The sequence below is a fragment of the Monodon monoceros genome, unplaced genomic scaffold (genome assembly GCF_005190385.1).
Source record: "Monodon monoceros isolate NGI ecotype Baffin Bay Population unplaced genomic scaffold, NGI_Narwhal_1 Super_Scaffold_6, whole genome shotgun sequence".
In the NCBI taxonomy this organism is placed as follows: Eukaryota; Metazoa; Chordata; class Mammalia; order Artiodactyla; family Monodontidae; genus Monodon; species Monodon monoceros.
In genome coordinates this window covers 52,934,704-53,078,882 of record NW_021703783.1, presented here as the reverse complement: position 1 = coordinate 53,078,882, position 144,179 = coordinate 52,934,704, and the positions used below count along the sequence as shown (strand labels likewise).

The 144,179-nt window shown below is 38.9% G+C and overlaps 5 protein-coding genes and 1 pseudogene across 14 annotated transcripts in view; 1 reads left to right on the top strand and 5 right to left on the bottom strand.

Annotated features, from left to right (window-relative positions):
* CPM (carboxypeptidase M) overlaps positions 1-12,990 on the top strand; it is a 127,698-nt gene extending 114,708 nt beyond the window's left edge. Inside the window, exons 9-10 of the mRNA XM_029205689.1 lie at positions 2,085-2,118; positions 11,947-12,990. Of these exons, the coding sequence (XP_029061522.1) occupies positions 2,085-2,118; positions 11,947-11,951 (39 nt within the window). The 3' untranslated portion in view covers positions 11,952-12,990. The remainder of the gene's footprint in view (positions 1-2,084; positions 2,119-11,946) is intronic.
* MDM2 (MDM2 proto-oncogene) overlaps positions 1-15,431 on the bottom strand; it is a 25,504-nt gene extending 10,073 nt beyond the window's left edge. Inside the window, exons 1-8 of one of the 5 annotated variants that reach the window (XM_029205683.1) lie at positions 14,982-15,431; positions 14,414-14,482; positions 14,210-14,294; positions 11,394-11,468; positions 9,147-9,280; positions 6,882-6,931; positions 3,381-3,448; positions 3,156-3,252 (exon numbers count right to left, since the gene is read on the bottom strand). In XM_029205683.1, the coding sequence (XP_029061516.1) occupies positions 3,156-3,252; positions 3,381-3,448; positions 6,882-6,931; positions 9,147-9,280; positions 11,394-11,468; positions 14,210-14,290 (505 nt within the window). In that variant the 5' untranslated portion in view covers positions 14,291-14,294; positions 14,414-14,482; positions 14,982-15,431. Of the gene's footprint in view, positions 1-3,155; positions 3,253-3,380; positions 3,449-6,881; positions 6,932-9,146; positions 9,281-10,776; positions 10,864-11,393; positions 11,469-14,209; positions 14,483-14,981 lie in introns of those variants that run through there. The other 4 variants (XM_029205685.1, XM_029205686.1, XM_029205684.1 and 1 more) reach the window with 4 other exon arrangements.
* Positions 15,432-48,515: 33,084 nt separating this feature from the next.
* On the bottom strand, positions 48,516-65,189 carry SLC35E3 (solute carrier family 35 member E3). The gene is made up of 5 exons (XM_029206681.1): positions 64,504-65,189; positions 63,567-63,677; positions 59,493-59,651; positions 55,550-55,632; positions 48,516-50,712 (listed from the first exon to the last, which is right to left on the bottom strand). The coding sequence occupies exons 1-5, from the start codon at positions 64,903-64,905 to the stop codon at positions 50,526-50,528; spliced, it is 942 nt and encodes a 313-aa protein (XP_029062514.1). The 5' UTR covers positions 64,906-65,189; the 3' UTR covers positions 48,516-50,525.
* Positions 65,190-66,564: 1,375 nt separating this feature from the next.
* Positions 66,565-67,159, bottom strand: LOC114886044 (annotated as a pseudogene).
* An 848-nt stretch (positions 67,160-68,007) lies between these two features.
* Positions 68,008-112,558, bottom strand: NUP107 (nucleoporin 107). Of its 3 annotated transcripts, none has more exons than XM_029206428.1 (28): positions 112,442-112,558; positions 110,607-110,698; positions 110,003-110,089; positions 109,228-109,343; positions 105,708-105,852; positions 100,615-100,718; positions 98,094-98,221; positions 97,344-97,392; positions 94,400-94,471; positions 93,656-93,744; positions 91,848-91,926; positions 89,947-90,060; positions 86,010-86,100; positions 85,797-85,873; positions 83,853-83,912; positions 82,663-82,808; positions 82,487-82,535; positions 79,580-79,649; positions 79,141-79,259; positions 78,394-78,432; positions 77,944-78,094; positions 77,497-77,609; positions 76,467-76,569; positions 75,848-76,008; positions 75,063-75,188; positions 74,562-74,675; positions 68,733-68,900; positions 68,008-68,364 (listed from the first exon to the last, which is right to left on the bottom strand). In XM_029206428.1, exons 1-28 carry the CDS (start codon positions 112,447-112,449, stop codon positions 68,257-68,259), a joined length of 2,778 nt encoding a protein of 925 aa, XP_029062261.1. In that variant the 5' UTR covers positions 112,450-112,558; the 3' UTR covers positions 68,008-68,256. The 3 variants fall into 3 exon arrangements, with proteins under 3 accessions (XP_029062261.1, XP_029062260.1, XP_029062263.1); XM_029206427.1 differs by having other exon boundaries at positions 68,021-68,364; positions 109,228-109,346; positions 112,442-112,528; XM_029206430.1 differs by lacking the exons at positions 110,607-110,698; positions 112,442-112,558 and having other exon boundaries at positions 68,021-68,364; positions 109,228-109,386; positions 110,003-110,074.
* Positions 112,559-134,490: 21,932 nt separating this feature from the next.
* The window catches only part of RAP1B (RAP1B, member of RAS oncogene family), a 41,108-nt gene continuing 31,419 nt past the window's right edge, over positions 134,491-144,179 (bottom strand). For all 4 annotated transcript variants that reach the window (XM_029204591.1, XM_029204592.1, XM_029204594.1 and 1 more), the window contains exons 3-8: positions 143,177-143,245; positions 141,865-141,921; positions 140,796-140,936; positions 138,857-139,000; positions 138,049-138,165; positions 134,491-135,810 (exon numbers count right to left, since the gene is read on the bottom strand). In XM_029204591.1, the coding sequence (XP_029060424.1) occupies positions 138,079-138,165; positions 138,857-139,000; positions 140,796-140,936; positions 141,865-141,921; positions 143,177-143,245 (498 nt within the window). In that variant the 3' untranslated portion in view covers positions 134,491-135,810; positions 138,049-138,078. The remainder of the gene's footprint in view (positions 135,811-138,048; positions 138,166-138,856; positions 139,001-140,795; positions 140,937-141,864; positions 141,922-143,176; positions 143,246-144,179) is intronic.

Genomic DNA, 144,179 nt, shown 5'->3' with positions numbered 1-144,179 from the left:
CCAAGTGGATTAAAATACCAAATACAAGGAACAAAACCATCCAACTACTTATGTAAGAGAATATACCGGGGTGGGAAAGTATGATGTGACACTACAAAGCCCTCAAGAAAAAGACTATCAAGATTAAGGTAGTTACTTAAGGCTTACATGGCAAAATAAAATACTATAAAAAAGAAGTTAAAAGGCAAATGTCAGACTGAAAAAAAATCTGCAACACATAATAAAAAATGATTAATACCCACTTTATATAAAGACCTCCTACCAACCAAGTAAAAGACAAACTTAATTTAAAAAAGAGTCAAAGATATGAAAGGGCAATGCATAAAACACAAAAGACTAATAAACATGAAAAATGGCTTACCTCTCAGTGATCAAGGAAATGCAAATTGAAATGAGATACCATGTTTCACTCATGAGAATGACAAATTAAAATGAGAGACAGTCTCAGAGATTTGGGAGAAAGAACTTTTTATACACTACTGGTAAAAACGCAAAACAGTGTAACATTTTATGGGCAGTTTCTCTATCCTAGACAAATATCTGCATAATCATTTAAGGATTTATGAGCAAGGGTGCTCACTGCAGCCTTATATGTTAAGTATCTAACAGGGTTATGAGATTAAATAAAATATAATCCATATGCCTGAAACAGGTACAACTCACACCTTTGCTCACTCCATTTCCCTCTCTTGATCTTCCTAGTCAGAAGTTATCTCTTCTTGCTCTGAATTCCCAAAACACGCTTATATCCTCTAATTTTGTATTTATCTCTACAAGATCACAAGTTCTTGATATAAGTTCTTAATGTTTGTATTCCCTATAAGAAAAGGTGATCTTGGTTGAAAGATGAGGGCTAGAAGGCCAAAACCATGCTGTTGATCTATATTTTTTAACTCTATTAATAACATTTGGGGCTTTTTTCTGATTATTAAAGTATTGTATTACTCACAGTAGAAATCTTTAAAAAACAGACAAAAATTTAAATGTAAATCATCTATAATATTACCATTGAGATAACTACTAATAACATTTTAGCATAATAATTTTCCAGCTGTCATTTAAAAAATTTACTTCCGTCTAAAAAACATATTTATATCACACTATATGTACAATTTGGGGTTGTTTTCTTTTTTTTTTTTTTGGCCGTACCACATGGCTTGCAAGATCTTAGTTCCCCACCCGGGGATCAAAACCAGGCCCCTGCAGTGAAAGCACTGAGTCCTAACCACTGGACTGCCAGGGATTTCCCAGGGGTTGTTTTCTCTTAAACATTCTTTTACATTACTTTTAATGGCTGCAGAATATGGTATCCATAATATAGGTTCATCATAATTGAACCATTCAGTCCACAAATCCGAGCACCTCCTTTCTGTCTGGCACAGTGCGAGGCAGTGGGTATACAAAAATGAAGTCAGCCATCATCCCTACCACCAGAGGAAGTTTACGTCCAAACATCAAGGCAACCAAAATACGATCATTTACAAGCTATAATGAGTGCTATGAAGGAAACAAGCAGGGTGCTAAGGGAAAGAATAACAAGAGGGGATCCACTTTTCCAGGTGGTTAGGGACAGCCTCTCTGAGAAAGTAATAATTAAGCAAAAATAGAAAAATGAGGAGCTGGTCTTACAAGGCTGAGGTAGAAGAACTTCTGGCAGAAAAAACTGTGCAAACAGCCTTACAGCAGGAAAGAATTCTGACTTGTTTGAGAAACCAATCAGTGCAGTTAAAACACAGTGAAGGTGGGGAAAAAGGCCAAAACCCAGATTAAAGGTAGAACAGGGCCTTGTAAGCCAACATAAAAGTGTGGGTTTTATTTGAAGGTCAATGGTAAATAAACAAAGTGGGGAAGTGACACAATCCAATTTACCTTTTATGATCCCTTTTGGTACTGTGATGAAGGACAGAAAGAGCAAGTAACTAGAAACAGAAAATCAGAAGCTGCTGCAGTGGTCTTGGTAAGAGATGACAATGGCCTGGACTAGAGTGATGACATTCTCTAGCATCATATATGTTTTCAACTATGAATAATGCTATAATTAATATCTCTACATATAATCTTTGCATTTCTGATTATATCCTTAGGATAGATTCCTAGAAGTGGATTACTGTGATAACGGTAAGAAAGCCAAGCCTTTTTATAATTCATAAAGGTTAACCAATTTACACGAATTGATACACCAACAGTGCATCAGTGCCAACACATAGTTAGCAAGGATAAGTTAAAAAAAAAATCATCTTTCCTAATTTGAAAGACCAGAAAAGACACCTTTTTTGCATTTTTTGTTATCTATAAAGCTAAATCACTAAAATCCACTCCTCCTCATATTTATCAGTCATTTCTATTTACTATGAAAAAAAATTTTTTTACAAGTTGGATTTTTAATATTTTTCTTATTGACTTTTGGAAACTTATAAGGATATTAACACTGTCAAATTTAAAGTGAATCTATTTCAGTATGTTGTAATTTTTTTCATTTATCTTTTCAACTCATTTAGTATTCATTTTGGCATAAGGCACAGATATAATTTGATTTTTTTCCCCCCCAAATAACCATTTGTTCTACTCCCATGTATTTACTCTGCACTTGCTGCCCTTTGCCCTCATGTACAAAACTCTACTCTGGATTTATCTATTCTACTTCACTGATTTGCCAAACTCTTTTTTCTCTACCGAATCATACAGTTTTAGTTATCATGACTTTCATCAGGCAACAGCCTCCTCCTGTTTTCTCTGTTAAAAATGCTCTCATCTATTTTCTTTACCTCGTCCTCATTTCTAAGATGCTATTTCTCTGTTCTTAAACTCACTGGTGTGTTTTATTTATTAGAAAAAACAAATACTTTAACTGTTAAGGTGACTAAGAATGATGACTAAAATAGAGTTTATATCCTTGTCCTCTGTTACCACGCATAGCAAAAAGCTGGCTAACTATAAAATCCAGCAGGACACAGTAAAATTGTGCCTGCTATAGTCAACCAGAAAAATGTTGCTAAGAAAGCAATTTTTAAACCAAATAAATCATATAAAAATAAGAAACTCAAATTCATCTAAACCAAAAAAGCACAATTTCATTAAGCCTAAATGTACTAATTTCAGTAAAGAATGAACACTGAAAAGCTGTTTGAAAGTGCCAATTAAATATTCATATATACCTGTCTCACTAACTGCTCTCCTTCTAGATGAGGTAGATGGTCTAGAAACCAAATCTGAAGATGAAGGTTTCTCTTCCTGTAGCTCTTGCACAAGGTCCTAAGCATTCAAGGGAGAAAAAAACAAAAAAAAACCCACAAACTTATAACACCAAGAAGCTAAAAATTCATTGTTTTAAACACTCCCAATTTTCAAGAAACATCATAGTAGAATGAGTTCAAGATTACCTTTTGAACACTCCCACCTTCAAGGTGACACCTGTTTTCACTCACAGATGTGCCTGAATCTGATGGTTCTGACAGAAAATAAAAACAAAGAATCACAAACTAGGAAAGCAAGGGTTATTCAATAGATGTTATCCAGAACAAACTCCTCATACAATTTAACCTTTTAACCAACACTGAACGTGTAGTCTCCAAGTGCCATCCTGTGCTGAATACTAGAGACGTAAATAGATAATTCAATTTTAATACAGAAGATACATAAGAATAGTTATAAAGTACAATAAAATAAGCACACTAAAAGAAGTATTATAAGATAAGTTAATGGAGAAGATGAAGCAACGGTTATTTGGTAGAGATGCGGCAAGGTCTGAGTAACAAGGAATCAGGAGAGGTTTCATAGTAGAATATGTGGAAGTACGACTGGGAAAGGCTATTCCAGACTGAGGAAACACTGTGAAAAAAGCATTCAGAAGTGAACTACCAGTGTTTGTTGCAGGAACTACAGATACTTCATTACTATGGGAATGTAAGCAGGATCATAAAGGATCCTGCCTGTCTTGCTAAACAGCACAAAGATATCAAGAATCAATATTCCTGCCACCAATCCCAAATCACTGCATCCTCCCCAGCTAATACTTCACATTCCTCCCTAAGGCACTGCTGCAGCCACGCACCATTAAAAAGGTTTAATCTAAGAGATAAAATTGATTTGCTAGCTCACAGCAAGTATTTTACCCAGCGAGCAATAAGGAACCCCTAAATGGTCACTATAAGCAGAAGAGTGACAACTCCCTCTACCAAAATAGAAGAAAAAGAGAACAGAGGCAGGGAAACCAGTATTAGCAACTGCAATAACATAAATGAAAAGCATTAAAGTCTAAACTAAGACATGGAAAAAAAGATCAATTCCAGAGAAATTAAAAAGGTAAAAACCAACAAGAACCTGGTGTCTGACATACAAGGCAAAGGAGAAAGGAGTCAAGAATTCCAAGATTCTACCTTGGGTGGATAAATGGGTGGTATAATTCAAAACTTCAGATGATGAACAGATTTGGATGGGAAGATAAACTGAAAAGTGGATAAAACTTTCAGGTAGGTAGGTTTAGTCCGTATGTAGATGTACAGACTTGGAGCTCAAGTCAAAATTTCAGATGTGGGGTATATACCATCACCTAAGATCATAATCAAATACCTTTTACTACTCCCTTGGAAACATTTTCGTCTTAACACTGAAGCCCGGTCTGAGTATTAACATTTTGAAATTATATGCATTATCATAACAGTTTATTTATTTTTTATATTATGGGCAAGGTATTATACTGATTTAAGCTGTCCATATAAATAGGTTATATTTTGTTTTAGTATAAGAGATGTTACAAAACAGATGTAAGAAAAAGGAAGCACTAAGTGTGACAAGTTTGAGAACAATGATACAGGAGTTCTGAAGTTAATTATATTAAACTAAAACCTGAAACAAACTCAGAATGGAAATAACATAAGTAATCTACAGGTTACCATCTCATTAATATAATTTTCCTAGCAATCAACCAAGATTTAAATGAATGAATGAATACATCAGGGATAATAATACTTCAGAAAACTGAAAATACTACAAGAGATACTACAGTTGTTTATCTGCCTTCATTTGATTTCATAAAGGGCTTTGTAAAACAAAATGTCAAGTCACCAACCTAATAATTACTTCTATTCTGGGATAAGACAGTGATGTGCTTTTCTGGGTCTTAAATCCTAACTCTGGAAGAATAAGTATTCAATTCAATAAATTTACTAAACGTCGTATTAATAAACACTGTACTGTGTACTGCAGACTGCAAACCTGAAGAGGACACACTTGTGTAAGTAAGTGTAACAAAGTAATATAACAATAAAATCTAGATACGAAATAATGGGAGCACTAAGGAGTGGTCAGTTCGTTCTGGAAAATGAACAAGCTGAGAATAGTTCTTTTTCTTTTTTTTTTTTTTTTTTTTGCGGTATGCGGGCCTCTCACTGTTGTGGCCTCTCCCGTTGTGGAGCACAGGCTCTGGACGCGCAGGCCCAGCGGCCATGGCTCATGGGCCTAGCCGCTCTGCGGCATGTGGGATCTTCCTGGACCGGGTCACGAACCCGTGTCCCCTGCATCGGCAGGCGGACTCTCAACCACTGAGCCACCAGGGAAGCCCTGAGAACAGTTCTTAATTATAGACCAAGAATGGACTTTGGGGTTCCCTGGTGGTGCAGTGGTTAAGAACCCACCTGCCAATGCAGGGGACATGGGTTCAAGGCCTGGTTCGGGAAGATCCCACATGCTGCGGAGCAACTGAGCCCGTGTGCCATAACTGCTGAGCCTGCGCTCTGGAGTCCGCGAGCCACAACTACCGAAGCCCGCACACCTAGAGCCCGTGCTCCACCACAAGAGAAGCCACCACAATGAGAAGGCCATGCACTGCAATGAAGAGTGGTCCCTGCTCGCCAAAACTAGAGAAAGCACGCACGCAGCAAGAAAGACCCAATGCAACCAAAAATAAATAATAAATTAAAAAAAAAAAGAATGGATTTTAAGAAGCCTGTGGTGCAACTACTGAAGCCTGCACACCTAGAGCCCATGCTCTGCAACGAGAGAAGAAACCGCAATGAGAAGCCCGCACGTTCCAACTAGAGAAAGCCCACGTGCAGCAACAAAGATCCAATGCAACCAAAAATAAATAAAGTAAAAAAAAAATAAATTAAAAAAAAAAAGCCTGTGGTGTATTGGAGCCAGCTCCTACCAGCACTCCCAAGCAAACTGTGTACATCTCTTCCCAACTCCATGTTTGCAGCTGAAAATGGTCATGCTGAGAGTATTTATATTATGGAAACCAGTAACCACAAATCAAGGCTCTTCCCCTGTAGAGTGGATTGTTAAACATTTACCGGCATATCATTGTGTATGTTTAGGTGTAACGTTATGGAATAAGAACCTAGCACTTTCATCAGATTATCAACAGGATATGGAACCCAAAAATAACCAGTTAAGAACTACAAGTCTAAAGGAAGGGAAGTAAAATGGCACTCACCTGAACAAACTGGTAAACAAAGTTTTGTCTATTATAAAAAACACACAAGACAAGGACCCTTCCTTTCAAATGGCCCTGCCTAGGTATCTGTATTACTTCCCTAAGCCTTTGAATACGTTTCAAGGTTTGCTCCTATCGCTACTATGCAGAAGATTTTGAAATTATCTACTTTTCAAAGCAAATTCTAACCTGATATCCCAAGGCTTAAATTTATGTAATAGGATATTTAAATATCCACTGCAAATAAATGTGCATAAGAAACTTAGTATTATGTTGTTTTAGCTCATATGTATTTCTTCCTGTTAAATTTATCATACCCTTACTATAATTAAATATACAATGAGAGCAACTTTTAAAGCAAATCACAATTATAAGATGTCTGCACATCCACAGAATGTCTTAAATATATTTTTACAGTACATGCTTATGGAATTCAAAATGAACTTACCCTGCTGATTGACTATCACCAAGTTTCTATAAATCATTGTATATATTTTCCTTGTAGAGAGAAAAAAAACATGTACATTTTAAAATAAAATGTATTTAACTAGACTTAACAAGACTTTTAAATGCATATTAGTATAAACTATCATGCTACAACCCAAAGTTTAAATCACTACATTCAAGTGCTGATAAGCTTCTAGACACTAAAAACCACCATAATAATTATTTGCACAATGATTACATGCAGCCACGTTTAATAATCACTAAAGTCTCCCTAGTGCAAAGATTTCACATCTCCATTTCCTGAAGCATGCCTTGTTGAGACTTTAGCAAAAGTCCCCAGAGAATTGGTGCGAACACACGAGGCAGGTTAACATACGTATTTTCAAACAGAAAAGAATTTATCTAGCTCCGGGCACAGACGAAGACTGCCTAAAAAAATAGCAGGTTATGCAAAACCCATTATATAGGAACTTCATTATAGTTTTTTTTTTTTTTTTTTTTTTTCCGGTATGCGGGCCTCTCACTGCTGTGGCCTCTCCCACCGCGGAGCACCGGACGCGCAGGCTCAGCGGCCATTGTTCACGGGCCCAGCCGCTCCGCAGCGTGTGGGATCCTCCCGGACCAGGGCACGAACCCGTGTCCGCTGCATCGGCAGGCAGACTCCAAACCACTGCGCCACCAGGGAAGCCCTCATTATAGTTTTGACTTTTATCAAGACCAATCATCTAATGGATTTTCTTTCTTGATCTGAAAATTTATTAAAAGACAGAGCAGTATACGGTCATTTAATACAGCCTGAGTACCAGTCACTGTTCTAGAAATCGGGGAAAAGAGAATGAAATAAAAACATATCTCTGCCCTCCTAGAGCATAAGGAAACAATTCACTTATGCCAATACTCAGTGAAGTCATGGTACATTTTTCATCAACTAATGACTTTAGAGAACATTTACTGGTTACAAGATATCATTTCTAACTCTCAAGGTTAAGGGGAAAGTGCCAATCCCAACTAATTTTTTTCATCCTTGGGACTGATGATACAGCTCCTTAAACTCACAAAAAAAAAATCAATATTCCTACTCGTATCTTTTCCCCAAGTCAGTAGTTTCCCCAGTGTTTAACCTCTCAACACATTAGAATTCAAGTCAAAGATAATTTTAAATTTGTGCTTTCCGTATCAGAAATTACAGCTCCAAACATTATCAAGATTCAATACTCAGATGGTGCAAAATTATCAATATAGTTATTTCTTAAACTTATAAAATTAGAGCTTATATCCCAAGGCCAAGTATAAAATAACATAAATATTAAACAGATATCGCCTGTCAATGGAAAGAAGCTTGTATGTTAATTTAAAAGCAGGATGAAATTAAATATAGTATGTTCACAACAGGGTTAAAACACATCTGTGCATAATACGTTGTAAAAATGACAAGTAAAAATACCTTTCGATGACAAATTACAGTCTTTTTTCCCCTATCATTAGCTTTCCGTCTTAATATTCAATAATGAATATATACATATAATAATAAAGTTATTTTAAAGTTATAAATATCCCACTTAATTATCTTTTTAGCTACAATATTATTGAGCATTAAACACTAGTAGAATCTAGGTAAATGTTTCAGGTGAAAAGTATTCTTCTCATTAAGATACACTGCAAAGAGACTAACAACATGAAACAAGGAATTCCAAATGTAAAGTAAGAATGACTGAAAAAAAAAAGTCTGAAAAAAAAAAGTTCCCGGCAGAGTAATTTTAGAAATGCTATCTGGGTTAAATTCAGTTGATTAAGTGCCATAATGGTATATGACAAAGAAAAAGATCTTCAAAGTAACTAGGGCTCAAATTTAAGCAATTACCACAGGGTATCATAAAGACTGTCTTTGGAAGTGACTGCAATAATAATATTTTTTTAATATGCAGTTACTGTAGCTAATATTTAAATGCTTACACATTGCCTCTTTATAACCTCCACATAAGGTATTTACATTGTTCCTACTTCATATTCAGGGGAAACTTAAGGCTTAAAGAGGGTAAGTCAATTTACCTAGTCTGACAGCTAGTAAATGACTAAGCTGGGTCTCAAACCCAGGCCTGTAAGATTCCAGAACTCAGGTTCTCAAGTAACATGCTATTTTACTAAGAAATTAAATTTCAGCATCTTTTATATATAATAACAATTTTCTCTGACAAAAGGGAGTGAGGATGGAGGTGAACTGAAATGTTTGCCCAGCTGGCATTTTACAGTAGACTAAAGAACTTACCTGTGCTCTTTCACAGAGAAGCTTGGCACTCCAAACAAATCCCCTAGAAGATCATTTGAACAATACACAATATGCTGTTGTTTCTCATCATATAGTCGTTTAGTCATAATATACTGGCCAAGATAAAATATAACCTGAAATAGAAATATGATTTCTGGGCATTAAAGAAAATTAAATGTTTGTTTCAAATACATTCAGTAACATCTCATTTATCTGAAGAGAGTTAAACAACCAGCAACCACATCAATAACCATCTAAATAACAACCATTCTGTACTCCTAAAAAAAATTTTTAAAAACAAGCTGATTTTATATCTTTTTCTTTTAATTTGACTAAAGTAGAGACACTGCTTCTGATTTACTTAAACTTTAAAATGTGTCTTCTCTTTTTTTGGCAGACTTTAACTTTGCCCAAATATCTAGGTACTACTTATTAGGAAGAAAGGAAAAGGCAGCAAAATGCAAAACCACTGATCACAATGAAAAGTTGCAGAATCAAAAACATCAACTAAAATATAGCAGTGACCTGGAGTCATTTAGTATAGTCCTGCACACCATATACCTCAACAACCTCTGAGGTCATCACAGATGAGAAGACAATGACGAATTACATCTACAGAAGAGTTTGGGAGAATTCAGTGAATGAAATAAACCCTTAAAGATATCATTATAATCTACACAATAAATAATCAAAATAATGACCCTGAATCATGCACATACAGTTAAATTATATTTTGTGTGCTGCATTAAAACAAAGTAGGCAATACATTTTTAAGACATCCACATACAAACCTATTAACAACCACCTAAACACATATGGTGTTTTACAGTTTACAATGTACTTTTACAAGTACTGTCTCCTTCTGATATTTCATAGAATTGTTATCAGGATATGAGAAATAAGAAACTGACCCGGTCTTCTGACTTCTAACCCAGTGTGCTTTCTACTACCCCATACTAGCTTTCATTACTCTCCCACATACCACAGAACAAAGATTTTACAACTGAACACTGTGTCAGACAATATATACATCACTGTTACACGGTTTAATATTAGCATTCTAAGTCTTTATGATGACCTTGATCAATTTTCTCCTTATTTCTACCTACTACTAGTCATACTTTTTTGTTTCCTTAACTGGTTATATAATGATAATATAAGGTTAAACCCAAGTTAACATCCCAAAATCATTTACCTTGACACTTCCCTGCAAGCTCTGTCTATAGACTTAAATGGCTAAGCAGGCTTCAGACTTAAAGGAATATTCCTATGTGACTATGGATGGAAGAGATGGTAGACAGTGGAAAGGAAGAAGGAGGAGAACCTAGACTCTTTCTATCAAACGTCCCATAAGGAAACTTCTGAATGTGGCTAAAAAGGAAAAGGGTCTGGAATCTTTTCTTGCCCACTATGCTGATGTAAGTAAGGTCCTTCAGTGTTTTAAGTAATCTGAGCCCCATAAACTAAGTGTGAGAGATGGGGAAGAGTCACATTTCATTCACATCGAAATTTTCCCCAAGATGGCCCATCTCTCAATGAAGAACATGCTTCTGTGCACAAATTTAAAGCTAGAGAACAATACATTGAAATGTATCCATTAAACAGAATATATGTTCACAAATCAGCTCACCTCTATCCCAGAAAGATCAGTATACTGTACTCATGTATCTCTAGTGCAGAAGTTCTTAACCTGGGATCCATGAATGCCCAATAAGTCCTTGGATAGAATTCAGGGGGTCCATTAATTTGGATGGGAAAAAAATGTTTGTCTGTATTTTCACTAACTTTTAACTGAAATTTAGCTTGCCCTTCAATTATGAACATAGGCAACAAATCACAAAGTATTAACAATAACTGTGATTTTGTCACCAATAAAATCACAAGCATTTTTCATATCATACATACTATGCTTGATGTAAACGTCTCAAAATATCAGTTATGCTCCTCACTAATTCCAAATTACATTTATTAGATCTGCTGCTAAATCTTAAGACTTTACCAGTGCGTCAAGTGGGTTCACAGCACAAAATGGCTAAGAACCCCTAAAGAGCTTCCCTTTGTCTGAGTTCCGGGCTGACAAATGAAATTCGAGTATAAACTGAATTTTCAGCTTCAAATTATAGTCCAAATGACCACAATACTTAACATTCCTGCTTACTGAAAATCCCTCCATATGACCAATTTCTCCCCACGGCTATACGTAACTAGTAAGACATTAAGTTATCTTTTTAACTTAGTTCAGCTTACCTCTTTCATAGTATAGGTGTCCTTCTGTGCACCAACAGACTTCAGCAACTTCAAAAGCAATGGCTTTGGTCTAACCTATAAAGAACACAGAGTTGCTATTATACTTCCAAATTATTCTGGAACTATAAGCCTGCAGGAAACTCATCCATAAAGAATTTCAATAAAGGTAGCAAACACAATGTTATCTCACAACATTAGAGACCTCAAAAACTAAGTCATAATGTTTTCACTAAATGTAATAAACTATGTAAACTGAATACCACAGACTGTGTTTGGGAAGAAAATGCTGGGATATAATTATTATGCAAATAATCACAGAACCCTCAAGTATCATCAGTTGCCATCAAAAACAGTACCCATGCCAGGGCAGTGAAAATTATTCTTTTTCCTCCAGCTATTTCTATCATCTGCTCATTACCTTACAAACTCAACCTTACAAACTCAACGGTAAATGGAATACCCCAATGAGCTTACTATAAACTAAATTACAAAATACGAGAGAAAAGAGTAAATCTTTATGGTGGGTCCTTTTACCAATCTTTTCTTTCTACAGATTAGGTTCCTGAACGCTGGCGAACTTTAACCCAAGCTGACAAGGATAATTAAGAACAGATCTGGAGACTGAGACTCACATCCCTCAACTGCAAGCCAGCATTTTCTTCCTACTATAATATCATGCTGCCTTTTAGTTGGTCTACATTCCAAATATCTACTTGACAAACATTTATTGAGCTTCTGCCATGCACCAGACAGCACTGGATATTGCACACACACACAAATGACAAATAAGACATATGACCTGTATTGAAGGAGCCAGCCAACTAGATCAGGGTTTAATTTTTTTCTTTAAAGAGCCAGACAGTAAACAGTTTACAGCTTTTCTCGCCACATAGTATGACTCAGAAGCATAAATTATATGTAAACCAATGGATGTGGCTCCATTTCGGTAAAACTTTATTCACAAAAGTAGGCAGCAGGCCAAATTTGGCCCATAGGCTGTAGTTTGCCTGCCTCTGACCTAGAGGCTTTCCAAGTTGTACTGAGAAAATATCTGGCAAGGGGTCAGGGATGTAATGTGTTTATGCTCTTTCTCCCTATCTGTTGCTGTATCAAAATCTTCAAAACTCAAGTATCTTTACAGCTACACAGCCACCCCTATACAGACTGGTGCCTCTGCACTCCCTTCAATATACTCCCATCCTGTCTAACTTTGAAATCTGACAGCAACCCAGTTCGGGATCTAACCGTCAGAACAAGATTTAAGAAAACTGCCTATTTCCAGCTAATCAACATAATATTATTTAATAACTGAAAGTTTTAAAATACTTGTAGTATTTCAATAAATGTAGTATTGAATCATTAATTGTTCTGATCATATGTTTTTTCCTATGTGCTTACATATGCGCTTTACTTTCAGGCTATTTAAAGAATGAATTATCCCAGAAAACATAAAAAGTTACTTTTTTTCCTTCTAAAATTTTATATATACTATATTAACTTCAAACTACATAAAACAACCCAAAGTCACAGTCACCAATGGAAAGCCATCAGCTTTTTATTAAGACTTAAAAGACATGCATTAATAAGAAAACTACTATAAAAGACAATACCATTATTAATCTTACATTTAAGAACAGAAAGATAAATTCTAGATGTAAAAATAAAAATGCTAGAAGAAAATACAGCAGTTTATCTGTATAATCTTGGGATGGGAGAGTTCTTCCAAAACATATGAAATTTTGAATTTCAGCAAAAGTCAAATTTTACTTTATAAAAATGTTCTCAATGAGAAAAAGAACAAATAAGCAAAGTTAATTTTTAACATTTGTAAATGATAAAAATTAAATACACTTGAAACACAGAGAACTATTACAAATTATTAAGAAAAATACAATAAGCCTAAAAGAAAAGTGTATAGATAAGACCAAGCAAACCCCAAAAGAAACAAATGATTTAACCAATGATGTGATGCCCAACCTCACCGAAGATTAGGGAAATACACACTTACACAATAATATAATACCTTTTGCCAAAAAAGGGCAAAATAACAGTGATAATATTCAGTTTTGACAGAGAGGAAAACTATTACACATAACACTTGTGTTAGGATACATATGCAAGGCAGCACCATCTGTAATACTCAAAAACTAAAGGCAATTTTAGAAAACCTATCAGTAAAGGCATAAATTTCTTAAATGGTACACTAATGCTGTGGATTACCATGCAGCTGTTAAAAAAGAATTCTGTAGGTTTTATTGATTGACATAGATGCTATTTGCTTAACATCTCTAGTATAATCCTATTTTAGTAAAACAAACTGAACCGCGACAGATTAAAACTCACATGTGCATATATATATGTGGGTATGCACACAGATAAAGATCTAAAAAGGAGATATGACAGATATGGTCAAAACAGAAGACTGGAATTTTCAGCTTTTACTTTATACTTTTCTGTAATGCCTAACATCTTTACAACAAGCATGAATTATTTCTGACTTCTACAAAAGTTAAATACTGACAGGTCAAAACAGAAAAAAAACAAAAAACAGTCACATAATAAACATAACTTCAGCATCCATACTTAAGAAGATAATGAAACTGACTTTTAATTCAGTGTGGTAAAAAGCTAAGAAAATAAATATTGATTCTTACAGGTAACTTTTGCTCCACAGTTATGCCTGAGTGGCAGGAATTTAAGCTATGTACTACAACTTCACTTAAAGAGCCATGCTATAACTGGGGTCTGTGAAATCTAGTTGATCACCTCATAAAATAAATTTTTGCTAAAGTTACACTGGAGACAAAAATACCAACCAGGGTCTCTTGTTCCGAAGCTGGAATCTGTGAGGTGCTTACAGCACCATCAGTAGACACAGACATGTTGGTATTGCACATTTGCCTACGAGTACGAAAAGAAAACACACGATAAAAACTTGAAATACTGAAATACCCATAAAAAAAAGACAAATCATATAGAAATGAGATAAATAATGCTTTTATTAGCAAGTGGGTCCTTACCTAGATCAGCAGAAAATGCTACAGGTCGGTGACCACAGGTTCTCTCTCTCAAACAGCCAGTGAATACAGCTGGGAAAAGGCATGGTTTAAATAGCCCCAGCTGGAGACAAGTCAGGGCTTAGCTCCTTCTACTACCGACGCGGAACGTGTCCGAACTTGACCAGCCCCACAGGAAAAGCTGAGTCAACCTGTCCCCAGAACCAGCCCAATCTCGCCCAGACGTAGCGCCCGACAGATACAAGCTACCGAACAGGCACCTGTCGTTATTCTGACACCACCCCCGCCCCCGGCAGCGCCCCCCGCGCACTTGACCTTTACCCCCGTGCCCGCGGAACCCCCTCCCAAACCCCCACCCGCTGGGAGCGCGGCCCCGAAAACCCGCCCTCCTCCCGAGTGGCGACAACCTCGCCTCCTTCCAACAAAACCTCCACAGACCCACATGCCCGGCGCCCCCCACCACGAAATGCACAAAGGCTGCGCGCGCGGCACAGGCGGGGGGCGAGAGCGACCGGGGAGACCCAAGTCACAAAGCAAACCCAGAACTGCCCACGCGCTTCCAGGCCGATACCTGCTGCTCACTAATTGGGGTTTGCCGCGCCTGGAGTCGGCGGGGTGGGTGAGGGAGCCGTACCTCGAGGCTCCCTAGTTCCCGTCACGGGGCGCGCGGAAGCCCGACGCCTTGGGCCTCGGCGACCATTCCACTCGCCGGGCCCAGGCCGCCAGGGCGCTCGAACTCACTAGGTCCGAAGGAGGAGGCTCCTAGCGGCAAAAGCGGCAGGACCTCGGTCAGAGGGGTAACAGCTACCCCTCAGGCTAGGCTTCTTGCTCCATTTTCCTTCCAGTCACACCGGGCCGCACAGGCCCCCAAAGGTGCCGAGCTGGCCGAGGTACGGCGGATGCGCGCCCCCTGCCGTCCGAGCGCAGCGCGCCGGAAGCCGCGGCCCATCCGGGCTTTTGCGCGCGCAAGCCCCGCCGCCCCCGCCCTTTGGGGGCGGGGCTGGGCCCTACAGCCTCGGTGAAGGGGGAGGTCCCGGAACTGGGCGAGCGTCCTCGGCCGGTGGGGAGGGGGCGCTGGGCGCGCACGACCCGCCGGAGTCGGTAGCGGTTTTTCACGGTTGGAGCTGATCCCTGGTTCTTCCCGCCGCCGCCTGGTTTGGTGCGCCAAGCTTGGGACTTCTTTGAACCTTGGCGCTATTTTTGTATTTATGTGTTTGCACCTCCCTACCGCAATGGAAACTCAGGCAAATACGCATCTAAGTGCCGCTACCCAAAAAGAAACCACAATTAACAGCTGTGCGATATATTAAGCCCGCATCGCCAGCAGCTGGAGTTGTTTTTTTTTAAGTATGATTAAAAATAGCACAGTATGGGCTTGTTCAGGGATGCATAGAGTAGTCTAGTTGGAGGAATAAAAGGCCGGTGGTTACCGTTAGAGATGGGTGAGGTAAAGAACGGTTACTCTTAACTTTATGCTTTTAGAGTGTTTGGGTTTCTTTTGTTTATATGATGAATGTATTCATTACCATTAAAAATATCTGTTTCTATATTAGGCATTCAGTACTGAAAGACTAACCTACTTGCCCCTTTTGGCACATAGGCATGGCAGTCTCAAAAATGAGCCAGGACATGAGAATTGAGTTGGCTCACCCCAAAAAGCACAGTCATCGCAAAAACAGCTTCATCTTTGGCAAGGAAGTGACTAGTTCCTTGTGAACGGAGAACTTTTTGATAAAGTTATATCTTTCCTTTCTCCCACACCCTAGTCTACTAGAAAGCAATCTTCCTTAAACATAGTGGTCGCTCAATTAATTTAATTGCTAACATTATCTTCAGGGATTTGATTTGGCTTTTTTAAAATCTCTTTGTCAAATCAAATATAATGAGGTTTCCGGTTGTAAAAGCGTGTGCTTGACACAGGATAAAAGAAAATCTCAAGAGATGGAGAAAATAGCATAAAAAGGTAAATTAAACAAGTTGGCATTTGTTAATGCCAAGTGAAGGAACAGGTATGTGCTACAAGAGTTCAAAGACAGGATTGCTCAGTGAATACCCAGGCGGTTCACAAAGGCCTCAGAGGCGTTTAGATATATCTTGTGCCTTGAAGGATGGTAAGACTTAAGACAGAGAATATTCCAGGCACAAGAAAAATATTCTCCAGAAAGTCCAGAAGTGAAAATGTTGTTTTGTTTCTGGGGTTTTTTTTTTTGACGTGCCTCGAAGCACGTGGGATCTCAGTTCCCCGACCTTGGATCGAACCTGCGCCCCCTGCAGTGGAAGCATGGAGTCTTAACCACTGGACTGTCAGGGAAGTCCTCAGAAGTGAAAATGTAAAGGACCATTTGAGAAACAATAAGTTTGACTTACAACCAAGGAAAAGAAAAACCAAGAAAAAGAAAAAATTTTCAGAATTTGGAGGTTCCTTAAATGTCAAGCAAAGGAATTTGGGCTTTGGACAGGGTAGGCAGTGGACAGAGGGGAAGAATGTAAACAAGTGAGTTGCTTCAAACTGTTTTTAACTTTTTAACAGCACCACCATGACCAAATTCATGAATAGGCTGGCCAGCCTCCTCTGGACCAACTTTCCCCTTTCTCTTTGGCCCTGTGTTCTGAAAAAATCCTCCTGGCAGAATTAGTAGAGCAGAAACAAAAGGGCAGAACTGATAGGATTAGTCTTTTTCTTCTAATGGAACCAAAAAAGAAGGGCAGAAATGAAGTGATAGGATTTGGAGTGTTGGGGGAAGAGATGAATGAGGCAAGGATTCTATCTTTCAAGGAATTGATACTGAAAATTTACCGAGTGTACCAAGCACTCCCCAAGGCCCCTACTGGTGAACAAGATGGTCATATTACCTGCCATCATAGAACCTAGCAGGATGACTCTGAATTTCCACCCAAAGAGAATAATGATATTGCTGACCGAAAGTCTAGAGGAAATGCAGTTGAGGAGTTGTTCGAGTTTTAGATGATGTACCACAGAATGAAGAGTTCAGTGGTAGAAAATGTAGAACTGAAGCTCAGGCTGGCGACAGAGCTATCAAGGTGATGGTTGGCTCCACACTTAAGACCTGATGAGTTCCCCAAAGGAGAGAAGAGACTAGACTGGGATAAGGCAGCAGGAGAACAAACAGCAGAGAATGAGAGGAATGACCAGAAGGCCAACCAACACAGGACCATATGGTGGTGTCTCAAAACCACAGGAGCCAAATAATGGTACTGAATACTGCAGAAGTCAAAGAAAACGAAGAATGAGAAAACACACTGGATCTGCTCACTCTAAAAACAGTTCCTGTTGTTTGTGACTTTACCGTTATGAAAAGATGCAGACCAGCTGCTGCTGTTGCCCTGCATTCCACTGCTGTCCTGGAGGCTTCTCTGGGGGCATCTTCTGCTTAATATTTCGTAGCATTGTTCTTGACACCCTCCTTTGTTCTAAGAGATGGAGATACCTTGAGCATCTTTATGTTCTTGGCACTTAAACTCTGCACAGTAGACTTTTATGCTGGTCCAAGAGCCATTTCATACTTGCATTTATTAATGACAACTGACTAATCTTTAAAGAATGGTAGAAAATAAACAAGATTTATCTCAGAAACAATGTTTAGAATGCTAAAAGTTTTGCAATATTTATGAGACCATCTAAAATTACAGAATTAGTTCAAATTCCTCATGTATTTGCAGACATCTGGAGATAGTGTCATTTAAAAAGCAAAAACCCAAAAGACACAGACCTACTAGAGAATGGACTTGAGGATATGGGGAGGGGGAAGGGTAAGCTGTGACAAAGCGAGAGAGTGGCATGGACATATATACACTACCAAACGTAAAATAAATAGCTAGTGGGAAGCAGCCACATAGCACAGGGAGATCAGCTCTGTGCTTTGTGACCACCTAGAGGGGTGGGATAGGGAGGCTGGGAGGGAGGGAGACGCAAGAGGGAAGAGATATGGGAACATATGTATATGTATAACTGATTCACTTTGTTATAAAGCAGAAACTAACACACCATTGTAAAGCAATTATACTCCAATAAAGATGTAAAGTAAAAAAAAAAAAGCAAAAACCTAGCAAATGGTGGCTATAAATACAGGGTTTTTATTTCTATTTGGAGAATTAATCAACTAACTTTTTGTTTGTTTTGGCAAGATTCAAGGATGCAGAAATATTCACAAAACAATTAATATCCAATGTAACCACTGCCTATAATACACATTTGTCATTTCTGCTTTGGATAGATTTAAAAAAGGGAACATAAAAAAAGTTGAAATTCCCCTATTCTCATTCCTAATCCCATTCCCCTCCCTCTCTTGAGACAATCATAATTATCAACTTGATGTTTATCTACTGAGTCCACATTTTTATACATTGACTCTATAAACAGTAAGCACAATAGACCATATATACATACATATAAAAGGAATTGCTGGCCCATAGGGTATTAATCTTTATGGTAAGTTTCAATATCTAACAGGGAAAGCTGTCCTATCTTTTTCACTATTGTTTTGGCTCTTCTTGAATGTCACTTTTAGAATCAGTTTGTCTAATTCATAAAAAAGAATCTTACTGGGATTTTGATTCAAATTGCATTGGATTAATAGATTAAATTGACATCTTTTCAGTTTGGATTCTTCCCAAACGAGAACATATCGTATTGTTCCTTTCTTTTCAGGTCTCCCTTTTACATCCTTTAATAATGTTCTATCATTTTCTCTCTAGGTCTCTAGTACCTTTGGCTATTTTTTCTGAGGTAATTTATAATTTTTATTGCTATTATAAATTATATCTTTTTTCTGTTTTATTTCTAGTTGGTTATTTTTGACATATGGGACAATTATTGATTTTTGTATTTTGATCTTAGAGCCAGCAACACTGCTGCATTTTGTTTTATAAATATAACTAGCTTTTCAGTAGATGCTTTTGAATTTTCTATGTAAGTAATCTCATCTGTAAAAATCATCAATTTGTCTCTTCCTTTCTTATGTATATATGTGTGTGTGTATATTATATGTGTGTATATATATATATATATATATATATATATATATATGCAGTTGTTTTTTGTTTTGCCAGGCCGCATGGCTTGCAGATCTTAGTTCCCCGACCAGGGATCAAACCTGGGCCCTGGGCAGTGAAAGCACGGAGTCCTAACCCCTGGACCGCCAGGGAATTCCCTTATTTTCTTGTCTTAAAATCATTATAAAAATTATTACTTCAGGGAATAGTAGCAATGATAGTGGGCATCCTTGTCTTATGCTGGACTTCAATAAAAAATGCTTTTAAAGTTTGATGTTTGCTGTAAGTTTTAGGTAGTTGCCCTTTATTACACTATAAAACTTTCCTTCTATTCACAGGTCTTTTAATTTTTAAAATATATGAATAAGTGTTCAATTTTATCAAATACTTCTTTATGCATCTGGAGATGATCAAGTGTTTTTCTCCTTAATCTGTTAATATGGTAAGATTATAGTGATAGATCTGATAATATTGAATCATGCTTGTATTTACTCAGATAAACTCTACTTAGTTAATACTTAGGGCTTTTTCTCTCTTTTTTAAAGACACTGATGAATTAAATTTGTAACAAGAATTGTGCAACAGGATAATATGGAGCATAACTGATATCCTGTCCTCAGAGGTTACCAGAGGCTACAGTCCTTAGAGGATTTCAGTGGGGATATTGTCCTGTTGAGAATAGTTACTCAGTTCTCCAAGACTAAGTTCAAATTAGGCCCAGTTCTTGACTTGAGACTCTGGTTCCCACAGGGGCAATACAGGTTCAGCCAGTTTGATAACTTTTACCATTGAGGGTTTAAAGGGAGGACCATGAAAAAATAGGTCACCTTGTGGAGGAACAGAGAGTTTATAACATCCCATACCCCCAACTAAATCTGAAAGTTGTGATCATATCTTGCCTGGAAGTTGATGAACCACTCAACTGGCAGAAGAGACATAGTGAGTTTGAGTAGCATCCTCTGCCTTGATGTGGAAAGTTTGCAGGAGTTTCTCACAGGTCAGTGGTCCCTAAGAAGATGGCAGAGGTGTTAGGAGTTTTACTGGTAGCCCCTTAGATGGACACAGCCTTGTAATAGAACCCAGGCAGCAAAAGACTGTAGGATATGTATGGTGGAATGTGCTCAGTTGGGGCAAAAGAAATTGAACTTCGTTCAGATCCCCCCGTCCAACTTCCTGCCGGGACAAAGCCATAGGACCCCTTTGGAGAACTAGCTTTTGGACACCTGCCACATGGAGGGAACTGATGTGATGCCAACTGGTATTAAACAGGAATCCAGGACAACCAACAGAAAGGGGATAGAAATGTCTCCATCATTTAGCTGGGATTGTTCATATAAAGGAACCATGATTATGTACAACTCATATAAGGGAAACAAACTTCAAGGGCAGTCATTTTCCCCTCCTTCCACCTTCCCAACCCAATACCAAAGGAGTAATGTAGTGGTTCTCTATTGCTGTGTAACAAATCACCACAAACAGAGTGGCTTAAAGTAACACAAATGTATTAGCTCTCAGATCTAGGTATCAGAAGTCCAAGTGAACTCAGCTGGGTTTCTGTGCTCCAGGTCTCACAAAGTCGAACTCAAGATTGGCCAGCTTGAGCTCTCATCTGGAGGCTCTAGAAAAGAACCTGCTTTCTAGTTCATTCAGATTTGGGCCCATATTCAGATTGTGTTGATTATAGAACCGCGGCCCCCTTTTCCTTGCTGATAGTCAGTGGGGGCCACTCTTGCTTCCTGAAGGCTGCCTGCATTCCTTGACACATGGCTCCCTTCATCTTAAAGGCGGCAACAGTATTTTGAGTCGCCCTTAGATGCATATCTCATTTTATTGTGCTTTGCTTTATTGCATTTCACAGATGTTGCCTTTTTTTTGGTTACAAATCAAAGGTTTGTGGCAATCCTGCATTGAGCAAGTCTATCAGCACCATTTTCCCCACAGCATTTGCTCACTTCATGTCTGGGTGTCATGTTTTGGTAATTCTGGCACTATTTCAAACTTTTTCATTATTATTATATATGTTATGGTGACCTGTGATCAGTAATCTTTGATGTTAATATTGTCATTGTTTTGGGGCGCCACGAACCACACCCATATAAGAAGGCAAACTTAATCGATAAATGTTGTGTGTGTTTTGACTTCTCCACCAACCAGCCATCCTCCTTTCTCTCTCCCTCTCCTTGGGCCTCCCTATTTCCTGGGACACAACAGTATTGTAATTAGGGCAATTAATAACCCTACGATGGCCTCTTAGTGTTCAAATGAAACGAAGAGTCACACGTCTCTCACTTTAAATCAAATGCTAAGATTAAGATTAGTGAGGAAGGCATGTCAAAAGCCAAGACAGGCCAAAAGCTAGACCTCTTGCACCAATCAGTTAGCCACGTTGTGAATGCAAAGTAAAAGTTCTCGAAGGAAATTAAAAGTGCTACTCCAGTGAACACACAAACAATAAGAAAGCAAAACAGCCTTATTGCTGATATGGAGAAAGTTGTAGTGGTCTAGATAGAAGATCAAACCAGGCCACAATATTCCCTTAAGCCAAAGACTAATCCAGAGCAAAGCCCTAACCCTCTTCAATTCTATGAAGGCTGAGAGAGGTAAAGAAGTTGCAGGAGAAAAGTCTGAGGCTGGCAGAGGTTGGTTCCTGAGGTTAAAGGAAAGAAGCTGTCTCCATAACATCAAAGTGCATGGTGAAGCAGCAAGTGCTCATGTAGATGCTGCAGCAAGTTATCTAGAAGATCTAACTAAGATCATTAATGAAAGTGGCTACACTAAACAACAGATTTTCAGTACAGATGAAACAGTCTTCTATTGGAAGAAGATGCCATCTAGGACTTTCATAGCTAAAGAGGAGAAGTCAATGCCTGGCTTCAGAGCTTCAAAGGACAGGCTGAATCTCTTGCTAGGAGTTAATGCAGCTGGTGACTTGAAGCCAGTGCTTATTTACCATTCTGAAAATCCTGGGGCCCTTCAGAATTTTGCTAAATCTACTCTGCCTGTGCTCTATAAATGGAACAACAGTGCCTGGATGACAGCACATTTGTTTACAACATGGTTTACTGAATATTTTAAGCCCACTGCTGAGACCTGCTGCTCAGAAAAAAAGATTCCTTTCCAAACATTATCACTCACTGACAATGCACTTCGTCACCGAAGAGCTCTGATGGAGATGTACAAGGAGATTCACGTTGTTTTCATGCCTGCTAACCCAACATCCATTCTGCAGTCCATGGATCAAGGAGTCATTTTGACTTTCAAGTCTTATTATTTAAGAACTACATTTCATAAGGCTTTAGCTGCTATAGATAGTGATTCCTCACAATGAATCTGGGCAAAGCCAATTGAAAATCTTTTGGAAAGAATTTGCCATTCTAGATGCCATTAAGAACATTCATGATTCATGAGATAAAGTCAAAATACCAAAATTAACAGGAGTTTGAAAGAAGTTGATTCCAACTCTCATGGATGACCTTGAGGGGTTCAAGACTTCAGTGGAAGAAGTAACTGCAGATGTGGTGGAAAAAGCAAGAGAACTGGAATTAGAAGTGGGAGCCCGAAGATGTGACTGCATTGCTGCAGTCTCATGCTAAAACTTGAAGAGATGAGGAGTTGCTTCTTACGGATCAACAGAGAGTGGTTTCTTGAGATGGAATGAAGATGCTGTGAAGATCATTGAAATGACAACAAAGGATTTAGAAAATGCTATCAAACAGCATTGTGTGCTGCAGAGAAATCGTTCATGAAGAGAAGAGTCACCAATGTGGTAAACCTCACTGTGGGCGTATTTTAAGAAACTGCCACAGCCATCCTAACCTTCAGCAACCTGACCCATCAGCAGCCATCAACATCGAGTCAAGACCCTCCACCAGCAAAAAGACTACAAGTCACTGAAGTCTTACATGATGGTTAGCAGTTTTTAGGAATAAAGTATTTTTTTTTGGAATAAAGTATTTTTAAATTAAGGTTTGTACATTGATTTTTAGACATAATGCTACTGCACACAATACTCTACAGTATAGTATAAACATAATGTTTATACTCAGTGGGAAACTAAAACATTTATGTGACTCATTTTAATGCAATATTCACTTTTCTGCAGTGCTCTGGAACTGAACCCACCATGTTTCCAAGGTATGCCTATACTTTGAATCTCTGACTCACCCCTCTGCTACCAGCCAGAGAAAACTCTGAGCTTACAGGCCCCTATGGGACTTCCCTGGTGGCACAGTGGTTAAGAATCTGCCTGCCAGTGCAGGGGACATGGGTTCAATCCCTGGTCCAGGAAGATACCACATGCCGCGGAGCAACTAAGCTCATGCGCCACAACTACTGAGCCTGCGCTCTAGAACCTGCGAGCCACAACTACTGAGCCCATGTGCCGCAACTACTGAAGACCGCGTGCCTAGAGCCTGTGCTCGGCAACAAGAGAAGCCACTGCAATGAGAAACCTGAGCACCACAACAAAGAGTAGCCCCCACTCACCGCAACTAGAGAAAGCCCATGCACAGCAACCCAACGCAGCCAAAAATAAAATTAAATTAAAAAAAAAAAAAAGGCTCCTATGATTAGAATTGGCCAACCCAGACAATCTCCCTTTTGCCATGCGATGTAACATAATCATGGCCCTGCTGACAACTTGATTTCAGACTTCTGGCCTCCAGAACCCTGAGACAATAAATTTCTGTTGTGCTGAGACCATCTAATTTGTGGCACTTTGCTAAGACAGCCATAGCAAACTAATATAGTTAGTTTCCGAGACTTACCACTCAGAATTATGACTACTGTATTTTGTATTGAGTGAAAAATTATGGTACAACTCAGAACTGAAAAATCTGGCTTAGGCAGAGATAAGTGTCTTTGAATGACAGGTCCACACGGACTTCAAATTAAAATCTCACGAAAGTAGTACTGCCTTGCAGGACTGTGAAGTAGTCTTTGATGGCATTAAAATCATCCTCCCAGGGCAAGTTGGGGTGGTGGTTGCCATGCTCAGTGGATGCCTTGAGTGAGTCAGAGAATTCCTGCCCTGGAGGTCAGCAGTCTCTGCTTGACTACTCGCTTTAAACTGTTGCTGGTTGCTGACGTGTTTGCTATTGTCTAGCATCTACAACTGGCTCCAGATGATTCCACTGTTGATGCTCAAAGTGGTTAAAAAGACACTGTGCCTTCTCCATGAGAGGAACTGCCTCATAGGCACATGGACCTTCAAGTTTTTCCTCATGTGGCCAAACCTAGAAGGGGAAGCCAACTTCTATTTGTCTAGCTCCTAATTCAGGTCACCTTAACACTTGTGGGCTTCTTTTTTTTTAATGCCATGATATTTTCTGTTTCTTGTGAGCCAACACTATCACTTACATAGATTATGTCAGACATTTTGGGTCAAACTGTTCCCTAGAACCCAAAATAAACAGCAGAAAGTTAAACCAAAAAAGCACGAATGACCCACCTTGCAGTATATGCTCAACCGAGGATAGCTCAGGATACTCATTGGCTGAGAGTCTTGGCAGCATAGTACACTTACTCTCATTGGCTGAAGCAAACAGGACAACTGCCTTACCAGCTCTAATTGGCTGTGACCATAGACGGCACTGAAAGGATGAGGGAAATAGATCTGTAAACAATATTGTAATGGATTATTATATAACTAATGAGGTTGAAAATTTAACTCACCCCAGCTCAGACAGGCAAATAAAAAATAACACTTTAATTTTGCCTACAATTATTTCTGAGGCTGTACTTGGAATTTAATAGGAAAATTAATTAAATGTCCAATATTATTTAAATCTGGTTATTTAAATCATTTGAACAGTGTCCAGTCTCTTTTATTTTACTATTTTTAAAGTGTATTTTATTTTAAAATTTTAAAGTATTTTAAATATTAAATATATTAAATATTTAATATTTAAATATTTAAATATTAAATATATTAAATATTTTAAAGTATTTTAAATTTATGACTTAAATTTTAAGTCATAATTATTTTTTTTTATTCTTGAAGTATAGTTGATTTACAATGTTGTGTTAGTTTCAGGTGTGCAGCAAAAGTAATTCAGTTACACATACATATATATCTTTTTTTTCATATTCTTTTCCCTTATAGGTTATTACAAAATATTGAGTATGGTTCCCTGTGCTATACAGTAGGTCCTTGTTCGTTATCTCTTTTATATATAGTAGTGTGTAATCCCAAATTCCTCATTTATCCTCCCCCATTTCCCCTTTGGTAACCGTAAGTTTGTTTTCTATGTCTGTGGGTCTATTTCTGTTTTGTATATAAGTTCATTTGTATATATATATATATTTTTTTTAGATTCCACATATAAGCGATATCATATGATATTTGTCTTTGTCTGACTTAGTTCACTTAATACGATAATCTCTAGTTCCATCCATGTTGCTGCAGTGTCCAGTCTCTTTTAAATAGAAATGTTCATAGGAGCTTGTGGTATTTAACAGTTTATCCTAAGAATTTCAATGATTAGTCATGCAATAAATAGTCTGGTTTTAAAAAATAAATAGGTAGGTAGGTAGATAAATAGAAATGCTCATCTTTCTTTTAGCTCTCCCTCATCCCTTGCTTTTCTAAGTTGGTATTCTAGTATTGGGGTGGGAGTGGAGGTGGTCCTGGCACGTGTTGTTCTGTCAATTCTGCTCACATCTGTTGCTTTCCAGCCGGCTGATGTCCTTTGACCACCTGGCTATTCCACAGTCTGTTAGTTTCTGATGCCACAATCTAGAGCTTATAGCCCCAACCCTACTAATAAAGTCTAACCCTATTCCCTTGCTCTGTGAGCCCCTTGGCTTTATCACTTACTCACTGCTTAGATTTGGGGGCTCCCTGTTTATTTCTGGTACAAAAGAAAACATCTCTTTCTTGATTTCAAGTTATGCTATATATGTACTTGTGTGTATTTAAATTTATATTTATATGTATTTAAATTTTATTTGATGTTTTATGCAGCATCTCTAAGTGTTTGAAGGGAGTATACATATTTCATCTACAGCAGTTATTAATCAGAAAACAGACTAAATTTTGAAAAATAAAATTAAAATAAGTAATACACAAATTATCTTTGTTAAAAAAGGGGGCATCATTATAGATAAGATCAAATCCCCGTCAAGTCCCACCCACACTCCTGTCCCTCATAGAAATATATCTGTAACTTGCTTTTTTACCCAACTGCATGCTGTGGAGAGCTATCCAGGTTGGCGCAGACCTACCATGCCCTTTAACTCAAACCACCACATACACAGTTTGAGTGTACACGTTATAAGCCATTCTTCTATTCATGATTCAGTGTTTCCTGTTTCTCCCTATGAGGAACTCTGCAATGGACATGCTTGTACATGTTTTCTTGTGCACAAGTGCCAGTGTTTTTCAAAAGTAGAGACTAATATCTGGCTCACAGCATATGTATATTTTTATTTTATTCAATATTGCCAAATTTCCCTGTTCAACATGGCTGTCAGTTTTATATTCCCATTAGCAGTGTGTATGTATGTCTTTTCACACCCATGTCAACCCGTTTTATTAATGGCTTTAATTTTTGACAGTATAATGGTTGAAAATTATCTCAATATTCTAAATATAATCAAATTTTTTGGATAATTGGTGACATTCAGCTTCTTTTTATATGTCCATTGGCCAATTGTATTTATTTTTCTATAAATAACATCCTATGATTTTTTTCCATGTTCCCATTGGTTTATTTGAGTTTTCCATTTTTGTAGGTGTGTCTTATGGATCTAAAAACTAATCTTCTCTGCATTATATGTATAGCAAATATTATCTCCTAATCTGTTGCTTGTCTCTGAACTACACTTAAACATATTGGACATATTATTGAAGGCTTATGATGCCTTTTGTAGTAGAGAACTTTTACATGCTGTTCAAATTTATCCATCTTGATGCAGTCAAACATATCAATTTATTCCTTTACGTCTTTTGCATTTAGGGCCTAGTTTAAAACGGCTTCTAGCTTCCCAGCCATAAACATATTCTCCTACGTTTTCTTCTGATATATTTACGGTTTTGTTTCTTTACATTTGGGTCTTTAGTCCCTCTAGAATTTATTTTCATGAATGGTGTTAGGTAGAGAATCTAACTTTAGCAAAACAAATGATCAACTGTCCCAAAGCCATTTACTGAGTTGTTAGAACTTCCCCACTGAAACTGACTCCATCTTTGTTGTACCTACCACTCTAACTTGGGTGAAATAGCCATCTGCAGGCATAACCCACACTATGAAAAGGCTTACACGTCGACTGCTGAAACTAGGCAAATACACCAGACTTATTTAGGAGAGCAGGATGTATCCTTAAAATGAGAATAGTAACTTAGTTATTTCAGAGCCTCTCTGGAATAATACAGTTGTCCCTTGGAATCCACGGGGGATGGGTTCCAGGACAGCCCCACACCAAAATCCATGGATGCTCAAGTCCCTTATATAAAATTCTGTATTTGCATATTATCTATGTGCATCCTCCCACATAACTTTAAATCATCTCTATATTACTTGTTATACTTAATACAATATCAACTATGTGTAAACAGTTGTACATACAATCTGATTGCTATGTAAAAAGTTGCCAGTGCACGGCAAATTCAAGTTTTGCTGTTTGGAACTTTCTGGAATTTTTTTCCCCGAATATTTTCCATCTGAGGTTGGTTGAATCCCCAGATGCAGAACCTGTGAATACGGAGGGCCAACTCTACATAGTAAAGGAGGGTTACATTTATATACAGGAGGTATATAAAAAGGAGAAACAAATAGTAAGAATTTGATCAATTCACTAGAGAAATACATAAAATTTTCCAGGCCTTTCCATAGTTTGAAAGAAATAGCTTTCTACATTAGTCTACTCCCTTCTCTCTGATTATATGCCCATTAAACTTTCAACTAGCTTATCCAGTTTCATAGGTACCTTGATGCAAAAGGAGGGGGATGCCCATAAAGAAGAAATGAGTAAATCTATCTTTCTGAACTGAAAAATTGATACTCTGTTGTACAAATCAGTCCTTTAAGAGACTTTAATCGTGTAGTTTAAACAGGTCAAGCCATACAGTTTTCTGGAATTCTAATTCTGTGGTTTTATCTCCAGTGCTTGCATAGTGCCTGGTATATAGAAAATAGTACATTTTTTGAATGAATGGATGGCTAAAACCATCACTGTTGTTTGGTTACGTTAACAGCTGAAATGCTATGAATCATAGTCGTTTCCCCCCCTAGTATTACCGTGTAAATGATTTCTTTCTGCAGTAGAATACAGGCCTGCAGCTTGAAGTAGAGCTCATCACATTCAAGGCAGACCGCAAATACCTCATTCATTTACTCACTCATACAATAAAAATTAACTAAGTACCCATTAACCACGGTGCTACGCTCTGGGGAATACAATTAAAAAACCAAAAAACAAAACCCACCACAGTTCTTGTATTTAACCAGAGCGTAAGGTAGAGGGAACTGCAATTGCAGGTAGTTGAAGTTCTAAGCAGCAGATTGAACACAGTGGGGAAACCAAGCTATCTGCACTCAGAAATGAGAGAAGACTAGCAGTCCTTAACTGGAGAGGACCATGGACCTCCAGGGTCCCACTCATTCAGCTTAGGTTCGTGTGTCAAGTACAAAGTTAAAAACTCCAGCCCTTCCCAGAAGACTGGGGAATCACACGGATTGGCGGACCAAGAACTGTTGGACATTTAGGTGCTTTCCAATTTTTTGCTATTATCAATAGTTCTGTGATAAACTTCCCTAGATAAAAATACTTGTGCACATCTTAACTTCCTGCAAGTGGATTCTTTGGGTCAAAGAAAGGCTATGTCAATTTACAGTTTTATGAGTGCTGTAAGAGGGTACTTGTTTTCCCATACCCTTGATTACTAAATTTGGAAAGATATGGAGTTCTAGGTCTCTATGAAAATGAAAACAAAATGTTTGCCAATTTTATATGTTGAAAATTTCCATTTACCTTTTCATTTCAGAATTATTTTCATCTGTTAAAAAAACTTGTATGGTGTTTATAGAAAAAGGAATTCACTTTACATTATATTACAATGATTGCTGGAGTCTTGTTTGTTTGTATTAAAATTCCTGAGTTGATGGGACTTCCCTGGCGGTCCAGTGGTTAAGACTCCATGTTTCCAATGCAGGGGGCGTGGGTTCAATCCCTGGTCAAGGAACTAAGATCCCACATGCCACTCGACCGGCCAAGAGAAAAAAAAAAAACAAAAAACTCCTGAGTCGAAGCAGAAGTGCGCTTTAACTTGTGGGTTTAAGGCAGAGGTGTCTTAGAAGGAAAAAAGATGGAAAAGGTTAAGACAAAAATGTAATACGATAGGAAATGGAGACAAAAAGAGCAAAAGTGAGAAAGGAAAATGATGGAGACATGAGAGGGCCCGACTCCTGCCACCATGTGCCCTGCTTGTACTTGCCCACTTTCTTGTGTAGTTGCCCTGTCTGATGTTTTCGGTTCAAACATTGAGCAACTACAGCTTCTTTTATCATTAGAGGAGAAAATGAAAGAGCAAGCATAATTACAGGCTGAGGAGTGATTACTGGAGCCAAAATGAGAAATCAGCACAGAATGTTTCTTTAAAGGGAAAATCCACATGTTGAGACTTGCTAAGTAATCAGGATTCTAGGGCTCTGACCCTCTGACATTAGTCATTCCTTCCTTTTCAACGGTTCCCTCTCTAGTTTTCTAACTGGTCGTTGTGTTGTTAATAAACACAGCAGGGCCCTTCAAATCTCTCTGAAAAGTCTGAGAATGAATTCAAATTCTAATAAGCAGCATTTCTGAACGTTGAAAAAGAAATCAGTTGACTACTTATTTTATTTCTTTCTTTCTTAGGATTTTCCCCCTTTAAGGGAATTCACTGAACCAACATTTAAAACTTTGAAGAGGCTTTAGTTTTAAGATGACAGAAGAGGAAGTTTCTCTATAAATAAGTTTAAGGTTTAGAAAACCAACGGTAGCAAAGTCTTCCTCTAACTACCAGAAAATGCTACAATCTAACCGTGGTTTTGTTTTGACCTTAGAGGCTCACATTTCTTTTAAAAATCTTGGTCAGGCTGTTTTCTATCTTTCATCACCTTACTTAAAGTGTCTCATCACTTTTAAGTTATTTAGAGACATAAAACTAAATATGTCACATAAAAATAGGAATAGGGACTTCGCTGGTAGCACAGTGGTTAAGAATCTGCCTGCCAGTGCAGGGGACACGGGTTCGATCCCTGGTCTGGTAAGATCTCACATGCCGTGGAGCAACTAAGCTCGTGAGCCACAACTACTGAGCCCGACGTGCCACAACTACTGAAGCCCGTGCGCCTAGAGCCCATGCTTGGCAACAAGAGAAGCCATCACAATGAGAAGCCGGCGCACCACAAAGAAGAGTAGCCCCTGCTCGCCGCAACTAGAGAAAGCCCGCGCACAGCCACAAAGACCCAATGCAGCCAAAAATAAATAAATAAATAAATAAAAATAGGAACAAAAATTAATAGAGTAATTTCAAAAAGTACATTTCTGACTATTTTTTAAAGTAGGGCTGGGGTAGGGGGATTAGGGATATGTTGGTCAAAGGGTAAAAACCTGCAGTTAGAAGATGAGTAGGTTCCGGGGATCTAATGCACAGCACTGTGATTACAGTTAACAATATTGTAGTATATATTTCAAAGCTGCTAAGAGACTGGATCATAAATGTTCTCGCCACGAAAAAGAAATGATGATTATGTGAGGTGATGGAGGTATTAGCTAATGCTATGGTGGCAATCATACTGCAATATATGTATCAAATCACATGTTGTACCTTAAACTGACACAGTTTTATATGTCAATTATATCTCAATAAAAATAAAAAATAAAAGCAAGTTAAAAAAAAAAACCCAAAACAAAAAAAATACAAAATACAAGATAGACCAATGAATATCTATTTAACAGAGTATTCCATCACTGAAAACTTTCCAAACAATAAGTGCTGGAGAGGGTGTGGAGAAAATGGAACCCTCCTGCACTGTTGGTGGTAATGTAAATTGGTACAACCACTATGGAGAACAGAATGGAGGTTCCTTAAAAAACTAAAAATAGTAGCAAGCTCACTCCTGAACATGTATCCGGAGAAAACCATAATTCGAAAAGATATATGCACCACAATGTTCCTTGCAGCACTATTTACAATAGCCAAGACATGGAAGCAACCTAAGTGTCCATCAACAGAGGAATGGATAAAGATGTGGTACATATATCCGTATACAATGGAATATTACTCAGCCATGAAACAAGAATGAAATGATGCCATTTACAGCAACAGGGATGGACCTAGAGATGATCATACTAAGTGAAGTCAGTCCGACAGAGAAAGACATACATCATATGATACCACTCATATGTGGAATCTAATTTTTTTAAAAAAGATACAAATGAACTTATTTACAAAACAGAAACAGACTCACAGACACAGAAAACAAACTTAACGGTTACCAAAGGGGAAAACGTTGTGGGGGTGATAAATCAGGAGCTGGGGACGAACACACGCACACTACTATATATAAGACACATAACCCACGAGGACCCACTGCATAGCACCGGGAACTCTGCTCAGCACTCTGTAATGACCTATGTGGGAAAAGAATCTGAAAAAGAATGAAAATATGTATGTGTGGAACTGAATCACTTTGCTGTACAACTGAAACTAACACAACATTGTAAATCAACTATACTCCGATAAAATTTATAAAGAAAGAGTATTGTAAACCTAAAGAAACAGGAATCCAGTTCAAGAGGCAAAGCGTCTATTCGGGATCAAAGAATTGCAATTTGGGGTACCCAGATTTAGACAGAAACCCAAATAGGGTCTTGATTGCTGGAGAAGGGCTCAGGGTTTTTACGGGGAAAAGAGAGGAAGATGAGGTAAGTTGTTTTTTAAGAGGAGTTCGTTGGTGTAAGATGAGGTAATCGATCAGGTGAAGTGTTCATTGGTAAAAGATGAGGAAAAGCTAGCGGTCTCTAGGTCAAAGTCCACTGATATGTCCTGGTCCTTTCAGCAGAATATTCTCATTTCTTTGCTGACTTCTTGGATTGTTGGCAGTTTGGTCCAGTTCAGAAGTCAGAAAACAGGACATGCAAGGCAGTTCCTCTGGAATACCTGCTCCAGATCTATTTAAAATGGCTCCACTTATGTCATCTTCCATGGTACCAATTTACTTGATTTGTGATATGTTTCTACATCAGTGGATGTTTAAAAACATTTATTTCTAAAATTTCAGTAAAGCCAATATGACTTCAGTTGTGGAAACAAGTCCCTTAAAATTTAAACACCAATTTTTTAAAAAAAGTAGAGTCCTTATCACAATTAAAAATAAATAAATAAGGTTAAAAAATAAAAAGGAAAGTAGGATCTAGATCAGAACTGTGTCCGGCATAGCCATTTAGCAATAATGTGGAAAGGAAAGCGACCATGACCAGCTGTGTCAGGAGTCTCTTGCATTGCCACTGCAACCCTCTCAGCCAGGCATCAAAATATTTTAAGCAGGAATTTGGCTGTGGTCCTTAACTCATTTTTTTAAAACAAATATTTATACAGTGCAAGATGTTTGAAAGACAGCCTGATCAAGACATACAAAGTCCCTGCCTTTTTGGAGCTTGCAGGGCAGTGAAGGAGAAAGGCTAGAAACAAACAAGTAAATATATAATTGCAAATTGGGATGAAGATTTGGAAAGAAAAGAAATGGGTTCTTAAAAGAGAGACTAACAGAGGGGCATCTGGATGTAGATGTAGACACAGCCTTCCTGAGATCTGCATTAGGGGAAGCTATCTAAGCAGAGGGTGGGGAGAGCTTTGCAGGAGACAGAAACTCTGACAGAGACACCATGAGTAATGATCACTTGATTACTCAGAGAGCTGCAGCATTTGGGGACATGTTAATATTTTCTTCTTCATATATGTGTCACTGTACAACAGTTTAGTATTTTGCATAGGGCTATGTTCTCTGGCCTTTAGATTGACAGCTCTGCACAGTGTGGGTTGACTCACGCTACCCACTGAATAAAGGACTATTTCTTTGAGTCTGCCTAGTTGGGGAAGTCCCCTTGGTTAGACTGCTTCACCCATGGATTTTGCATTCCTAGCATCTAACCGAGTGTCTGCCATAATCAGTGCTCAATAAATATTTGTGGAATAGTGAATAAAAGACCAAGTGGATGAATAAATTTTCTACTACATTCAAATGTCTATTTCCATGTGTCCAGTGAAACCACTCATTTAGTTATTCAGTCGTTAAATGAATAATCAATGAACAGGGAGTGCCAGGCATTGAGCCAGGGCTGGGGGTACAAAAGTGAGCAGAAACAGACAAGACCTTGCCCTTGTGGAGCTTATAGTCTACATATTACAAACGTCAGAGGTAGAAAATTAATCAAGCACATATTGTATTTTCTTTATTGTCAGGAGAGACTAGGCACAGTGTCACACCTTGATTTAGTCACATAATTTCCAGAAGCCCAGAGCAGGGCTCCTTGGTGAGTTGAAGCCAGAGTCTACTATTCAGGCTAAGGTACAGATGGTGAAACCCTGGACTGGGGTTGGCCTCTTATAAGAAACACGGTTCTGTTGCAATCCAGAGGACAGAGTGCCCACAACCAGGGAGTAAGTCTGATTTCAAGTGACAGTGACTTTTGGAGCCAGGCTCCACCCTTCGCCCAGTGCCTGCAGATTGGGGTGGCGATGAACTGAGAAGAAGCAAAGCAGAGAAGATTCTGCAAAGACGGGATTAGAGAGATGCCACGGGTCAGCATCAACATCTCAAGAATGTGCCATGGGTGGTCTCACTGCCCTTGTTTCCAGGAAGGTTGCCCTTTCCCATCAAAGCTGACCGTTAGGTCCCCTTACTGAGGGCTGGGGTGGAGGTGAGGGAGTGGAGGGGTATCTCAGGCCAGGTTTGCTCCTAGAAAGGGAATTACAACCTTCCTGCATCTCTGCATAGATTTGGCAGTAGGACCCCATCCTTTTGTAACCTCCCTATCAGACCACCACGGAGGTTAGACTAGTCACTCAACAACCAATCTGCACAGAGGAACTTGTGCCGAGTAGACTGCTCAGCTTCAAAGCTCACTGCTCTTTGCTTATATCGCATTTAGAATAAAACAAAAGCTTCCTAAAGAATCAATGTATCTCGGACTGCTCACATTGAGAGAGAAAAAAAATTTTTTAATGAATTTATTTTTGGCTGCGCTGGGACTTTGTTGCTGGGCACCGGCTCTCTCTAGTTGCGGTGAGCAGGGGCTGCTCTTCGTTGCGGTGTGCGGGCTTCTCATTGCGGTGGCTTCTCTTGTCGTGGAGCACGGGCCCTCTAGGCGCGCGGGCTCGGTAATTGTGGCTCGCAGGCTCTAGAGTGGAGGCTCAGTAGTTGTGGCGCATGGGCTTAGTTGCTCCGCGGCATGTGAGATCTTCCCGGACCAGGGCTCGAACCCGTGTCCTCTGCATTGGCAGGAGGATTCTTAACCACTGCGTCATCGGGGAAGTCCGAGAGAGAAATTTTTAGGAGAATTGTTCAGAGAAACTCCTTTCACTGAGCTGATGGCTACTGTTCCTTCCTCAAATGATAGATTCCTGTCTGTGACTTGATAGCTTCTAGTTCTCCAGACCCAAAGTAAAGAGGGATACATCAGATATACTACACACACACACACACACACACACACACACACACACACACACACACTATGCATTTATGTGCACTAACAAGAAAGTTTTACCTATTGAGTGATTGTTTTCTAAAAAAGAGGCTCTAAAGATTACAAGTATAGGTTCCATGGCCATACTGCATGGTGTTCTAGCTCTGACACCAACTCTCCCATTCTCTGCATGCCTCAGTTTCCTCATCTATAGAATGGGGATAACAGGATTATTGCAAGAATTAAATAATACACATACTGTTATTATTGTTTATGATAATAATAGGGAATCCCCCCTAAAGGAATTTTAAGGGCCATAAAAAATAGTGCTGTCATCCAGTCCTGACTGCCTTCTTTCTTGTCTCTCTCAAATGCTAAGCTCTTTCCTGCCTCAGAACTTTGGCCCTTGCTGTGTCATCTTAGAAACCTCTTCCCCAGTCTTGTGCATGGCAGACCCCCTTTCATCCTTGAGCTCTGGGCTCAGATGTCACCTCCTCAGAGGGGCCTTCTTAAAAGCAGCCCCTCCTCTATCCCTCGAGACTATCACATTCTCTTTTTTCTTTTTTTTTTAATTTGGCTGTACTGCACAGCATGCGGGATCTTAGTTTCCCGACAAGGGATCGAACCCGTGCTCCCCTGCAGTGGAAGCGCAGAGTCCTAACCACTGGACCGCCAGGGAAGTCCCCTACATTCTCCTTGTTTATGCTCTTCACAGAGTCGATCATGCTCTGAAGTCACCCCTGTTTACTTCTCTACTTGTCGATCGTCTTCCATCACTGGAACTTAAGCTCCACAGGGGCAGTGATGTTGTTGTCTTGTTTGCCATGACATCCTGAAGGCCTCGGGCAGTGGTTCTCAAAGTATGGCCCATGGACCCCCTGGAAGGGTCTTGTAAGGTCAAAAGTCTCTTCATAATAATAGTAAGACTTCCTTTGCTTTTTCACCGTGTTGACTTCTGCCCTGATGGTGCAAAGGCAATGGTGGGTAAAACTGTTGGCCCCTTGGCATGAAGTCAAGGCCGCGGCACCAGCTTTACTAGCAGTCATTATATTCTTCTTCACCTCCATGTACTCACAGGAAAGAAAAAGCCAGTTTCACTTACAAGTCACTTAAGAATGTCCTCGAAGAAGCAGTCAAAATTATTTATTTTATTTAGTCATTACCCTTGAGTACATGACTTTTCAGGATTCTGTATGATAAAATGGGAAGTACACATAAAACACTCTGGCTGTACACTGAAGTATGTACATTGGTTATTTTCAGGAAGAACTCACTCCTGATTGAGTTATGAGCTGGAGTAAAGTGCTTTTTTCATGGACATAGTTTTCAGTGGAAAGAACAACAATATATCATGGACAGGAACACGGAACTAAAGATGTGGTTTTGAGAATTACCAGCTTAGAACTGATAGTGAAAGATAATGTCTAATAAGTATCTGACACTGGTTTACCCACTGGCTGACAGACAAGGTTTCTGCTCTCAAGGAGCTTCCTTTTTGTTTTTTTAAATTTATTTTTAAATTCTTTTATTTTTGTCTGTGTTGGGTCTTGGTTGCTGCATGCGGGCTTTCTCTAGTTGTGGCAAGCGGGGGCTACTCTTCGTTGCGGTGCGCGGGCTTCTCATTGCGGTGTCTTCTCTTGTCGCGGAGCACAGGCTCTAGGCGTGCGGGCTTCAGTAGTTGTGGCTCGCGGGCTCTAAGGCACAGGCTCAGTAGTTGTGGCGCACGGGCTTAGTTGCTCCGTGGCATGTGGGATCTTCCCAGACCAGGGCTCGAACCCGTGTCCCCTGCATTGGCAGGCGGATGCTTAACCACTGAGCCACCAGGGAAGCCCCTCTCAAGGAGCTTCTAAGAGGATAAAGAAAGAGTAGAGGTCAGGATTGAGGTTTGCTGAATATTCGAAGCTAGGGGCAAGGAAGAAAAAGAGAAGTCAACAGGAAACCACTTAGGAAATGCATTAGTTAAAGAAACACTTCTGCAAGCAGTACTGCTTATTATTAGCAAAGCAGAGCGGTTACGGGCTACATGCCAAAATGTTCAGACAATCCTCTTATAACTGTAACTGTAATGGTTTTATCCAGCAAAATGAGATTCTACTCACACTAATACTACTTTAAAGGATCTTGCTTTTCTTCCTTTAATAGAGAATCCTTGCTTGCCCAGAGAATTCTCAATACGAGAACATCCTGAATTAATGGGCAAGTGTCAATACCACAGGTATCCCTAATTATGAACACTTTGTCAGATTCACAATAAGAATGACAATTAATTTTTCATCCCTGTGTCACATACATCGTTGTATTCATTCCAAAAGTGACTTAAGTAGATGTATAACTGATTCGCTTTGCTGTACAGCAGAAACTAACACAACATTGTAAATCAACTAACTATACTCCAATAAAAGTGAATTTTTTAAAAAGGGACTTACATTTAGAGTGCAATCACAAACCTTATACTTTTAAAAATAATCCTCTTAATAAACTCAACTTGCATTTTTCTTCCCCAAAGACACTGGCCACAACCAGAGTTTAAACAAGACTTTCTCCCATCGTCCATGTTGTGACTGTGCATGCATTCTGGGTTAGCCCATAGTCTGAGGTTGTTGAGCCTGAATCAGTGCCCTATGAGGCAGATGCTGGAGAAAACAAGTCTCATTTTCATAGGCTGAGGGCAGCAAACTGCATTCCTTCAACCTCAAGTGTCATGGAGAAAACTCTTCCAATTAGAAAAGAAGGCTCCCGGAAAAGCATATGGAACATTTTTAATTTTAATTAAAATTTTAGAAATTATGCATTGAGATTTTAAAATAAAATTTTAGAACTAATTTAAATAGAAGGAGTAACAGATCTAGGACAACCAGCTGTTCCACATTAGGAATAATACTAGAAATTGGGGCCAGAGAAGTGGCCCAAAATGTCCCTCTTGGTCACTCCATGTTTAGCAGCAACCCCTATTTATTTATTAATCACATGTATGTATGTATATATGCATTCATTCTTTTAATCTTCCTGAGAAGTTCTGCAAATGGCTTCACCATTTCCCTCCTCCTGAGCTGTTTTCCTCACGCTTTGCTTACATCTTTTCTGGTTCCAGACACATATCTTGGGTCAGAGAGTCCACTCCTAAAACTTCTAATCTCACCTGTAGTGACTTCCAAAGCCTCCTTGAAGCCACAAGATCACCTGGTTCAACACCTGTACCTTGAAATCTGATCATTCAAGATTCCAGTCCAGGGGGACTTCCCTGGTGGCACAGTGGTTAAGACTCTGTGCTTCCGAGATAAACCCACGCACATATGGTCACCTTATCTTTGATAAAGGAGGCAGGAATGTACAGTGGAGAAAGGACAGCCTCTTCAATAAGTGGTGCTGGGAAAACTGGACAGCTACATGTAAAAGTATGAGATTAGACCACTCCCTAACACCATACACAAAAATAAGCTCAAAATGGATTAAAGACCTAAATGTAAGGCCAGAAACTATCAAACTCTTAGAGGAAAACATAGGCAGGACACTCTATGACATAAATCACAGCAAGATCCTTTTTGACCCACCTCCTAGAGAAATGGAAATTAAAAAAAATAAACAAATGGGACCTAATGAAACTTCAAAGCTTTTGCACAGCAAAGGAAACCATAAACAAGACCAAAAGACAAGCCTCAGAATGGGAGAAAATATTTGCAAATGAAGCAACTGACAAAGGATTAATCTCCAAAATTTATAAGCAGCTCATGCAGCTCAATAACAGAAAAACAAACAACCCAATCCAAAAATGGGCAGAAGACCTAAATAGACATTTCCCCAAAGAAGATATACAGACTGCCAACAAACACATGAAAGAATGCTCAACATCACTAATCATTAGAGAAATGCAAATCAAAACTACAATGAGATATCATCTCACACCAGTCAGAATGGCCATCATCAAAAAATCTAGAAACAGTAAATGCTGGAGAGGGTGTGGAGAAAAGGGAACACTCTTGCACTGTTGGTGGGAATGTGGATTGGTACAACCACTGTGGAGAACAGTATGGAGGTTCCTTAAGAAACTACAAATAGAACCACCATACGACCCAGCAATCCCACTACTGGGCATATACCCTGAGAAAACCATAATTCAAAAAGAGTCATGTACCAAAATGTTCATTGCAGCTCTATTTACAATAGCCCGGAGATGGAAACAACCTAAGTGTCCATCATCGAATGAATGGATAAAGAAGATGTGGCACATATATACAATGGAATATTACTCAGCCATAAAAAGAAACGAAATTGAGCTATTTGTAATGAGGTGGATAGACCTAGAGTCTGTCATACAGAGTGAAGTAAGTCAGAAAGAGAGAGACAAATACCGTATGCTAACACATATATATGGAATTTAAGAAAAAAAAAATGTCATGAAGAACCTAGGGGTAAGACAGGAATAAAGACACAGACCTACTAGAGAATGGATTTGAGGATATGGGGAGGGGGAAGGGTAAGCTGTGACAAAGTGAGAGAGAGGCATGGACATATATACACTACCAAACGCAAGGTAGATAGCTAGTGGGAAAACAGCCGCATAGCACAGGGAGATCAGCTCTGTGCTTTGTGACCACCTAGAGGGGTGGGATAGGGAGGCTGGGAGGGAGGGAGACGCAAGAGGGAAGAGATATGGGAACATATGTATATGTATAACTGATTCACTTTGTTATAAAGCAGAAAACTAACACACCATTGTAAAGCAATTATACTCCAATAAAGATGTAAAAAAAAAAGGACTCTGTGCTCCCAATGCCGGGGGCCTGGTTAGGGAACTAGATCCCTGGTTAGGGAACTAGATCCCACATGCATGCCGCAACTAAGAGTTCACACGGCACAACTAAGGAGCCCACGAGTGCAACTACGGAGCCTGCCTGCCAACAACTAACGAGCCCACGTGCCGCAACTAAGGAGCCTGTGAGCCGCAACTAAGACCTGGGGCAACCAAATAAATAAAATAAATATATAAAAAAAGATTCTAGTCCATTCTCAGCATTAAGTATCCCAAAACAATAAAAGATGGCTTAAATTGTTTGTTTGTTTTTGTTTGTTTATTTATTTTTAGGCCATGCAACGCGGCTTGTGGGATCTTGGTTCCCTGACCAGGGATTGAACCACTGGGCCACCAGGGAATTCCCTGTTTTTATTATTTTAATAAATGCACACAAAACAAAAAACTCTTCAACCTACCAACCATTTATAATGCCATCTCTGTTAATCTTTACTGTTAAAGGTAAAGGTTCCACAAGCACTTGAAGAGAATGTGTGTCCTCTGCTTGTTGAGAAAAGGGTCCTCATGAAACCTATTAGACAACTTTACTCTCAGGCCACTTGCTCTATCCGCCTCTGACAGAGGTGTGTTAAAAATCTCGATTATCCTTTTAATTTTATTATTGCTTTTTATGTTGTTCATGATTGTTTTCTCTCTGTTACACTTTTTCTTTGCTTTTTTTTCCCCCCTCTTTTCCAACTTTCTGTTGAAGAGATGCAAGGGAGGATCTGGATGCCTTGTTCCAAACTCCTGCTCTGATGGAAAAAAACCCAGTAACTTCTGGCACAAATGTACTTTTTGAAAGTGGAGAGATAGATTTAGCCCCTCATGCACTCTCCTGCTTTGCCTACGTGAAGTCCAGAAGTTTGTCAAAGGATGATGAGTCCTCATCCTTCACCTGTCACCTCTGCGTTTCTGGCCCTTCCTGAATGGGAGAATGGAATACAGGAGCAATGAAAGACAGGGAGACCGGGAGGGTGAGGCAGAGCACAGGCAGCTCCTGTAGTTTTTAGTGGATAATTCAACCTTGGATTTTAGGGATAGCTCTTTTATTCCTCCTTCCCTCTCTCTCTCTCTGCTTTCCTTCCTCTAAAGTAACATTGAGGTTTAGGGGGAATTCTTCACGGAATTAATAAAAGCTGCTGTAGGGAAATGCATTCATTCATCTGTCAAGTATTTAAGTGCCTGCATTTGTATATATCAATGAATAAAACAGATCCCTATCTTTGTGAAGCTTACACTCTGGTGTGGGGACGGACAGTAAACCATAAATATATGACTATGTTAAAATGGTACAGTATAAAGTTACAAGTTCTATGGAAAAAAGAAAAAAGTATAGGGCAGGGTAAGGAGAGTCCAGATTGCTGGGAGTGAGGGTGAGGTAGGCCTCATGGAAAACGTGAGGTTTTGAGGAAAGACTAGAAGGAAGTGAGTTAGCCACACAGACAACAAAGAAAGAGCTTCCCAGGCAGAGCTGGAGCAAACACCCCAAGCTGTGAGCACGCCTGCAGCGTGCAGGGACAGAGTGTGAGGGCCAATGGCGGGGGCAGAGGAGGGGCTGAAGGCTGAGGGGAGATGAGGTCATATGCTACATAGCCCTGAGGCCACCCCTTGGATTTGGATTTTTGAGTAAAATGGGGGCATCACTGCTGGGTTGCAAGCAAAGGGGTGACACAACAGGACTTCTCTGGCTGCTGTATTGTGAACTGTGGGGAGTTAGGGTAAAAGTGGGGAGATCCTTTAGGAGGCCATTGCAATATAAGTGGAAATGGATGAAGAGGTTGGATTCTGGATCTGTTGGGAAGGTAGAGCCAACCAGCCTGCCAGACTGGGCAAGAAGGTAAGAAAAAAAGAAATGTCAAGAATGACTCTGAGATTTTTCATCCGAGCAAACGGTAAGGGAATGTTGAATGAGGAGTGGGTTTGGGGTGGGGGAAGATCAGTCTGGTTTTGGGTATGTCGGTTTGAGATATCTATTGGACTGCCCGGCGGAGATGCTGAAGAGGTCATCAGACTAACGAGTTGTGTATGAGATGCTCCAAACTTTCCACTGCACATGCTCTTCTTGTCCCTCCGCTAAACTCCAAGACTCTCGTGGGCAGGGGAGGTCTGGGAATTCAAAGCCCCTAAGAGAAGACCTGCGGTAAGCCAAGTAACCGAGAGGCCAGGCTTTAATCACAAAGCTCCTCATAACCAACTCACCTCATGGCCCAAACTCCGGCCATCTCCTTCGTATTCTCCCCACATGGGTGGAGGCAATCCTGCACGAGCTGTTTGAAGACCAGCTTTTTACTTTCAGTCCATTGCAGAGTGATACTTTTGTAAAAGACAAAATCAAATGCCTGGCTATCACAGCAGTACCAAACTGCTATAGAAGTTTCTCAACACTTATTCTCAATTTCTGTACTTGCTTTGTTTGAACAGGTAACAAACTGCTCATGGGCTGGCACTGGTCCACAGACCATACCTTGAATGGCACTGGCCTAGAGGACTTTTATGGCCCGCATGATCCAGGAGTAGTTCATAAACCCTGCGATGGTCATTCTTTGAGTGAACTTCATTTCTAGCAGGTTCTAGATGTTCATCTTGACTTCCTGATTTCTCTGATCCCTTAGGGCAGGGAAATTCAGACTGTCCCACTTGGATGTGCATCTTCACACCGGGAAAAAGGGGGAGGCCAAGGTTGGGTTAGAATGGAGATAAACATGACAACATTCAAGAACCCACGATGAGAGGCCATACTTCTCCGGAGCCACACAGTGCTGTGTCAGGGGAAAAGTGGACAGAAGTTTTAGCTCATAGTTTCCTTGGCAAAATCCCTGAGTTTCAGAACAGCACTGAGCTTTTTCGAGGTGTAAGAAATTCGCAGGCTTGACACCCCTGTGAGGAATGCTGTTTGAGTACAAGCGCTGGATGTCCTCAAGATGTTCTTTGATTACAGAAGAATGGTCCTCTGTTTGGCTGAATTCTCCATGACAATCATTCTGCGATAATAAGCAGACATTTCCTTTCAGCACAGAGGTTCTCACCAATGTCCATAGTCCTGTGTGTGGTCACTGGGAGACCCTCTAGTGAAGCTCCCTCGTCCTATGGTTTTATGGAGGTCCTGGACCATTATTAGAGTGAGTTTTTCCTAGGTCCTCTTATTGAATATCTGTAGAACCTTCATATTGATGCCTGGCTCCAAGACCTAGACATGACCTTGTAGTCATTGGTGATACTGCTTCCTTCATCTACCGACTCAACTTGAAGAACTGGAGGAAGTAGTGGGGATGAGGTAGTGACTGAAGAGGTGTAAGGTTGCTGGGGCAAGGGGAGCATTGGGTAATTGGGGATGACCACAGTCAGGGAGCACAAAGAGGATGGTGGAGGGCAAGGTAGGCCACCTCCCACTTGGTTGGAAAGTTTGTTCCTGGTTGGAACTGGTTCACTCACCCCAAGCCAGCAACAGCCCCATGTTTGGACCCCATTCGTGAGTCCCCAGGTCCATCAGATCATTCCCTCTCTTCCATCCACCTCACTCGCTGGGGTTTGGCGCTCTATGGAATGCAAGGATGGCTGGCGTCAGGCTAGCCACTAGCCTATTTTCACTTTTAACCAGTTACGTTTACTTATTGCTTCCTGGATTGTAAAATCTATCAGATAGATCAAATCCTCCATTTTTACCCCTTTTTACCCTCAGAAGTTCACTGGCATGCTTTTAGCTGCAAGTATCAATTAAAAGTGGCTTAAACAAGTCAGGGTTTATTTCCATGTGGAAGAAGAAGACTGGAGACAGGCAGCTGATGACATTGCTTAAGCAGCTCAGCACTTCTGGATGAGGTTCCTTCACCGCTCCTTTACCAGTTAGCACAATTCCAGATATCCACGTTCTGTGCATGTGGCAACATGGTAATAAGAGAATTTAGCATGTCTAGCCTCTAGAGGGTAGGTGAACAAAAACAGGGATAGGTATTTGGTTAGTTGGTTAGGAAACCAACTGTGTCCTCCATAGCATTTTTGCCTATTTTTCTCTGTATAATGTTTTGGTAAATTGTATAAAGCATTCTGTTTCTAACAAATATGGCCAAGGCGTCACTCCATAACTCTCTAAGAACTCCAGTCCCAAGGTTAGTCTTGCTTCCGAACTCCAGGCAGAGAAAAACCTGGAGAGTCTGCTCATTCCTGTGGTAAACTGCAGTTCTGGATATCCCAGGAGATCTCAACAGACTAGTTGATTTCGAGCCTCCCATCTCTTGGGTTAAGGCCCACCCATCACTCTCCTGCACGGAACTGCTGTCTCTAATTTTAAACTGAGAAAACAGGAATTGAGAAAACAGGAAACTGACTTTTTGCGGAGAGTGTAAGAACAAACAGGAAAGAAATGAAGACATTTGGTTGATACAGATCATTTGATTTTAAAAGGGAAAATAATCTCATGTAGGTAACAAAAAAATTCAAAATTTAGAAGTGAATATGAATCTAAAACTGCTCTTAAAAAATAAAGTCCTATTTATTTATTAAAAAAAATTTTTTTGGACCATGCTGTGTGGTAATTGTGGTATTGGTATTTCCTAACCAAATACCTATTCCTGTTTTTGTTCCCTGACCAGGGATCGAACCCGTGTCCCCTGCAGTGGAAGCATGGAGTCCTAACCACTAGACTGCCAGGGAATTCCGATAAAATTCTTTTTAAAAAAGGCGTAGTCCTGGTTGGTTAAATAAATATGCAGGCTTGTTCTTGTGGTATACCTAGTATTTATGAGATATTTTTAGTTAAATAGAAAAATGTGAATTACTTTGTGAATTACTATGCTTTGGGCGATGTGCTGTTTGCCAAATTAAAAACAGTATAGCAAAAAACATCCTCCAAATACCCATAAATAATTAGTTGAATTGGCAATAATTCACCTCCTAGTGATTTCATGTGAAGTGTAAAGCAGACTGGATAAATCAAATGAAACCGTGTCTTCTAATATAACAAATATGAAAATTAATGTTTTACATAGACTTTTAAAAAACAATATATGAGTAATGAAGTGCATATGAACAAGAAAACAGTTCACATAAGGACCAAACAAAACCTTTCTCATTAATTTAATCTAATATGCTCTCAATGTAAGTGAATGAGAAATTACAATTTTAATCTGAAAAAGCAGAATCAGGGGATTTTGAAGATGGAGGTTCCCTTGGAAATCACCTGGATCCAAACCCTCATTTTATAAATGAACAAACTGAGACCTAAGAGGCAAGGGAGTTGTCCAAAGCCAAAGGCCACCCTGGTCAAAAAAGGCAGAGTCTGGACTGGAAGCCACAATCCTGATGTCTAAGCCAGCCCTGCTCCCAAACAGACTGGCCTTTCTCTTGGCAGGTTTCTTTCCCCTTTGTTAATCTCAGCAGTGACAGAGACAAGAAAATGCGTAACTGATCACCCTTGCAAGATTATTTTTTTTCAAAGTATGCTGGTGGTTCTCAAAAGTTAACTGTTGATTTTATCAATAGCAACCCACATTTCAAGTATATTCAGGAGCCAAAAACAAAACTCCTTTTCAGAGTAAAAGATCATCACTGTTACAGAAGTATGTGCACTTCCTCCAGGGTTACGCAGGGATATTTGGTGCTTTACAATTTTAATCCTATAATAATAAATTAGCATTATGAAAAAAGTCGTAGACTCACACACAAAAAGCCCCCATTCATGTCAAGCAACATTCAATATTGCTTGAAATATTGCAGTTCTGCAAGACCAACAGAATTGTCTATACCCTGGGATCCATTTCCTTAACTCTCACACACTGACCACTCAGCTTTCTCCAATCCACTTTTTGCCTCCATCACACCACTGAAACAGCCTTACTAAGGTCCACAGTAAACTGTCAATAAATACAGTGGTTATTTTTCTGTGCATGTCTACCCTGACCTCTCAACAAAACTGTCACCTTTGGCCATCCTCTCTCCCATTATATCATCATCCTTGTTTTCCTCCTACCTCTTTGACTCTTCCTTTTCAGTTTCCTTTGCAGAATTACCTACCACTGCCAGTAAATGCTGGAGTTCCTGAAGGCTCAGTTGTAGACTTTTTGCATTATACTGTCATCCTAGGTAAGCCCATCCTGGTCTATGCTTTCATCCTCATCAGGCATACTCCAGTTTATCTCCACTGCAACCAAAACTCTCCTGTCCCCAAGAAGACATACAGATGGCTAATAGGCACATGAAAAGATGTTCAATATTGCTAATTATTAGAGAGACGCAAATCAAAACAACAATGAGATATCACCTCACACCTGTCAGAATAACCATCATTGAAAAGTCTACAAATAACAAGTATTGGTGAGGGTGTGAAGAAAAGGGAACCCTTGTGCACTGTTGATGGGACTGTAAATTGGTGCAGCCACTATAGAAAACAGTATGGTTCCTCAAAAAACTAAAAATAGAACTCCCATAGGATCCAGCAATTCCACGCCTGGGTACATATCCAGAAAAAAATGAAAACTCTAATTTGAAAAGATCCACAAATCCCAATGTTCATAGCAGTACTATTTACAGTAGCCAAGATATGGAAGCAACCTAAGTGTCCATCGACAGATGAATGGATAAAGATGTGGTGCATGTGTATACACACATACACACACACACAGAGACATACAGAAAATGGAATATTACTCAGCCATAAAAAAGAATGAAATTCTGCCATTTGTAGCAATGTGGATGGACCTAGAGAATATTATGCTTAGTGAAATAAGTCAGAAAAAAAATGAATGTATATAGCAAAACAGAAACAGACTCACGGATATAGAAAACAAACTAGTGTTTACCAGTGGGGAGAGGGAAGCAGGGAGGAGCTCCTTAGGGGTATGGGGTTAAAAGAAAGAAACTACTATGCATAAAATAGATAAGCAAGAAGGGTATATTGTATAGCACAGGGAATTATAGCTATAACCTTGTAATAACTTTTAATGGAATATAATCTGTAAAAATACTGAATCACCAAGCTGTAAACCTGAAACTAATGTTGTAAATCAACTATACCTCAATTAAAAAGAAAACACTCCTGACTTCTAGACTTGTATATTTGATTACTTGATTAATAACTGGATTTCTCAAAGATGCCTCAAAATCAAGATGGCTATGTAGGAACTCGGGCTCCATCCTCCCCACCCCAACCGTCTTCTCACGTTTCCTACCTCAGAGAGTGGCGCCATCCTCTAACGAGATGCCCAAATCAAACACGTGTGATTCTTGACTTCATCCCCTCCCATGCCCTCCATTTCCAATCCATCTCAAGTCTACTTGATCCCATCTACTAAATCCTCTTGATCTACCCACTTCGTCATCTCACCACCACCCCTTCAAGCTATCACGTCTCCTAGCATCTCTCTGGTTCTCTTCCAACTGTTTCAAAACGAAGGGGTCGACTGTGTTGACGTTCAGAACACTCCCTTCTTGCTCTTACTGGATGCCTAACAATGCCTACAAGGTATTCTATGGTCCGAGGCTGGCCTTCCTTTCCAGTCTCGTGTCATACCACATCTCCCCTTCCCTAAATGTAGCCGCTATGCTCCATCCTTTTTGCAGTTCTTTAAACTCATCATAAACTCCTCCAACCAATGGGTCTTTGTATGTGCTATTCCCTTTTATCAGAATGCAATCCCCCTCTTTGCTTAGCTAACTTCTATATGCCCATCAGATTTCAGTTGAGTTGTTCTTTCCTCGTGGACGCCTTTGCTGACAGCCAATCCTGGGCCAGATTCTTTTGTTACATGCTCCAGAGAACCACGTTCCTTTTACTATTTGAGTTTGTACTAATAAACTCACATTTTAATTAATGTCTATCTTTTCTGCTAGACCAATATTTCTTAAGATCACAGGGAACACAGGAGTGTCTTTGCACAGTGTCTAGCACAGTATTTGGCACAAAATATATGTTCAATAAAACTTGTTGAATGAATGAAATGATCATTGTATTCCTGATGTTAGCAAGTATAATCCAGTTCAAGTTTGGAAACAGAAAGTGCAAAACAGAATCTATCTAATAAATCTGGTCTTCATTCGTTTAATCAGACTTTCTCCTTTGGCCATTCTGCATATTCATTCACCCAACGACTATTCACCGATGGGGTCAATGTGGAGTGTCGATTAGTGCTCACTTTTAAGTAGATTATTTTAGAAAAGATGACCACTGATTTGAAACTAGCAAGATTTAAAAAGTATTTTTAAAAATGCAACAGGAAAAAGCTTGCTTCATTTCATAGAAAAAGATTTCTCCTTTATGTTATTTTAAAAGGGAGATGAGGATTTTGTTTCATTAGATGCTGCATATTTGGGGGCTGGACAGGCCACTGTTACCCCTGCATATACACAGATGCCATCCTTCTTCTGCCGGTCCTAACATGTGACTTGAAAGTAAAAACATCAGGTTCTCTTTATTTATAACAGGTAACAGCTGAAGTCCAGTCATCGAACATACAATAAAAAACAAATGCAGTTACATCCGTAACAAAAGGACAGCCAGCATGCTTTCTTCCATAGCACTGCATTTCTGGTTTGTCTCTGTGGTTGGTCCTTATGGTCTGGAACATTTTTCCCCCAGGAATTTCCTTTTCAATGGGAAGACAGTCTTCAGGGCAAAAACTGTTTATCAGGCTCTAGTTCCAGGAGTACATATTTTATTCACTTATAAATACGTACCCTCCCATGCTGTCTTGTTCCAACCTTCCTTGCATTCCTATTGACATCGGTCATTTATTATAACTCTCCCCCAACATTTATTATAAATCCCCTTCCCAAGTTGTATTTACAGTTAAGAAGAATTTGTACATGGCACAGATCAACTCAGCTGTTAGTGCACAGAAGTCGCATAATCCTCTGAAATACTTTTCTCCAGCTTTGGGGAAATAATTATATGTTAATTTAAACATACACAGAGAACATTTCTTAGACAAACATAACTCCTGAGGTCCATCTGGCAAGACAATCTGCTTTGTATTTCTTAGCACAATAAAATGTATCTTTGGAAACAGAGAAGAACCAAAAGTATTTAAAACAAAAACAGAAAACCACACATAAAAATCACACAACAGATTGACTGATACATTGAAATTCTGTCAAAATAAGATTTTCAGTGAGGCTTTTCACTTCAAACAGGCCAGGAAAAAAATAATCCTAAACGGCATATTTTATACACGTGGCTTTGTCCTCCTAAGTGTTGTGTTCTCGCCTGAAGTTTCTAAACAATGTTTAGAAAAAGAATTATTTATTACAAGAGGGATTACCTGTTTCAGTCAATTTATGGTGAGAGGTTATCAACAACTGCTTTGAATTCTCAAATGTCAAAAGTTGGAAGGCAGAAATAGATTTTGCAATTAAATAGGTGGCACAATTATTTCCTTCAGTATCATGTATTTCCCCCATAACATTTTTTTAAATTATCCCTTTAAAAAACTCATGGAACTTGTTAAATATTGACTGTTTCTCTACTTCTCTCTCAAATCTTTCCTCGTATCTTCATCAAGCTTCTGCTTAGTCTTTGAGTACATTTGCCTTGACTTGCTGCTCAAGGATTTTCCTCAGCCCCCTTAGAAAGGCTGACATAGTTCACTCCAAATCCTTCAGTGCCAAAGAAAGCTCCACGGATGCCTCACACGTGGTGGGTAGGGAATGACGGCAGGAAGGTAGTCTTAAGAAATTACCAACACGAAATGCTCAGAGGCCAGAAGAACAGTCACCAGGATAAGAAGAAACCTGCTCAATTCCTCCCGTAGTCCTTTCTTTGAGCCATTTAAACATGGAGCTATTTTGTTTTTTAACTTCATGTATAGTTTCTAGAGTTCACTGAGAGCTCAAAACAAGAAAATACCTACAGAAACTGTAGTTTTTTTGATAACATCTAACTTCTTACATCAATTTTCTACTAGAGAAATGGTACTTTTAGAACCGGATTTTGGCTTATGGTCCCCTTTACTACACTTTGCTTTCTAGAAATGTTATTTCATATCTATAAATGAAAAAAGCAGGAAGTTATACTAAAACAACTAAAATATCAATAGAAATGCTAGCTTTAAATTCTGACTTGAATACTTTGGCCTAAATTCTAACTGGGCTCACATTGGGGACCACCTAAGAGCAAGTAGGGGAGTCCTACGTGTCCTTCCTTAAAAACCACTACACGTTTGTAGTACAGTGATCTGAATTCCTTTGTCACCATTACAGAACTTTAATTTCATGTACTTCATTTGATATAAGCAAACATTCTGTGTACTTCATAGAATCATCTTTGAAAAGAAGCATGAGCCATGTTTTAGAGAATTACGTTTTTTAAAAAAGGTACTGTAAAAGAGAAAGTCATATTTATTTTATTTTTACTTAAAATTTTTTTAAATTTTTGGCTGTGCCACACGGCTTGTGTGATCTTAGTTCCCTGACCAGGGATCAAACCTGCACCCTTGGCAGTGGAAGCGTGGAGTCCCAACCACTGGACCACCAGGTAAGTCCCAAGAAAGTCATATTTATGAATAAAATTTCCTTTGCTTAACTTTTTTCAAACCATCATTTAATGTATTTTGCAATATAATTTTTGTTTCATCTTTGAAAGTAACTTGCACACTTAATACTTTTTTTTTATCTTCTTCAGGCGACTTTCTTTTCTCTATGAAAACCTAATTAAGGACGTTGCATCAATTTACTCTTACTTCCTTCCTGTTCACTGAGTTTAATATGGGTATAGGCAAGAATGCCAAATAGTGTACATAACATGCCAAGACCCTGATTAATGGACAATGGATCCTTAAATAAAACATATCCTCCAAATAAAGTAATGCAGAACTTGAAGTGTCCAAACATGTTATAGCTGAGGTTTTTGGATAAGGATAAAAAAGAACAAGCCAGATGTTATATTCACACACACACACACACACACACACACACACACCACGAAGCAAAAGCTTCCTGTGCCTGGAGAGAAGTGCACGAAACGCAGACTAAACAGCGGCCCCACCCCTGCCCCCATCGCCCCGCCTCCCACCCCATCTAAAGAACAGGAACTTCAGTGAAGTGCTGGCTTGATCCTAGCTTCTTCAGGTAGGTTTTAGCAAGTAATCAGTGACAGGAGACTGCCTCAACTCTCCTTGTTGACCTCTCCAAAGAGAAAAGGGGCTGCAGTACAAGGGTGGGGAAGGGATTCAGAACAAGGTACAGAGAAGGTCTTTTGTAGAGCAATTTGTGATGTTGTTTCATGGCACCATTTCTAAACTTCCCTTGGCAAATAAGGTGAGACGTGAAAGGTGCCAGATGGCTGACACAAGGTCAACACAGCCAGTGTGCTTAAGTTTAAGAGGGAATCGGGGACAGGGGATGGAACACCACCGAGCACCAATACATGCCAGGCACTACGCCAGGTGCATATATAACACCATTTTATTTAAGCATCACATTTCCCTTCACTGTGGTATCACTCCTCCCATCTACAACTGTAGAGGCTTGAGGATTTTAAGTAACTTAGATCACAGAGTTAGTAAGCAGCAGAGCCAGAGGCCAAACACAGATGGGTCTATTTAACTCCAAAGTCCATGTTTGAGATGAGCAGACTGCCAGTAACTTGCTGCTGGATTAGGATGTTTCCAAATCACTGTTCATTTAAAAGACAAACTAAAGACACACAAATGGTTCCTTTATAAATTATTCTCTTCCTGTATTTTAAATAGTTTTTTATATATGGATTAGTACTTTATGATTTTTCAGATGTCTGATATGTACCCATCTACTCTTCCCAAAAACAGTACTAGAAAGAGCTACCACTCTGTACCTCAGCATCATTGTGAGGATTAACTAAGCTAATATACGCGAGGCTTCGAGCACCCAGTAAGCACCCGATGGGTCAGCTATCAACAGCAGTACTTACGCATAATAAACACCTGCCAGGTGCTGGACACATTCTCTCAAGCACTCACCCAACTCTGTAGGTACCACAACCCCCGTTTCATAAGTGATGAGAGTGAGACCCGAGATCTACCACAAGTCACGCAGGCCCACAGGCAGCGGCGGGGCCGGGCTGGCACACCTGGACCTGTCCGACCTCAAAGCCCAGGCTCCCTCCTCTGTTCTGAGCCCAACTAAGCAGCTTGGAAGTTGCTTCCGAGCAGGAGAGCACGGGCTGAGTCACCAGGGTACCCGTGCTGGCCCGACCCAAGAAGGGTAATTTTCCTGCGGGATGGAGGACCTTCCCGAGGACGTTAATTATAACCATAATAAAGCAGGCTTCATTTTCAATTACGAGCTATCTTCAAGTGAACCGGCTCCCGCACTTCAGCATTTCCTTACTCCTCAGCCTCGCTTTGAAGTGCTCATGATCTGTTAACAATATTTACATGAGAGGAAAGGCAAATTTAAAGAAATGCTTCAGTGAATCCTTTTGTAAATTAGAAAAATAACACAGAACAAAACAGGTGCAATCTATACCCGACATCTCCAATTCTCCACTCTGCTCCGGTCAGCTTCCACCTGGACACACTGAAGTTCTCCTCAAAACCTCCACCTCACCACATCCCTTCTTCCATTCCTTTCCAGCCTTCCTCGAGCTTGACCTGTCAGCGGCCTTGGACACAGCTGACTCCTCTTCCTCCTCACTTGGCTTCTACACCCTGTCCTCCTTCCTTCCACCTTGATCACTCCTTCTCTGCCCCTTCTGCCTGGCTCCTGTCATCTCTCCAAACTCTAAACACCGAGGTGACCCAGGACTCGGTCTTTGGGCACCTCTTTTTCTTCCACTTGTTTGCCTGGTAATCTCAGCCAGGCTCACTGCTTCAAACCACATCTACACACTACTGACTCTCTCCGGAATACCTCCAACAGAGACCTCGACCTTGAACTCAGATTCTTTTTACCCAAAACTGAGCACTTGGTCTTCCTCCCCTCTCCCAAGCCTCCTGGGGGCTGTCCTATTTCAGTCCATGGCAACTCCACCCTGCCAGGTGCTCAGGCCCAAACCGGGTGGCAACCATCTTTCCTCTCTCATTCTCCACATCCGGTCTGCCAATAAAACCTGCTGGCTCTACTTGAACATATATCCAGAACCCAATCACTTCTCACTATATCCACTGCGACTGTCCTGGTACCAAACCGCCATGGCTTCCTGATGGTTTCTCTTCTTCTCTTGCCACTTTCAGTACAGTGGTTTTCCCAACCAGGGGTGATTTTGTCACCTGGGCAAGGTCTGGACACAGTTTTGGTTTTCATAATTGGGGAAAGGGATGCTACTGGCGTCTAGTGGGTAGAGGCCAGAGATGCTGCTAAACATGCTCCAATGGGCAGGACAGGCCTGTCCACTGGACCAAAAAGGCCAATAGCACTGAAGTTGAAAAGCACCCCCGGTCTGTTCTCAACACAGTAGCCCAGAAGGATCCTATTAGAACAGACAGAAAATCATGGCATTTCTCTGCTCAAAACTCCAACGCCGTCCCCTCTCACTTGGTGTAGGAGTCCTCGTGTGAAAGTTCTGCTCAGTCAGGCCCCCTGTTACTCTTCAGGGACAAAGAACCCACCCTTTGTTCTTCCCGCTCCAGCCACACAGACTTCTTGTTTCTTCCAGCCTCTCCCCTGCTGTCCCCTCTTCTTGGAACGCTACCCATCCTGCCCTGCACAGAGCAACCTCACTTCCTTCAGGTCTTTCCTCAAAAGTACCTGTCTTGCTGAGGCCTTCCCAACTACCCTCTGTAAAACTGCAACCCTGTCCCCAACATTTCACATCCCTTTTCCTGCTTAACCTTTTTCTCCTTATCACTTAACACAATCTAGCCCTGTATATGCCCATTTCTTATTTTTCTTGTTTATAGCCTGTCTTCCTTCCCAGAATTTAAGCCTGTGAGAGCAAAGATTTTTGTCTCTTCGGTTCACTACTATATCTCCAGTGCCTGACAGACAGTAGATATTCAGTATGTGAATATTTATTAAGTCAAAGAACAGTTTTTAGGGGGCATTCAATAAGTATTTGTTGACTGAATGAATGGATGCTCTTAATCAGGGCGCATACTTGGATGCCTTGATCTAGCAGCATGGAGCATAAATCCTGGGGCTAGACTACCTGGGCTCAAATCTGGACACCACACTTCTCAGCTGGGTAACTCCAAGTGAGTTATTCAACCTCTCTGTGCCTCTATTTCCTCTTCTGTAGAATAAAATGATAGAATTTATCTCTTCGAGCTGCTGTAAAAACTAAATGCTTAATACACACAAGATGTTTGGAACAGTGCCTGACACAAAATAAACATTTATTAAGTGTTGTTTATTTTTTAATTTTTAAAAAATATTTATTGGGCTTCCCTGGTGGCACAGTGGTTAAGAATCCGCCTGCCAATGCAGGGGACATGGGTTCGAGCCCTGGTCCGGGAATATCCCATATGCTGCAGAGCAACTAAGCCCGTGCGCCACAACTACTGAGCCTGCACTCTAGAGTCCGTGAGCCACAACTACTGAGCCCACGTGCCACAACTAATGAAGCCCGCACGCCTAGAGCCCATGCTCCACAACAAGAGAAGCCATAGCAATGAGAGGCCTGCGCACTGCAAGGAAGAGTGGCCCCCGCTCGCCGCAACTGGAAAAAAGAAAGCCCGTGTACAGCAACAAAGACCCAACGCAGCCAAAAATAACTAACTAAATAAATAAATTTTTTTTTTTTTTTTGCACAGGCTCTGGACGCACAGGCTCAGCGACCATGGCTCATGGGCCCAGCCCCTCCGCGGCACGTGGGATCCTCCCGGACCGGGGCACAAACCCATGTCCCCTGCATCGACAGGCGGACTCTCAACCACTGCGCCACCAGGGAAGCCCTAAATAAATAAATTTTTAAAAAATTATTTATTTATTTGGTTGCGCCGGCTCCTTAGTTGCGGCACGTGGGCTCCTTAGTTGTGGCATGCAAACACTTAGTTGTGGCATGTGGGACCTAGTTCCTGGACCAAGGATCGAACCCGGGCCCCCTGCATCAGGAGCACAGAGTCATAACCAATGCGCCACCAGGGAAGTCCCCAGGTATTGTTTTTTTAAAAAAATTATCATTATTATCACTGTTATTTACTGATAGTGGGCAAATATGCTGCTTTTTTACTTTGTTGACATCTCGGTGTTCACTCATTAAAAGCAAAATATTAAAAATGGGCAGTTGAGTTTGATTCAGACATTCAAGTCATGACTCCACTTCTTGATTTGAAGTAATATTGAGAAAAGCAGGCACACCCATAGCCAGACAAGTACAAAAACAAGCTCAAAAGTCAGAGCAACTGGTCTGAAATTATTTTCTGTTATTTGGATTAACCACATCTTTACCTTATCAAACTATCGAGAACTGAAAAGTGATGGAAAACATAAGTATCCACCCCATTATTCACTCAACAAATATTTATTTAACCCCACTATGCACAAGGAATGGTGCTCTATGTTAATTCTGATAAGGGAAAAGGTCACCTATTCCTTAAAGAAAATTCAAAAGCATTTATCTACAGAAAGCTAACCCATTTCCCCAGTTCACAGTTCTTTAAATTTCCACAGACTCTAGTAAGAGACTAAAAATAACTCACTCTACTCAATTTAGGCCATGCAATAGAAAGTGTGAGACTCAAATAAGGAAATCAATGTGACAGAGTTTTGGAGAATATAAAAGACTACACATTTGTAAGTTGTTAGGAAAAGGATACGTGACTGGTGAAGTGTTCCCAATGATCCAATAAATCGATAAGTTCACCATGAAAGCTATTACTCCAGAGAGCAGGACCATCAGCTACAAATAAACCAGAAGAATCATTAATGCAAAGCAGCTGCAATCATTGCAATCATCAAGTGAAAATACACTTCATCAGGCACTTCTACCAACCATTAAAAACAAGATTTTTAAAAAGAGAGAATCAAGTTGGGAGATAGCAAGAACTGAGGGTTAAAGAGCAGAATGAGTAGTATTCACAAATGTAATTTTGTCTACAAAATGCAATGGAAAATTCTCCAACAATATCCTGCCTCTGAATGTAAATCTCCAGATTCATTTTTCTTATCTATCCAAAGAAAAATTATTTTGTAATAATTTCTTATTATAAAAGTAATATATATTCATTACAGAAAAACCAGACAATAAAGATGAGCAGGAATATAAAGAATTCTTTTTTTCCTTCTAGTTTTATTGAGATATAATTGACATACAGCACTGCGTAAGTTTAAGGTGTACAGCCTCATGATTTAATTTACACACATTATGAAATGATTACCACAGCAAGTTTAGAGAACATCCATCATCTCATGTGAATACAAAATTAAATAATAGAAAAATAGAAAAAAAGTTTTTTTCCTTGTGAAGAGAACTCATAAGGAATTCTTTAAATCTCAACCACTCACCACTATTAATACGTTGGTATATATCCTTCCAGATCTTTTTTCCATTGAGTTGTTTATATTTATTCTTATTTAAATTCAATCAGTAGGCATTCATCAGGTACCTATAAAGCTAGGCCAGGCCTTGTAAGGAACACAGTGGGTTCCTGCCCTCAAAGATCTTAGAAACTGCTTGAGCACATGATAAAAATCTTGATAATCATAGCTTATACTTATATAGTACTTATTATGCACCAAGAATTGTTCTAAATATTTTACATATATTAACTCATTTAATCATTGCAAACAGCCATGAGGGAGTAAAATATCTTCCCTTTTTACAGACAAGAAAACAGAGCACAGAGAGGTAAAGCAACTTGCCTAAGACACACAGCCAGTAAGAAGGGCCAAGGTACTGGAGGCCCTGCTCCTAACCTGCTCTGCCATGCTACCTCTTAACCACATGAAAGAGAGAGTGCAATACAAGGTGAACAGCTCAGGCAAGAAAAGAAAGTGAGTCCTGAGCTCTACCTCGTTAATAGGCAAACAGACAATAGGTTCTGTAGGACTCTAGACAGGAGATGTCCTTCTGGGCTGCGAAAGCAAGAACAGTCTTTGGATTTCAAATGCATGTTTTGATTAGAGAAAGAAATAACAGGGGCAGGAAACAGTATGGGTCAAAGCATGGAGGCGTGAAAGCCCAGGTGTGTGCATGGGATGGCGAGTTAACCGACTTGGCTGAGGTGGGGGACCAAAGCAGCTGTACCACTGTAGACACACACAACACTCTGTCCAAACGTATCCCACAATTTCATTGTAAAAGTTATAAAACCATTTTCTATTTCTGAAATAAGAGAATCTAGAGAAAATATTAGTTACAATTTGAATAAGTAAGAAGTTTAAATTCCAAAGAAAATGTCATATTTGAAGATTCTTTCTGTCCCATGTGGGTTTTCTATTTTTAAATCAGTGCAGTCAGAAGACCAGGCCAATTGGATTTGCAGCCTATTTAGGTAGAAATAGTAACACCTTATTTGTTTTACAACAGTGAGTTCCATTAAATTTTCAACTAAGAGAAACTTGCTCCTTAAAGATTTTAAAAACTGTTTCTAGAAATGTGTCCTTGTTAATTTTATTGAGTTCACAGAATGTCACATGCCTATTTCTTGATGACCTGGCACATCATTAAAAACACAATTACATGCTCTACTTTGAGGCAATGATGCCCTCTAGGGACAAGAAGGAATGCAGGTGACTTTCCCTTATTCAATGGCCTCAGACTGGCTACGCTCTTGTTTCTTTGACGTTTTTTATGGCCTTTCTGCTGAGGTCCTCTTTTCAAATCTGTCAGAGGGCCAGTCACATAAAGCCTCTCCCCTCCTAATCTAAGGTGCTCAAGCTGCAGTGGTTGATAGGCAAGATGACCAAGATGGGTAACTTTTGTAAAAGTAAGAGGAGATATTACCTGAGAGATGGTCCACTGATTTCTACCTTGGGAAAAAAGTGCAAATGCTAAAGTATATGAATTCGAAACAACGATCAATCTGCTCACAGGCAGCCTCGCAGGGTGGTTAAGAACGTGGACTTTGGATCTGGAATGCATGGATTCAAAATCTGGCTCTGCTGTGGACCTTGACTCAGTTACTTAACGCTTTGTCTCTCAGTTCCCTCATCAGTAAACACCTAATAAAGTTGTTATGAGGATCAAATAAGTTAATATTTGCAAAGAGCTTAGAATAGTGCCTGGAGCAGAGTAAGGGCTATGCAAGTTTGATAAATCAACACCACCAGCAAAAAAGACGTTCCCACTGACTGTGTTAAAAGTATGGGAAGCAGGAGTTCCTTTCCTAAATAGGGGGATTATACTTTCTAACTTTATTAAAAAAATGTCCCCAAAGTACAGGTCCCTTTGATCTGGCAATTCCACTCTAGGACTCTAACCCATAGAATAAAAAGTACCAGTTCATGAGGACACATGTACAAGGATGTTTACTGTAATACTGTTCATAGGGTTAAAGAACTGGAACTATTATACAGGTACTGAAAGAATGATTTCAAGGGATTTTCATGGGACATTGTTAAGTGAGAAAAGCAAGATACAGAAAATCATGTGTAATATGATCCCACTTCTGTAAAAAAACCAATGTGCAATTTATGTGTACATACGTGCATTTGTGGCTGTGTATGTTGTATGTGTTTACATGTGGGTATGCACAGCACGGAGAAAAACACGGAAGAACAAACACTAGAATGTTAACATGACTTATTTCAAGGGACATGGGTGAGGTAATGGGATGTTGATGTGTGTATGGGTAGGAGGGCTGAGGAAAAGGAATCCATGATAAAAGCTGCATATGTAGGGAATTCCCTGGCAGTCCAGTAGTTAGGACTCCACGCTTCCACTGCAGGGGGCACGGGTTCGATACCTGGTAGGGGAACTAACATCCCACATGCCATGCGGCGCAGCCACAAAAAAACCTCCCAAAGGGCTTCCCTGGTGGCGCAGTGGTTGAGAGTTCGCCTGCCGATGCAGGGGACACGGGTTCATGCCCCGGTCCGGGAAGATCCCACATGCCGCGGAGCGGCTAGGCCCGTGAGCCATGGCCGCTGAGCCTACGTGTCCGGAGCCTGTGCTCCGCAACGGGAGAGGCCACAACAGTGAGAGGCCCGCGTACCGCAAAAAAAAAAAAAAAAAAAAAAACCCTCCCCAAAACCCAGCATATATAATACGGTTACATACATATGAAATTAAACATACACACACATGCGTGTGTCTGTGTATATGAAAGAGATCCATGAAATGACCATCACCAAAACGGTAAAGGTGTTTATCTTAGTGTGGCAGGATTTGGGGAGACCTTCACTTTATAATTTTATGTATGTTCAAAAATGCATACAATGAGCATGTACTACTTATACTATTACAAGAAAATCAACAAGGTTATATTTTCATTATTTAAGAAACAAAAAAAATGCCCAAAGTATTGGTGGGCAATAGCCTGGTGGGCTCAGTACAGTAACCAGACATCAGAAGACCTGAATTCTAGTCCTGGTTTGGCCACTGACTGGCAATTTAACCCTAAGCAAGTCCCTCAATCTTTCTGTGCCTCAGTTTCTTCATCTAATGAATAATCCTTAGCTTGCCTCCCTTAAAGGGTGATTATAAAGACTAAATGTGAGAATGGATCTGAGCTAGTGCTCTGAAAACTAAAAATTGCATTAATAATGGAGAAATTATTATTATCTTGTTTCTTAGACACCAAAACAATTATAACTTACCAAAGCAGAGACTGACCAGGGACCAAATATTCCTCCTTCTGCAAACACTGGCTCAAAGAAGGGCACGGCGACCAGCAACATGGCAGATGACATCGGGGCCTGGTAGTACAGCAGCTGCATCGAGTTTACTTGCAATTCATGCTGTTTGGCTCCTACCCACTGAAAATTAGGAAAGAGAACGAGTTAGGCAGAAAAAAACAGCATCACTCAACAAACAAAAGATGCAACTCTAGCCACAAACATGGGAATGTGAGGCAGGGCGGGGGGAAGAGGAAATGCCTAATGAGTCTATAAGATTTCAAAGATCAATAATATATATGTATATTATATTAAGCTCCCTGCATGAAAGGAGCTTTATAAATTCAATGTCTGATAATCTATTTTCTTCTCAATTATAAAGGAGAAAAAAAATCCTCTTTTCCCTCCTGATCTGAGTAGATGGGGAAAGTCAATGCATACCGGGGGGCCCACAGGCATCAGCGATCTTGGGAAAATTAGGCAGGAATGGAAATTTCTAAGCAGGGTAATATTTATAAGCAGGATAAGCAGGAATACAGATGCAATGTCAGACTTCATTTCTTTCTAAAAATGGCCCCCAAAACGAAGACTGGGGGGCAGGGCAGACTCTAATTACAGATTGACAGAAACCTCAGTTATCCCAGGTGGCTGCCAATATGTGTGGCTAGAAAGGTATGTGAGGTCTTTTCATCCACTTCAGAAAACCCAATCGATGGTAGAAGGAATTTTCCTCCTTATGGCTGACGTTTCGGTGGGTAATCCCACACCAATACTCCTCAATAAACTAAATAATCACAAACTTTAAAAGACTATCCTTCGGTAGAACCAACACCCCAAAGCCTCAAATCCCATCAGTTCTCAAAATGCTTCACAAATATAACTGAAAAGGAGGCTTTAAAGAAAGCTTGATAGGACTGTCTGAATAAGATCTGGCAGGAACAGCCAGGCTTTTGAATAACTGCTCCTACATAATCCTCTTTCCTGTAGGTCCGGGTATACTGTTACATAAACTCTAAGTCTATAGAAATTCACCAAGACAAAAATAGAAGAGCAAGAAATCTGAAGCATACTCCTGTCAGCCTTAATGAGAGTCTGCTGTGAACATGAAGGACAAAGAATTGATTCTTTTGCTTGGGACACTGCAGCAAGCAAAAATGAATGCAGAGGGTATGTGCACTGCCCTGTGTTGCTCCAGCAGCCTCTGTGGGCAGCTGTGTGTCTCTGATACAGGACAGACAGCCTGGAATGGTGGTGACTCTGAGGCCACCACGTGCCCTCACTGCCGTGCAGCCTGGCTTCTGCCCACCAACCCTCTCGTGAAACTGCTCCCCAAAAGGGCACCTTCACCTCCAGTGGCCACATCAAAGGACTGCCCTCGGTCCCCTTCCGGCCGCAGCCCTCTGCAGAACCTGCAGATTTCTCTTGGAAGAACTTGGCTGCTGGTTCGCGCTGCTTCCTCGCTCACCTGTTCCTTCACTTACTACCTGTAAGAGAGATGTCTGGCTTTCCTCTTTTATCTCCCTCACTGATCTTTTACTATCCGCTGACATCTACAGCTCTGACCTCCTTCCTTGAGCATCCTTTAAGTCCCACCTTCAACAAACAGCTTACTGGCCATCTTCAGTTATATCACCTGAAGGAGCTTGTTTAAGATTAAGCGGATTAATTCCTTCTCCAAATTAGCTCCTCCTGTGCTGGTCCGATAATTAATGATATAATCTCCTCCAAGGATCAGACTCCTTATTTTCCTCATTCTCACATTCAGTCAGGTCCTACTAATTCTTTCTCCAAAAGGCCTCTGAAGTCTGTTCTTTCCTTTCCACGTCCAGTACCACTGTCCTTATTCAGGCCCTTCCTGTCTTCCCCTTAAACCATGGAGCACTTCCTGACTGCTCTGCTTGTCACCCTGTCGTCCCTCTTATTCATCCTTCACTGCCACCAGAGTGAAGTTTCTAAAACACAGGGAGTGATCAAGTCACTGCCCATCTGAACTCCTCTCCTGGTACCTGCAGGATAAAGGGCACATTTCCTCAGCATAACACTCAAAACTCTGCCATCTGGTCTCACCCACCCCTCAGCCTTGTCTTTCCACCACGCAACTCCAGTCCAGTCCCACCAAACAAATCAAGTTCTCCAAAAATGCTCTGTACTTTCACACATCACTGCAAAGAAAGACCTCTGCTCTATTTTTTTGCTAAGCGAATTCCTGTGCATTCTTCAATTTAAATTGTTAACCTTCCCATAAAATCTTACCTCACTACCGCCCTCGTGCAGAACTACCCCTTCTTCCCTGGTGCTCCTCAGAACTTTCCTCATACTCTGAGCTATACCACTTGTTATCAGCTGTCTCCATGTGTTTCTGCAATGCTGGATTATAGCTGCCCTTTATCTTTGTATCAAGGTTGAGCATAAAGCAGAAGAAATGTCTTTTGAATGAATGAAGGAGTCAACCATCTTTCTACCACTAAAACTAATAGTTGGTCACTCATCTCTTAATTCTTTTTAATGCCCTAGCAGTATAAGAAGAAATAACTTAGAAATTATACCAGGTTACAATGGGAAAATACAACTTTCCTTAAAATGAATTTTGGGAGGGAATACACCTATTCTGTACCAGCACTTTTACCATTTACTGATAATCAAAAACTCTGCCCATGACTTAGTCTATAATCATTCCTTGGTCAATCTCATTTCAGATATCTACCTGAGAGATACAGAATCCTTTGATTCCACCCTATAGCAATTTTGAAACTTGTGTGAACAAAAACGGTCATATTGGCATGGGCAGTGAGTACTCTGAATTGAAGTGATGTGTAAGGAATACAAGAAATTCTAACGTTCAACAAATGAAATTTCTTGCTATATCTAATAAATAATCCATACTGGGTCAAAAATAAAGTCCATTTAACAAAAAAGAGAAATAGGAATGTTCACTGACTGTATCTAATTAAAAAGTTTAACTTTAAACTCACTGAAGTATGCCCAAATGCAATTTTCTTAAAGCACAAACCTGAGCTTCCTCTGATTTCTCTCTGCAGTAAAAGACAGAATATCTTGAGGCCAAGTGACAAGATGGAGCGGGTGCCCCACCCTCTCATGTCACTGCTCTCTTTCATTTAAACTGCTTCTCTGCCACTAAGAAATGTTTTCAACCCCAGAATTTTCACATAACAATGTTTCTGAAATGACCAGTACTAGAAAATTTAAGATGCTAAAGCTGTATTATTAAACTCCTAACATTCATAACAAGAATGCCTTAGTTTATAACCAGTGGACGTTTGTGAAAAAAGTAAAACTGGTCACACAATTTGGCTCTGATTCCCCATACGCAGGCACTGGAAACCACAATTTCCAGTCCAAGGTTTTCAGTACAGAGAAAACACTGTTTCACTGTACCCTTCGCCATTCACTATTCTTTCCTCCAATATATAAGAAACAAACAAAAATACTTGTTGAGATTTTATGGTAATGAAGTAAGTGAATCCATGAACAAATGTCAAATAAATGGCTGTTACAGGCAAGTCACCGCGCTAGTGCAAGAAGTGAAATACCCATTGCTATAAAACATTGACGGAGAAAAATGATTAGAATATACGAGCTGTAACAGCAGCGTATCTTCTGAGGCAAAGATCTATAAATCTCAAATTTTCCTTTCCTGTTCAAATTTTTGCACCTGTACTCACTCCTTCACAGTAATGTCTTAATTAAAGAGTAAATGGTAAATACAACCAATGGACTCAATCCTCAAGTAAAAAGTCTTACTATTCATTTTGTAAAGATTTCCCAGAAAATAATATACCATCACCCCAAACTCAGACTGTTAAGCATGGGTAATATACACTTACAAACAGGTAGGGAGGTACTTGGTGAGCATCATACACCCAAGTTTCTCTGTCTCCTTTCTTCTCTTCACCTTGAGTCAGACAATTTATGCAATTATGCTTTCTTCCCAACAGTCTATTGTCTCTATACTGTATTGTCTAAACCTTGGGGCACAGCTTCAAAATTTATGAAATCTGCTAAAAAGGGCACATAAAGAAAAAAAAAATTACCAACCACTTGATAAAGGGATGTAACTAAAACACCAAGAGCAGCAAACACCGTTCCAAGGAAATTAAACTTCACATCGTAATAAGAATTTAGGATTACACCTACAGTTATAGGAATCTGTAAAGAAAAAGAGGTAAATGTTGTTCAGATTAAATTTATGAGACATAAAATTAGTATTCCTTTCACAGTGTCTTGAAAGGTTAATCATAAAAACATCATTAGGAAACAATGAACCTCTATAAATATTTTTTCCATTTGAAAAAAAAAGGACTGGTAATCCTATTTTTTCAAAATGAAATATGATAATTCTATATTTACGCTCACATTTAATTCTATTTAAAGTAAAATTCTGGGTAAAATGAGTCGATGCATTGCAGTTTGCAAGAAAATACCACATGCGTGCACATAGTAGTAAATGGACCCCAAAACCAGTGTCTAAACAATATATAAACATATAACAAAAGCATTAAGATTTTAAATGCTGTAAGTTATGAAGTGCTAAAATTATTTTAGTCTTATTTAAAGACGCTGAAGCCTCTGCAGTATGTCGCCGCAAACATATCCTGAGACTTAACATTTTACGTTTAGCATAAACGCTTTTCAGTTTGAGCTTTTGCACTTAATCCCATACAGATTTGCATCACCCAACACAGCTTTCTTTTCTTACCGATCATAGCATTTAAGGATTTCCATCAAACAGTAGTTATTAAAACTCACACAAGCACACTCTACTGGGCTAAAAGCCCAACAGAGCGCCAAGATGGCTTTTTTTCACCTTCCCCAAATAAGCCTGAAGTTCACTTGCTCACAAAGGACTCGAGTGGATTTCCAGACCACGGGAAAGAGCGTGGCGCAAGGGTAACCATTCAAATTTCCCGGGGAGAAAGACTGTCCAGGAGGTGGGTTGTTAAGAGGTGCGCCTCGCCCAGCTGAAGCTACTCACCAGCGTGAGCTGTATTTTGGTGGAGAAGGTTTTCTTATAGCAGAAGGTCTGGATGACTATGATCACCGGCGTGGTCATGGCCTTGGCCAGCTGATAGGTGCCTATGGTGTTGTTCTGCAGAGATAAGTTGGTGAAGACCACGAAGCCACAGAAGCTGAGGGCCAGGAGGAGAAGCTTGGAAGGCGGCAGACTTTTGGGGGCAAACATGTCCAGTTTCTGGCAGATGTACAAGCCCAGCCAAGTTACCACGAAGTGCACCAGGGTCAGGCTCATGTTGGGGAAGCCGTAGTGGACATAGATCCATTTGTTGAGGAACACGATGCAGATGGACACCAGTAGGTTGAGCAGGAGCCCGGCGGCGATGCGCCCTCTGCCTCGTACTCTATCGGCCAGCGCTGCCATGACCCCCGCGGAGCCGGGGTCCTTCACCCTCGGAAAGGGGCGCCCGGCCTACCTCCAGCTGCCCTTTGCCTCCTCCGCCGCCGCCGCGTCCTCGCAGCCCCCGGCTTTACGGTCCGGCCGGGGAGAGGCATGCAACCTCTGGGTCCCTGGCAAGCTGCAGCCTCAGCGGATCACACATGCTCTGCCACCGCCCATTCAGCCGGCGACTACGCGGCAGCACGTCCCGCGCGCTCCGCCCCCTTCCGCCCTCGGCCACGTGACTCGGGGAGCCCGCGCTTCCGCCCTTGAACAGTTCAGGAAGCGGCCTCTACCTGCGCAGGCGCGTTGAGTTCTGGGTGCGGAGAGCTGCGTGCTTGGTCCACTACCTCCTGGGTTACCTAAACCTGGCTGCGCCAATCGGGGACCCCTTTCTTGTTTGGTATTTTCTGTGTCGGTTGAGTAGACTTGCTAGGTATTCTTGGTGCTGAGCAAATTTAGCCCTCGCCAAACAGGGGAAAGCATTACTTCTTGAACATTTTACGTTCTTGAAACCATATTTTTAGACATTTTATTTTAAAAATCCAAACATAGAGAAGAGTAGACAGTATGATGAACCCTCATATACTCATCATGGTTAGTAAACTATTCAGATTTTTTTTTTGAATCAATGTTTGGTTTTTCATCGTCCTAGAAGTGTCCATTTTACTTAGATGTTCTAATATACTTGGTCAGAGTTGTATATGGTATTCTACCATATTTTCAATTTATTTCATCTGTTGTCACATCACTTTACTTATTCTAAACATTATGCATTTGAGTGAAATTCCTGGGTTAAAGGGTAAATTGTTGTTTATAATATTTGAAAAGGTCAATAAAATAGACAGTTATCCACAATAGAAATAGTCAAAACTTTCCCCAAAGATTGTACCATTTTACATTCCCCAGCAATATGTCCCAGTCACAGTTGCTCCACATCCTCCCAAACATTTGGTTGTTAGTCTTTGATTTTAGCCATTCTGATGAATGTATAGTGGTATCTCATGGTTTTAATTTGCATTCACCATTGACTTGAGCACTTTTCACAGGCACATGGTTAGGTATGTCTTCAAGAATCATCTGTTGTACTATTTTGTCCGCTCTTTAAATTTTTTTTGGCCTTTTTATTATTATTATTTTTTGCTAATCAAGTGATGCATTTAATGAAAACCACCTAAGATAGTAAAGGAGACATGAGCTAACTGCAGAGAATTTCTGTTGTAGAATACTTCCCCTCCACTACCACGCTGGACACCACTGCAGAGCAAGTCATGGCCAGTGAAGCAGCGGAGCTGGATGTGAGGAAGCTCATTGGCCAGATGCACTGAACTCAACGAGGCACGTGGAGATGAGGAACTTGCAGATGTAATATCCCAGCTAGATGGATGTGGTTTGGAACCCGTGCTTTGCTGCAAGGGCTAGTAACCCTAGGGCAAGTTGTCCAATATCCCCCAAGCAGCCTCATTTGGATCATGTCTGGTTAGACCCTCCTTATTCCAAAAGCAAAAACCAAACCAAAACAAACAACTCCCCCTGAAGACAAATCAATCCCTACAGTCTCACTTTCTCTTCCTTCCTTCAACCCTTTTACAAAGGATAACACAGGGGCGACAGTTCTGAGCTCTCAAGAAATAGGGTCTTAGATGCTTTTGGAGGTTGAGAGGCTAGAACGGCAGTCTAGAAATTCCTTTCATCTTATGGCACTGATTCAGTTTAGACTTGATCTCTCCTCCTCTCCCTCCACCCGTGCTCTCTCACCCCCAGACGGACATATTGGCATCAAATAGCTCTAGCTTTCAATCTGTACTGGGATTTGCCAGCAGAAGAGACGTTGGTCGTTGTCATCCGTAAGTTCCCACTCCACCACCAGTTTTATAGAGGGGTATTCACTCTTCACGGGTAGTTTATTCAAGTAGCTGTAGGTCTTGTCTTTTTCAATGGGGCAGCTGATTCCACTCTTACAACCGTCAGGCTCAGGAATAGGAAAGGGAATGGCGAAACCCATCACAATGCCATGCACCACGGCTTTGCTACTTTGAGACTGAGTGCTACTGGTGAACGTGACATTGACACTGTAAGACTGTCCTTTGTGCAGTTGGCAGGGTTGGTTGGAGCATGGATTCACATTCACTTCCTTTATAACTCCGACCCCAGAACTGCAGTCCTTGAAATGCACCGGCTCGGCCAGGGCAGAGGCGCTGAGTGCCAGGAACAGGAACGCGGCACCCAAGAAACGCATCGCAGCTAAGACTGCAAGCTCAAGGAAAAAAGCCTAAGAGTTCTTTATATATGCTGGACACGAGTTTTTTTAGTCAGTTATCCTTCTGCAAATATTTTCTCCCAGTCTGTGGCTTACTTATTTTCTTAATGTCTTTGAAGAGCAGAGTTTTATATTTTGATGGTCTAAGTAATCAATTTTTTCCTTTATGGTAATTGCTTTCTGTCTCTTGTATAGGAAATCTTTACCTACCCTTGGGTCCCAAAGATATTCTCTATTTTTCTTAAAGGTTTTATGGTTTCTGATTTCCTAATCTGTAGTGCCCCACCCTTCTTGTGCTTGTATCTCTGTCTTTGCAAATTCAGTGCATTACCCAGACCCCAGCTCAAATGCTACTTCCTCAGAAACCTCTTAGCTGCAAATAGTTTCTCCCTGCTTGGATTACTTGTATTTTAAAATGGCATTTAAAAATATATTTATTGTATTTCCCCTACTGGAAGGGCTAGATGAGATCTTACTCACTGTGTATTCCCCAATTTATTCACTGCTTGCTGTGTGCCAGATACTATTCTAAGTCTGTACATGCTCCAACTTATTTTAGAGCAGGTTTGCTGAATGAGAGTTAATAAACTAGAAACGTCATCAAAATAAAGAAAATAGCATAATATTATTTTAGAAAACATTCTTGCTATGTTCATCTAATTAACTGTAATATTTTAAAAACACCAAATTTTATGATGAGGACTTATATACCTGGCTTAAACATGTATCTACTTTCCATCCTCTTTAAGATTTCAGAGTACTTATGATCACAGGGAAAAAGGATAACAGGAAATTTAATTTCTTATTACATAATAGAGGGACGTTCCTGGAATTCATATGAACAGAAAATTTTAGTTTTTATATAGTTTTATTAATAAACACAGGGAATTATATAATACATTAAATTTTCAAAGTGTCACCATAATATTCTTAAAAGTACAAAATTAAATGCCTAAATTTCATAAACATTTTCCCCATAAGGCAAAAGAAAAAACCCAGTAATTACAAATATATATATTTTACAGAAAAACTTCCATTTATCATGGAAATTATTGAGATTACAAACAGCAGACGAATTATGACTGAATTTCATATCCTAATGGATCAAGTCCCTGGTCTAGGAGCATTAGAGAGGATTCTCTTAACTTCTGTAGCAATTTCCTTAGTTCTTCCTTAGAAAACACCTGATTTTTAAAAAAGAGAAAAATGTTAAGAATGAGAACAAAAAAGAGTGTGAATTTACAGTCATCTAATCAACCTGATTAGCTTAATGCAAGAAGAAATTCCTCTTTAAGGTTTATGTAGCCAGAGGCCAGTATATTAGGATAGCCCAGGACTTCAAAGCTACTTCTCTGGACCAGTCTATATACTTCAAACTGCTTAGAAATGTATACATATTTTGGATATAAAAGCACAAACATTAAAACTGGATCCCTACTTTAAGAAAGTCTAAGAACATCTAAAGAATATAAACACATCTCACAAACCTAAATATTATTACAGAGGTTATCAAATCACTAAAATTTAAAAGTGCAAATGCTCTAGAACTTACCAGATACAGCTTGTGGCGCTCAGAGGATACCATATCCGCTAACTGCAGGCATTCCTGATACTGACCGGTACTATGCAATATGGTGTGAAGCAGAAAACACAACATTGGCAGACAAAGCTTTCTCAGTAAAACCATTTGATATGTTCTTTCATGGTCTTCCTCAGCATCCTACAGACAGACATCAAGTAGTCATTCTAACAACTTTAAGCTAAATACCCTTACAAAAGAGTCAATGAATCAAACCAAAAAGCAACAGGTAAAAGCTAAAGTGTTTCTGTAAAGCTTGTCATGCTAACTAAAAATAAAACAAGGCAGGGTTTCTATCATGGTATCTTCAGAGGAGTCAGAAGTCTGAAAATGAAAACAGAATGCTTCTGAATTTGTACTTACTATGTTTTAAATAAAAACATGCATAAAAGGAAAAACAGAGACTAGAGCAAAAATCAGAACAGAAAATAATAACCATTGCCCTGGATATATACAGAAGGAAACACAGATACCAGGAGGACTGAGAGGGCTCTTCATACCACCAGCAGTGATTCCTGCTGGGAATAAGCATCAGGATGAGGGGAGAGGTGCACAGGGAGGACAACTTCATTGCACATATTTTGTTTCTTTAAACAGAGAATGAATTTATGATGTCTTTGTATAATTTATTAAAAATAGAAAAATTAAAAGAATCTGGGGGGCTTCCCTGGTGGCGCAGTGGTTGAGAGTCTGCCTGCCGATGCAGGGGACACGGGTTCGTGCCCCGGTACGGGAAGATCCCACGTGCCGCGGGGCCCGTGAGCCATGGCCGCTGAGCCTGTGCGTACGGAGCCTGTTGCTCTGCAACGGGAGAGGCCCGCGTACCGCAAAAAAAAAAAAAAAAAAAAGAATCTGAAGATTTGCATTGGGACAGAACTAACAGATACATGAGGATAACACTGTAGAGAAAACAGTGAGCATTTCCTTATAAGTATACAGGGGTCTTTCTAAAAAATTTTGTGGGTACTAAGAGTGCAGAAAAAAAAACAGACTTTTTTTTTTTTTTTTTTTTTTGTGGTACGCGGGCCTCTCACTGTTGTGGTCTCTCCCGTTGCGGAGCACAGCCTCCGGACGCGCAGGCTCAGCGGCCATGGCTCACGGGCCCAGCCGCTCCGCGGCATGTGGGATCTTCCCGGACCGGGGCACGAACCTGTGTCCCCTGCATCGGGAGGCGGACTCTCAACCACTGTGCCACCAGGGAAGCCCCAGAACAGACCTTTCATGCTCACTACATTTTCTTATAAAAAATTGAAAACTAAAATAATTAAAATAATAAAAAGGTACCCAACCACAATAAAATTTCTGAAATAATCTTAAAAATTAGGAGGAAATCCATAGGACTCATAGTGTAAAACAAAACAGAAAACAGGACAAGCAAAAATACCAACTGGTCCTTTGAAAAGCCTAATAAGACACCTAATTAATTAAAAATTTTTTCCTTATGACAATATTGATCACTAAAAATCTCTTCATGTGAGAGACTATAATATTAAATTGCTAAAACATTTTCAAAGGTAGATGTAAGTGGAGGTTTGAAGCAACAGAATGTAATCTGGAAATTATACCAAGGAATAATTGTACTAAATCTGACATAGGTCAGGTTTCCACACATATGAAAAATTAGTGTCAACCTTTTTGTCCTGTTTTGAGATATAGATACATAGAAGCAAATATTAAAACGCATGCTTTGTATGTTCTTAGCTTTAAAAGGGAAAGCACCTTCAGTTATTTTCTCAAATAGGAACTTACTACCTTTGGAGGTGGATTTAAAACACCTCAAGGTCTTACTCATAATTCGTATTAATGAATCCTATAGGGGCCTAGTAAGAATAAGAAGACTGCTTCTTTCTGGGTCACTCCATTTGTGCTCCAATGTACTCTTTCCCCCTATGATAAAGAAGCAAAGTACCCCTGGCCCCTAGACTCCTTTCCACCTGCTTACTGATAACCTCGTTTCATAGGATGGATTCTGGCACCTGCCTCTCCGAAATCCAGTTGCTGCCAAATATCAGGGTGTGATCTCTTCTGCTGACTATAGGCGATTTCCATACCAGTGGGTTGGCTGCTATCAACCATCAACCAACCAGAATCATGCCTGATGGGCCCAGCAATTTGCCACAAGGAAAAGGGAATAAATTGCTCTGCTACAACCTATGATATTTTTCTCATCTGAATAAAAAATCCTGTAAATTTGAAAAATTTGAAAAATCCTGTAAATATATAAAACAAAAAGATTCTTTCCATCAGGGACATGTAGTGCTTTATATGTGAGAAAAGCTCATTAACTGATATGTGTTGACGTGTTTATGTACATATATGTGCATATATGTATATGTCCTATTTCCGATAGGGGGTTTGGGGGCGGGGCAGGGTCTCTAAAGAGAGATGACGCTGGAGCAGACTGCTGAAGGAAGGAAGCCATCCATGCAGATATCTGGGGGAAAAGAGCACTCTAGGCAGAAGAACGGCAAAGGGGCCAGAAGGCTAGAGCAAAGTGAGGGGAGAGCAGTAGGATACAAGACTGGGGAGGCAGTCAGGGCCAGCGGATGTGTGATCTTGTAGGTCAAGAAAAGAACTCTGGGTTTTATTCAAAGTGTACCGAGAAGCCATCAGAAAGGTCTGAGTAGGAGAGTCATACCTCTTTGATTTTAAAAGGATTACTAGCTGATCTCTATGAGGAAGGGACTGCGTAAGGAAGAGTGGAAGCAAGGGAAAGACAGTTGAGGCTTCAACTAGAATGTGGTTGAGGCAGAGGTGGCGAAAAGTAGGTAAAGATGAGCTGCCTCCTCCATTCCCCCTGCCATCCCTGTGTGCCACCAGCCTCCAACACGAATGGGCCCGTTCTGCAGTTATGTAAAAAGTGAGGTACAGATGTAAAGAGTCAGCATACAAGGCCAGGGCTTTGTTAAACAGCTGTGCCTTGCACATTGTGCTAGCCAGGTGAGTGAGTGGGGGCTGAAATCTAATCCATGCTCCAGTCTACAGGTCACGTGCACTTGGCATGGAATCTATCTGTGTAAGAGAATGGATACCATTTCCTAATTTTTATACAAGTGATATAAGTGCTATCAGGAGCCCTGAATAATTTCCTGCTTTGCTGAGTATGTAAGAGTATTAAGCTAAACTCAACTCAAAATATCATTATTTATCATTTGATTGTTCAAGAAATCTCTTCTTGTTTGGATTAGATTTGAAGACATGATTGAGACTGAATATTGATTTTTAAATGTTTGGTAAAACAAAATGGTATCATTCATAGCCTTCCACTCCTACTCTATTTTTAAAACACTCCAGAGTGTCTGTTTTGTGACTTTCACTATCTTTTTTAAAAATTTATTTATTTGGTTGCTCCGGGTCTTAATTGTAGCAGGCGGGCTCCTTAGTTGTGGCATGCGAACTCTTCGTTGTGGCATGCATGTGGGATCTAGTTCCCTGACCAGGGATCGAACCCAGGCCCCCTGCATTGGGAGCTTGGAGTCTTAACCACTGCACCACCAGGGAAGTCCCTAATCTAACATTAATTAATACTTAGAATAACAAAGATTTATGTATAAATAAGGCATCAAGTCTTTTCAAACCTTAAATACCATTTAATTAGCATTTTGCAACACTAAAATTTTATCTTCGTGAGCAGCAGCATGAAATAGAAGAGAAAACCCAAGGAACCTGCTAAAGGTTCAAAACTATTTATGAAGTCAGCAGAGTTACTGTATCAGGAATAGTAGCAAATAGGGGCTCAAATCTAGTCTCCTGTCCCTAATGTTTTTGCTTCTGGTCAAAAAGGGAAGCCAGAGGAACTAGAAAAATGTAGTAGCAAAAACCAAAACAAAACAAACAATAAAAAAGGAGTGATGATCGCTTCTCAACCTTTTGGCTAAGATCAAGTGTGAAAAAGGAGTGACTATACTAAGATTCAGGGAATGCAGAAGGAAGATACCAAACATACTCCTGTGATTTTTCTGTTCAAAATAATATACCTAATATCCAAGAATCCAGCATTTACAATCCTTGGACAGATCATCAGGTCTGCAGAGGTGAAACTGAGTTACTCCATGTTTCTGTCATGCCCCATGAGCAAGCCTCAATGCCTCTCCCTCACACCATTATTACCTGCAGCATCCTTCCTTTCTCCCACCTCAGCTCATCCAAATTTACCCAATTCGTTCAAGATTCAGTCAAATGCTACACCTTTCAAGCATTCTGTCCAGATCTCTTCCAGGTAGAAGGAACCTTTTCTTTTCCTAAGCTCACAAAATGCTTCATCTGTGCTTTTCTTATGGTATTTATTACTTCTGTAACTGGTTTCTCAACCCAGGCTACACATTAAAGCTCTCCAGATAGGGCTTCCCTGGTGGCGCAGCAGTTGAGAGTCCGCCCGCCGATGCGGGGGACGCGGGTTCGTGCCCCGGTCCGGGAGGATCCTACATGCCGTGGAGCAGCTAGGCCTGTGGCCCGTGGCCGCTGGGCCTGCATATCTGGAGCCTGTGCTCCACAACGGGAGAGGCCACAGTAGTGAGAGGCCCATGTACCGCAAAAAAAAAAAAAAAAGCCAGCCAGCCCTATCTCAGACCAATTAACCCAGAATCTCTGGAAGTGGAACCCGGTATTTTTTTTCTAGTATTTAAAAAGATATTTTATTTGAAAATCATTTCAAACAAACTAAATTACAACAATAGTACAAAGAATATCTCAATACCCTCACCCTTTGTTCAGTCTTTGCCCTGTTTGCTTTATGATTTGCATCTGTATGTGTATCTATAAATACACATTTTTTTAACCCTTTGAGGGCAAGCTGCATAATCATGTTCCCTTACTTCTAAATACTTCAGTGTTTACTTCCTAATAAAGAGAAGTTTCTCTAATATAATCACAATGCAGTTAACGATGTCAGGAAATTTAACAGTGACGTAATACCTTAACATCACTGACTCAACACTCTCCTTTATAGCATCTTTCTTCCTCCAATGCAGGAGCCAGTTTAGGATCACATACTACATTTAACTGTCATGTCTTTTCAGGACTCTTTAAAAGTTTTTTTTTTTAATACAATTTTTAAAGGCAACATTCCATTTACAGATATTACAAAATACTGGCTATATTCCCCATACTGTACAGTATGTCCTTGTAGACTATCTTACACCCAACAGTTCCTACCTCCCCCTCCACAACCCCTATGTTGCCCCTCCCTCCCCACTCCCCACTGGTGGTAACCACTAGTGGAACCAAACCAGTATTTTTTAAAAGTTCTCCAGATCATTTAAATGGACAGCTCAGAGGTGAGAACCACTGCTTTATATATGTCTTACTCATTCTACTAGACTTATCTTCATATCCATAAATTGAGTTGAATACATATATAATTAATTTTTAGGTCCAGAACTTTAAAAAATTAGATTTGGGACTTCCCTGGTGGCACAGTGGTTAAGACTCCATGCTCCCAATACAGGGGGTCTGGGTTCGATTCCTGGTCAGGGAACTAGATCCCCCATGCATGCTGCAACTAGGAGTTCACATGCCACAACTAAGGAGCCCACCTGCTGCAACTAAGACCCAGCACAATCAAATAAATACTTTTTTAAAAATCAGATTTTACTATCCTAAGTGAACATATTAAATATGGAAAAATAGTTTACCCAAGAGTCAAACATTCCTATATTCCCTAACAAGTATTTCAGGTTAAATTATGGGAGGTTTAGTTATAAGTACAAAGGTTATATAGGATCTGTAGCTGCTCCTATTCAAAAAACTTTTTAAAAAAGACATTATTTTTGCTTTTAGCTATAAACAATGCACACAGCTTACCTCTCTAACATCCACCATCCACCCTCCATCAACAAACAACAAGACATTGTACATTTTCTCCTTCACATCAGCAGTTAGGGCATCCAAATGCCCTTTCCAAATACCATAATCCATCTGCAAAACAAACATAAGGCAGATATATAACAGACTATAATGTATCTGCAAAGTACAGACAGGAATATATATATATGGAACATCATTCTAAAGAGTTGACATTCAGTAAGCCAAATATAAAAACAAACATCGATGGATTGCAGTTCAATAAAACGCTAAAATGTTAACCATGTAAATGAGCACTATTGTCACCTGAAGGTATGTTTCATGTTTGGTTAATTATCTACAGAAAAGTAACTAAAGGGATGGTTTTTTTTCAAAGTAGAACAGTAGTAAGGAAGGTCACTTGTTATAATAGGAATATAACTGCTGAAAAAATGATCTCTTTAAATATATGACATGTATTTTTGAGATGCAATAGACATGTCTCATCTACATTCAACTTACTTCATATTTCTTTTCTTTGTGTTCATGAGCCACTTTCTCAGTAAAAGTTGCTTGAGGTGTCAAAGTAGGTTTTTGTGGAGCTGAATTCATATGCTTAAACCACTCATTAAAGGTTTCATGGGCTTCCTAAAATGCAAAATAAAAGAGAAATACAAAACAAAAAACTGTTCACATATGTTCAGCAAAGTTTTTAAAAATTTGATTCTTAGAAATAATTTTTCAGTAGCAAGAAGTAAAATCGTTTAATATTTCTTTTTTATACAAAAAAAAATCATGGTGAATAAGTGTTTTGTTTGTGATGTTCACATATTTACTTGTCTGTCTTCTTGACGAGCCTATTAGCTTCTAGAGGGCAAGGATAGAAAGACATCCAGAATTAGTCCTAGAACCTAGCCAATCACTTCATTATTTGTTGAATGAATTTTGAATGAGTATGTTGTTATTTTAGTCACAATACAGAATATCTTGCTTTTTTCAGTTATTGCCAAAAGCAGAAATGTTAAAGTTGAGAGAAGCATTCAAAGAATCTTAAGAAAACATACATTTCAGACATCACACACACTATCTACCATGTGAAACGTTCTTAGTTGGTTAGCACTGATTAGAGGCTCAAGCAAATGAAGACCAGGTCTTGTCTTCAAAGTTCTTATGGATCAGTCAGTCCCACAGTCGCAAGGGAGCTAAGATAATGAGTCAATCACCACTTCTGGAAAAACAGTTCAAGGTCTGAGAGTGAATCAGGAAAGTCATCATAAAGAAAGGTTTTGTGGTTTTTACAATCTCACCAAGTAAGCTCTAATGCACAAGTGTTCTCGGATAGCGTTATCATCTTCAGCAGGAAGTGGGCTCTCCATTCCTTGCTCCTCCCACTGGTTATAGATTTCTGCTATTGAATCCTGAGGAATTTTCACAAATACTTCTTTTGCAGCTTCGTGCTTTTTTGATGCTGTGAAAAAGATATACAGTTTTTCAATACATATGGATTTCCATGTAATGGTTTCTAAAGGAATCAAATTATTGGTTTGCAACTTTCACAGCTACCTGTTACCATTTCATGTCTCAAGGTACTTCTGTTAAAGGTCTGGGTGATCTCTCTACTTAATGGCTGGGCTTTTCCTTATTTCAATGTAACAGTCACAAAAGGATTCATTAAATGCAATTACTTTTACATACTTTTCTGTGTCTTAAAAAAAGGCAATTCAATTTTTTCAAAGCCTTGAGATTATATGCAAAATTGAGTAGGATATGAAAAGTCACTATTAAATATGTTTTGTTTCACAATACCAGCCGTAACAGTGGCTGTTTTGTACCTTACCCTACTGGAAGGGTTGGAAAAACAAACAACAAAGTTCTAGAACAGAACAAAAACGTAAAAAAAAAAAAGAATATAAAAATACAGCATACCCAAGAACTTCCTCATTATGGCATTGCCTTGTTTTAGTGCTTCCGCCCTCTGTGATGGGTCAAATACCAACCAGTCAATTACATCGATTTTTAAACGGTCCTCCTATTCATTTAATTGGAAAAAAGAAATGTCAACTGTGTTTTTTCTACGATATTCTACAAATTAGTAGAACCAGCTTATGTCTGTACTTCTAGTGAATATTTTCCCTCAGGTTATACAAAATAATGAAAGAAAATAGCTTTTCTTATTTTATTTTCACATTTAATAGGTCTCTATTAAATTACAGAAAAAACTTACTGGACTGTGAATCTGGAATTATATATGTGATGTCCCACCAACTTAATCATGTAATTCCTTTAAGTGCTACTCTAAAATTTTTTTCTTTCCTAGATAAAACTTTCTATTCTTTTCTGAAAATAGGAATAAGTAAGCTACATAAAAGTTAGTGATTGATCGGGACTTCCCTGGTGGTCCAGTGGTAAAGAATCCACCTTCCAATGCAGGAAACTAAGATCCCACATGCTGCAGAGCAACTAAGCCCACGTGTCTCAATGAGAGAGCCCGTGTGCCGCAGACTACAGAGCCCATGCACCCTGGAGCCCACACGGCATAAACAGAGAGAGAAAACCCACATGTCACAGCTAGAGAGAAGCCCACGCACCAAAACGAAGAGCCCACCCGCCACAACGAAAAGATGCCACAATGAAAAGATCCCGAGTGCCACAACTAAGACCCGACTCAGCCAAAAAACAAAAAAAGTTAGTGACTGATCAAGTATCTAGAATAATCTGATGAGCAAAAATCCAATGCTCAGGTTTTTTCCATTAAAGAAACTTCCCTTAACATAATACTACTATTAAGCAATTCCTTACACAAGACCTTAAGTTTGCTGCCAATTTTTATAACTTGGCTGACAAATTCTTTAAAAAAGAAAGAAGCCAGAGTATTTTAAGGTAAAAGTTCACAAAAGCATAACATGAGGGATTATCAGGAGTTATATAACACACCTCTCTCTTCCCCTCATGTTACCTCAGTAGTGCCAGTATCTAGGGCTGGGGCCAGGTCATGATGACTGAATTCACCATTATCTTTCTTCCGAATATTCTCAACTACAGTTTTTGTTATAGTTGCAATATCCAAATCTAAAGAATTTTTTGAAGAAACAAAAACAAGAATTAATCGTTCACACTAATATCCTCTAAACAATCACAATGATTTGGTAAATTTGGGATAACACTTCTTTAAAAATATGTAAAATATGAAAGACATTATAAAAGAAAATGCCAAAATTAAAAGATATTTCACATGAGTTACGGCATAGGTTATTTCATTCCTAAAACAGAATTTCACTGAAAACCTCATTCCTTTTTCACCTCGTAAGAGAAATAGGATTTAAAACTAGAAGGCTAAATGTTAACTAAAGCCAAAATGATAATCTGCCTACAAAGCCCAGTAGATGTTCTCAACCATTTTTACCTGCTTCTTTAGCCAGCTCCAGGCAATGGTGGCGCTGTTCAAATTCTGTAACACCTTCCAAAAATAATGCATACTGGGCAACAGCGAGGTCTTGAGGCAAATGACAGGTATAAAATGCTATGAGATTTGTATGTTTCTCATTTATTAAAAGCTAAAAAACAAAAAAAGGATCAAAGTATGTCAATAATTAAACAAGTTCTAGGATCAACAGTGCTTTTTAAAAAGTTCACTTCAAAATTTCAAATATATTTAGGAGAGATTCATACAGATATAGATTTGTGCTGCTAAACAGAATTTTAAATTCCAAAAGAAAGTATTTATGACAATTAAAAGACTTTTATGGATTTTGATGACTCTCCTGCCACTAGATATTAAAATACTATCATTCTGATTTTTGTTTTCATTAAAATGGTAAAAAAATATATATAATTGTGGTTTCTCAAAGTTTACCTGTATGTATGTCTTTAAAACCTCAATGGAAACTTCTTCCTTCATAGGAAAAAAGATATAATTATTAAATTATAAATACAACTGCTTATGTGTACCAGCAATATATCTAATAAAAATTCCGCTATAATGATTTAATGACTTTTAATACTTACCACTGAGCAATAACTACATGTAATAACTAAGTGCTTAGCAAAGTTCATGTATTGCCTTACCCTAACTCTTTGTGGGTAGTTACTATTATTGTTCACATTTTACAGAGGAAGAAACTAAGACCTAAGGAGATTTACCCAGAATTACACAGCTAGAAGCCGCTGAGTAAGAATATGAATCCAGGATTCTTACTCCAAAACCCAAGCTTTCAACTACTGTATCATTCTGCCTTCTACATGTACTCTGACCAAAGTGTTACCATTTAGGACAGAAGAAAAAGAAAAAAGAAAACAAAGGTTTAAGATCTCAGAGAACTTAGTCTGGCTCAGTTACCTTAGCTGGTTGATTTAGAGTTGGGTACTGATGAGGATTAAAGTTATAAATTGTCCAAAATCCAGGTAACCACCAGCATTCTGCAGCCACAGATTAGAACCCTAACAAGTAACCTGCAGTGAATTATCATCGAGTGACCAGACCATATGAGACTATGGTCACCATTTCCAGAAAACAACAACCAAAAAGTAGCATGTTTTCCTGACAATAGGTGTATAAAGCATCAGTCTTGCAGAGAAGTGTATACAACTCATTTTTATTTACTTTGGTCTGTAGTCCCAGAGTGCGGAAAAACAAAATGAGGTGAGTCATGAAGCGAAGGAGGTGTCCAGGTAGATTGTTTCTGCTTTTGGAAAGCCATTTGCTAAATTCATCCATCAGACCTATAAGCAATCAAAGCAAAGATGCAACAATAGGGATAAAAATCAAAAGAAGAGATATAAACACTATCCAAGGACATTTACTGTATTCCTATACCACTACCAGTTCACTATCTCATTGTTAAGAACCATCATATAAAACAGACTCTGGATTAAATTCAAACTTTATTTTCTAAAAATTAAGTAAATAGTTGCATTCAGATACGTTGATATTTATAGAGATGACAAAATGTGGTAAGTCATATGCACTGTTTTGATAACTTTTTACAAAATTACTAAAGAAAACAAAGAACTCATATAAAGTGAAATAAAATATATCTTACCATCAATGTCTCCCAGGATAAGGAATTTTTGAACTATATGATAATGTTCTTGATTCTCTTCCAGAACTCTCTGAAAAAGTTTTTACATTTTCCATAAGTCTACTATGGTCATTCTGCAGTATACACTCATTGGTAAGCTAAAAATGTCAACTTTTGAAGGAACATATACAAAGAAAAAGCTGGAGATGAAGGGTCTTAGGAGACCAAAATAAAGTAAAACATGAGAAAGATACTGCCCTTGGAAATATATACTCAAGGCTCAACGTTATCTTTGAAAGCAGAGAATTGCGATAAAACAATTTAATCTCTGTGAATGTTATGAAACTTTTATTTTTTATATTTTACTACAGTTTTCCTTGGCAGTCCGTGGTGAACCAGAAAAGAAGGGCACATGTGACCAAATCAAAATAAACTGTAAGATTTCCTTCAACATAAACAGTGGTTCTTGAAAGCATTCTTTGGGTATTCTCTTCTGCAAATGGCACCAAAAGTAACAAAACCAATCAAAATAGTGATTAGGCACAGAGCAGACAAAATTTACAAGTAACCTGCTGTTGGAATTTTTTCTGAAGCAAATAATTCATATATTTTTGGTCAAATATATTTTGATTTTTATTTGCCTAAATTTTCTTCCAATATTTTTTCTTTTTTACATTCAAATGTTTGCTCCCTCTGGAACTGATTTTAATACATGGCATGAAGCAGAGATCTAGCTTTGTTCTCTTCCAGATGGAAAGTCAATTATGTCCATACCATGTATGTAAATAAACCATCCCTCTTCCTCTGAAAGGAAACGTCATCTCTGTCATCTACAACTATTAAGTTCTCATATATATTTGGATCTAATATGGATTTTCGTATTCCGATGATCTATTTATTCCTGTGACAATTCGATACTGTTTTATTGTATCTTTATATTGTTTTATTATTGAGGAAGGCAAATACCCTATTAATTATTGTTCTTTTCTCGTCATTCTCACTTATTCTTCTACTTGGAAATTTTCTGTTCAGAAATAATGCCCCAAAGCATTAGGTTTCAATGTTAATTTTGGAATGACTGATATTTATATCAAATCACCTCATCCAGGAATGTGGTATATCTATTTATTTGTGTCTTTCAATAGGATTCTATAGTTTTTTATGAAGGTCCTCAAACCCTTGGTTAATTTTATTCCTGGGTATCTTATAGTTTTGGTCAATAATTTAAATGGGACTTTTACAGGGAGCTAAATCCTTTTCTAACTAGCTGTAACAATTACAAAAAGGATATGATTTTTTTCATAACTTTGTCTTGAATTTAGATACTTTAAAAATTCTCTTATTAATTCTAGTAACTTACTGCATCTTGAGTTTCTAGATTTACACTCTCATCATATGTAAATGCTCCCCTGTTTCTAAATTTGTATCTATTCCTTGACTTTCTTGTTTTACTTTCATTCATTGGAATCTCCAAAACAACAGACTGGCAAAAAAACACTTGATAGAGAAAGCACTACATTTTTTTTACTATACAAAGAACTCTTATACAATAAAAAGGAAAAGATAAAATCCAACAGAAAAATAGGTGAAAGCTCTAAATAGGAAATTCAAAAATGGTCAATAAACAGGAAAATTTGCTCAGCCTTATGAATAGACAGGGAAATATGAGAAGAACAGTGAGTTTCTATCTCCCAGCTAATCTGATGGATTGGCAAAAAATAAAAAAAACTGTGATATCTGGGACTAGTGAGAATGCAGGGAAATGGCCACATTAATAAATTACTTGTAGGAGTATGAATTAATTGCTACAACAAGGAAATTAACTTAATATACATATACCCTTTAACCCAACATTCCTGCTTTCAGGAAACTTGTAAAGAAACAGGACTAGTAGATAAGCATAAAAAAATAAGAATAAATAAATAAGAATGTTCACTGCAGTGCTAGAAGCAACCTAAATATCACCAAAAGGGGAATGATTAAAAAAAAGGATACGTCATTCTATAGAACATTATATACCTATTAAAAATAATAAGTTAGGCTGTTAAATCTATATCCACTAACTCAAAGACAGTATCATTAAATGGGGGGAAAAAAAGCCGTAGACTAATGTAGGTAGAATGATGTGAAAAACAACCTCAAAAACCAAAATCCTATACTGGAATATCTACATTATCTACATATATTTGTAAGATTATGGAGAAGGATATGTAGGATACATATCAATGTTTTATCATCTCAGTGAATGAGAATAACCATAAAGAGGTTGGGAGGAAGTTTTATAAAGGCCTTACTTATACATCTTTAGATTATTTTGTTTCAAGTACATACTTTGGTTATTTAAAAAAAATTTTAAGAATATTACTTTAGGGCTTCCCTGGTGGCGCAGTGGTTGGGAGTCCGCCTGCTGATGCAGGGGACACGGGTTCATGCCCCAGTCCGGGAGGATCCCACATGCCGCGGAGCGGCTGGGCCCGTGAGCCATGGCTGCTGGGCCTGCGCGTCCGGAGCCTGTGCTCCGCAACAGGAGAGGCCACAGTGGTGAGAGGCCCGCGTACCCCCCACCCAAAAAAAAAAAAAAGAATATTACTTTAAAAAATACTGGATTATTTTGAGATCTAGGAAAAGAAAGTCTTGCTAATTTGCCATTATATATTTTAATTTTTCAAAAAGAAAGGGATAAATTAGCTTACATGCATACCATATATTTAGATGAAACCAATCCTAAACCAAATAAACAGAAATGATGTATCATTTAAATATGCAGTTAAGTTTTTTCTTTTTAAAGAGTATCTCTTATATGAATAAGAGGTGAGGAAACAAAAAGAGAATATAACAAGATTTCACATACTTTTGTGCCTTTCAGCTACAGTGCACAATGTAACATTTAGTTTCGTATTCCAGTTATCCTAAAATATTGATATTTACCTTTTTATCAGTAGCTTGAAGTTCTTCAAAAACCTTTTCTAAAGTCCAACTTTGAAAGAAAGAACAAGGAAAGGGATAAAATAACGCTAATAAATAATATGAACAAAGACTACAAAATGAAACTTCACAGAGAATACTACAAATCCTCATGATGAAAAACAAACCAGCTCACTCACTTTGCCTCCAAATATTCTCTAGGGAGTTCTTCAGTTTCATCTAGAGTTATTACTGATGTCCGGATCTCCTGTTCTACCAGACTGTCCACCATCACCCGAAAGTAGGCCCACACTGTGTCTTCCCAGGTGTCACAGACAGGGAGCAGCTTTACCCCATTCCAAAACAGAAACATGCAGACATAGTCAACAAAAAAAAAGGAAAAGCAGTTATACCCACTTATATGGACTATAAAGTCACTATAATGATATAAGACATTGTGTATTGTAAAATATCATACCAAAATAACCTCCTCTCTCCACCCCTCAAACCACATCTCCTTTTTTTTTTTGGCTGCACTGCACAGCATGAGGTGAGGGATATTAGTTCCCCAAGCAGGGATTGAACCCGTGCCCCCTGAAGTGGAAGCTCAGAGTCTTAACCAATGGACTGCCAGGGAAGTCCCTCAAACCACATCTTCTAAGAAGTCTGAACTATTATGATTTTTTCCATGATGAGCACACAATAGCATCAATTTTCCATGCTGATATAAGATGGTGTTTCAGTGTTATGGTAACATTCCTCAAAACCGCTGTAAAATGTAGGGGGTAGTAGGAGTTGTGAGCAGCACACACACATGTGTGAGACAATTCAGTCATTGTGCCTTTGTGGAACACTTCTGGATAAAGCTATGGGAACCATAAGTCATCAATAAATGTGTATTGGAATTTAATTTACAATTCTTAGAAACTGAAATTTGATTTCATGTATCAAACCATCATTTGGGGGACTTCCCTAGTGGTCCAGTGGCTAAGACTCCACGCTCCCAATGCAGGGGCCCCAGGTTTGATCCCTGGTCAGGGAACTCCATAGATCCCACAAGCTGCAACTTAGAGTTTGCATGCCGCAACTAAAGATCCCATATGCGGCAAAGAAGATCCCTCGTGCCACAACTAAGACCCAGTGAAGCCAAATAAATTAATTAATTTTTTTAAAAAAGTAAGATTAAAATAAATAAATAAATAAAACATCATTTGGTGTATGAGATACATCAAACTAAGTACGTCAAGTTACTATTCTATTTCATGATTATCTCTATCATTGCTATTCTTAGTAGCTTAAGCTTATACGATTATTATGTATGGTTATATATATGACATATATATAATTTCATTCCATAGAAAAAAAAGAATTATTAAAATAAATCGCATACCTGCTTGAGATTCCCACTTAAAGCTGCATAAATTGCTCTCTCATATCTATTAAAAAGCTCCTGAAATATAATGAATATAAATAAAATTGAACTACTGTTTTTCTTAGTATGTCAACTTTTTCATAATCTGGAAATCTGCAGTGTCTTCTAAAATGAACTTATTTACTCACCTGACAGTTTCTAAACTTTAGTAAAAGATCTAGTAGGGGAATAAGAAGGAAGGACCCCTTAGTTTGATATAGCCAATGCTGAAATCTTCCTGAAAAGTCAAATATCTAAATTTCAAATACAGAGTGAAAGCAGATTCAAATCTAATGGATGCTTTGATTATTTATTATAGGCAAATTCTATTCCAGATAGACTCTGTATAGGTGTTTTCCCCTATAAAGTTTCTAAATACCTAATACTACCTGATAGTGACCTAAGAACAACATCCAAACAAGGCACACTTGGAGCCTGTCACGCATCAGTTTGTATCAAATTCCTAAGTAGAATTAATTATATTCATCAAATTATCCCATTTTACTTCTGGATTCTATTAATGACATTCCTGTTTTCTCATCATCCAAACAAGAGACTTCAGAGACTCTCACTATACAACTGAGTCCTCCTCTGCATTGTTTCCAGTTTCTGGTCCTGACCATTTTTGTTCCGTTCTTTTGTACTCTCCATATTAACCCAGGGCAGGCCCTTATTACTTAGTGTCTGAATAACTCTGACAGCCTCCTAACTAGTTTCTCAGTCTTTAGTTCATTCAATTTTAAGCCTATTTTCCACTGCCATGCTAATTTTCTTAAAGCACTGCTGTCATGTGCCCTCAAGGTTTTGATGGCTCACCACTATCTATGGTACAAAGTTCCCAGTCCTTAGAGCAGCACTTGAGGACCACCACTGCCTGCTCTTAATTTACGTTTTTCCGTCATCTTCTCATTACAGTCAGTTCTGCTACAATGCTTGTTTTGAAAATGTGAATTTGTTCCAATGCAATTGATATATCAAGGAACGATCTGAACATAATATAAACTTCCCATTTCCTTATGCACAATTTTGTGCACAAGAAACATTAGCTGAATACTGAAAACACCTAAATGAACCAAGCCACTTGGAAATACACGAAACTGACACTCCTCAAACATCTACCAGCTCCCTGGGCTCTCCAGGTGTATGATAAGCTAAATCCATCCACATCAACTGTTACAATTTTGTTTCATTTCAGATAACCTCCTTCTATCACCTCTCAATAACTCACAAGCTGTAACCCTCTGACACCTCATTCCACAAGCAAACTCCAGTTCTTTTTCAAGGTAAACTGCCATATTTGTTGCAGTATTTATGTGTTTATTTAACAGTGTGACACTGTGCTATTATTATTAAGTTTTTAACTTTTTATGTGTCACTGGTGATTTTTGAGTACTGTGCTCTTAATTCTATTTTCCCTAAAAGCCCTGTGGATTTTCTCCACAATTTGTCATGCTGTAGTGATTTTTAGGAATGTGTAGGTGGTGTCATGACAGAACTGACTATATTTCCCCTTGTGAGCCTTCTGCTCCAACCTGGTAAACCTACCTTCCCTTGACTTTTCCCAACCTAGGCATCCTACCGACAATTCCTTTCTCTGCTTTTCATGCCCAACAACTCAAATCCTAGTAATTTTTAAAAGATCGATTCAATTCTCTTTGGAAGCCAGCCCAGTGCTTATTCTGTGACTTCATCTGCTACCTTTTTTTGTATTTTTGCCTTATTTCAGTGCTTAATTCTTAGTACTCAGTGTGTCTGAATAACTCTGATTCGTAAAGCCTGCCCTGTTCTTCAGTTTGATTGGAAGTTCTTCAAAAACAGGAACTTTAGTCTTAAACTACTCTCAACATTTCATAGCATCTTCAGCAGGCCTTCAGTGAATTATGAGTAAAAATCAGTATCAGTAAATATCTTATTATATCTTACATCTTCCGCCATTCTCCAACAACTTATTTTCCAAATGCATCTATATGGATTCCCTTCAACATGTTCTAATTCTGTTCCTATAAAACAGTAAAAGAAATAAAGTTTATAGCTTAAAATGAGATCTCCTAATTTCAACAATTTCTAAAAACAAAAGCTATACTTCACAAAATTGCCATTTAGAGCTAACTCTCAGAATAAAATCAATTAAAATACCTCCGTTAACATTGGGGTCATGATAGAGCTTCCAGCCTTCAAGTGTTGCAGCTCTCCATGCCTGACCACAGCGTTTGCAGAGTCGTTGTGCCTTTAGAAACAAGAAACAGTGGTTGGTCATATAACAAATGCAGTACTAAAGAAGTACTTGTGCCTTATAGAAAAGTACAAGCAATTTATGAGGATTAGATAACTTATGGCATAGATGTGACAAAGGATGGTGTAGACAAACAGTAATGGCGTTTCCCTTCAGCCATATGCATGTCTTTCTGTGGCCTCTGCCTGCCCGCAGGCCTGCCTGCCTGCCTGCCTTCCTGCTTTCCTTCCTTCCTTCCTCCCTCCCTCCCTCCCTCCCTCCCTCCGTCCCTCCGTCCCTCCCTTCCTTCCTTTCTTTCTTTCCCTAATAATCCGTTTGCTCTTTGATTCTGGGCTTACCACTAGGTGCCCACGGTGCCCACAGGCATGTAATTCTGCTAGAAACAAATGGGCTAAAGAGGCTGATGACCCTTGATTTATGTAAAAGTATTACAAAAGCACTGTTAGTCTCTATAATGACAGGTGCTATTGCTCATTCAGCCCATAAAGATGATATTTCTTCATGTTAAATGTGACCAATCAGATGAGCTTGATATACCAGTGAGATAGAAACATGTTTGTTGGTCCATCATCTCTTTAGGAACCATCTCTCCCCATTTAGTTCATATGGTTTGAATAGGTCATATGATTCCATCTCTGAACTCAAGGATTAGGCATGTGATGTAACAAGAATCACTCCCAGGACCCTTGCCAGAGATATTGGGAAAGAGAGACACTCCTTTTGCTGGGGTTGCTAACTTGCAGGAGGATGTAAGGCTGGAGCTGTTGATGGCCATCATGGACACAAATGGCTTCTTGAGAATGAAGCCACAGAGAGGAGTGTCAAGAGCCTGGGAGAGACAGTATCCTAAGGACATCTTCTAAGTCCCCGAATCCTGCTTTTATAACCAGATATAACCCTCTATACTTCTCTGTTCCATAAGACAATCAATCCCCAACCTGTAAGTAATTTGAGTTGGGCTTCTGTCATTTGAACCTACAGAATCTGATTAATACAACCAGTTAAGGGACCTCCCTAGTGGTCCAATGGTTAAGACTCCACGCTCGCAATGCAGGGGGCCAGGGTTTGATCCCTGGTCAGGGAACTAGATCCCACATGCTGCAACTAAGAGCCCACATGCCACGACTAAAAGATCTCACACGCCACAATGAAGATCCCGCATGCCATGACTAAGATCCAGCACAGCCAAATAAAAATAAATAAATAAATAAATAAATATTTTTTAAAAAATTGAACCAGTTAAAAAGTATCATACCCAAAACATCATTTTGGATTTATGACTTTTAAAAATTATGAAAGCTATGTAGCAACATGGAAAAATATTTTTAAAATATCTGATATGCTATCTAAAAAAGGCAGGACAAAATCTGAATGCAAAACCTTAAAAACATTTTTCTAAGTGAAATTAGCCAGACACAAAAGAACAAATATTGTATGATTCCACTAACATGAAATAGCTAGAATAGGCAAATGCATAGAGACAGAAAGTAGATTAGGTTACCAAATGGTGAGAGAAAGGGGAAATGGGGAATTACTGCATAATGGTTATGGAGTTTCTGCTTGGGGTGATGAAAAAGTTTTAGAAACATAGTGGTGATGGTTTCGCAACACTGTGAATGTAATTAATGTCACTGAAATTTACACTTGAAAATGGTTAAAATGACAAATTTTGTTATATATCTTTTATCACAATGAAAAAATCAATACTGTAATATACCAAAACTATTGACTTGGGCTTCCCTGGTGGCGCAGTGGTTGAGAGTCCGCCTGCCGATGCAGGGGACGCGGGTTCATGCCCTGGTCCGGGAAGATCCCACATGCCGCGGAGTGGCTGGGCCCGTGAGCCATGGCCGCTGAGCCTGTGCGTCCGGAGCCTGTGCTCCGCAACGGGAGAGGCCACAACAGTGAGAGGCTCGTGTAAAGTGAAAAAAAAAGATGTACAAAAAAAGGCTTGTAAGTAAATTTTAAAACCCCACTATCTGTTATTATGTAAAGGTAGTGGGACCTTGAGAGTTTTTATTTTTCAAGGCTTTCAATAATGTGATCATATTTTTGTTTTGTTTTTAAAAATACATCCTTACTTGCCATTGTGATTCCTAGTATCCTGCACATCACCTGGCAGAGTGGCTGGGACTCAAATATTTTCTGAACAAATGAGTACGTGTTACTTCTTTTCTTTCTTTCTTTCCTTTTTTTTTTTGGGGGGGGGGCCGCGCCACCCACGTGGCTTACAGGATCTTAGTTCCCCAGTCAGAGATTGAACCCAAACCCTCAGCAGTGAAAGCTCAGAGGCCTAACTACTGGACCACCAGGGAATTCCCCTTCTTTTCTTAATTAAAAAATAAGAATGATGTTTAATAATCCAACACTTACTACTATAAAAATTACTTAATATATGCTAGTGGTTTGTAACACAGAAGAACAAACAACACTTTGAGCTACCATATTTCTATCTAAAGAACACTGCCAAGAGTACAGCAAAACAGGTACAGCATAATATCTGAAGCTTGAAGCTCCTATGCATCAGACTACCTCATCTAAAAAGTCCACAGAGGGCTTCCCTGGTGGCGCAGTGGTTGAGAGTCTGCCTGCCGATGCAGGGGACACGGGTTCGTGCCCCGGTCCGGGAAGATCCCACATGCCTCGGAGCAGCTAGGCCCGTGAGCCATGGCTGCTGAGCCTGCGTGTCTGGAGCCTGTACTCCGCAACGGGAGAGGCCACACAGTGAGAGGCCCGCGTACCGCCAAAAAAAAAAAAAAAAAAAAAACACACACAAGACCTTAACTATCACAAAGGAGGTTACTTTTTTTTTTATATAAATTTATTTATTTGTTTGTTTTTATTTTTGGCTGTGTTGGGTCTTTGTTCTGTGCGCGGGCTTTCTCTAGTTGCAGCGAGTGGTGTGCAGGCTTCTCATTGTCATGGCTTCTCGTTGCAGAGCACAGGCTCTAGAGCGCAGGCTCAGTAGTTGTGGCACATGGGCTTTGCTGCTCCGCGGCATGTGGGAATCTTCCCGGGCCAGGGATCAAACCCAGGTCCCCTGCATTGGCAGGCAGATTCCCACCCACTGTGCCACCAGGGAAGCCCAGGAGGTTACATATTAAAGAGGTGAAGTTAAAAGGAAGAAATTTGAGGGGACCATAGTCTTCAAATGCTAGACAGTGTCAACTAGAAGAGCAATTAGGGTCAGACTTATTCTTAACTCTTAAAAATCCAAACTAGAAATAGGGACTTCTCTAGTGGCGCAGTGGTTAGGAATCCGCCAGCCAATGAAGGCGACACGGGTTTAAGCCCTGGTCCAGGAAGATCCCACATGCCGCGGAGCAACTAAGCCCATGCACCACAACTACCAAGCCCGCACGCCTAGAGCCCGTGCTCCACAACAAGAGAAGCCACTGTAATGAGAAGCCCACGCACTGCAATGAAGAGTAGCCCCTACTCGCCACAACTAGAGAAAGCCCATGTGCAGCAATGAAGACCCAACGCAGCCATAAATAAATTTACTAAAAAAAAAAAAAAGTCTTCATTCAATTTGTTAAAAAAAAAAATCCAAACTAGAAATAATGGGGCTATGCCTAGGGTATGCAGTACACTAACGGGAAGGCAAAGTTTGACTTCTTACAAAGGATTTTCTACCAGAGTTGTGCAAACTGAAGTGCACTGCTTTCTGAAGCAATGTGTTCTTTATCACTAGAAATGTTGGAACAGGAGTTAGATCCAGAAATACTGTGAAAAAGATTACTGCATTGAGGAGGCATACTCAGTGGTCACAAAGATCCTTTCCAACTTACAGTCTGTGACTTTTTGATATTGGACAAGCAGGGTATATACATCATTTACCTCTTCTGTCATTCCAGCACGAATCAGAGTGAAAAGATATTTAAGTAATCTGACTTCATCTTCTCTATCCAGATCATCAAGGGGCATCTTCTGTCTTATGGGAGCATCAGGGTCCTACAAAAATTAATTAATTAATTAAATCATCAACTATAAATTCTTTATATGCACATACAATGTAAACATCAAGAGATGATAAATGTCTCCTGAATTACATACTGAAATAAATTCACTGAATTTACTTAAGTAACAAAGGGAACAAAGTGTCACAAGTGTCCCAAATAGCCACATAGCTGTCTGTTGCCCATTCAAAACAGACTCTGTTGGTCCACAAAGGTGCATACTTCAGTCAGGCAAGCTGGAAACAGCCCTAGTCCAGCCCAGCAGCTCTAGAAATTCCACTCATAATTCAAGCTGACTTGAGCTTTACCCTGTTGTAGCAACTACATGGCCCAGTTAATCCTAAACAGAATTAGGCCTAGATGGAGAATGAGCAGAGGAGAAACTGCAGGAATCACAATGCACTCTGTGACTAGAAGGTGCTTAGCTGGTTCTTTCTGAGAACATATGAGAAGAGAGCCCAGTATGGGACTAATGCTACACAAAGCACACCAACACCCAACAAAAGAAATTTTAAAACAGATTTCTAATAAATACCTCCACCCTCAGTTATTCCTACCAACTACCTTTCAAGAATAAAAAGAAATGGGCCTTTGAACACTGGGGATAACATAGTGTCCTCATTTTTGCGGCAAAGAGCACACATGATCTACATCAGCAGTCCCCAACCTTTTTGGCATCAGGGACCGGTTTTGTGGAAGACAATTTTTCCACAGACGGCAGGGGGGGTGGGGGGGAGGGAAGGGGATGGTTCAGGCGGTAACGGGAGCGATGGGGAGTGACAGGGAGCGGCAGATGTAACTTCGCTCACTCGCCTTCCGCTCACCTCCTGCTGCGTGGCCCGCTTCCTAACAGGCTGCGGACCGGTACCAGTCCACAGCCTGGGGGTTGGGGACCCCTGATCTACATGATGAATTTCAGATTAAAAGCTATTTTAATGTGACTTTAAAAGAGGAGTAATTCTTATTCCAAATGTTACTGAGTAATATGATTATCAATTCAAAAACTGGAAGGCATAATAGGTCAATTGGCTAGTTTCACAAATATTTTGCAGACAGATATAATCATTCAATTTTGGAACAAATGGTTTCTTTCTGGCAAAAGGAAATCACCACTTTCCAGATGTTAAGGGTAAATGATTTTTAGTTGCTTGCTACAGGGGTAATTTTGCTACAATTTATTACAAGAACTTTCAGTAGTTTCCAAATAATTTTCATCAAAACACACTTTTGTTACCAAATGGAATTTTACCTATTTTTTCGACTGTTACTTACTTCTCTCACTCTTCACTATAAACATTTAATTCACATGCCTCCACCTATCACAAAGCTCTGTTCCTTCATTTCTACAATAATTAGACTCCCGTTCTTTTCAAATCCACTATTACTCCTATAACTCATATCCTAGAATGACCCTTCTAACCTCAAGCTAATTCACAAAGCTTTATTTTTTTCCTCTGCTTTCTATATAAAAGAACTTTCATAGGTCACCACCTTACAGCTGCAGAGTCAAACCTTGCTATAAAGTCAAAATTAATTTGTTTTAATGCTGGCAAATCAAGAACACTTTCTATACTTTCTTTTACAATTTACAATCTATAGGCCACAGATGGGTTCAAATATATGCCATCAAATTCAAACGCAACTTAGTAATTTTTAGAGTTAAACAGTATATGCAATCCTTCTGGAAACTAAAACAAGGATCCAAGAAAATAAAAATTCTCAGCCTTTAGGAATAAAAATCACTTAACTCTGAAGGCAACTTCCATTTCAAAGAACACTTACCAATTCAGTGACAAGAGGACGGACACTTCCTATGTAAGAAGAGAGCTGCCGCTGTTTCAAGGTATGCAGAGTATTTTCCCTGAAAGAATAAGTACAACTTTTTTTTAAATGAGGAATTTTAATAGGTCTACTTAAAAAAATCAAGTCAAGGAAAGAAAGAGAGTACAAACTCAGAAAAAACATGCAAAACACTAATATAAAAGGGCATTTTAGCTCAGATGACTAATGATGTTGAGCATTTTTTCATGCCTTATTGGCCATTCACCTATCTGCTTTTGTGAGGAATCTGTTCAAATCTTTGTCCTTTTTAATCTGGCTGTCTTCTTGCTACTGAGTTGTAGTTCTTTATGAACTACAGGTTCTTTATGTTTCTTCCAGTCTGCGGATTGCCACCAATTCCTTTTCTCAATGATGTCTTTTAATGAGGTTTTAATTTTGATGAAGTCAAATCAATCTCTTTCTCCTGATTACTGCTTTCTGTGACAATCACTTATTCGCCAAGTCACAAAAATGTCCTCTTATGTTTTCCTCTAAGAGCTTTACAATTTTAGCTTTTACGTTGGGGATTATGATCCATCTTGAATTAACTGTTGGGTACAGTGTGAGGGAGGTATCAAGGCTAATCTTTGTTCACATAGATATGCAGTTTTTTCCTGCATAGTTTGTTCAAAAGACATTGCTTTCCCCACTGGATTGCTTTGATGCCTCATTAAAAACTAAATGACCACAGAAGTGTGGCTCTGTTTTAGGATTCTCTATTCTCTTCTATTGACCGCCAAGAAAAGGAGACTAACTCGTAAAAAACTTGTAAAAACCTTAACAGGACATATTAACGTAAAAAATTTTTTTTCTGAAAATTTCTCTTTCTCTCAAAAACCACAACTAACCAAGATTTAAGATTAAAAAAAAAAATTTGGTATCACTAATTTCCTAGTTAAGCAGAGAAAACACGATTTATAGACTTGATACATATATAATGTTACTGAATTCAAAGGCAAACTGAACTTTTTCTTTAAGTCTTGAAATAAACTGTCCCTTTAACCTAGGGGTACTTGCTTTCTGGTTTCAAGGTCTTACAATAATTTAGAAGCACTGAAGGATGCAGGGAAAAGCAATTAAAAAACAAAAACAAAAACACATACAAGTAGCTAGAAACATGGGACAATTGTCTTCCTGATAATCAATTATGATTATTAAGAAAATATGGCAGTGATTGTTTGAAAACTTGAATCAGACCATGTCATTCTTTTATTCTCAAGGTTTCCCATCACATTTAAAATAAAGTCCCAAACCCTTACCTGGGCTACCTGTAAAAGTCCTATATGAGCTGGCTCTCTTCAATCTCATTTCCTACCATTCTTTTCTTTGCTGTGTTCACACTGGCCTCCTTGTGCAAATGCTTTACCTTCTTAGAGTCTCTGTAGTTCCTGTTCTTGCCCTGAACACTTGTCCCTCAAATTTTTGCATGTCTGGCCTCCTTTATTTCTTAAAAACCTCTACTCTTATTACCTGTTACTTCCTTAGAGAGGCCTTCCCTGGTCACCTCTTCTACTTAAAGTAACTCCCATTACCATCCTCTATCCATCAACTCTGATTCTTATTTTTCTTTCAAAGCTCTTAGCACCCAATAGGATATATACCTATTTGCTGTCTAACTCTCCTATACAATTATAAATTCCACAAAGGCAGGGTTTTTATCTGTTTTGCTCACAGACTGAGTTCAGTAAGAACTGAATAAATATTTGTTGAAAGATGCATAAACAAAACCAACATTAAATGACTTCAACAATAAAAGTTTAGTGACTTACCAATATACTGACTTTGCATAAAACTCAATATTATCCGAAAAATCTCCGATCTCATCTTTGGCAATGCTCTCCAACCAATCTACCACCAGCTAGGAAAGGAGGGGAAAAAGAGTATTAACTATAAAATCTGTAAGTATTTTATTTGAAGTAGTATTACTCCTACCATTAATTTAAAAAAAAAGGTTTCTAATTCAAAAATACCAAGTAACAATTTTTTCTATCACTGTTTTTACTTTTTAAAGATGTATAAATATTATGGCAAAAGGTATTTTCTATAGGAATAATACAGTTTTTAACAGGCTATTCCTGGAAATGGTGGAGCTATTATTTGAAAACAAAAAACAAGGTTCTTAATTCTTTTTAATTATAAATTAAAAGATCAAAAAGAAAAAAATTAAGAAAAAAGTTTGACTTAAAAAACTTCAGGACTTCCCTGGTGGTGCAGTGATTGAGAGTCCGCCTGCCGATGCAGGGGACGCGGGTTCGTGCCCCGGTCCGGGAAGATCCCACATGCCGTGGAGCGGCTGGGCCCGTGAGCCATGGCCACTGAGCCTGCGCATCCGGAGCCTGTGCTCCGCAACAGGAAAGCAAAAAAAAAAAAAAAAAAGGCCCGCGTACCGCAGTGAGAGGCACGCATACCGCAAAAAAACCCAAAACCAAACAAAACAAAAAAACTTCATTTCTTTTATGTCATTTACCTTTCTCCATATTTCACCAAAAAAAATGTAAAAATTCTAGTCATACCTGACTTTGTCGGACAAGTGAATCTCTCTGAAATAATGCTTCCACAACTGCTTTTTCACTGGCATTAAGAACCTATAAAAAAAAAAATGGTGGAAAGAAAGAAAAGAAGATCCTCAAGAACATTATTTCAACAGAAAGGTAAGAGAATCTGAAATAAGTATATTTAACCACCTATAACCATTTTAACATAGCAAATCTGTATATTCACCTTTGAAAAAATTTTATAAGTAAGTTTCAAACTGCTAGATCAACGTGCAGCTGCTCTTACTTGATATTTTAATTCTTGGTTATGCTTAAAATTTTTAAGTTCTATTTCCCCAGAGATGTTGTTTTTGGGAAAAATAAAATACAAAACAAAATGAAACAAATCATAATAAAGGGTAGGATGCAGTCATGGGGCATATTAGGAAATTAACATTTAAAAACTTTAGGACTTCCCTGGTGGCGCAGTGGTTAAGAATCCGCCTTCCAATGCAGGGGACATGGGTTCAAACCCTGGTCTGGGAAGATCCCACATGCTGCAGAGCGGCTAGGCCTGTGAGCCTGTTCACCACAACTATTGAGCCTGCGCTCTAGAGCCCACGAGCCACAACTACTGAGCCCACGTGCCATGACTACTGAAGCCCGCACGCCTAGAGCCCATGCTCCACAACAAAAGAAGCCACCGCAATGAGAAGCCTGCGCACGGCAACGAAGAGTAGCCCCCGCTCGTCGCAACTATAGAAAGCCTGCACACAGCAACGAAGACCCAACGCAACCAAAAATTAATTAATTAATTAAAAAAACAAAAAACAAGGTACCTTCCTTCCAACTGGCAAAATCAAATGATTGATGGCAGAGTAAACATTTTCACACACTGTGAGAGTGTAAACTAGTACATTTCATTAGGAAGGCAACATGACAAGCTCTATCAAACTTTGTCCCAACAATTCACTTCCAGAAATACAGGAAATACTCAAATATGTAGGTAAGTGTGAAGAATGTTCATTGCATTATAACTATAGCAAAAATACTGGAAACAAATATGTCCAGCAGAATGTCTGAAAAAAATTATGGCACATTTATACTTTGGCATACTATGAAAAAATAAGGTAAACGTATACAAATTGACATGAAAAAAACTAAGAAATATTGATGAATAATAAAAAACTCTCAGTATAAGGTATAAATGAAATCATACTATACAGTAAAAAAGAAAAAAACACCAAACCAACCCCCCCCACCACCCAAAACTACATGTATGTATAGAGCAGGGAGACTAGATGAAGCTATTGCCATAATTCCTGCAAAAAATGATGAAGGCTTTGGCTTAAGTGGTGGCAAGAGGAACAGAGATGAGAGGTCAGAGTTGGAACAGAAGAGCTAAAGTGAGCAAGATCTGATGATGGACTAAATTTTGAGATGAGGCAGAGAGCAGGGTCTAAACCCTGGCTACTCAGAGTGTAGTTTACAGACCAACAGCATCAGTACCACCTGCGAGCCTCTTAAAAATGCAAAATCTGGGCTTCCCTGGTGGCGCAGTGGTTGAGAGTCTACCTGCCAATGCAGGGGACACGGGTTCGTGCCCCGGTCCGGGAAGATCCCACATGCCGCGGAGCGGCTGGGCCCGTGAGCCATGGCCACTGAGCCTGCACATCTGGAGCCTGTGCTCCGCAACGGGAGAGGCCACAACAGTGAGAGGCCCGCGTACCTCAAAAAAAAAAAAAAAAAAAAAAAAAGCAGAATTTTAGGCCCCTCCCCAGACCTACTGAACCACAATCTGTATTTTAACAAGATCCCCAGGTGACTCATGTGCACAGTAAATTTTGAGAAGTGCTGGCTTAGGGAACATTCGGGTTCCTTGGAAAGTTAGCTATGGTGCCATCCACTGAAAGACAAAAGTGGGTTTGACTTTTGACAGGTTGGAGTTACAGTGCTTGAAAATTATTTTCTTTAACAGAAAGAAATACGGCTGACCCTTGAACAATGCAAGGGTTAGGGCACTGATCCTCCTTACAGTCGAAAATCCAAATGTAACTTTACAGTTAGCTCTCTGTACTGCTCATTCCTCTGTAACCGAGGTTCTGTACCTGAGGATTCAACCAACTGCAGATCACGTAGTACTGCAGCATGTATTTAGTGAAAAAAATCTGTGTGTTAAGTGGACCCACACAGTTCAAACCCGTGTTGTTCAAACGTTAACTGTAGAAGGTGCTGACTTTTGAAGGGGGGCAACGTGGCTGAGTTCCCCTGGGTCTGCTGGGAGGAAAAGAAAAATATGGAAAGACCATTTACAGAATGAGACAGAGCTGGGGGACTCATTCCCTTCAGGCTCTATCTTCTCTCTGCTTGGAGTCTCTAGGAGAGAACAAAATATATTCTAGCACTGCAGAGAAGTTTGCACAATTTAACAACTTGACTAATACCTTTACTAGGACCCAAGTCACTGAATCCTGCAACACTTCACCCAGACTGCATTAAAAAAAGGCTTCTGCTGAATGGCCTGAGGGACAACTCCCTCAAATTACCTAGGAGGTCAATGTTTGATTTCGAGGATAATGAGGCATAGCCTTCATTGTCTTGGAGGATCCTTTGTCTGAAGGAAGGCATCTCTAGAGCACTGTGGTTGACCTTCTCAAGGTTTAACTAAACATTTCAAAATGACATTCTCAACTTGATCTTCAAAAAAAACCCGCACAAAATTTTATGTGTATATATGTATAAAGATGCAGAGAAAAATGTCTGGTAGAATATGTACTAAATTGTTAGACTGAACAGTATGAGGGATAAAAGAGAACTTTAACCTTTTACTCTATAATGTAAATCAATTTTGATTATTGTATCTTTACTTGTAAAATTTTTAAAATGAAGCAACTCTAGATGGAGGGTCAAAAATCAAATTCTACTACTAAAAACATTTGAATTTTAAGCATTTATAAAGGAAAAAATTTAATATAAAACTTACAGTAATTACAAACATACTTTCATCTTCTAATGCAGACTGTATTCTGTCTCTGGGGAAAAATAACACAAAATGAAAAAGCCTTATTTCATATGAGTAAATGAAATCACCTTTTTAAGCTAGATACATGCAGAAACCTGCATTCCATCCACTGTAAAAAAATGAGTTTCCAATTAACTTAGCCAACATGCTTTTAAAAGCAAAAATCAAGTAGTAAATGCCTTCTGAATCTAATACTGACATCTGAACAAAAATGATATTTACTGAAGAGACAAACTGCAAAGTCTTTAATGGCTACCTGCTAATTCATACACCTAACTTTTTAATATAATGTTTTCACAGGGCCCAAATGAAAAAATACAATTTTCTCTCAAGATTTTCTCATTAGGATGAGAAAGTAACAGAATGAGAGCCAAAACCAAGGAGCATCTGAGAGAAGAAAAATTTGGTTAACTTCTCTCGAACTTCTACATTACATAAAGTATATCTGTCAGTTCTTTTTCTTAATCTATCCTCTTCTAAATATTGCCGTATTTTTAGCACTTTCCTTAAATCTTTACATGTATCCAATTTTTGGTAGCTACCAGCTTTATGATTAATAGTCCCCTTTCCTTGTTAACTCACTTCTGACAACTAAGGCATTAGAAATGATAAGTATCACAAAATGGCAGAACCTATTTCCAAACACATCTTACTCTAACTTCCAAGTTAATCTGCCAGTTTATTTCTCTTTGAAGTCCTACACAACTTTACCTATACAAAGAAGCCAGCAGCCTCCATGTGACCATCTCCTGTTGAAGAAGCCAGAGCATACTGGCTGTTTTTGAAAACTTTTGAAGTCCAGGTGTTGCTCGGCTCACTATTTTACTCAGTATATTCACCTGAATTAAAAATACAAATGTAATAAGGTTTTCTATAATTTTGAGTCACAACTTTGTATTCTTCAAGTACATAGTGCTAAAACTAATTATATATATTTTATATATGTACATATTTATATTATAAATTTTTCCTGTCTATTGTCTTTTTTAAATTGAGTATAATATAACATTCCCACTAGAAATGGCCTTAATTTGAAGTAAGGTGTGTTTATGTGAGTATATATGTAAAAGTTTAACAGACTCTAGAGTTCAGATTCAACAATAACAGCCATGAGTGTGTTTTTCTCCTTGTACATCAACCCAGAAGATAAGCTAAATCTAACCTACACCCAACAAAATCATAACATGAACCAACAGAGCAGCAATGAAAATTAAAAATAAGGTATCTGCAAATTTTATCTGAAAAATTTATACCATATAAAAAAAATCAAGAAAAATATTTTCCTAAGACTGGTACCAAAACATTGTCATTTCTAACCAAACCTTAACCAAAATCCCTCCTTGCTGTAAAACAGCAGTTCTTAACCATTTGAGGACTTTTTGCAGAAGTCTAATGAAAGATATGGATGTTCTTCACAGAAACACACACCAAATTATTTAATAGGAGGTTTAAGGACCCAAGGTAAAAGAAACCTTTCTCAAAGGTTATGAATATTACCTCCTTATCAAGGGCAATTAAGAAACAGGATTGGTCTCATTCAGAAAATGAAGAATCACTACCAAAACAACAGGTTTCCCCACCCTTTAAAAAGTATTCACAAAGTAATGTTACTTCTGTCTTAAGGCCAGTGTTTAATAAAAGTATTATCTGTATTTCTCATTCCTTTAATAAATTCTCTATTGGAATCCTAACTCCAGTGATTCACTAGGTGATTATTATTGCTTTTGTTATTTAATGAAGCTACTGCTTTTATAATGGAACAATTCAGAAACTGATTATTAACTAATATTAAATGCTCAAAAAATGTTGGCTATTACTATTATTTCAATTATTCTTGAATGCAATAGTTTCTTGAAGTCCTTTCCTTTCCTTTAAAAGAGACTTAATTTTTTGAGCAGTTTTAGGTTCACAGCAAAACTGAGTAGGAAGTACAGCGAGTTCCCGTTACTTTCTGCCCCCAAATACACACAACCTAACGCCCCACTATCAATATCCAGTACCAGAGTGGTACGTTTGTTACAGTCACTGAAGCTACATTGACATGTCATTACTACTGAAAGTCCATAGTTTACACAAGTGTTCACTCTTGGTGTTGTACATTCTATGGGTTTTGACAAACGTATAATGACATGTATCCCTCATAATAATATCACACAGAATAATATCACTCCAATAAAAAACCACTGTGCTCCACTTTCTATCCTTACCACCCTTTGAACCCTGGCAACTGCTGATCTTTTTATTCTCTTTAAGTTTTCCCTTTTCCAGAATATCGTATAGTTGCAATCACACCATACGTAGCCTTTGCATATTGGCTTCTTTCACTTAGTGATATGCATTTCGGGTTAATCCTCATCTCTTTATGGCTTGATAGCCCATTACTTTTAAGGGCTGTATAATATTCCACTGTCTGGATGAACCACAGTTGATTTACCCATTCACTTACTGAAGGACATCTTGATTGCTTCCACATTTAGGCTATTATGAATAAAGCTGCTATAAACATCTATGTGCAGGCTTTTGTGTGGACATATATTTAAAACTCTTTTGGGTAAATACCAAAGAGTATGTATGTTAGGTTACATGGTAAGAGTATGTTTAGTTTTGTAAGAAACTGAGACACTGTCTTCCAAAGTGGCTGTATCATTTTCCATTCCCACCAGCAATGAATGAGAATTCTTGTTCTACACCCTTGCCAGCATTTGGTTTTGTTAGTGTTTTGGATTTTGTTCATTCTAACAGGTGTATAGTGGCATCTTGTTGTTTTAATTTGCTATTCCCTAATGATATATGATGTGTTTTTTTTAATTTTTATTTTATATTGGAGTATAGCTGATTTATAATGTTGTGTTGACATATGATGTTAAGCATCTTTTCCTATACTTATTTGCCATCTGTAGATCCTCTCTGGTGATGTGTCTGTGTACATGTTTTGTCCATTTCTCAGTTAGATTGTTCATTTTCTTACTGTAGAGTTTTAAGTTCTTTGTATATTTTGGGTTTTCCTTTTTCAAAGATGCAGAATCCTTTTGTCCTTAAAAGAAATATTATATGGACTCTCAACGTGTAAAAAGCAGAGCTGCTCTGGCCGACCTTCTAACCATGCCACACTTGTCACTACACCCCAAGACATCCTCCTTAAATATAGTATAGAAATTCACAAGTTGATGCTGTTCAAAAAAAACTTAAAGAGTACTGAAGTCTGACCAGCAATGCAGTGAAATTAACTTACCTGACTACTACAAATGTTTTCATACTCTTCCACAAGGTCAAAAACTGTAGTTGAAGAGTGCTTCAAAAAAGACTGCAGGAAATCAGAAAACATACTCATGGATGCTAGAACACATTAAAAAGAAAAGGAACAGAAAGAGTTAAATGACATACTTCTAGGTAATTCTGTTTGTTTTAAAAACTTAAAAACATAGCTACAAATCCTTTTTTTAAACTGCTATATTTTTAAAAATATATAATTGTGGTAAAATATACATAACAAAATTTACCATTTTAACCATTTTTAAGCGTACAGTTCAGTAGCAGTAAGTACATACACAGTGCTGTGCTACCATCACCACCATGGGACCACAGAACTCTGCATTTTGCAAAACTAAACTCAGGATAGCCAAGGCAATCCTGAAAAAAAACTAAGCAGGAGGCATCACATTTCCTGATTTCAAACTACACTACAAAGCTATAGTATTCAAAACAGTACTGGCATAAAAATAGACACATAAATCAATGGAAAAGAATGGAGAGTCCAGAAATAAACTCCTACATATATGGTGAATTAATATTTGACAAGGGAGCCAAGAATATTGAATGGGGAAAGGATAGTTTCTTTAATAAATGGTGCTGGAAAAACTGGATAATCACATGCAGAAAAACAAACTCAGACCCCTATCTTACACCACTCATAAAAATGAACTTGAAATGAATTAAAAACTTAAATAAGACCTGAAACTGTAAAATTCCTAGAAAAAAAAAGTAGGGAAAAAGTTTCTTGACACTGGTCTTGGCAATACTTTTTGGATATGATACCAAAAGCACAAGCAATAAAAGCAAAAAATCAACAAGTGGGACTATATCAAACTAAAAGCCTCTATACAACTAAACAAACAATCAACAAAATGAAATGGCAACCTATGGAATGAGAGAAAATATTTGCAAACTATATACCTGATAAGAAGTTAATCTCCAAAATACATAAAGAATTCATAAAATTCAAAAACAAACAATCCGATTTAAAAATAGGCAGAGGAGGGTCTTCCCTGGTGGTACAGTGGTTGAGAGTCCGCCTGCCAATGCAGGGGACACGGGTTCGTGCCCCGGTCCAGGAAGATCCCACATGCCGCGGAGCGGCGGGCCCGTGAGCCATGGCGGCTCAGCCTGTGCGTCCGGGGCCTGTGCTCCGCGACGGAAGAGGCCACGACAGTGAGAGGCCTGCGTACAGCAAAAAAAAAAAAAAAAAACCAATAAAAATAGGCAGAGGAACTGAACAGACATTCCTCAAAAGACATACAAATGGCCAACAGGTACCTGAAAAGATGCTCAACATCGCTAATCATCAGGGAAATACAAATCAAAACTACAATGAGATATCACCTCACATCTGTTAGAATGGCTATCATCAATAACACAAGAAATAACAAGTGTCGGTGAAGACGTGGAGAAAAGGGAACCTTTGTGCACTATTGATGAGAATGTAAACTGGTTCAGCCACTATGGAAAACAGTATGGAGGTTCCTCAAAAAATTAAAAATAGAACTACCATATGATCCAGCAATACCACTTCCGGGTATATATTCAAAGGAAATGAAAACAGGCTTTCAAAAAGGTATCTGTACTTCCACACTTACTGCAGCATTATTCATAACAGCCAAGACAGGGAAAAACCCTAAGTGTCCATCACCGGATAAATGGATAAAGAAGTGGTATATATATACAACAGAATATTATTCAGCCATGAGAAATAAAGTGATCCTGCTATTTGTGACAGGACAGACCCTGGATAGACCCTGAAGGCACTAACTAAGATAAATCTGACAGAGAGAGACAAATACTGTACTATATCACTCATGAGGAAATCTAAAAAAGCCAAACTCATAGAAACAGAGAGTGGAATGGTGGTTTCCGGGGGCTAGAGAGTGGGGGAGTTGAGAGATGTTGGTTAAAGGGTACAAATTTGCAGTTATAAGATGAGTAAATTCTGGAAATCTAATGCACAGCATTGACTATAATCAATAAACCTGTATTAGTTGAAAGTTGCTAGGAGACTAGATCTTAAATGCTCTCACCACAGAAATTATAATTATGTGATGTGAAAGTACAATGGAGGTATCAGCTAACACTAATAATATGCAAGTGTATCAAAGCAATATGTTGTATACCTTAAACTTACAGAATGTTATGTCAATTACACCTCAAAAAAAAAAAAAGAAAAAAAATCCTAAAACTATAACTCCCCATTCTCCCCTTTCCCTAGACCTTGGCAACCATTATTCTACTTTCTATGTCTATGAGTTTGACTACTCTAGGTGCCTCACATATGTGGAATCATACAGTATTCGTCCCTATGCCACTGGTTTATTTCATTTAGCATAATGTCCTCAAAGTACATTCATGTTGTAGCATGTGTCTGAATTATATGCCACTGTAAGTATATACCACATTTTGTTTATCCTTCATCCATCAATGGACATTTGGGTTGCTTCTACCTTTTAGCCATTATGAATAATGGGGCTATAAATAAGGGAACACAAATCTCTTTAAAATCCTGTTTTCACTTCTTTTGGGTATATACCCAGAGGCAGAATTGCTAAATCATATGGTAACTCTATTTTTAATTTTTTAAGGAAGCACCACTGTTTACCATTTTACATTCCCACCAACAATGTACAAGAGCTCTAATTTCTCCACATCCTTGACAACGTTTGTTATTTTCTGTTTGTTTGGGGTTTTTCTGTTTTTGTGGGGTTTTTTGACAGCAGCCATCCTAATGCGTTCAGGTGGTGTCTCGTGGTTTTGATTTGCATTTCCTTAATGCAAATTATTACTTAATAATGCGACATTACAGATGTTGAGCAAATTTTCATGTGCTTATTGGCTAGTTTTGTTTTTCTTTTTATTTTTGGCTGTGTTGGGTCTTCCTTGTTGCACGCGGGCTTTCTCTAGTTGCGGCGAGTGGGGGCTGCTCTTCCTTGCAGTGCACGGGTTTCTCATCGCGGTGGCTTCTCTTGTTGCGAAGCACGGGCTCCAGGCGCGCGGGCTTCCGTAGTTGTGGCACACAGGCTCAGCAGTTGTGGCTTGTGGGCTCTAGAGCGCAGGCTCAGTTGTTGTGGCACATGGGCTTAGTTGGTCCGCAGCATGTGGGATCTTCCTGGACCAGGGCTCGAACCCATGTCCCCTGCCTTGGCAGGCGGATTCTTAACCACTGTGCCACCAGGGAAGCCCTACTGGCTAGTTTTATATCTTCTTTGGAGAAATGTCTATTCAAGTCCTCTGTCCATTTTTCAACTGAGTTGTCTGTTTTCTGTTATTGTTGAGTTGTAGGAGTTCTTTCTACATACTGAATATTAATCTCTTACGAAATATATGATTTGCAAATATATTCTCCCACTCTGTGGGCTGCCTTTTCGCTCTATTGATTGTTCTTTTGACACATATTTTGATGTAGTCCAAGTTATTTTGTCTTTTGTTACCTACAAGTCTTTAAAGATTCCAAAATGTATTATTCAGTATGTTGACCATTACTACAAAACCATGCGCCAGATTTTGAAACATCTGAATTATATTTAAGTACACCATAACAAAGTAGCTGAGAAAGTTATAATAGATACTAAAATGACATGTTTTACTCAGGGAAAATACATACACTCTACTACAATACTGTATAATATTTAAGGCCTCAGCCATGGTTCACACTAAAAATGAAATATTTTATAGATTAAGTACAAAGTACTTTTGAGTCACTCAATATTTGAGTACTTATAACTGGCAAATACTACAAAGAAGCAGTGGTCACCAGAGAGTTAAGAGAAGGGCTCTGGGACTTCCCTGGTGACGCAGTGGTTAAGAATATGCCTGCCAATGCAGGGGACACAGGTTCGAGCCCTGGTCCGGGAAGATCCCACATGCTGCAGAGCAACTAAGCCCGTGCGCCACAACGACTGAGCCTGCGCTCTAGAGCCCACAAGCCACAACTACTGAGCCCGCGTGCTGCAACTACTGAAGCCTGCGCGCCTCGAGCCCGTGCTCCGCGACAAGAGAAGCTACCGCAATGAGAAGTCTGCGCACTGCAACAAAGAGTAGCCCCTGCTCGACGCGACCAGAGAAACCTGTGCGCAGCAACCAAGACCCAACACAGCCAAAAATAAATAAATAAATAAATAAATTTATTCGGAAAAAAAGAGAGAGAGAGAAGGGCTCTGGAATCAAACTGCTTAGTTTCAAATCCTGGTGCCATCACTTCCCAGACAGGTGAGCTCAAACAGGTTACTTAATCCTTTTAAGCAGCAGTTTCCTTTCCCTGAAAATGGAAACAGTTACTGTATCTATTTAATGGACCATGAAAGGAGTTAGTGTTCATACAGTGGTAAGCATACTGACTAGCACTCATATATGTTAGCTTATAATAATAAAATGAAGAAGAACCTATGTCATAATGTGCAGGTACAGAGACACTAAAAGCAGATTTTTTTTCCAAAAGGGAATGGTAATAACCAACGTAAAGTTAGAATAGTCACAGTACTGTTTGAAGAAACAACACTAGCATCCAGGCCAAATAAAACACGTCAACAATGTCAGATAAAAATTAAACCAAAAGAAAAAGAGAAGCTCTTTCAACAGCACAAATATGGAAATAAAAATATTAGAGACTAGTCTAATAACCTAACAGGCTACTACTTATACTGAAAGATTAAACGGCAAAATGCCGCTCCAACTGAGAACTAACGTGAGGTTCTCAACCTCGTAGAGCTACATCAAATGTCGTAGCCATTACCATAACTAGTTGGCTTAACAAACTTTTTTTTTTTTTTTTTTTTTGCGGTACGCGGGCCTCTCACTGCCGCGGCCTCTCCCGTTGCGGAGCACAGGCTCCGGACGTGCAGGCTCAGCGGCCATGGCTCACGGGCCCAGCCACTCCACGGCATGTGGGATCTTCCCGGACTGGGGCACAAACCCATGTCCCCTGCATTGGCAGGCAGACTCGCAACCACCGCGCCACCAGGGAAGCCCCCAAAAATATTTTTTAATGATGTTCAGGAATAGGAGATAATTTCCTTGATCTTAGTAAAACGACAAGCTACTGTGTTACAAACGAAGTTTTACCAGCTTCTCCAGGATCGTCCTCCTGTAACATAACAGCACTGAGAGTTACATCCTCTGTTACACTGTGGGGCTCTGTATTTGTGAAGAGCCCTGCACGCTGTGATGAGAATGCAGCGGCCCAATTACTGTCATCCAGATTAGTTACCTGAAAAAATAAAAGGAAGATACAGAAAAGTAATGTGGTTATTGCTGCTGAGTGAATGAAGACTTTAATACTATTAAAACCTTTTAAAGACCATAGGTATGTGTTTTTCACTTTTAAAAGAGAGCCATGGGGCCATTTTATTAAGGAAATCATGGCTTTTTTTTTTTTTGGCCATGCCATGAGGCATGTGGGATCTTAGTTCCCCGACCAGGGATTGAACCTGCACCCCCTGCGCTGGGAGCTTGGAGTCTTTACCACTGGCCCGCCAAGGAAGTCCTGGTGGGTTTTTTTCAAAAAAGGCAGTATATTCCTTCTTTTTTTAATTAATTAATTTATTTTTGGCTGCGCTGGGTCTTCCTTGCTGCGCACAGGCTTTCTCTAGTTGCGGTGAGTGGGGGCTACTCTTCGTTGCAGTGCGCGGGCTTCTCATTGTGGTGGCTTCTCTTGTTGCAGAGCACAGGCTCTAGGCGCATGGGCTTCAGTAGTTGTGGCATGCGGGCTCAGTAGTTGTGGCTCGCGGGCTCAGTCGTTGTGGACTCTAGAGCACACGCTCAGTAGTTGTGGTGCACGGACTTAGTTGCTCCACAACAAGTGGGATCTTCTGGAACCAGGGATCAAACCCATGTCCCCTGTATTGGCAGGCAGATTCTTAACCACTGCACCACCAGGGAAGTCCCAGTCCCAGCTTTTTAGTTTTCTTCTTTGTACTACTCCATACTTTAAAAAAAAAAGCCAATAAAGATTCCATTTTGTAATATTTAAGCTGATATTAATAAGTAAACTAATATCAGCTTTAGTTCTATTGCTCTAGGACTAGTTCAAATCAATTTTTTAATTTTGGGAAATAGTACAGGATGAATGATCCAGTTTCTACAACAAATAAATGGTAAAGAAAAAAAGAATGATGGAGGAACTTATAGATTAAAATACTTAGGAGACATACCAAGCAAATGCAATGTGTTGAGCTTGTTTGGATTCTGATTTGAGCAAACCGACAACTGGGCTTCCCTGGTGGCGCAGTGGTTGAGAGTCTGCCTGCTGTTGCAGGGGACACGGGTTCGTGCCCCGGTCCGGGGGGGGGATCCCACATGCCGCGGAGCGGCTGGGCCCAGGAGCCGTGGCCACTGGGCCTGCACGTCCAGAGCTTGTGCTCCGCAATAGGAGAGGCCACAATTGTGAGAGGCCCGCGTACCATAATAAAAAAAAAAAAATTGACACAACTGAAGAAGTATGAACACTTAATGAAATACGTATTGTAATGGAAAAAGTACACATAAAATGGCTATATGAAATCATAAAGGAATTACTCTGTGTGTGTGTAGGGAGGGGTTAGATGTGTTAACAATATTGTACTTACGTTAAAGAAAGCATCCTTATGTTTCAGAGATACCTACTGAAGTATTTATGGATAAAATGGTATGAAACCTGGGAACTATAATGTGGGAGAAATGCTTGTGGGTATAGATGAAACATGATCAGCCATATGCTGATAACTGTTGAAGGTGGGCAATAAATACATGGAGGCTTACTCTACTATTGTATTTTTGGACATATTAAAAAATAGTAATAAAAAGCTTTTTTAAATTTATCTTTACTTAAAATCTAGGCATGAGCAACAATAAAAATGTACCTTTAAATCAGTCTCCCCAAGGAAAAATGCTAAAGATGGGTGCTGAGGCCCTATATATTAGTGAGGTAGTAACTATGGGCTGAGGAGAGCTTAGCTGCAGCTACTGAAGACTGATTGATAGCTTACTCCCTTCTGGATACTAATCATCATTATCATAAAGATCAAACTGAAAATCTTACACAGCAGTGATATCCTGCATTCAGAAAAATACTTTGGTCCATAACCAAATCTTGGCAGGTAGACACATGGTAAAATCAACATAGCAAATAACTGTACTTCCTTCAGGGCTATCTAAGACCACGTCTCACAGCTGATATTAAAATTGGCAAAACAGGGACCTCCCTGGTGGTCCAGTGGTAAAGAATCCGCCTTCCAATGCAGGGGATGTGGGTTTAATCCCTGGTCAGGGAACTAAGATCCCACATGCCACAGGGCAACTAAGCCCATGCACCACAACTACTGAGCTCTCGCACCTCAACTAGACAGCCCACATGCCACAACTACAGAGCCCACGCACCCTGGAGCCCACGCACCACAACTAGAGAGAGAAAACCCGTGTGCCACACCTAGAGAGAGAAAACCCGCGCGCCGTAACAAAGAGACCACACGCCGTAACGAAAAGATCCCGCATGCCCCAACAAAAATCCCGTGTGCCCCAATTAAGACCCAAAACAGCCAAAACAATAAGGAAAATAAATATTCAAAAATAAAATAAAATAGGCAAAACAAATCAAGACAATATCTTTGACTACAAAGTAATTTCCAAACATTTTGTAATAATCAATACATATTTACTCTATCCTGGCCTTTAAAAGAGTAACAATTTTACTATTAATCTTGCAGTTCTGAAGCAGTAAATAATAAAACTCATTTTCTTTTGCTTAAACCCAGAAGCAGTCAATTCACTCATGTTTTTAAGAGGAATTAAGAATAAACATTGCCAAAATAAACCAGTTTCATAAGCAAAGTAAAACTGTTCAATGACTAGATCACTGTTAGATATTAACACTCTAAAAATTCATAAGACTGTAATAAACATTGCTAAGATGGATTTAACCTTCTAAGACAAGGAGAGGTTTAACATGCAAAACCTCTTTTTAATAAGCACAGAGCCAAATAAAGAGCCATTTTTATCTTGTTTTTGGAACTAAATGGGCCATAATACTCTACTACTCCAACAAAAGTCTTCCATTTTCTTCTTCTCAGTTAGACACAATTCTTTCTTTTTCTATAGGGTATTTTAAGCACCTAGGTCAAGTCATTCTGTATCACAGTTTATAAGACATTTCTTTTGCTATTTTAAATATTGTACCATAGTGATTCCTAAAGAGTGTCTCATCTACTTCTCCCAAAATTTTCTCTTGTCTTTCCTTTAATGCTTTGTCCTCCTTCCATATGACAGTCTTCACTGATTACTCCTGGCTTCCTTCTCTTCTATGCTTCTTGGGCTCAGCTTTTATACCAGTAGCAACCAATCAGAATTGATTTATTCTGATCAGCAAACTGTCAGATTAACACATTTTGTAGACAACTAACTGCCGCTGGTGCCACAGCTTCCACCTATGACATGAGTATGCTTAAGGGTCTCAGTTTTCTGAAAGTCTTTCTAATCAAAACCTGATTTCAATTAACATAACCAAATTACTTTATGACAAATAAGACTTCAATTCTCATTAAAAGCTTTTAAGCTAAATACCTTACGTTAATAAAAAGGAAGAAAATTTCAGCTCCATCTTTCTACATACCATAGACAGATTTCCCAAGAACCCTGAAGACTGTGTAAGCCGAGGAGACCTCCCTCCAGTTCCAAGAATGCAGAAAACATCTGGCTGCCTTAGTAAGCTTCGGTTTGTTGGAGTAACTACTAGGAAGAGGTTAGTAAAAAGAATTCGAAATGAGTGAGCCTTGATCATGGAAGAAAACAAGCAAACAAACAATAAAGAATAATTTTCACTTTTCAATTATTTAGATTCTAACCAAATAAATACTTTCAATATTAACATTTCCATCATATGAAGATTCAACTTATTTTTCTAAACATGAATTTTTGGTACTACTGAGCCCACCAAGAAAAACTTTACTGCAAACAGAGATGATTTCATTATAGCACAACTGAGCATAAAAAAAGGGACACAAATGAGTCCATGAATTTGCCAAATTCTAATTTTATAAAGCATACTATAGTATAGAGGACATGGGCCCCGGAGTAAGCAGATTATGGTTCGAATTTTGGTTCCATTACTTACATACTTACCTAGCTATGTTATCTGGGTTAATCAACTTCTCTAAGTCTCACATTCAGTCTTGGCAAAATAGAGATAATACCTATGTCATAGTTAGTATGCATTTATGTAAAGAACAGTGACTTACACATGGTAAGAGTTCAACAAATAGTAACTGCAATCATTATTATTTGTTCTTAATTAGAGATAATTTATAAAATATAATATATATTATGGTATTAGTTGCTATTATTATTATCATTATTAAATGCTTTAAAAGCAAAAAAAAAAATCTTACAAGGTTGTCTAAATGAGCTGGGAGTTCGGGGGATAACCTGGTTTCTTGGTGTAGTATTAGCAAAAATTTCATCTTGGGATGCCCGAACTACAGGAAAAGTTAAGAAAAGTTTTTCATGTAGAAAAGACACCATCAAAGATAGAGTGAACCATATTTACACTATACAAAATATGTGAATACATTTTTCAAGGGCAAAGTATCTTATGGCTACCACATTTTCTATGCAAAGAGTAAATAATTCCCTCTCCCCTTTAAATTCTCAGTTATCAGTCTTAGGTTACTACACATTGAACTAAAAGTTGTTAGTCAGATTTCAAATAATAAAAAAAATCTAATCTCAGCAGAAGCTAACCACAGTATGATGGTTAGCAGTAAAATGGAACATCCTTATTTTCAGGGAAACATGAATCTCACTGAATTTCAGCATTATACTTACAAAATAACACATCTGGGAAGTTTAAAAAAAAAACAAACCTAAAACTAATGTCCATAGCATTTTATTATTATAGCTAGTGTTTAATATCTCTCATAAAAAGAAAAGTCTATAATCCTGATTCCGAACATGTTGCAATTTTTATAATCATGCTTAAAATGCAAAGGATACTTAAAACTCTTTTTTGAGCACTCTGTTTTCGTGCAGTCCGAGTCACCTCTGCCTCCCGGATCACAGGAGATGCCATCTCTCCAAAGCCACTCCTAAAATGGCATAATCAAGCTCATGTGAATGAAATGAGAATGTAGCATTTGCAAAAAAATTTTATCATCATGATTGGACCAAAGAATCCTAAGTCAGTCAAGATGCAGATCATCCCAGTAGCCAAGTCTTTGATATTTTTGTTGACAATGCCCCTATGGCTCCAAATCCTGCTTATCCCTCAAAGTCCTGCTCAAATTTTACTTGCACAAAGACTTCTATGACTTTCTAATACTTACTTGTTATTTTCTCCTATGGAATTATTTTAACACGTGGAATCTAAATCTATATTATAACACTGTTTTAGATAACTGCTTCATGAAGGTAAACCTTTCCTCTTTGGATTGAGGTCCCTAAAACTGCAGGAACTCTTAAAAGGATCTTCTGTAGTTTCCAAAATACTTCAAACCATGGATACCACTATTTAAGTTGGTGACTTGGGAGGCTAAGTAAAAAAGAAATCTAGTAAATTGGAGAGAAATGATCCTTCAAGTTTTTTCTCCCCAGACTACACTAAGGGTGTCTCCTGTCTCAGTACTACTGTAGTCACAATGCCCCTGTCATTCTCTGCCCAAAGTCTAGAAAATAAATTGTGTGAATTAAGAGGCCTGTATCTTAAGACAAGAATTTAATATGCATTTCCTCCACTTGAAAATCTTCAGATAGCTATCTCTGGCCTACAGAATCAAGTCCAAATTTCCTAGCATGGTTTTTACAATCTGACCCCAGCTTACCAGTTCAGCCTTATATTCAGCCAAAACATCACTCCATACAAACATACACTGCACGTGACCATTCAGCTACGCTTTCATATCCTTACACCTTTGTACATGTTGCTTCTTTTACAGAGGCCTACATTTGCCCCCTTGGTCTACCTGGTGAATACTTACTCATCAAACAGCCTCCTGGAGTCTAGAGACACACAGATCCAGGTTGGCAACTTGGTTCTTCTATTTGTTAGCTTCCTAACTGACCAAGTTCCTTAACCTTTTTTAGCCCCAATGTTAGGTGTAAAAAGAGGATCACAGTAGCTATCCTCACAGGATTGTTAGAAAGATTAAATTAGCTAATAATATATTTAAAGCGTTTAAGTTACTCAGTGTAGGCTACTGCTACTATTCAAACACCAACTAGAAAGTATTCTCCTTTGAGAGGTCTTCCTGATACCTCCCATGACAGGGAGACTTCATTGCTCCCCATTTCTTTTCCCACAGAGCAGTACAAAACACTTATCACTCCGTACTGCTCGGCTGTCTCCTCCACTACACATTCCCCCGAGGCCAAGAACCTTGAATAACTCATCTTTAACGCAGATGTCTGGCATAGTGCCAGGGTCATAGAAAGAACTCAATAACTATCTGGTGCTGGAACCTGTAATCAGAAAGTCTGGGCTGAGATCCCTGTTCCATCACTGACTGGCTCTGTGATCTACGGCAGGTCACTCAGCATCTCGAATGCCGGGCCACCTCCTACCTCGCCCAACCCAGGAGAGAAAAATGTTGCACCAAAGTGAGTAGATGGCAGAGCCGCCGTGGGAACCAGGAGATTATCATTAGCCGTATCCCTTCCCGACCCAAGCGGCCTTTCTCCCATCAGCTGCAGTCCCCCCAGCCCGGAAAAGGAGTCCTAGGGTCAGCACCCGGGCCCTCGTCGGCTTCCTCTGGGAGTCGGATTTCACCTGTTTCGTTCCTCCAACACCCTGGAGGGACAAGTGTCCGGGCTCGGCCGTCACCACCAGAACTGACCTGTCCATGGCTATAGCCTTCTCCCACCGAGAACCTTGCAAACTCAGTCCCAGCTTAACCGCCGCGCTTCAGCCTTCCCACTCTCCGGAAGCAAATCCTTTGACCCGGAAGCACGTCATCGCAAAGCCGCTGTAGAAAAAAGACGCGAGAGGCGGGAGGGGAGAAGGAACAACTTTCCCATTCGGCGCATGCGCAACTTCTTCAGCCCGCCGCCGTTTGTCCGGTCTGCGCAGGAGCAAAGGTGTGCCGGCGGTTGACGTCACTGGGCGGGGCGGGGCAGGACCGGGGCGGGGCAGGAGCGTTTCGCCTCGCTGTGCGGCCGCCCCTTTGCTTGACTGGCATTTATGGGCGTGGTCCAGGCGCCTGGATTATCCTGCTGGGATACTTGACGTATATTGATAGTCTAGAAAAATGTGAAGTCATTTCCTGGTATTCTCTGTCAGAAACAGCCTGGACCTGGAATTCTGACGTGCAGTCTCTGCGCTACACCTCGGGGGTCCCTGTCTCTCTCTTACTGTACTCACCTTGTTTGAACTGTAGTGTAAACCCCCTACAGTTTTTGAAATTGTTTTCCATAATGGCTATTTGTTCTTTACTTGGTATTTTTCCCTATTAAGGAGAAAAGATCACCTGTCTTAAAAAAGCATAAAAGATGTTGGTATTGCCCTCTATTTCAAAGTGCAGGATAGGCAAAAATAATATTCTGGCCCTGAAGGAATCAGTCGAAGTTTTGCCTTAGGCATTTACATTCCACTCTAATCCTGGGAAATGTCATTCTAGGAAGGCTTCTTCATAGCTAATTTCTGCTGAGACGACGTGGGGTTTTGAAGAAACGTGGCTTTGGGCTCCATCTAGGCTCGAAACCCCTGCGCTGCAGATTCCTCATCTGTAGAACAGAGGTAACGTCTTTATCGAAGAGTTGTTGGGAGGATTAAAACAAAATGTCAGGACCTCCCTGGTGGCGCAGTGGTTGAGAGTCCGTCTGCCAATGCAAGTAACACGGGTTCGTGCCCCGGTGCGGGAAGATCCCACATACCGTGGAGCAGCTGGGCCCGTGAGCCATGGCCGCTGAGCCTGCGTGTCCAGAGCCTGTGTGCCACAATGAGAGAAGCCACAACAGTGAGAGGCCCACGTACCGCAAAAAATTTTTTAAAAACCGAGATGTCAGATGTGCACTGCACATAGTACTCATCGAAATGTTAATTTTCTCCTCCTCCAATAACTACTTGGGTCTCACCCTAGTGCTCTCTCATTTTACCCATATCCTAATTTTCTTGTACAGAAGAACACTTTTCTCTTATGGAAAATGAAATGTGGTCTTAATGGTTTTTGTCAGTGCCAGAGGCAGGTTTATTCAAAGTATGAGCCAGTGTTTCAGGTTCTTGCCATGTGTCCCCTGGCAAGTGAATTCCAAAGCGTTTTATTCATGTAATGTACTTGAAGTGATTGACCTTAAGGCACACAATAAAAGTGAAGAGCAGCTTTGGGCAAAGGATTAGCTTAGTGTTCAGTTCATATGCAAAGAGGGAACACTTGTTAAAAAGTGCACTGGGGTTCACTTTTGAAACAATCGACTAGTAGGCATATACACCATACCGAAACTGCACAACTCGGATGGAATTCGAACCCAGCCAGAACTCAGACTGGGACTTGAACCCACTTTTTTTTTTTTTTTTTTTCCGGTATGCGGGCCTCTCACTGTTGTGGCCTCTCCCGTTGCGGAGCACAGGCTCCGGACGCGCAGGCCCAGCGGCCATGGCTCACGGGCCCAGCCGCTCCGCAGCATGTGGGATCCTCCCGGACCGGGGCACAAACTCGTGTCCCCTGCATCGCCAGGCGGACTCTCAACCACTGCGCCACCAGGGAAGCCCTTGAACCCACTTTTAATTGAAATCCGACACCTGGTCTCAGGACTTAATGAAGCTCAGGGTCTTTATGTCTCGTTACAGAAAGAATTCAGTGAGAGACAAAGTGATAGGTAAGGAGTGGATTTATTTAGAGAGAGACACATTCCATAAACAGAATGCAGTCCACCTCAAAAGGCGAGAGTGAGCCCCGAAATATGGGGTGGTTAGTTTATGACTGAGTAATTTCATAGGCTAACAAGTGGGAGGATTATTCCAACTATTTTGGGGAAGGGACGGGGATTTTCAGGAACTGGGCCACGGCCCATTTTTTGGCCTTTTATGGTAGGCCTGGAAACTGTCATGGCATCTGTGGGTGTGTCATTTAGATGCTAATGTATTACAATTACAATGAGTGTATGAGACTGAAGGTCTACTGGAAGTTGAATCTTCTGCCATCTTGGACCTAGTTGGTTCTAACCAGTTTATGTCTTGTCCTCAATGGTTAGGCATTCTTTTAATGTGCCCTGCCCCCTTCCTTTCTGTTTCAGTTTTATGCCACTACATTTTGGGGTGGCTTGTTATGTAGCAATAGATAACTGGAACAAGTGGGACCAGACTATAACACTGTTTTATAAATGCTTTTTCACTTAACAGTATGAACATTTTAATTATATCAAATATTTTTCAACTGCAACATTGTTAATTTAGCCAAATATTTTGAAAGAGGAAACTTTGTCTCTATTTACACTGACAATGCAACTTAACACAGTCTGACTTCAACCCTCACTGCTAAAAGAAAACTGCTCCAAACAAGGTCACCAATGCTCTCTTTGTCAGTAAAAGTCTGTGTTTCATCTCTCATCATCTTGGGTGCATTTGACACTGCAGACCACTCTCTTCTCTGCCACAGTCCTGTCCCTAGGTCTCATGACTTTCCTCATGAACTTTTTAAAGTCTTCTCTGGCTTCTCTTGACTAGTCTCCTATGTGGGCTTTTGAAATCTGCCTTTCCCTTAAATGTTAATTCATTTTCTCCAGAATTCTGACCTAAGCTCTCTTTTCTTCAACTCTGCACTATCCTCAGGCTTTAAACTACCAACTCTTTCCTCCCAGATTCCCAATCTATAGTTCTAGCCCATATCTTGCTTTTGTATTCCAGACTCATACATCCAATTGCTTACTGGGCATGTCCACTTTGAGGATACAGAGTATCTGAAATTTAACATGTTCGAATTCTAAAACAGCAGTTTTCTTCTTTGAGCTCAAAACATTGCAAACATGCTATTAAAATTTCATAATATTCTTTTTATCTAAAGAAGTAGAATTACAGTAAGATTAAGTAATTTACTTCAGGTCATGGACTTGAGCTAAACTGAATCACAAGCCAAAAGTATAGTAAATAACATGAATCATGAATTAAATACAAATACCAGTTTTTGGCTGAACCAAAACCACATGTAGGTTTTAAGACCTAGCTTGGCTCAGGAGACAATATTGCCTGGCCTGTTAAGAGCAGTCTTGGGAATCAGGTTTCCCAGGTTTAAATCTCAGTTCTGCAGTTTATCAGCTATTTAACTATTCTAAACCTCACCTCTATAAATGAAAATATTCTCTTAGGGTAATTGTGAGGACTAAATACAAAAATAGCAATAGAGCAAAGTGGTCAAAAGCTCAGACTTGAGAGTTGGATTGACTTGGGTTACATCCTAGCTCCACCACATACCAGCTACATGACCTTGGGTGCAAGTGTGTGCCTCAGTTTATTCTTTTTGGGTGTAATAATAGTATGAAATCATAAAGTTGTTAGGAGGATTTAGTGAGTTAATATGTGTAAAGCCTTAGAATAGTACCAGGCATTAAATGTGTGGCATATTATACATGCTCAAAAATTATCTTATTCTTACAATAATTATCAGTTCATTTTGCAACATCAAACTTAAGACATAGAGAAAGAGACATTAGTAATATAGATTGAATTGAACTAATTCCAATCCTTATTTTTCACCTCTGATGCAGAAGCATTTTTCCCTGTTTATATAAAGATCTCAAAATAACTAATACTTTATATTGATAAATATAAATATAATTGCAAAGTCTCCTTTTGTTCTCCATATAAAGTAGCTCAGTGGTTATAATCCTGAAGAATCCTTTATTCAACCATTCACAAATAATTATCAAGTGTCAATTATGTACCAGGCACTGTGCTTGTAGCTGGGAGATATTGACTGGGGAAAAGGACATTTGCTGATTAAAAAAAAAACAAACATGTAAACTTACCTATTCAAATATACATAATTGATCGCAAACTTGGAATACATAAATATTTTAGATCACCATTATAGTCACCAAATAAAATTTGGCGTTTTTTTTTTTTTCCTTTGGTCGTGCTGTGGCTTGTGAGATCTTAAGTCCCTGTGGAGTCAACCAATGGACCTCCAGGGAATTCCTTGGCCATTATTTTCTTAAAATATTCTTACTTAAAACCTGTTATGAGGTAAAACCGTTAGATCTCGTAAATTGATATTAGGGCTTGATTGGCAATGTTTTATTCTTTTTCTTTTCCTTTTTGATGTCGACCAGCTCTTTCAGCTCTTTCATTTATTTATTTTAAAAAATTGTGATGACATATATATCACATAAAATTTACCATTTTAGCCATTTCCACGCGTGCAGTTCAGTGGCATTAGGTACATTTCACATTATTGTGCAAGGAAATATTTTAGCCTTAAACATAGAAACCAAATTATAAACCAAAATAAATCCAAAATTATTTTTTATTTAATTTGGCTTCCTGCTCAAGATGCATCAGATCTTGGTAGTCAGAATAAAATGCTGACACACATTTCATGCATAAGTAGCAGTGATATTGTAAAGCAGTTATACATCAGTGATGGGAAGGAAAACAGAGCTTTGAATGGATTTTAGGGGGAATCTGCAAGATATGAGTTTGGTCCGGAGAGATCAGGGAGCAAAAATGATAGAAAAAGTGTTAAATTTCAAGAAGAAGAAGCTCATGAATCAGGGGAGTAAAAAAATATTTAAGTGTGGAGCGTAAACCTTGTGTGCCCTCGAAGATTCAGATGTGTTATCGGAACCTCACATATAGGAGAAATGCTGATGGAAGGACTCCCTGAGACATTGATAGAAGTCTAGGAAAGGATGTGGTCGTGGTGGTGATAGCACGAAGCTATTGATTGAGTACATTATGTCTTTTCCGATATGACATTTTTTGCCGGGGGTGGGGTGGGGTTAGTATCTGGTTTGAAGGAAAATGCTTTACCTTGAGGTCAAATGGGGTCAAAGTTTAAATACGGAGCCTAGTTGACCCTTGTGTGTCTATCTTGCCTGTAAAGCAGAGAGTGTAGTGTAGTGTAGTGTGGTGGGTAGGGTCTTGTCAGTTCATATTTGATGAGTTATTTCACCTCTTTACACTTCAGTTTCCTCTTCTGCAAAACTGAGATAAGAGTACTGTCCTCAGAAGTTTGTACTCGTGATTAAATATTATTTATGTAGCAATTTTTTTTTTTTACATCTTTATTGGAGTATAATTATGTAGCAATTTGAGAGGTGACACAGAACACAGACTCCTTGGGTTGAATCCTGGCTCCTCCACTTACTCAGTGGAGCCTTGAACAAACTACCTCTCTGTTTCCGTATAACATAAATGATAGTACTTACCTGAGAAATTTATCGTGAGGATTAAATGAGTTTACACAGACAAATCACTTAGAACAGCGTTTGGTCTATAATAATAAACATAGACTAATATTATAATGCACCACGTATAGTAAATATTTAGTATGTGTTTGCTCTTTTGTTCAGCTCCAAGAAGACAGGGACCATATCTGTTTTATTCATCTCTACCTTTTGTCACTTTGTAGGTGCTCAAATTTTTTTGAATGAGTGGGTCATTTCCAATCAATACAACTGCATTCAATTCCTCAACAAATATTCTAATAAGAATATCTACATTTATATACTCAGACTGAATTTATTTTCATTTATATTATATTCTATCATATACAGATACCTCACAGTACTCTCTACCACTTCAAAAGAGTTGTCATCTCAGTCTTGTGGAGCTTAAAAACAGGAAGAACTCTTGAATAATTTATATGTTATAGCTTCTCCTCTTAATCCTTTCAAATTTTGTTCAATGTGAAGAGGAAAACAGAATGGTGAAATGTAAAACTTCATAATTTCAAGTTACTCTGTTATTGCTAAATTGTGATTTAAACAGTGATGTCTGGGAGATTTCTAACATGAAATCATAAATATGTTATTGCTTATTAGAATTCTGACAGTAAGGGTGAGCTCAATACAGTTTTCACTGCAGCTTGTGCTTCTAGTGTTGAAAGCATAGAGCAGTCAGTGACATTTTTAAGGTGGTAGTGAATTTGCTGACAAAAAGTTTGCTGGACAAATAAATCAATGGCAGTGACTCTTTACAGACATCTTAGGCGTCATCAATAGTGAACATGATCTTGGGGGCGATCAAAAAACTAAAATCGTTAATCCCTGTTGATACAGGACATGCTCCAGCTAAACGAAACTATTATTGCAGCTTCTGCATTTTGCTTTGCTGTTTTCGCATACTTCTCTGCTTGGCATAGAAATGCTGTAAATCAAATACGCACTCGCATTCCTGATGAATGATTTCTTAGGGCCTTTGAGACAGCATTGCTTTGTTCTCTTTTCTCTAAATAGCATGATTTATACTCTACTTAGCTTTTAATATGAAGAGAAGGTAGCTAGCATGAACCTGACCCCATAAATTCGACTGGCTAAGAAAAGTCACATTAAAAATTGCTTTTCTTATAACGGTCTTACTTCTGACTGAGCCCTCATCCTCCCTGGTTTGGTGGGTTGAAGGCAGGAAATTCAACCTCACACATCACAGAGGGTCTTTCCTCTTCTCTAGGGTTTGCATATGAATCCATGCGGTGGCTTCTATGGTGCTAAGAACACAGATAATGGCATTCAGCCTTCAGTCCACTTTACCAAATGCAGGTCATTGTCCAGGTCTCTGTGTCTGACAGTCAGAAAGATGCTGCATACCCAGTGAGTTGGAAGAGGGTAGGGAGGGGTTAAAAGAACACAGCGAAAACAAACACATCATTATCTAAATGAAAACCTTTTCAGAAACAATATAACAAGTAATTTAAAAACTTGAATGGATCCCATATATGTACAGTTATCTTTTTCTGTAAGTAAATATCTTCTAATTAGATCATCTATGAAAATGTATGCTATAAATCTGTTAACAACAACACAATTTTCAAGAGGTTATTTATTTATTTATTTATTGGCCATGCTGTGCGGCATGCGGAATCTTAGTTCCCCAACCAGGGGTCCAACCTGTGTCCCCTGCATTGGGAGTGCAGAGTCTTAACCACTGGACCGCCAGGGAAGCCCCAAGGGGTTATTTTAATGATTGAAAATGTAGTATATTTAGTTTGTAAATACTTTGAGGATATTTTGAGCTACATATTGACATATAAGAGCCAACTATGCAGGTTCTATAAATAGAAGAGCATTTAAAAGCATAAAATGATATAATGTAAGTATTGGCAGTGCACTATAATGCCAAGAAAAACCTGCGTCTGTCTTGAACACTGCCCTTGAAACTTGTTAGGAAGCTGGAGTCTGTGCCGTGAAAGGGCATTAGGTACGTCTGTGCTTAGAAATCTGTCCTGGCTTCCTATTTGCAATTTTTAAAAGATTGAGTTTAATCTCAGGAAACTGCCTGCCATCCTAGGGGAGTCCTTCTGCTTCTTTGTCCTTCACAAGATCAACTGAAGTTCTTCAGCTGTGTAAGAAGATTGAATTTCAGGTAACAGAAGAAAGTTAAACTCCTTTTGCTTTTTGAATGATGACTTATTTTTTTCTGATTTAGCTATGAAGTTATTACTTAATTACTTAATTTTTTAAAAAATTATTTTTTACTTAAAGATAGCATAAGAATGTTAGGGAAAAAGAAATAATTCAAAAGTCATCCATATTACTATGGCTAGGACAGTTATTTTTGTTATAGCACATTATTCCCCCATATGTTGATATTCATATTTTACATATAGCAATGAGATTCATATAGCTTTTAAAATTTATATTCCAGAAACTGTTATTTACTTGACACTGACAATGAGGAATTCTCTATGCCTTTATGATCCTGTTTTGTTTTCCCACAGCTGTATTTTTGCTATTCTTCCCTTATCTACTCAGATCCCCCTAACTCTAACTTCCTCAACCCTCCCCTCCTCTAAAACCATGTTAACAACCTGGGATGTATTTTTCAGTACCTTTCCCAGGCTCATGTAACACACACACACAAACGTAACACAATCCTTCCATGTATTTTGCTTTGTTCACTTTAAATACCTCATAGAAATCCCTCTAAATCAACCATTAAAAATCAAACTTGGACTGCCCTGGTGGCGCAGTGGTTAACAATCGCCTGCCAGTGCAGGGGACACGGGTTCGAGCCCTCGTCTGGGAAGATCCCACATACCGCGGAGCAACTAAGCCTGTGCGCCACAACTACTGAGCCTGTGCTCTAGAGCCTGTGAGACACAACTACTGAAGCCCACGTGCCTAGAGCCCGTGCTCCGCAACAAGAGAAGCCAGTGCAATGAGAAACCCTTGCACCGCAACAAAGAGTAGCCCCTGCTTGCAGCAACGAAGACCCAACGCAGCCAAAAATAAATAATTAATTAAAAAAAACAAAAATCAAACTTTTTTTTTTGCCTTGTAGGGTCTTAGTTTCCCGACCAGGGGTTGAACTCTGGCCTTCTGCAGTGAGAGCGGCAAGTCAACCACTGGACTGCCAGGGAATCCCCTCAAACTCATTTTTAATGGCTGCATAATATTCTATGTTATGAATGCATCATAATTTATTTAATCATTCTTTTGATGGTCATTCACCCTATTTCTGTTTTTCTACTACACTGTAGCAGTAAAGTACATATATATATATACTTTTATTTCTTTGGTGTAGCTATCAGGAGTAGGATATAGCTGGGTCAAATAAGCCCACTTTGACTTTCAATAGGTAATGGCAGATAGCAAATTAAAATTTTTGCTTACCAAAGGCTCTACAAGGCACATTTCCATCAGCAATATATGACTCTTTTCTTGCCCTCTAACCTCTCTTCTGGGCTTGTAGTGTTATCTCTTTGCAAATTTTCCCCGTGTGTTGGGTTCTTTGGTATATTGTTTTGCATCTCTCTGTCTACAAGTTAGTTTGAGCATTTTTTTTTTAATGTTTATGGGCCATTTGAATTTGCTCTCCTCGGAACTGCCTAGTAATATCTTTTGCCCATTTTTCTTTTGGATTGTTTCGTCTCAATTCTTAAGAACATTTTGTATTTTATAGATATTAACCCTATATATTTTGTTATATTTTCCCACATGAACTTTGTAATATATTTTGTCAAATTTTAAATCTATAAATTCTTTAATTTCATTATCTTAATTTAAATATATAAAATATTTTTAGTATATTTATTTATTGGCTGCTTCAGGTCTTAGTTGCAGCATGCAGGATCTTTCGTTGTGGTGTGTGGGCTCTTTGTTGTGGTGCACGGGCTCCTCTCTAGTTGTGGTGCGCGGGCTTAGTTGCCCCCTGGCACGTGGGATCTTAGTTCCCCAACCAGGGATCGAACTGGCGTCCCCTGCATTGCAAGACGGATTCTTAACCACTGGACCGACCACCAGGGAAGTCCCATAAATATATAAAATATTTTAATTAAAAAATAGCTTTTTAGTTTCTTAAATTGGCTAAGCAAGTCTCCCCTATCTCTAGACTACGCTTCCAGTCTCTTAGATTTCTTTTTGTTTTACTTTATATTTAATTTAAAAAATTTTATATGGAATTTGCTTTTTGTGCGATATAGGGGTTGCACTTTCATTTTCTTCAAATGGATAGCTAGTTGTGCCAGCATTTACTAAGAAACATTCTTTCTTACTGAAATACAACTTTGTCATATATTAATGTTATATACTAGAATCTACTTCTGGACTCAGTTCTACTCTACTAATTAATGTTATTTCTTTTAAAAAAATATTTATTTTTGGCTGTGTTGGGTCTCAGTCATGGCAGGCAGGCTCTTAGTTGTGGCACGTGGGCTTCTCTAGTTGTGTGCAGGCTCAGTAGTCCTGTGGTATGTGGGAGCTTAGTTCCCTGACCCGGGATCGAACCCGCGTTTGCTGCATTGGAAGGTGGATTCTTTACCACTGGAGGGCCAGGGAAGTCCCTTAATGTTATTTCTTCTTTCACTTGAACTTTAAGATCATTTAGTTCAATTTCAAAACTTCAGTTGAAATTCAAATTGGAATCATATTACATTAAAATGTTAACTTGGGGGAATAGATATTTTATATTGTCTTCCCATTCAAGAATATAGTTTGTTCAGATCTTGATTTATGTTCTTTAATGACTTTTTAGTAGCTCTTTCTTGTTTACTTTATTCCTTGAGACATTTATAATTTTTGTCTGTTACAATATTTACCCTCATATCAACTTTTAAGTGCTTATTGTGAATATAGAAAAAAAGCGCTATTGATTTTTGGCATATTTATTTTGTATCCAGCTACCTTCCTAAGTTCCTGAATAATTCTAATTGACTTTTTGAGCTTTTCAAGTATTTATTTATAATAACTTCCTTTTCTAGTGTTTATGTTTTATTCTATTGATTTAAGGCATCCATTAGCACTAATTGGGGACACTAATATCCCCTATTTCATAGCATCGTTTTGAAGGCTAAATAAAAACCTGTAAAGTGCTTAGAGCAGTGGGTGGCACATGGTAGGGGTCCAAGAAATAACTAATATTGTTATTACTTCTAAACTATCAGAGTTGATGAGTTCTTGAATCCCAAGTTTCTCATCAGAACATCATGCCAAAGAACAAGAATTCAGCTATCACTTGCTGGTTTTTCTTATTCTTTCAACATTCTGCATTTAAATTGGTTTTGGGGAGCATAGGTAACAGGTTTCTTAAGCTTTTATTTGTGATTCTCTCACCTTGATAGGATGACAGGAAAAGAGAGCAGAGAAATAGTCTATGTTTGGGGATGATTCCATAGATTGTTATTATGTAATAACAGATTAAAAAATAAAAATTGTTACATAATTATTTTATAACAACAATTTCTGGAATCATTATCATTCCACAGGTTACCTTCCTTTGGAAAAGAGATGTTATAGTCAAACTAGGTTTAAGGCTAGATACTGAATATGTTTTGGTTTAACTCATGGGGTGGTTTTGAATTTATTGTGTGCAGGTCAAGGAGACCTGTCACAAAATCTTTTGCTTCCTAGAATTTGTTACCTTTCTTCCTCGAAGTGAGATAAAGCAGTTGAGCCAATTGTGACTAATTCTACTGCTCCTCTCAGTGAGTTTCACAAGCAACTGAGCCAAGAAAAAAGTACTTCCTTATGATGTAATAGCCTCGGGGAGATGAACTCTAGGGTAGCTATAGCTCTCTTCCGGCAGACAGTGGGGCAGGGAGGTGACACTGTAAATTGTCTTCACTTTCCAGGGCTGACATGGTTTGACATTTTAGTTCTTACTTGGATGACAACCTGAGACCTGTCCTCTTTACCCTCCTTGAACAAGAACCTTGGCAGGGGGCCCAGGGCTAACTCTGTATCTGGATTAGCCACATCCTGCTAAGGAGAGGATGCCCTGCCCATCAGAATATCCTGTACTGGTTCAGAATGGAAGGATGAAGGGAGGGGTGATGGGTGCCTCTTCCTTCTTTAGTGCCATCCTCTATGACAGCACTGGTGGAATGAAATTAATGGCATGGTGGTAGCTAGCTAGTATCATCTCTTTGTTTCTGAACAAGTTAAGAGCTAGCTGTTAGGTGTTTGACATAGTAATTACCAGCTGGTCTAGCTTCTGCAGGAGCCCAAGATGCATTTCAAGAATCATGACTGTCTTTTAGTCTAATAAAATAGACTCTATGTCTCCAGTTAAAATCTTGCACAATCCAAGTCATGCTTTAGTGAAGTCAGAAAACCCAAAGGAATAAATGAACAAAGTGAGAACTTTTTCCAGAATAGTTCTGATAGAGAATGACTGAATCAACTTCTGGGAACTATAAGTTTGTATCTTAAACACATAAACCCCACAGATGGTTACTGTCCCCTTTTACCATTACTTCAAATAGTTACCAGAAATAAGGAACAGATAAGGCCTATCTGGAGAAGGTTCAAATTCATTTTTGAGAAACCTCACAGAAACCTAATGCAGGATGTACTAAAAAATATAAAACCCCCAAATCCCACTGGGTTGAATTAATCCCTTATTTGCTTGAGTGTTCAATGTACTTTATTCCAACCAAATGAATTTTTATCATTTAATTCTTGTGCCCATCCATTGCTCCCATTTCTAAAAACAAAGAAAGGAAGGCAGTAAATGAAACATGCAATTCAGTGCAGAGATTGAATAAAATCTAACTCATGACACTGGTTTCAGAAGCACTCATTTTCTTCTAATATGAATCATGTATGTCTGACTGAAGGTGAGGGGGTGAGGTGGAGGCAAAACCCTTTTTGTTGTGTCTAGAAATGAAAAGCAGAGAAAATAAAGTTTACTATTTATCACTCCTAAAAGTCAGTCAGTAGAAGGGGGCAATTTCTGTCATCGCTGAATACTATAAAATGTCGGGTAGAATGGATGTGTGCTAACCCAAGTGGAAGGTAATTCAGTGGGATAATGATTAACAGCATTTCATGGACACTATGTTGGTTCTGGAATTGTGGAACTAGCCCAGACTGGACCTCTTATTGATTCATGAGGGTCTCCTCTGACTTTAGGTTTCCCTTAGAAGGATCTCTGCAGAGTACCTTAATTCTGGGGCTTTCCTAGGCGGGATCTCTCTAGGGAGACCCTTAGGTCTGCTGATTCAATTTGGCATGTTTCGGATTATCCTAGGGTAGACCCATGCTGGTCTTTGTTACTGCACAATTAGTAAAACGCTGTGTAGTAGGTTGATAATGGCTTCCAAAGATATGTTCCCATCCTAATCCCCAAACCTGTGAATGTTACCTCATTTGAAAAAAGGGTCTTTTCAGGTGTGATTAAGGATCTTGAGATTATCCTGGATTATCCGGCTGTGCCCTAAATGCCAACATAAATGTCCTTAAAAGACAGATGAGACACAGAGGCGATATGAAGATGGAGGCAGTTTGGAGTGATTGCGGCCTAATGCCCAGGAATGCTGGCAGCAAGGAATGACTTCTCTCTTGGAACCGCTAGAGGGAGCGAGGCCTCACCAACACTTTGATTTTGGACTTCTGGCCTCCAGAACCGTCACAGAAAGTTTGTTGCTTTAAGTCACCAAATTTGTGGTAATTTGTTATAGTAGCCCTAGGAACTAACACATACTGCTTAGCTAGGACACCAATGTCTTTTTAGAAAATAACAGAAACAAGTCGACAACATATGAGAACCCACTTAATAAATAATAATTTACCACCCTAATGCATTTTTGCGGGTAAAACACCAAAGTGCCATTTAAAAGAGGAACAAACATGTTTATATCATTGGAAATGCAGGTGGAGAAATATTTCAATGACATGTATTTGAAAGATGCCTTGGGGACGTGGTACAACTGAATTTGAAAAGAAGTTTGTCAATACTGGCTCTGAAACAGACTTTATACAGGCATACCTCACTTTATTACAATTAGCAGATTACTGTGTTTTTAACAAACTGAAAGTTTGTGGCAACCCTGCAGCAAGCAAGCCTACTGGCACCATTTTTCCTACAGCATTTGCTCACTTCGTGTCTTGGTGTCACATTTTGGTAGTTCTTGCAATATTTCAAACTTTTTCATTATTATTATATTTGTTATGGCAATCTGTGATCAGTGATCTTTGATGTTACTACTTTGTTTGGGGTGCCACAAATCATGCCCATATAAGGCCTCGAACTTAATAAATGTTGTGTGTCTTCTGACTGTTTCACTGATTGGCCATTCCTGTCTTGCCCTTCCCATTCCCTGAGACACAACAGTATTGAAATTAGGCCAATTAATAACCCTACAATGGCCTCTAAGTGTTCAACTGAAAGAATGTGTTGCATGTCTCTCACTTTAAAAGCCAGAAATGATTAAGCTTAGTGAGGAAGGCATGTCCAAAGCCTCTTGTACCAGATAGGCAAATTGTGAGTGCTAAGGAAATTAAAAGTGCTACTCCAACGAACACACAAATGATAAGAAAATTAAACAGCCTTATTGCTGATATGGAGAAAGTTGCAATGGTCTGGATACAAGATTAAACCACCCACAACATGCCCTTGAAACAAAACCTAATCCAGAGCAAAGCTCTAACTCTCTTCAATTCTAAGACGGCTGAGAGAGGTGAAGAAACTGCAGAAGAAAAGTTTGAAGCTGGCAGAGGTTGGTTCTTGAGATTTCAGAAGCCATCTGCATAACATACAAGTGCAACGTGAAGCAGCAAGTGCTAATGTAGAACCTGCAGCAAATTATCTAGAAGATCTAGCTAAGATAATTAATGAAGGTGGCTACACTAAACAACACATTTTCAATGTAGACAAAACAGTCTTCTATTGGAAGATGCCATCTAGGACTTTCATAGCTAGAGAGAAGTCAATGCTTGCCTTCAAAGCTTTAAAAGACAGGCCGACTCTCGTTAGGAGCTAATGCAGCTGGTGACTTGAAGTTGAAACCAATGCTTATTTACCATTCTGAAAATTCTAGGGCCCTTAAGAATTATGCTAAATCTACTCTGTGATCTATAAATAGAACAGTAAAGCCTGGATGACAGCACATCTGTTTACAACGCGGTTCACTGAGTATTTTCAGCCCACTGTTGAGACCTACTGCTCAAAAAAAATATATATGTTCCTTTCAAAATAGTACTGCTCATTGACAATGCACCTGGTCACCCAGGAGCTCTGACAGAGAGGTACAAGGTGATTCATGTTGTTTTCATGCCCACTAACACAACATCCATTCTGCAGCCCATGGATTAAGAATTTTGACTTTCAAGTCTTATTATTTAAGAAATATATTTCATAAGGCTATAGCTGCCATAGTGATTCCTCTGATGGATCTGGGTAATTTGAAAATCTTCTGGAAAGAATTCACCATTCTAGATGCTATTAAGAACATTCCTGGGCTTCCCTGGTGGCACAGTGGTTAAGAATCTGTCTGCCAATGCAGGGGACATGGGTTCGAGCCCTGGTCCGGGAAGATCCCACGTGCCGCGAAGCAACTAAGCCCATGTGCCACAACTACTGAGCCTGCACTCTAGAGCCCGCAAGCCACAACTACTGAAGCCCACACACCTAGAGCCCGTGCTCTGCAACAAGAGAAGCCACCGTGATGAGAAGCACACGCACGGCAACGAAGAGTAGCCCCCGCTTGCTGCAACCAGAGAAAGCCCACACAGCAACGAAGACCCAATGCAGCCAAAAATAATTAAATAAATATATTTTTAAAAAAAACGTTCCTGATTCGAATGGCTATCATTAAAAAATCTACAAATAATAAATGCTGGCAAGGGTGTGGAGAAAGGGGAATGCTCCTACACTGTTGGTGGGAATGTAAATTGGTGCAGCCACTATGGAAAACAGTATGGAGGTTCCTTAAAAAACTAAAAAGAGTTGCCATATGATCCAGCAATCCCACTAATGGATATATACCTGGACAAAACTATATCTGGAAAAGACACATGCACCCCTATGTTCACAGCAGCACTATTTACAATAGCCAAGACATGGAAGCAACCTAAATGTCCACTGACAAATGAATGGATAAAGAAGATGTGGCACATATAATACAATGGAATACTATTCAGCCATAAAAAAGCAATAATGCCATTTGCAGCAACATGGATGGACCCAGAGATTATCATACTAAGTGAAGTCAGAAAAAGACAAATACCATGTATCACTTATATTTGGAATCTAAAATATGACACAAATGAACTTATTTACGAAACAGAAACAGACTCACAGACATAGAGAACAGACTTGTGGTTGCCGGTAGGGGGCAGCGGGGAGCGTTGAATTAGGAGTTTGGGATTAGCAGATGCAAGTTATTATATACAGAATGGATAAACAACAAGGTCCTACTGATACCAAAGGGAATTATAAACCATAATGGAAAAGCAAAAAGAAAGAACATTTCTGACTCAGGGAAAGAGGTCAAAATATCAACATTAACAGGAATCTGGAAGAAGTTGATTCCAGCTCTCATGGATGACTCTGAGGGGTTCAAGATTTCAGTATAGGAAGTAACTGCAGATGTGGTGGAAACAGCAAAAGGACTAGAACTAGATGTGGAGCCCAAAGATGTGACTGAATTGCTGCAATCTCATGATAAAACTTCAACGGTTGATAATTTGCTTCTTGTGGATCAAGAGTGGTTTCTTGAGATGGAATTTACTCCTGGTGAAGATGCTGTGAAGACTGTCGAAATGACAACAAAGAATTTTAAATATTACATAAACTTAGCTGATAATACAGCGGCAGGGTTTGAGAAGATTGACTTGAAGTTTCAAAGAAGTTCTACTGTGGGTAAAATGCTATCAAACAGCACTGCATGCCACAGAGAAATCGTTCATGAAGGGAAGAGTTGATCCATGTGGCAAACGTCATGGCTGTCTTATGTTAAGAAATGTCCACAGCCACCCCACCCTTCAGCAGCCATCACCTTGATCAGTCAGCAGCCATCACCACTGAGGCAAGACCCTCCACCAGCAAAAAGATTACACCTTGCCAAAGGCTCAGATGATGACTAGCATTTTTTTAAGCAATAAAATACTTTTAAATTAAGGTTTGTAGTTTGTTTTAGACATAATGCTACTGCACACTTAACAGACTACAGTATAACCTTTTGTTTTGTTTTGTTTTGCGGTACGCGGGCCTCTCACTGTTGTGGCCTCTCCCGTTGCAGAGCACAGGCTCCAGACGCACAGGCTCAGCGGCCATGGCTCACGGGCCTAGCCGCTCCGCAGCATGTGGGATCTTCCCGGACCGGGGCATGAACTCGTGTCCCCTGCATCGGCAGGCGGACTCTCAACCACTGCGCCACCAGGGAAGCCCTAACTTTTATATGCACTGGGAAACTAAAAAATTTGTGACTTGCATTATTGCAATATTCACTTTATTGCGGTGGTCTGGAACTAAACCTGCCATATCTCTGAGGTGTGCCTGTAGTTGCTGAACAGACATCCACAGACCTGGTACTAATCCGAGGATGGTATTTCTAAAACTATCCTATCATCTCCTTAAGATTAATAGCTAATTCCCCACCAAGAAGTATATAAAGAGACAGATATAAATTATGATGCAACGAGAGAATGAACTACTGCTGGCCTTACCACTGTAAACCAAGTAGAGGGGGACACTGTCTTGCCATTAAGAATGCTGTATTCTCTGGCTATAGAAGGCTATTTGCTGCCTTCTACGCCCTTGTCTTTGTAACAGCAATCCTTTGTACTCCAACCTTTCTCCTCCCCATCCCACTGAGGCCAGGCTTTCTTATATTTCTTTCTCTATATTTAATCCTTATGAAAATAATTTCATTCACACTCATGGTTTCAGTTGCCTCCTGTATGTCAATGACTTCAAAGTCTGTTAAAATCCACCTCTCCTCAGAAGATACCCTTTAAAACATTTCACTTAAAATAAACTTCATCATACCAAAAAGTTGTTTCGCTCATGCACTAAAAACCACGATTCCTTGTTGGCTTCTGTATTTTATTATCATTGGTTTCAATCCCTCTGGTTTGGCTCATATAACCCGGTATTTCACTCTTCCCTTCAGCTCCCACATCTAAGCCATTAAACAATTCTCCAGTTATTCCTTTTTAAAACTTTGTGGGCTCTCCTTCTCACCACAGCTCCAACGCTATCACTTCATGCTTACACACCCAAGCAGCCTCCAAGCTGGCTGGGTTACCTCCAGCTCGACCATTTCACCTCCTGAGCTCTTTCACACAGCTGTCAAAATCTGCTGATGAGTCATATTGCTCCCACTCTATGCTGTAGCCATCTGATCTTGCTCCATTTCCAGTATGGAAAGACACTCATTTCTTTCTGCCAGCCATGTAGTTCTCCATCAATGGTTGATTTGCTCAGAGAATCTAATTAACACTGACCTGAGTAAAACGCATAGAAATATAAATCAAATAGTCCATACAAGCAAAATACAATTTTTACTCTTAGTCACTTGGATTAGTGTGGATAATGGAGCATGAGCTCTCTGTGGTTAGATATGAGGTACTAGATTTTTGCTTATGAGATACTTTCTGACTGGCCTTTCCCACCACTGATACATAAAGCACCTTGCCAGCAGGGACTGGGTTTATTCTCTCATTTACTTTTTCCTACTCCCCTCTCCTCCAAACACAGCACATTTCACGTCTGACAGAAACAGTTTCCTGTTCTGAACTTAGTGCTCCCAGGGGGCATAAACTACCACACTATAAATAGAAAGTTCAATGGGTAATAATGGTAGATGACAAAAACACTGAAGGCTTTGATCTCTGCCTATTTAAAAAACTGCTGTACCCTTCTGATTTAAGTGAATACTCCATTCACATTAAAATCTTGTATGATCTGCCTTGTTTAGTATTCAGGAAAAAACCTGCATTTTGACCCAAATGCTGAATATGGATAATTATTTAAGCCACTGTATCAGGAAAATCTGGTTAAACTAGGTTTGTAATATAACAAAACAGTAAAAATTCTCTCCACACCCTTTCAAATAAATCAGAATAGAGAAATTAACTGCCTACAAATAACATCTATATACATATTAAAAACGATACCATGCTTTTCTAAAATCATTAAGTTGTCCCAAATAGAAAGTTCTGAGACAGTTTGTTTTACACCAATTGAGTTTTGCTCATTTGTTGACTCCCCCCTCCCCCCAATAGAATGTAAGCTCCACGTGAGCAGAATATCCCTGCTGTATCCACACTAGCATAGTGAACAGTGCTTGAACCATGGTAAATATGCAATACTCAATGTATTTGTTGGTTCTTAAGATACAAAAATCAGGTGGATATCCCTAATTTTGGAAAAAATCTTTAATTTTTAAGGTCAGTAATCTATAGGCCACACAAAGGGTGTTTTAAGGGAACAAGTTCAAAGTATGTGCAACATATGGATTACTTCCGTAGCATTTAGAAAACCGACCTATTCAGCAGTATTTTATTTCTACCTTTCAAAGATAAATTAATGTCAAGCCTACAAACTTAGTTGCTCCATTAATAGGTTTAGAATTTGGACAAGTATCATCAATATCATAAAAAGGACTCATACGTTCTTCTTTCAATGGTCAGTTAAAGGAAGAGAAGTTTAGTTCTGTTTTCTATTTCACTTCTCTCATACATTCATAAAATACCAGATGTACTGACGCACTGTAACAAATTATAGAATAGATTAAAAAATTTTTGAGTCTTATAAGTCACAATTTGTTAAGGCTCACTGCTAGTTTGAGAGATAAAGACTGCAAACACTGGGACTTCCCTGGTGGTGGTGCAGTGGATAAGAATCCGCCTGCCAATGCAGGGGACAAGGGTTTGATCCCTGGTCCAGGAGGATGCTGGATGTTTGATCCCTGGTCCAGTTTTAGATGCTGCAGAGCAACTAAAACTAAGCCCGTGCGTCACAACTACTGAGCCTGCGCACCACAACTACTGAGACTGAGTGCCGCAGCTACTGAAGCCCGCGTGCCTAGAGCCCATGCTCCACAACAAGAGAAGCCACTGCGATGAGAAGCCCACGCACTACAATGAAGAGTAGCCCCTGCTCACCGCCAACTAGAGAAAGCCCGTGTGCAGCAACAAAGACCCAATGCAGCCAAAAAATAACATTAAAATTAAAAAAAAAAGGACTGCAAACACTATGATTATTTCTAAGATAAGGTTGTACGAGTATTAATTATAAAATACTGTAACTCTACATTTCCATGATTTAAAGAGTGGCAGAATAATAGATGGGGATTAAATTCAATGAAGACACAGACAAACCAGAAGAAAAAATGTTGCAGTAATGAGTTTTGATTCTCAGCTATCTGCCCCACATCTAGAGACGATTTAAAAAAAAGCAAAGCAAAGTTATTCTCATAAGCAGAGGTTTTAAAACTTCCTACTCATAATATCCACGTGTGGTAAAGATTATATATTTAAGGAAAAGAATTGAATCAACATGCAAGTTAAAACAAGGTTTTTACACTTTTTAGAAAAATTACGTGAAATACCACTGTTATTCTCCAAAAATTTGCTTTTCTCCAAGTATCCTTGGGGACATAAAAAGGGACTCATTAGTTTTCTGACTTAATTAATATTTTTGTCCATTTAAGTACCAGAAAAGTCAATCTACATATGATTTGCATTCCTAAGCTGCAGTTGTTATTTTGTATGGGAGACAATGGTGCTTTTTGCCAAAACCACAGCCCCATTTCTGTTAGCAAAATACAAAATAAAAAGCAACAAAAATATTGACCTGGAGGATGACACTGGCCATGTACTTCACTCTCTTTAACTCCTGTGAAGTAGATGCTACTATCATTCCCGTTTTACAGGTAAAGCAACCGGGAAACTAACCAGGGTCACAAGCTAGGAGGTGGCAGAGCTGGGATTAGAAACCTAGGAAATCTGGTTCTGGAGCCCATCCTTATTCACTATAGCAAACTATTTTTTTTTTGTGGTACGCGGGCCTCTCACTGTTGTGGCCTCTCCCATTGTGGAGCACAGGCTCTGGACGCACAGGCTCAGCGGCTATGGCTCACGGGCTCAGCCGCTCCGCGGCATGTGGGATCTTCCCAGACAGGGGCACGAACCCATGTCCCCTGCATCGGCAGGCGGACTCTCAACCACTGCGCCACCAGGGAAGCCCTAAACTGTCTGCTTTGTAACCCTAACACTCATCTGTAATTAATGTGTTGTTTCCCACCAGATCAACAGTTCTCAACTGGGGCAATTCTGCCCTTCAACACCCCTCTCCCCTTTCCCTGAATCTAACTTGGAGGACACTTGACAATGTGTGGAGACAATTCTGCTTGTCTCAACTTGGGGGCGGGGGTGGTATTACTGACATCTAGTGAGTAGAGTCCAGAGATGCTGCTAAAAACCCTATAATGTACAGGAAAGCCCCCAACAACTCATCATCTAGCATACAGCATCCACAGTGCTGAGGCTGAGAAACCCCAAAGTAAAGTATCAGTCCTAGGGGGCAGGGTCCTAAGTTGATCTTGGTTGCTGCTCTATCCTCAGACCCAGAATAAATGGCTGACAAGAAATTACTAAATTTATCTGTTGGATATTTATCTGTTTTTAAGAGCCTAGAACGCAGCCTGGCACATAGCTGGTAGGTAACAAACATTTATGAAGGTAACTGAATTAACGGTGGTGCCCTCAAAGAGGGCCAAATGGATGTAACAACAGGACATAATAAATTGAAGTGATTTTAGTGCTCCATAATTCCACTTCTGGCGGATTTAATTTTCTCCCAGTGACTTTAAATAAAACCAGTTCTGCCAAAACAAGTCTCTTAGTTAAGTGGGGTTTCTCAGAGAACATTTTTTTCTTTAGATAACATGGAACCTTTTAATATATGGAACTCTGTGAGTGAAATATGTAAGGAATAAGACATTTTTCTTTTTAAAATGAAAGCTTTTAAATGTCCCATTCAAATATCAAGTATTTAGGGGATTAGCAGACATCCCTAAATTAGATGGTATCACTAGTTAATTGCTAATATGCTCAGTGGCTGGAAAATATTTTGATAAAGTTTGAGTTAAGATTCATTTACAGATTTCAAAAATGAACTGAATTACAGCACATCTAAGACAAACACTCATTATATAAAAAGAAAGTAGTATTTGAGTCCACTTCATTGAAAGATTTTTATGACCACAAGTACAACTGCACCCTATTGTTTTAAAAATAATCTAAGTGTAACACCTGCCAAAGTATTTTCAATTCTTCCTCCTATGCCTCAAACAGCTACTGAACACTGCCCAGAAGGCATACGTTCATAAGTAATATTGCTTGATTTACAAAATTCTTTCCAAAGGAAAAATTCAAAAGATGGTTATGTGGATATTCAAATAATACTAAGAACAATATCTGACTTCTTTCTCTCATCATTTCTGTAATTAATCAGTCTGCCCAAATGTTAAATTATGAAACCACGCTATGCAAAATGCACCCATTCCATTTAAAAAGAAGTTAAACCCATATTTATTTACTAGCACTGTTAAACATTACACAAAACACATTCAAGTGGCAAGTAATTATAATGCAAGCCCTTGCATGGCAATCCAAATTTATTGAACTACTGATGCTAAGTTATACAAAATTGCACCACTTTAATTAAGGCTTTTAGTTTACATTTGGCCACCTCAAAAGTAGTTGTAACATTAGGTTGGTCAATTTAAATACTGTGGCTCCCTGTTGGATAGACACACAATCTTTACACCCAAACGTTAATGCATACAAAGCAACAAGGCATTGTTAAATAAAACAGCAATAGTTACTGCAACTCAGGCCTTGTGACCAATTACACATGATTAAAATTACTTCCCACATTCACATCCACAGTACTCGTCCACCATTTAACATCTCAACCAAAACGTTACACATGTGAAACAATCACTAACAGGCAAAAATACTAAACCTGTATATTTGGTATTGCAAATACACTTATGCATGAGCAAGCAGGGGATTCACAGTGAGAATCTACAGCTGCAGAAGCCTGAAAATGATTTACAAAAATTGTTAAATCATTAAAAAATTGTTTGAAAATATACACTTCTTGTTGTAGACCCCCACTGTACACACAACTATAAACATTGTTCCCTATGTAAACAAAAAAGGAAACATATAATAAAAGATTTGAAGTCTGGACATTTCCTTCCCAACAGATATTAAAGGCAACGTCTTTAATCTAAGACATACTGAAAGGACTATCATATTTTAAAGACAAGATCACTGTCTCCACAGGTTTTTAAAAATTAAAAAAACTATATAGCTGTGTTAATCAAAGCGCTTATTTGTACAATACAATGATAATGACCTTGAATTTCTTAAAAAAAATTACAATAAGCTACAAGTATCAAAGAAGCGAAGTTATCTGGAGTAGTCTATATAGGAGCTCTTTGGACTTTCTTTTATTATGCTAAAATAGTGGTGCTTTTAGGATTTACATTATTGTACTCTCCAATACAAAGTATAGGGCGTGTTAAAGTATACAGTACACCATTTTCATACATGTACAACATTGGTGGATGAAAAATGTCTCTTAGCAGTAATACTGGATTGTAGCCTCTGGTTTTACCAGCTGCATACTCTAGGACTATTATATAAGTAAAAATCTCTCTTGTGATACTGGAAAGTGATTAGAATGTGCAAACTGATGTAGTAGCTTTCATCCGCCTCTTAAAGGGTACCACCACAGAAAGTCCATTTAAGATGTTGGTAGGTTTAACAAAGTTGGAATGCTGGCACTGTTGAATTGGGCAACAGTTCTTCAGACCTGTCAAAATGAGAAAATTAAATTAATTGAAAACATGGGGTGTAAACAGCACACTAAAGATCCAAAGGACATATTAAGACAACAGTGCTAAAGTGTCAGAAATAAATGTAATACAGGTTCTTATCCTCGTCATTACATTATGACCAGGTACCACGATTCATGGCAAAGCATGGGTAGACATTTTCATCTTTTTTGGAATGACTTCATCTATTCTGCTGCCTTCTTGAAAGTCAGTCAAATGTAAGTTGAGTGTACCTTAATGCAAATTTCTTTGTATTACCTTCCAAAGATTAAAAGCAAGGAAAAAAAAAAAACACCACATTAAAATTTTACATTAGGTCACCTTTACTAGAATTAGGATTATAAAACAGACATCAATATTAACAAAATGGCTGATCTGTAAGTGTTTACAACCCTAGAATTACATGAGGAATACAGAATGCACATCTAACCAGGCTTTCTAGTATTAGAAAATCAAGACTTTTCTTCCCTACTCTTCCAATAAAAGTGGCTAAAAAGCTGGTGCAGAGAAGTGAACAAGATAGAATTTATTTCACGAAGGCTCTCTACAGTTGACAACTATATACTTTTTAATTCTACATAAACAGATTCTACCAACTCTAAGATAGATGTCAGAAAAGGCTGTTATTACACTAAAATCATACCAAATTAAACTTAAAAAAATTTGAGTGATGTAAAGAAGGTAAAATCAGAACTCACGGGTCTGTCATTTATTTATTTAACTTTGGATGATTTTCTGCACACATGCCTGGGCTAAAAAAATGTTTCTTTTTTTTTTTTAACTGGTTTTCTGGGAATCAGATTTGTTGCAAGCTTCAGAAACGTTGTTAATATAGATGCAGCTGATGAAATAATTTCCACAAATGCTTTGAACTTTAAGCCCTCGTTTGGAGTCTGAATGAGTTTTCTAAGTTTCCTAAATCTTAGCAGGTTGAATGTAGCAAATTGGAAAGGACAGATGGGAGTGTGTGAGCTCAGGCACATGTGTGCTGCTAAGAATGGGCACGTGGTTGGAAATGAGAGGATAAAGAAAGTGAGAGGTTGTATCTCTAAACAGAAAGCCTTAAATGGAGAGTAGGGACAAAAACTCTAGAGAGATACAGGATCAGAGTTCTATGGTAGTATAGGGCCATTTAACACAGGAAGCAGCAGAGCTACAAACATTCAAAGTTCCCAAGGATAAGAGTACAGTAAGATATGGTTTAACAATACCTGGCAAACAGCAGCTAATAGGTAAGGGTTTACCATGTGCCAGGCACTGAACTAACTGCTTTACAAGTATTAACTCATTTAATATGACTGTTTTTCAAAAACTATGTTACAGTGTTGTATGCTCAGTTTTCCTTTGCTGTCTCATCTCAGGGTTGTATTTGTGGTTCTCTCTTCCTGGGAACTCTTCATCCCCTACACAATTTCTACTTATCCATCAGATTTCGACTTACATGTATCTCACTCTGACAGACTTTCCCTGAATCCACAGTTCACATCTGACTGGTCTGGTGCCCCAGTTAAATGCTCCAATAGCACCCATAATAGTGACTAATTATGGACTTGGGAGCCAGACCACAGTTCAAATTCTGAGCGATGTACTCAAATCACTAGATTCAATTCTGACTAGGCTATTCACTAATTGCAGGGCTTGAACAAATAACAATCTTTCTGTGCCTCAGTTCACTCATCTGTAATATGGGAATTATAATAATTCTGCCTCACAGGATTGTTGTGAGAGTACAATTAACATATATAGGCAGTACTTAAGAGTGCCTGGCACATAATATATAAGGGGTTTTTTATTATCAGTACCATGCTGGACTTACTCTGCAATAGCATTTATCATATTTTGCAATTGTTTGTCTAATTCTCCAACTAGACCTTAGTTAGCTTAAGGCAACAAAGAAGAAAGCAGAGAAGACTGGTTTTCATCACCACTGTACTGTCAACACAAACCAGTGGCCCACTGAGGCATGAGTATATACTGGATAAACTCATCTAGAATTCTCACTTACGTGGAATACCTTACTTCTGATGATGATATATAAATGAAATAATTTTTTTAATTACTAGGATATCATATTAACTCGTATCTTAAAAAGGAAGTAACCATTTCTCTTTTAGAAAAGAAAATCCTATATTTACTTTCTTAACCCTTAATAAAGTTGAGGTTAAAAATTAGAGGAAACAAACAAACAAAACAGAGGAAAAGATAAATCAACATACCTGGCTCAGAGCTACAATGCATTTAGTATATTAAAGCAGCTGACATGACGACTTTTTGCGGGCCTTCCCAGGCACTGGAGTTTTTCTGTTAATTTGCCGCACTAGGTCATAAAAGATCTGCAAACACATTAAATTTTTAAAAAAATTTACAGGGAAAAAAAGCCCCCAAAGAACTAAAAGTGAAAGAGTAAAATGAAAAAATTGAACTTTCCATGAACTTTTCCCCAGAAAGCAAATATTCTGTTCAGTTAAGGAATGAGAGTAAAGCCAGGTATTCTTCTAATTGTCAAGTTCTTTTCTGTTTATTTTTTGGGAGGGCTAAAAATCGTTCTCCTTAAAATAAATACGGAGTTGAAGGAGCTGCAAGGATCTTAGTTCAGACAGAACATTTACCACCATCCAAAGAGAACAATTATGTACTCTTCTTCAACTCTATGTATCCTTAGTCTACAACATTATTTTAAGTCCCTTCAAGGCAACAACCGTTCATGCCTTTTTGAATTTGTCTTTGCCTTTTACATAACATCCTTCATATACCTGAAGACTTAATCTGTCTTCCCCACCCCTATTATTTTCTGTCCAGTTTTCCTTCATTTTATGGTAAATTCCACTGTACCAGTATTTAATAAAGAGGCTCAAAGAGCATTATTGCTTATTAACATGCATTTACTTAACACAAGACTTCTGCCTATATGATCAACAAAGCACCCTGAGTACAAATTAACCTGGGGTTGTGTTAATACAGACTCATTATTTTCCATTAATTTTGAATGCTAAATTCCAAATCATGAGTTCTATTTCACCATACCTCATTAACATTTATTTTTGATTTTGCAGAGGATTCTAAGAATGCACAGTTGTTCCATTGTCTTGCTAAATTTTGACCTTGTTCCTTTCCTACAACTCTTTCATCTTCCAAGTCACACTTATTACCAACCAGAATCATTGGAACCTAAAAAGGGTAAAAACAAGTAAACAAATATGCAATATAAATTCAAATCAAAATTCAAATTAAAATATTTCTAAGGATTACTTTTTATACTATGCCAGAAAAAATGCTAAGTTAATAATGTGTAATAAAATTTACAGTTAAATATGAAAGCCTTGACAATGTTAATTTAACTTTTCACATGAAATTTTTTTAGAAAACAAGCTATGATCTACTTATAAAAGAGGGTGAAAAACCCTTAAAATTATAACACAATGGACTTTTATTTTATTTCGGACATACCGCATAGCATGCGGGATCTTAGTTCCCCAACCAGGGATTGAACCCTGCCCCCTGCAGTGGAAGCTCAGAGTCTTAACTGATGGACCGCCAAGGAAGTCCCTCACAGTGGGCTTTTAACTAATTATAGTAAGCAAAACACAAATCCTTTTTAAAAGGAAGTGCAAAAGGGTATACCATAAAAAGCCAATATATTCCAAAATTTTTAAATGTTTCTCCAAGGGACATAAATCAATTTAAAATTTTCTGGTTTTCTAACATGTATTTATTAAATACTCATTCCCAATTTCATAACACAAAAAGGAGAAATCTGGAAAGCCCCCAAAGCAGAACTTTTAGCTTCTCATACAGTGTATATTAAAAAGCCAAAAGGTAAAATCATCTTAATTTACTAAAAATCTAGACCATATTAATCACGTGTTTGGATACATGTGATGTTTGTAATTTTAGAAGGACACTACAGGGAAAAATAATACTTATGCTGCAAAACTCCTATTAATCATTTAGAGATTGTCTTTCTAAAGAAGTTTTGGAAAAAATCCAAACTAGAAAATCAAGAATTTTGGCTTTTTAAGGAACAGATATATAGTATTATATTAATAAATACCTGTTTAATGCAACTGACAGAAAACCATAGTAGTTACCAGAGACACTGGTAAACAAACAGCTTTACCGGTTGCTGTAAGTATGTCAGGGTCCCCCAAAGTTCTCCTGCTTTAGAAGTCCAGGAAATGGCAGCATTTCCCATAGGTGCCCTCAAGCTCTCGAAATATTTGCTATAATTAAACTATACATAGTACAGTGGTTCTTAAAAGTGAAGTGCCCAGACCAGCAGCATCAACACCATTTGGAAATCTGTTAGAAATACAAATTCTTAAGCCCTATCCCAGACCTACTGAATCAGAAACTCCGAGAGTGGGACCTGGCAATCTAACCAGCTTTACAGGTGATTCTGATGCAAGATCAATTTATATATAGTGTGATGAGGAATTAAAATAATCCATTTGAAGTTTCCTAAAGGGATTAAACTCCATTATGGTATACTCTGAAGGGGCATGTAAATTTACATTAGAATCGAATATAGCTGTTGCCTTTCTTTAAAAATTATTATTATCATTATGCTCCTTCTGTCATAGTTGCTTGAGATCTGTTCATATGTTGTTTTGATTCTTGTTAAAAAGGCTCTTAAATCTGCCAGAAATGTGGCCAGAACATCATATGCTCTATTAGTAATATTTGCCACCAACACCTCTCCTTCTTCACCAAATGCATGATTTTAAAACAGGAAGGGTATAAAATTTATTTTACACAGGGGAGAGGAGGGTATTTCTCACTTTTTACATTATATATAGTGTTAAAGATATGTTTTTCCCCATCAAGGAAAAAGCTTTTGAAAAACAAACAAAGCCCCCCAAATACATTAACTTTAAACTGGATTTAAATCCAAACCTTTAAGTTGGATATCACTATAATAAGGGTTTGAAACAAAATATATTTATTTATTACGAAGCCAGCTTACATCATCAGTGTCTTTAACTCGAAGAATCTGTTCTCTCAGATCTTGTAAATCATTAAATGTGGACTGTGCTGTGATGGAATAAACTAATGCAAAGCCTTGTCCGTTTTTCATGTACAAATCCCTCATTGCTGTAAATTGTTCCTACAGTAGAAAGAAAGAATCATTAAAAAACAATAATGTTAAAAAAAATGTTTTGACAGATAATTTGACAATTTTCGAAGTCTATAATTAGAGCTCAAAGAAGAATGCACAGTAGTGTTATGTAACATCTCTTAAAATTACAGCCTGTGGCTATTTGAAAAAATCAGTATTTCAAGAAATAAGTGTTTTACTTAAAAATAATACACCAGAGCAGATTTATGTGCAGTAAATACACTCAAGTGGAACAGAAATGTCCTGTGTCCAAATGCTACTTAAAGGCAGCTTTTTAATATATCATAATGTGTAAGGCACCCAAATCAAATCACCACGTTACCCACAGCTAGCTCACAATGCTCTAGTTCTATGGGGGCCACCAGCACGTTACCTGTATCTTGCCATTTTCCCACACTTTTCCTCCTTCACTAAACTGTAAGACTTTGAGTGTAAGAATACAATACACAGCACGTATCAGGTACTCAAACATTAGTTGAATGAATACCACATATCCAGAATAAATTTTCCCTTCACCTTCAGATACCAACAAATCTAGTTGGTCTGTAAATATATTGAAGGAGGAAAGATAACATTCAAAATACTTCATACAGCCACTGAGGAATAAATGTATACTCTAATATTATTTTCCACATTATTTAATAAATGGTAATACAGTTTAACTTGTTTTAAAAGTACTAGTGGGACAATGAACTTTCATACAAAATTTCTACTTATTTCTTCAATAAATGACCCACTGCAATGGCAAAGCACACACACAAGAAAAGAATTCAAGAGGATAAGGAAAACAGCTTTAAGATTTAATGCAAGCAGTACTTTTAACTAAGCTTAACTAATGTTTGTCTACAGAATACTAGCATCTAAAGGTCAATACTGCACAAGCTGTGCATATACTTTGGTACTCTGTTTTACATACCGTTCCTGCAGTATCCAAGATTTCAAGCATACACTGTTGTGCATCTACTTCAACTTGCTTGGGGAAAAATTAAAATAGATATTCATTTTTTTAAACGTATACAAGACTACTTTAATATACCCAACAGCTAATATGATATTTAAAACAGAGACACAGATTATAGCAACTTCACAACTAATTTCAAGCAATACTCACTTTAACAAAACAGGAGGAAAAAATAGCTAGAAAACAGGTCTACTGACCCCCAAACTGCATTAGGTGCAAAAACCATGTGTTCTGAATTTAACACAAGGATATCTATTGATACAAGATACACAGGATCCAACCTCAATATGAATCACTCAGCACTTAAATCTGGAGAGGAAATGATTTCAAAATAGCTCAAAAAATTATTTTAAAACCAGTAATAGTTCCAATAATACCAGAAGTAACCATCTCAATTCTCCCATACTTTAGATATACCTTCATTTCTGTAGATAACCACATCCCCTTCACCATATTGGAATAACAAAATTTCTGGGAGCAAGGAAGCAGAGGAGAGCTATCAAATAAATTATATATCCCTGCTACCCTTTTTACCTAACATTTCCTAGGGAACAAAGTTATATACATGGAAAGAAGAGTAATAGTGCCTCACTGCTGGGGTGCAGAAAGGGGTTTCCAGTTTGTTTTGGTAGACTGTGGACACAGAGGGAGGAACGGAAACACAATGTCTGCACAGCAGCAGGGGCCAGGCTGGTCACTATATCAAGGTGGGGGGATAACTCTCTCCCTGCTAAATAAAAAATCTCTGCGCATTTACAATTTTATTGTCACATGTTGTACAAGTGAACATATGGACAGAAATAAACCTTTCTACTATTATAAGCAGTGGAACTTTCTCAAGGAGTTGTAAGTAGGAAGGTTAGGGAGACTTTTGTACTTATATCTTTACATTAAAAAGAAGGGAGCCCGAGAGTATTCAGTCTTTGGGGGGCAGGAAGGGGAGAGAAACATGGAGCTACCACTTGAAATGCATGGCCCAGCTCTAAGGTTAGTGTGTCAAATTACAATTTTGTGGTCAGTATAAACTTAAATTTCTCTGAGAGAGAGAGATAAGACAGAGAACAAGAGTGACTGTTTAAGATTCTCAAGCTGGTAAACACACAATGCCAGGAAATACATCAGGTGTGATCTTTCCCCACTAATTTTATAAATTAACTCTGCTTCTTCGTCCTACTTTGTAAACAACATTTAATAATTATTAAGCTAAAAACAAGAATTTATATTTATGGTGAAGTCAAAAGCAAAAGGCCTTCTAAAGTTAACATACCTTTCTATAAGAATCTTCTATTGTAGGATCATATTTTTCAACAAAAATTCCTTGAACAAATTGTACAGTCTGAAAAAAATTAACATACCATTATACTCCCCCCAAAAGAACACATTCAATTCTGCACATTTTAAAGTACTGACTTCATATAGCTAGTTATACCATTGATTAAAAAAACATAACCGCAACTATATTTGAACATACGCATGTGGTGGGAAAATTACTTTAGAAAGCTTTTTTAAAAAAAATTAATAATCACCAAGCTCCTTACTGGTTAAGTCTAAATTTAGAGATCATATATTGAAAAATCATTAAATGGCTCCTGTTTCAGTCCTAAGGGCTTAAATTTGAATTTTAGTTAGAAAGTGGCTAATTACCTTGTGTACACACATATGTGCACACTCACAACACCTCCCCATTACTTTGGATATATTTACAAATGAAAAAGCAGTTCATGCTCCATTGTACACACTTCTCAGTTTGATCCAAGCATGTCAAATTCTGTGCTAGGTGTTTAAGTGGCAAAGTAAGATGGTCAATCTATCTTACTGTGGGGCTTTGCTAAACTCTGAACTGTGCATCAAGTTATTTCCCCTAAGTTTCTCTCCTTCCCCACCCACCACTGTCAAGTTGTGTCTTCTTTCTTGCTTTACTATTTCTTGATACAGAAAACATGGTGGGACAGTCAAAGGTAATCTTTGAAAAAGTTTTTTATATAAGGTGTATTTAATTTTTGTAACAAAATTTGTATTGTAAGCCCACTCACAATGAGATGGACCAAAATTTATTCCTGTCTGGCTCTGAAATGCAGACACCCATTTATATGCACTGAAAGTCAGTCAGTTAAAGAACGGACTCACTTTGGCATAATACTTCTTTGTGTTAAATCTCTTTATGTGTTCTTTCCCTTCTGTGCTTAGTCCAAACTGTATTCTAGTCTGGAACCCATGTTCCAGAGAGAATATGATCTACCCAGATACAACTAAAAGTTGACTAAATTACA

Bases quoted from the DNA above. Each gene is read 5' to 3' on its own strand.
- SLC35E3 (XM_029206681.1), bottom strand. From the start codon at position 64,905: ATGGCAGCGCTGGCCGATAGAGTACGAGGCAGAGGGCGCATCGCCGCC. The intron at 55,633-59,492 runs GTAAGTTATAAT...GTTTATTTGTAG, and splicing joins CCTGGTCAGTCTCTGCTTTG to CTGATGGTCCTGCTCTCTGG. The intron at 50,713-55,549 runs GTATCCTTTTCC...CAAAAACCTCAG, and splicing joins GGGAACACTTCACCAGTCAC to CTATAACATGTTTGGACACT.
- NUP107 (XM_029206427.1), bottom strand. The intron at 110,090-110,606 runs GTATCCTTTGCA...CTTTTCCTGTAG, and splicing joins TGCTCAAAAAAGAGTTTTAA to TTCGGGCATCCCAAGATGAA. The intron at 74,676-75,062 runs GTAAGTTGAATG...TTTGTTTTGCAG, and splicing joins ACAAAGAAAAGAAATATGAA to ATGGATTATGGTATTTGGAA.